At 39.3% G+C, this 144179-nt stretch overlaps 1 protein-coding gene across 2 annotated transcripts; it reads left to right on the forward strand.

Moving 5' to 3' along the window:
* The first annotated feature begins 7423 nt into the window (after positions 1-7423).
* NR5A2 (nuclear receptor subfamily 5 group A member 2) lies at positions 7424-105308 on the forward strand. 2 transcript variants are annotated; one of them, XM_063426127.1, is made up of 7 exons: positions 7424-7644; positions 34844-34962; positions 39191-39332; positions 52356-53002; positions 80676-80795; positions 85087-85234; positions 103996-105308. In XM_063426127.1, exons 1-7 carry the CDS (start codon positions 7452-7454, stop codon positions 104241-104243), a joined length of 1617 nt encoding a protein of 538 aa, XP_063282197.1. In that variant the 5' UTR covers positions 7424-7451; the 3' UTR covers positions 104244-105308. The 2 variants fall into 2 exon arrangements, with proteins under 2 accessions (XP_063282197.1, XP_063282199.1); XM_063426129.1 differs by lacking the exon at positions 7424-7644 and adding an exon at positions 28501-28697.
* Positions 105309-144179: the final 38871 nt, after the last annotated feature.

Consider the following 144179-nt stretch of genomic DNA (forward strand, 5'->3'; position numbering starts at 1 on the left):
GGACACTATAGCATTTGGAATACAAGCTAGTATTCTTAACGCTATAGTGTTCCTTTAGCATGTGCATCTGCCATAGACACTGTGAATAATGTAAGTTGCTTTAAAATATTGTTTTATATGGCCAAATCAGCATTTATACTGGAAAACATATTTTTTTTTTATTTTTTATTTTTTTATTATATTGTGCATTTAGAAAGTTCCTAAGTTTAAAATACTTTTATATACAATTTCAACACATCAGCAGTAAAGAAATCGGAAAACAAACCAAGGTGATTTTATCTGCAAATTTTTAAGTAAGATTCCTTAATTTTTTTTTTTTCGTGGAGTAAAAAAAAAAAAGGTTACCACTTTCGACAGGAGTTTTTGAAGCTGTGCAGCGGTGATTACCTTTTCAGAGTTAATAGAATAAAGAAAAACAGTTAACATTGCACTGCTGAACAGTCCTAAACTCTAGACTCACACCACCTGTTATTTGTCATAATGCCAACTTTGTTCCTTTACCTGTCCTAAAAAAAAAACCTGGGATTTTTCTCACCAGGCAAAATACCAGGTTTTAACTCTCTCTAAACGAAATTAGCTATCCAGATAGAGCATCAAAGACGCCGTACAACTCGTTAGTATAATATTTCTTTAAAATGTCAATAAGCAAGTCTGACTGGTGAATGGCAGACCATAGGTGTTAAAGGGAGGGCGAGAAAATTCCCCTAGGACTGAAACCAGCACGTTTCAGAATCAGAGCAGCGTCTGTTATAAATTAATGAAACTGCGTCTGGCAAATCTCATATTCCTATTCTTTCAGAATGATGACAAGGGAATGCAAAATATAAATATCTGTTAAAAGTCAAATTTTAACAAGTGAGTTACATGGGATACATTTTTATTGGACTCACTTAAAAAACAATAATGCATTTTTTTTTTTCAAAACTGACATTTAAAATGTATTTATTTTTTACTTCTTCGGTTAAAATCCTTCAGTAGTTTTGGAGCTGGGAGATGAATTATTTTCCAGAATTATTTTTGTACAGAAAACTTACAAGAAGGTATTTTCCCTAACATAAAATTATCTTGTGATCTAATTATTTTTTATAATAATTTGTTTAATTGAACTTTAATTTAAAGTGAAATTGTTTTGATTTACTTATTAGCGATAGATAATGCGTCATCGAATCTAATGCACATTCACATTTTGAAACCTGGAAGCCGAATTTTTTTGTCCCGCTGGCTAATGTAATGCACATTTGAAGATCTTACTATACAACATATAGGTCAATAAGCGAGGACTGCCCTCTGACCGGGGCAAAATTTGCATCCACATCACAACAAAGATGCCAGGTACAGCTTTATTGTAAATCGAAACCAAGTCTCGCAGCGATGCAAATTTCTCCCCAACGAATTGGCGTTGCATATCCATCGTATCTAATCCATCATTCATACAGGAATCTAATGCGCCGTCGAATCTAATGAACATTTAATTTTTGGATACTTTATTTTGCCAATAAAGGTGCACATTATATTCAAGTAGCTACGGTATATAAGTTAAGGTAAATAAGTATATGCCTTAAGTATATAAGGTTTAGTGCAAATATATATGGTTTTATGGCTAATACAAATTTTATTCTAGCAATTCCGAGATACAAAACAGGATATTTATAAGAATCATTGTAGTACAGCCATCTAAAAGTACACTAATAGAAATGTATATGTAAATCAAAAAGGTTTATGAACACAAAATGGAGTGAACTGAAAACCAACTTGCAAAATTTAAAGATAAAATGCTGATATGGAAAATTGTCCAGCTCAGCTCATCCATGTTCATGATTTGACTATTTTAGCCTGAATTTTCAATTCATTGTTTAGGGAATTATAACAAAAACAGTAGTGTCATGACAAATGGAAAGGCTTGCAAATACACTGTACAGCATGCCCCCTCCAGTCAACAGAAGAAACAGAAATGTCCAATAATATATAAATTATTAGATAGGAGACGGTGTGTGTTCACATGGAAATGTAAGAACATTTGATTTTACTGAAAGTCAAGTACTGAGAAGCGCATCCACGGGACATATTTAGTGGTGGGCTACACACTGCTCTGATGCACAATGTCTATTGTACAGTGGTCTCTATGATTGCAATTAATGTTTTGTTTTGTTTTTATATTACTTATATGCTGAAAATGGTTAAAGGGACATTACAGGCACTAATAAAAATCTCCATGCATTATATAGCTTTTTAAAAAAAAAATATTATATTTTTGCAAAGATAAATATATAGATGTTTTGCCACATTCTTCCTCTAAATCCTATCTCCTTTATTCCAACTTCCCTTTCTAAAATACTTCCTTCTATTCACAGTAAACCGTTCCGTTCCTTGCTCCTAGCTTGCAGTGTCCAATAACATAGTTATACCTGCCATAAGGAAACATAACAAAGATTTGTAGAAGGTGTTCTTCAGTAGTTGCGTTCATAAACAGTAAGCCTTAAACTAAATTACAATCTTTAAAAAACCCTGCTGAGTAAGCCGGAGGCTGTGCACAGAGTGTTTTGAAATCTTCTATTTAGCCCCACCACTTACTCCGTAACCCTTGTAGTGCTGGGTTAAAAACATCCAACAGTTCAGACTCCATACAAAAGAATGAAAGGCCCCTGATTTGCTATGCTACTTCCTTGAATACCCAAAGCTGTAGGTTGATGATATAATGTATGGGAACTTTAAACTCTAGAATGTTTTTGTCTTATTTTATGTTAATTAGGATTGCTTATTTTTATATATTTCAATTATAATTTTCATTTGATAGCATGCATTGCAATACGCACTACTCACTGTAAAGCATCCCCTGTGACACATTACTGCCTGTTGTTATGGTTACCTAGTGACACAATGATATGTGTTCCAAAAGGCAATATAGTTAATTTACAAGGTAAGTATTCTGTTCTATACTAATAAAAAAAAAACTTTTTATTAAGCTAGATCTGCCACTTTTTTCCATTCTGTTTAAATAATTAATTTAACACTCTTATTTATAAGTTTGAAGTTACCTGCATTTAATCTGTATGTTGCTAATATATCTACGTAATTCTTCCATTACCCCTCTTGTGACAGCAGAACCAATATGTGCTGCTGCCTGGGTACAAAATTATTTCGATCCCGCACTATTAACTCTCTTGTATGTGTATGTGTACCAGCCTTTCTGTGTTAGCCTATGTATTTGTGTATCATTCTGTGTGTGTTTGCCGGTGTCTGTCAACCTGTTAGTTTACATAGCAATCCATGTGTTTGTCAGCCTGTTATTCTGTGTACTCATGTGTGTCAGTATGTGTGTTTTTTAAACTACCTGTCTGTGTAGTTGTGTTTGTTAGTCTGTCAATCTGGTTTTATTCAGTAAACACGAAATTTAAGTGAGTTGGAAGCCGAATGGCAAAATCTAGTCCAAGACGTGACTATAGCGACTACATCTATCGTATGTGTACTATGCTTGCAGTTTTAAGTATATCACAAGATGGAACCACAAAAATGTCTTATTGAAATATGTTTCAATATTTCATCTAATATCCATAGGTTACAATAAACAAAGATATAGTGTTACAATGTTAGCTTCTCTCTCAAGTGTTCACAGTCTAATTTTGGTGTCTTAAACTAACAGTGAACTGCCAAAGGTCAAAAGGAAGGTAAAACCGGGATGATCACCTAGAGACAGACAATTCACAAGCAGGGTTGAAGAATCACTAGGGAGCCAGGGACGCTCAGACCACCCAATACCTATGAGCACAATTCTGTGTGAGTTCTTATCAAGCTCACCCTTACAAGGGGAAACAAGTTCAAGATGTAGGTCTGAAAGCATTAGAGCAGGGCTCACACCCTCCTTACCCTCACCTCCCGTCCACCCCATCCTCAAACATGTTTACAAGTGCTCTGTAATTTTAAGTCTATGAAATCATTCGCCTGGTTTGAAAGGGGAAAGTGTTTGCAGCCAAGAACAACTTGGTGTGAAAAAGAGTTGCCAGGATAAGGAGAAGCAAAAGGATTTAGAAAAAAAAGTAAAGAGAAGAGCACAGGCGATGTTTGATATATATAAACCGGAATAATCAACTCTTATTTTTTGTGGCCTGGTGACGTATGGCTTTGGGGAACAAAGTAATTTCTTTATTAAAGGAATCACAGAAAACAATCTAGAATTCTGAAAGGAAGCTGAAGGATTGCAGCTATTACTAGAATTGGTGGAAGGAAGAAATGAAGCCATTTCAAAGATATGTGATTTGGAATTTCATCTTATTATGTACAAGCCATTGTTCATTTGGTATATGTTTTATTTAACACAGTAAAATATTTAGTATTAAGAATGACCCTCTAGTATCATCACAGTGACCTTTTTGGACTTGAAGAACATATATAGTGAGATAACAAGAAAATATGCCAGACTTGGCCAAATTCAGAACTTGGGCCACCTAAACTTTAGTACTAGTTACAGCCAAGTCTTCTGCCGAGACTAGGTTTCCTCACACATGTAGACGTAAAGCATTGTAGATACTATAAAAATCGAGTCCTATTTTTCTTCTCTTTTCATTAACCTTTCTCCTAATTATTTTAGCCATGATCAACCTCAACACATAACATGAGATAGATAGAGAGAGAGAGAGAGAGAGAGAGAGAGAGAGAGATAGTGCTCAAGAAAATGCCCATTTCACACCCGAATAATTAAGACGGCATGATTTCTCTTATTAAAAAATAAAAATTTTCCAAGTTATTACATATTCTCTAGTTCAGACTAAACTATTGTACAGGTAAGATCATACAAAAATAAAAGACAATGAGAATGGTACACTGACTGCATGAGAATATACAAAAAAGGGTAGTAGGTGTGCAAAATGAATGAATCTTTAAGAAATGAGTTCTAAAATGAGAAGAAAAAAATAAACAAGAAAAATAATATTGGAAAATAAAGCTATAAGAAAGTGAAAGGTAATCAGAGGAAGACCTTGAGGTAAGAAAAGAAGGATAATCATATATAAAATATATAATAAGGAAATGAGAGTAGGAAAGTCATAGCTGGTCTTCCTGGGCTTCACCCAAGATGCCTTCAAAGTTGGAGTCTTCACATGTTGATTACCCCAAGGAAATAAGGAAATACAACATAGAATACTGCTCCTTTATTTGCACAGAATATTTTTTTTTCTAAAGCTTAAATTGAGGATTATCTTGTATTATTTTCTTGTATTATTTTTTCCTCTGAAGCACTGCTACTATCTGCAACACCTTGTTATGCATAAATTGAGACTAATTACATAATTATAGGCTAAAAACAAAGTGTTTTGAGCTGCCTCTATTTTGGTTATAAACATTATTATAGTCTGATCTTCCAATATTTTTTTTTATATTGTTACTATGTCATATATCTTTGTAATATTTCATAAATTTAGTGTTGTCTACTATTTTATTGTAATTTGGAATGGCTTCAAAATAAAGATTATAAAAAGAAACCAAAAAAAACAATGATCATTTAATAAACTATTATAAACTAAAATCCAGGTACGCAAGGCAACTGTCCAGTTTCAATGCCCATGTGTTCCAACCTATGCATTTTGTCAAACTCAATTTCCCCTAAGGCTCAGTTTGTGAGGTAAAACATTAGCGGTCACAACAGGACCTAATATTTCTTGGTAGAGAAGATGGGCATATAGAATGAACTAGAAAGACAGTGTAATTTGAGGAAAGCACAATGTGCATAAAGTTTCCTCTTTGTATAATAGGTTTTGACAGAAAATTCAAACAATTTGGCTATCTGGTCTACTCATTCTTCTACTTACCTGATAAAGACTCCTTCAGAGCTATACCGTTGTTTTATCCTATCCAATAGGATCTGCCTTTGGACCTCGTACCGGCGCCCAGTCCTATCTCTTGTCCCAGTTTTCTACCTGTGGCTAAACTTTAAACATTGCGTGATCTCTGTTGTCTAAAGTCCAGAATAACCCTAGGCTTACTTCAGCTGAAAGGCCATTCCATAAATCCACAGCTCAGTAAGGCACTTCCTCACATTGTGAGAAAGTCCTAGAATAGGGGCAGGCAACCTTTGGCACTCCCGATGTTGTGCAGTACATCTCCCACAATACTCTTGCAGACATAATGCTGGCAAAGCATCATGGAAGGTGTAGTGCAAAACATTTGGAGTTCCAAAGGTTGCCTATCCCTGTCTAGATGTTAAACAATGTGTTGCTAAAACTGGAATATGCCAAGCAAACCCAAGTGAGATTTCACCCTTTGTATCCAGGAAGAAGTTATGAGACAATCCACACATTACCTTCAGCAGAGAATCTCTCTGCACGCCCACAAATCACTATGTTGTGCCCAGGACCAGATTTGTATTTAATTTGTCTATAGGCAAGGAATCTCAGGTCTGTCCCAAGCTAAAAATAAAAATAATAATAATCCTGTTATCTGGTGTTTGCTCCATGATATGGAGAATGCACTTAGAACCACTCTGAAATCTCTTTTTGTATGATTGCTATTTTTCCATTGTGATGTATATACATGTTTTTTGTTAGTTGTCTATTGTATACCCATTATCTTATTACCTCATTATTTAAATTAGATTAATCACATGATTTGAAATGTTAGTAATCCCGTTTGTTTGTAAGCCTCAGAAAGGTCCATAGTGTTCCAAAATGTCGTCTTTTTGTTGTGGTAAATAAAATCTTTTTGATGTTTTTCACAAATGCAATGGCGATGCAATGCAATATCATGAAGGCACTTGTCACTTTGCTCAATAAAGGCACTCATGCCTCTTGCCTTAAGTGTCTCCTGGTTCTACAACTCCCTTCCCACCTGGAACCACAACTATACCTAGTCAAATACAGGTTATTTATTTGTAAAATTTGCCAAACATTGCGTAGGCCAATCTACCACAAGGCCCCAAGAGTCATTCAGAGATACACGTAAAACAACGAGGTTGGTAGGAATGTTACATATATTTTCTTGTTGGCAGACAGAACGCAGTAGTGTACGTAACAAGTATTTACCTAGCAGACAAAAGTATGCAGACCTTTGTCATTCGACTCTTACCTGGGAACAAATCAAGTTAATATTCAAAAACCAGTGCAGCTTTATAAAAAATTATGACTGAGTCTCACTTCATCTAATCTAAACACAGTGTTATAACCCAGAACTCTGCTGCAGAGTTAATGATTTGTACACTGCTATCTACCTGAACTTCTTATCTCCTCTCCTGTCATTTTACAACCTGAGTCCTCTTATCGTCCTGGCAAGAAGCATGTGATACAAGGCAACCAATAGAGGCCCTCAACTCTCTTATTACATCCCATCTCCAAATGGGACGGATGGTTTACAACAGGTCAGTAATTCCCAGAAGAGTACAGAGTCCAGACTGTGAAATACCTGTTACTTTCAATACTGAAGCAAGGGTGTTTTTTTTTTTTGTTTTTTTTTTTAAGAAAAGGTGTATGGTAACTTTCTCCGCAGCATCCCACAGTCCATCTTGTCCCAAGGCCATCACAGTTTACAAGTCTCACATTGCCGCAATCGATGCAATTTACAAGGACGTTAACATTGTATATTATCCCGAGTTGATCATGGCAGCAAGACATGAGAGTGTCATTATACAGGATACCATGAAACACGGATGTAATCCGCAGGGTGAGTTCGTCTTCAGGAATTTATTGGGTACGATCTGTGTGTTTTTAACCCCTTCAAAAATGTCACGACTGCCACAATAACAAGGTTCTGAAGGGGTTAAGAAAAATCTCTTGTGTTTGTTACAACTGAGAAATGATTTACACCTTTGCATTCTTTTTTTTATTGCAACCTAATTCTCACATATTGTTTAGAAGAAAATGTTTGAGTGACATTTTAAGAAAATGTTTAAGAAACATTTTTTAATTTTTTTTTAAAAGTTGGTTAAAAAAAAGTAGAATTCTCTTTTTTGTGTACAAAGCTTAAATTGCTAGAAATTAAATTTAAAAAGAGCAGAAACTTTATAGTGTTATATGTATGCCAAGCATCTTTACCTTGCCCAGAGATAACACTTACGGTACTATAGGAATGTTATCTAGCAGGGTGATTTGGGTCAAGTTATACATAGACACAGTAGAACATGTTAGTTATATGACACAATAAGTGGAGAAAGTAAGGGGATCAGTTCTATGTGTTGTAGAAAAAGTTGGCATGTGATGTGATTATTTGTAGAAGTAGGTGGAGTCCTACAGAACAGGAACAGATGTATAGAACTGTAATAAGGAGCAACAGGAAGATCTGAACAATCATTTACAGTGCACCGAGAGTTTAATAAATTGGGATGGTTCATATAGAAATTGTGGTGTTAGATATGTGCATGAATATGAGGAGGAGGACATTATGATTATAATGCTATAAGACAGACAGACAGAGACAGCCAGCCAGACAGACAGACAGACAGATAGATAGATAGATAGACAGACAGACAGACAGACAGACAGATAGATAGATAGATAGATAGATAGATAGATAGATAGATAGGTAGATAGATAGATAGATAGATAGACAGACAGACAGACAGATAGATAGATAGATAGACAGACAGACAGACAGATAGATAGATAGATAGATAGATAGATAGATAGATAGATAGGTAGATAGATAGATAGATAGATAGATAGATAGATAGATAGATAGATAGACAGACAGACAGATAGATAGATAGATAGATAGACAGACAGACAGACAGATAGATAGATAGATAGGTAGATAGATAGTTTTTCTATTCTTTCAATTAATGAGGATTACTTATTTAACTTGACATTCTTTCAGTCCTCAGAATGACTGCATTGTATCAGAGAAAGCAGAGGATTGATTTGCAGCGATGCTAAACACTTTTTAGGTCACAGTGGTTATTGTTTGCAGATAACCCAAACGTTTTCAAATAACACAAAGAAGTATTGAACCATAAAACACCTTTATATCTGGACAAAGAGGCATAAAATGTTATATTGCAATTTTCCCACTTTCAAGGTGAGCACATAAGAGATGGGACGAGGCAATGGCAACAGGAGTGCAGAGCTGGGAAATGTTAAATGCCGGAGTCTGGACTGTGTCACCCTGGGTCACTTTAGCTGTTTCCACTCATTTTTGCTATGTTAATTAGGTAATGACTCCAGACCTCGTCTTATGCCGTGCTGAAATGTCATCCAAGTGTGAATTTGAAAGCAAGGTCACACCCCTGAAATTGCTACCAACATATGTTTAAGATGATGGTGCTTTAAACAGCATATTCCCCAGCAGGGACAATATTCCTGTTAACCCCTCCTAAATGAATTTTCATGTTATACTCTTCCTAGAGTGAGTGTCTGTCAATCTCACTTGGGCCTCCTATGATGCAGATCCCCTTCTTGACAAGAGAACATCTGGAAGTGTGTAGATGGACCAGGGAGAGATAAGGCCACTCACCTATACCTCTCAATATTATCAGCTTCTTTGGGGTTCTTTAAATTGTTTGTAGAGGTCGCAAACCAGATACTTGCAGAGTATGTTATAGATACATAGTAAAAAATAAATGTAAGCATAGATATACTGTATTCAAATATATAAGGACACATTGAGCCTATTGAGACATCAGTTATATTCATAAAGATCTACATTTAAGAAATCAGACTTGATGTTTAGCTAGTGGTGGCGTATATTCGGCTCTCCAACTGTTCTGAGCTGCTGTTTCCATTATGTTCAGCAAGCCATCTGGGTGATTGTTTTTTCATAGGAAGTTCCGATCGTTAGCCGTCATGCCATGTTTGTTCCATTGGGAGATATTTCAGAAATTTAAATATTGTGTAAAATATATTTATGATCAATGTATATATTTTGTGAGCATAAGGATGCAAACGAATTTAAAGAGAAGGGACAAGGTAAAGGAATTTCCAGTACTTTATTCTGCTGATAGGCATATGTTTGTGGCCGTGATCTGTGCATATCCTTGGCCCGGGATCAATTTACCAATTCTGTGTTTTCATAGATTAATTTTAAGCAGTGATGGCAGACACATTGGCAACATTATCTCTTAGATGACCCAAGCCAAGTACCACTATTACAAATGAAAGATCGTACCATTATGTGTGTCTGTTCTGTGTATTCTGATGGGTGTATGTATCAGTATTGTTCAGCATATGCACATAATAAATGATTAAAGATGAGCCATGATTATTTAGAATACACCAACATATTTTGCAATAGACATATCACAGATTTTCAGCTGGTTTTGCTAAGATTAAAAATGTACTTCATTCTCATATAAAAAGTATATAAATTACTTTTTGGTTTTATTATTTTTGTTCTTATAGTTATGATAGTAAAATAATGGTAAAAGAAAAGTGTTCCTACATGGATATATAAAATATATAAATATGAAATGTAATGAAAAAAAGGGTGCTACACTTACAAAATAAAAATCAGCCTATGCTAACTAGCTGCAACAATAAACTAGGAATAAAATAAAACAAAAATAAATGCTGTACTTCTAATAATTAACACAAAACTGGTGATTAGTGAAGAAACATGATAATAAAAAATATACTAACTTAAATTTCAAAAATATGTGGATCAATAGCTTATAAACAAATATAAATAGAAAACCGTCGTAGGACAGTGTTATATACAATGTGTATATATGTAAGGACAAAGGCTCACTCACACTTTGTAGAGTTATCCTAGCTCTGGGATGGTATAATCCCCATCTTGGTATGTAGGTTAAAGGCTCTTGATATGTCTTCAACTCAGTATATTTACATATGTAGAGACAGAAGGAAAATACATATCACAGTATACCAGAATAATATAAGTATAGGTATAAATAATCTACTTACATTTACTAGAGCATAGACCTGCTCTAAGTGTATGAATGCAGGTGAAACCCACCAGTGGACAACCAGGAAACAGAATACCAGGTATCCAAGAAGTAGGAGCGCATATTTATTTAAAAACAAGTAAAAACAATTCTAAAAACAGAAAATCTAAACACAGAAAGCATATAGCTAAGAACACTTAATGTGTTTCACCTACAGCTTTTCCGCTGCAAATTGTCTTATATATAGGAAAATAAATAAGCATGTAATTGATTCCTGGTGTTTTCACACGTCCCTCGTGTCTGTGGCGTCTTGATTGCCAAGACATGTAGGTAATTGTTAATGTGTCTGAGTCAGTGCAGTATGTGCATGAACATGACAAGACATGTAGTTCATTGTGTGTATGTGTCTGTGTCAGTGCTGTATATGTATGAACATGTGTAATATGTCCCTATGTTAGTGCATTTAGTTTATTCAGTTTATGACCTTTTGAAATATAAAATCCGCCCTTCTCAGGACCCTCACTAAGACTAAAATGACATCATAACGTAATGGCTTTTCCAGTTGCAACTGTAAGGGAAAGGAGCATTCTAGTTACTATGGTCATTGTTCTGGGGACTCTTTATTAAAATTAGATGAGATACAAGATATTCAATTTCTGTGTTGGATTTATTTTTTCATGAAGGTGCTAGTGATTTTCAAAGGCCCACAAGCTGATGCAGATCACAAAGAAATTATTTGACTAACTAGCTTGGTGTAGATTCCATTTTGTATTTTAAGTGACACATAACAAACATTGTGTGTGAGACCAACAAAAAAAAAGAAGCATACAAACATTGCAGGGAAACACACTTTGTGTTCCGCTAAACAAACTTTCCTATTGTATTCCACCTAGGGCTATTGGCACATAAAATGCAGATTATACCAATGTACAGTAAAGAAGCTGCAAATAAGGCAAAAAATATGTCAATACATGCTGATCTCCTGTGTAGAGTAATGTCAGGATGCACTCATCTAGTTGAATTACTTCCATGGTTATTTTCTCTCATTAAATGATTAATCTAAGACCCATACACCCTACAGTGCACTGTAGTCATTATGGTGCCAGGAGTCCCTTGGCAACATGCCCCCTAACAGTCCCAATGTCGGTGGGACAGTCCAGATTTCTTCTGTTCCATCTTCCTGAATTTGTTCCCCATTTGACACACTAGAACTACACTCAGGTAGTTCTGATACAGTGTTCATTGCATGTCCTGCCATCTGTGGGCTGGCCTGATTGATTGGCAGCCATTCTGGCATGCATATATGCCAGGCTGACCTACCAGTTATCCAGAAAGTCCTGCCACCTTCCTGCAGCCATTGACAAAATCACACCACTGGTACACACTTTGCCCCCATCCAAATGGCATCTCGCCTCTTGGGACATCAATGTTGGGGGTATCCCTGTTTAGAGTAAAACTGTTTTTGAATCATCTGGCACTTAACTGGTTCTTCTGATGCCGCGTGGTCTGGACTTTCTTTACAAATATCTCTAAAGTGGAAATTCCCTTTCTGGTTTACGACTATTAGTTCTGTATAATTTTGGGTGGAACTCATTGTCTCATCTGACAATCTCAGCCAATTAATTCTACCCAACGATAGACGTAATTGATATCACTAATGCAGAAGGAGAATATAATGTAAACATTTTATTTCTTAGATACTCCTTGGAGTAATGTTACCTTTCAAATACTATTTGTTATCTAAAATGATTACTAGTAAGTACCCCTTGGTTACTTCAGAGGTACATATACTGCGAGTTTAGAAACTGTGATCTAGATAATACTAGGATTCAAACTTTTTAATCCCTGTTAACTCATGTGCAGCTCTGGATGTGGCCAAAGGCCAATGCAGGGGTGAGACACTCTCTCCACTAAACTGCAAGGGTATATGAGAGTATCTGTGAGAGTGTTTCTTAGTAATGGTTTATAAAAGTGTCTGATAATGTCCGATAGAATGTCTAAGAGAATAAATAAGAGTGTCTATCTATATGTCTGAATGTCCAGGATAAATTCTGATAATGTCAGTGATAGTGCCTGATTGTGTTTACGTGAATCTTCACTTACCGGTATGTTATTTTAATTTGAAAAGCTGCTTATGATTTTAACAGTCACATTCTCACTGGGAGAGACACTTAAAAATGTGTGAGTCTGTGAAAGTGTGACAATTTATCATAAGAATGTTATATACATGGTGTGCAGCTTGGAAAGTGTGCAATGGGTGTGGGCCATCGTCATAAATATATACTGTGTAAAACTCACAAATAAACCAGAACGAGAATAGCTGCAGTAATAAATTCTAGGAAGGTGTAGGTACTGCATTATAATACTTTAACATACACATAAAGACTTACAGAGAAACTGTCACCTTTATGTTGATAACTTTTTCAGCTGCTATTGATGATTTGAATGGGGTGAACTGTGTACATCAAACACATACCTAAAAGCATAGTGGTGGCAATCATATTTTGTATGATACTGTACACATGGGCTTGTGTGCTGGGCAATATTTTTCCTATGAAAATATAAATAAAGCAGAATTTAATATTTATTGAACAGAAGATAGGAATTCCAGAAACATGTAAATATAAATATATATATATATATATATATATATATATATATATATATATATATATATATATATATATATATATATAAAAGAGCTTCAGATATATGTGTCTATAACAGGTGGACTCTAGTGACATTATTTGGATGACACCTCCTTGTAGATATCACATTCAGGATACCAAAAGTATGACTTACCATGTCTGATGATAAAACAAGGTATATGGATTGTACTGGAGACAGGAATGTGGTTATAGTGATGCACTATCTTATTAAATTACAAATATATAAAGTCAAAGCCGCAAGTGTGCTAACATTTCACAACAGTTGTGGGTCTGGTTATCAAGGAGGACAGATATAACCAATTTCCCCATATGAATTTGGATATATACGTAGTCCATTCTATGGTATGTAAACATTATTCTTCAGTAAATTCATACTACATGTGGCCAAATTGTACGATATGCAGACAGATCCTTTTTTTGAAGATCTAATTGCAAAGTATTAGCTAGAGAGAGCAAGTTGTTGACATAATGAGGATTGAAAGTTATGTTCCCATATATCCTATTTTGTGGTAACGTGCCGAAATGGAAAATGTTAATGTATGAGGATTTCTAGAGAAGAAGTCATATTAATTGATGTTAAGATTGGAACATTTAACAAAAGTATTGAATTCCATTTGGCAATGAAAGTTAAGACTGTAAGATTATGTACAGCTTGTTATCTGCAGATACAGGCACATTTCAAATCCAGACAGCTAAACATGTGCATTCACAAACACTGTGTATATGGCATGACCATGTGTCACACTTAGAACATATAGCTACATGAAAAACAGTTTCACTATAACACATAGGAGAAATAGCCTTCTTGCCTAGTTCCAATGGATGCAGAGAATGTTTTTTCTAATATGTTCTGATGGGGATAATATACAAGGACTTGATCCATATTAGCACATTAGAGACACGTCATGCTGTAATGTAAGTGTATAAAAGTACCATATAGTATCTGTGAACCGGTATAGAACATCTACATGTGTAGAAGCAGAGATTGTATCCGTATTAGTCCAGTGATGCAGATGTAAAATAACAGATGACATTAGTACCTTGTAATATCGTTTTTATTGGACTAACAGAATTGAAGAATGACAAGCTTTCAGGAGATCCTTCGCTTAGACTTGAGAAAGAGAGGATCTCCCGAATGCTTGTCATTCCAAAATTCTATTAGCCCAATAAAAAAGGTATTACAAGATACTAATATCATCTGTTATTTTACAGGCACATGTTTAGATATCGATTCTTTGCCTCAAATTATTGAACAAAACAATCTTTGATCTGAGTTGGTCAGTTGAAAGTTTAATTCAGAATGAGAGCCTCAGCATTTAAAGGCAAACTCCAAGCAACATAACCACTACAGATTATTATAGTTGTTATGGTGATAGTAGAGTCCTGGTGTCATCCGTAAGATATTAAACCGTATTACCCAAGCTCACACTGCTTCCACTGCACCATGTTTTTTAAGTGGGATATCAGATTGCGCAATAGAACAAAGCAGAATCATACAGAGCCACATTCATTGGCTGAGAGCATTGGCTGTGCTTTGCTCTTCAGAGACATCTTGCTAGAGAACACTCCCCTAAATACATATACACACATGCACCCCAAACTCATAAAACAGAGGCCAGGGCCCCAACCTGGTCTCCTGCCAAGGGCCCTGGGCAAACATAATTCGGCTCTGCTGCCAGTTAACTGACCCTCCAATTTGTCAACCTCATTGTTTATTATTATTTTATTATTTATATAGCGCCATCAGTTTCCGTAGCGCTGTACAATGGGTGGACTAACAGACATGTAATTCATCAACATGCTTTGTGTTCTGTAAAGCAAGACGTTGATAAGATGTTTTTAATCTCTCCTGAGTGAAAGTTACAACTGTAGGAGGGTTGCACTGAGAATTGCAGAGGGTAGAGTTGCCATATTTTACAGCTAAACTCTTCATATGTTATCAGTGATTCCCAACCAAGTCCTCGAGGCACACCAACTGCCCGGGTTTTGTCATTAACCACACTGAAAAAAATAGGGTAAAGCCTAAGTCATGAAATGTTGCTCTGCCTTGAGGACAAGTTTAGAAACCACCACCATAGTGAATGCTGTGATGAATTAGGTTATTTCTCCTTTTTCTCTGCAAGTGAACTCTGCATACTCCCAGTCAGAAATATTCATGTCTACATGGAGATCTTAGAACACTGAAAACAAACATGGTTTAAATGGCAGTTCTAGTATTCATTTTATTTGTCTATCTTCCACAACTTTGTGAGGTCAGCACATGCTTTATTGGAACAATGTCATGTGTTGGAAACATTTAAAAATATACCACCCAATAAGGACTGAGTGTACATAAAACAAGAGAATTGATTTGGGGTTGATGGGAATATCAAGTAAAAAGTGTAATTCATCAGTGTTCACAATTACATTCAATACGCTTGATACTTGGAGAAGTCTCCCAGCAGATGCTGTAAACGGCACCTTTTCTCTACACATTATGATAGTTAAACTGCTACCAGATGTACATATAAAATTTTACATTTATTCTTTATGATTTCAGTTTATAACTCTATACCACGGACAGAGAGGCATAAATTACAATTAAGGTGCTTGCATTGAGTGCATATGCTCCCAGGATGCCAGGCTGCTCCTTAAACATTATGGGATATTGTGCATGTCATGTGAGCGTGAAAACCACAATAGGGTCAGGGGTACAGATTGGAAGTAAGTACATGTTGAACATTTAAGGCAATTTTATAGTTTGAAAGAACAAGCCCGTTAGTTTAATTTCACAGATATTGCAGCTAACTTGTTGTTCACTTAGTCACTCTGTTCCTATGTCCCTAGCCAGCGTTATAAAAAAAGTGACGGTGTAGTATAAGTGCAACCCCCAACACTTAAAAGATAAATAGTATAATAAATAGAAATACTACACCAAATGCAGACTTAAATATACCAAATTATACTACCTAGCCAGCATTAGCAGTGTCAGTTCCCTTAGAAATCAAAGTGCATGAAATTTATTTGCTAAGTTTGGGAGAGCAGAAGAACCGTTTCAACTCTCCCTTGTCAATCAAATCAACAGCATAGAGTGTATGCCAAAGATTTGACTGAGAAATGGGAGAAAGGCCTATTTTTAACTGCTAGTGTATTGTAACAAGGAAATGTCATATTATTTCAAAGGAGTATGAATGGTTTGGGGCATGAAACTTCCACTTAAAATTTTAAATAAATACAAAAATGTAAGGACTTCAAACTAAAATCATTGTTAGACTTAAAAAACTTTTTAGGATAGTCAGCTAAAGAGATACAATTCAAGGATTTTACTATTACCATGACGTAAAGTCATGATTTTATTAATGACACGGAGGCGAGTATTATGCTGCACTCTTTCTTTATTTCCCTCAGCAGCAAAGAAAAAACTTTATAAATATAACAGTAGTAACATTAACAGTCTTAGGTGTATTCTTCCTAGTAACAGGAACAGCCAATCAGGAACAGCCAATCAGGTTCCACTTCTCCAGCATAATAGGCTCTGTCAGCCAATCCTGTTCCTCTTTATTTGCAGTCCCGAAGTAGTAAAGTGTCCAACCGACCATGAAACTGTACAGGAAGGAGTTGTCCCTTTCGATGTAGATTAGATTAGGCTGTAAAAGAGGAGAAATATGGTAATACCTTAGCATCAAACTGGGTGTATGCATAATCATAGGTATTTGGGCTAGTGTTTGGTCAATGTTAGTCCAAGGGGATATTATTTAATCTGTACCTACTGGTGAATGTATAGACAAAGACTATCATAGTGAAGATTCATCTGGTTGCAAGTATAACTGTAATTAATAGTCTGTTCAAATGACTTACCGTAGGTCAACTTACCCAACTCCCGTCTACCTTTCCACCGTCGCCGGGTGGGAGGGAGGGATAATACTCGCCTCCGTGTCATTAATAAAATCATGACTTTACGTCATGGTAATAGTAAAATCCTTGAATTTTATTAAGACACGGAGGCTCCTATTATGCTGGTTTAAAGCTGAGAAACTACCGTTCCTGCGAAGTGTTGTATTGGTTTGAAGTAGAAATCACGGAAGGTGGTTTCTGAGGACCAGTCGGCCGCTTTCAAAATGTCTTCCAGGCGACAACCCATGGAAGAGGCCTTGGAAGCCATTGCTCCTCTTATGGAGTGAGGAGAAAATATGGAGGTGTCAATTCCTGCTGTAGTCATGATCCATTTGACCCAGCGGGCCAGGGTTGTGGTAGACACCGGTAGGTGTGGTTTTTGGAAAGAGATGAAGAGTTCATGTTTATTTGGGTCCCGCAACGTCATGGTGCGCATTTCGTAGAGTTGTAGGCATTTAACCGGGCATAAGAGAGGCTTGTCAGGAAAGGCTGGGTATGTCACTCTCTTTGTCGAGCTTTTTGTTCTCCGTGATATATCAAAAGTGACCCCTTCTGGCGTGTAGGACCGTGCGGTGATGTCTAACGCTCTAACATCTGAGACCCTTTTGCAGGATATGAGGCATAGGAGCATGACCAGTTTTGCCGACAGTTGTTTCAACGATAGTGATGCATTATCCGGCCAAGATTCGAGGAAAAGGAGGATAGTGGAGACGTCCCATAGCACTGAATAGCGTGGTAGCGGGGGTCGTGCAAATCTGATGCCGCGTATGAGACGGCATACCAATGGGTGGCGTCCTATCGGTGCGCCATTGATGCCCTGGTGTGCGGCCGAAATGGCCGATCTGTAGAGGTTCACCGTACGGTATGCTTTGCCGTTTTCAAATAATGCAGTTAAGAACTGCAGGATCGAATTCAGAGGAGCCGATATGGGATCCAGGTTCCGTTCCATGCTCCAATTGTGCCATTTGCTCCAAGCAGATTTATAAGCTTGTCTCGTGCCGGGTGCCCATGCGCTCTCGAGAAGTTGGAGAGTTGATTCCGAAACCCCGTCGATTGAGTAGGGTTCCCGGAAACCGGCCATGCCGTGAGATGCAGTAATTCCTGTTGAATCAGGGGGTGAGGGGACCCGTCCGGGTCTTGGAGAAGATAGTTGAAGTGTGGGAGCGTGCGGGGTATGTCTACCGCCATTTCCAACAGAGAAGGAAACCATGGTTGAGACGGCCATAATGGTGCCACGAGCACTGTCGTTCCCATCTGTTGCCGTAGGTGTATTAGGCATCGGGGGATCAACGCAAAGGGAGGAAACGCGTAGTTCCTTGTGTAGGACCAGTCTTGGGTAAATGCATCTGTTGCCAGTGCTTCTGGGTCTGGTTTCCAACTGAAAAATCTGGGGAGTTGTTTGTTCAAACGGGAGGCGAACAAGTCCTTGTCCAGAGGGCCCCATAGGGATTGGATGTCTTGAAATACCCTGGGATCCAATTGCCAATCGCTGGAATCCCTGAGGTGTCTTGAGTACCAATCCGCCGTTGTGTTGCAGAGGCCCGGGATGTACTCCGCTGTGACCGAGATGCCCTGTGCCAGGCAGAACTGCCAAAAGTCTCGTGCCAGATTCGCCAGGACCTTGGATTTCGTCCCGCCCAAGTGATTTATATAACGGACTGCCGATATGTTGTCCATTTTCAATAAGATGGCACATCGGGCTTGAGTCAGTGAGAAACTGCGGATTGCAAAAGAACCGGCCAGGAGTTCCAGGCAATTGATGTGAAGCGTAGATTCCATTTCGGACCATCTGCCACCTGTAGAGATATTGCCACAGCGCGCACCCCAACCGTGCAAGCTCGCATCGGATTCTATTACTATGTCTGGTGTGGTGCCGAAAATGGCCTGGCCATTCCATGCTTCCATATGGGAGAGCCACCATCTGAGTTCTGTTTTTGCCTCTGTGTCCAGAGAGATCATGTCCACGTATGAGGACCCGTCTCTCAGATGAGAGGCTTGTAGGCGCTGTAGCGCTCGATAGTGTAGAGGGCCCGGGAAGATGGCCTGGATGGAGGCCGCCAAGAGACCAATCACTCTCGCCAATTGTTTTAGGGAGATCAGGGGAATCTTCAGAGTGCGTCTGATTTCCTTCTTTATGGTGGCCAGTTTCGCAGTCGGCAAGTGTAGTGTCTGTAGAGTAGAGTCCACTACGAGGCCCAAGAACTCTATGCGTTGTGTAGGGGTCAGGATGGACTTTTTCCCATTGATAAGGAAACCCAGGTTCTGCAAGAGATTCTGAGTCCACGTCAGATGGGTCTTGATAATGTGGTTGGATTGACCCATGATGAGGATGTCGTCTAAGTAGATTATTAGACGAACCCCTCGACTTCGAAGTAGAGCCACCACTGGTTTCAGGAGCTTTGTGAAGCACCATGGGGCTGAGGATAGACCGAATGGGAGGCAGGCGAATCTCCATTTTCTTCCTTGCCATATGAATTGGAGGAAGTTTTGGTGTTGACGTGCGATTGGTATAGTGAGGTAGGCGTCCTGTAGGTCTAACTTGACCATCCAGTCTGATGGTTGGAGGAGATCTCGGAGGCAGTGTATGCCTTCCATTTTGAAATGGTTGTAGGCAATAAAAGTGTTGAGCTGTTTCAAGTTTATCACTGGGCGGACGCCGCCGCCTTTCTTGGCAACTAAGAATAGGTTGCTCACATAGCCTGGGGTAGTCATAGGGATCTCTAAGATGGCTTGTTTGTGTGCCAATTCTGAGACCTCCTTGGAAACAAGAGAGGCGTCTTGTTGGGAGAATAACATTCCCCGTGGCGGGGAGATTTGTACTGGGAGTGACAGGAACTCTAAGGAATACCCTCTTACTGTGTTCAATACCCAGGCATCTGAAGAAATGTGTGACCATACATGGGAAAAATGTCGGAGTCTGCCCCCCACTGCCCCTAGGGAAGAAGGAAGTAGGAGATGACTTACCATAAGGTCGTCTGCTTGGTCTGGTGCCACGTGATCCACGAGCAACCCATGGCCGCCCACGTTGTGGGAAGAAGGCCGGGGTGTTGCGGTGCTCCGTGAAGGAGGTTTGTCCAGTGTAGGAGCCTCGGTTCTGTCGGAATGAACCCCTGTTAACACGGCCGGACAGACGGCTCCTGGCTCTTCCGGCCCCACCAAAAACCTTAGGGTGGAAAACTCTGCGCATGTTTGATTGCGCCTTGTCTAGGGCAGTAAAAGTATGTACAAAGGAGCCAAGCTCCTTGACAAAATTGTCTCCGAACAGGAGACCACGGGCCTGGGTGCCCGGCTCGGTAATAGCCATATTTACCAATTTTGGCTCTATCTTTAATAAGATCGCCTTGCGACGCTCTGTGGCTATCGCACAGTTGGCATTGCCGATCAGGCATATTACTCTTTGAATCCAACCACTTATGGCGGTACGATCTAAGTCTTGGTCGTTTTCGACCATATCAAAAATTTTGGTTGCTGGGCCCAATATATCCAGTAATTTATCCTGGCAATTGCGCAGGGAGAAATCCAGGCCCTTATTAGGCTTCCAGCCAGTCTTGCCCAGGAATTGGACGATTTTTGGGTCTACTGCAGGTGTTCTGCAGGCCTCGTCCGGGACAGTAGGGCGTGGGCATTCTGCCCTTAGCTTATTGCGTGTTGCCTTATTTAAAGGCTTGCGAGTCCTTGATGCAACGTATTTGGCCACATGGGCCGAAGGGGACCAGTCTGCTGACCTTGGATGACGTAGGTCATCGGGGTCGAACAGGGGTTCCCCATAGGGGTCAACTAATTTGTTTGCATCGTCTGGGACCTTAAGCTCCATGTCAAACGATTCAGATGGAGGCGTATTATGCTCTCTGAGGCCATGGTCCTCGACCATATCATCGGATTCGGGATCTGATAGATCCTCAGTATCCATGCAGTTTTCCTCTTCAATCTCGCTGAGATCTGACTCAGAATCTAGTTGGGCTTTTGCCCGTTTCCATAACCTAGCCGATTTTGCCCGGCTAGTGGCTCTTTTGCGCGGTGGTATATTAGGCGCGCCATCTGTGACAGGTTTGTAGCTGTCCATCTGTGAGATTGAAGAGTGTTTGGTTTTTGCAGTGGCCTTACGGCCAGTGTGAGGGTGTGAAGGGACCACTACTGGCAAGGCCTGGGTAACGGTCGGCTGAGCCGATTTCTGTGCCTCAAGCAGAGCCTGTGTAAGAGTCTGCGAGAAAGATTCAGACATCAATCCCATGGCCGATGTGAGGGCCTTAGTCATAACGTGAGACATAGTGTCGTCAATCAGAGACTGCATATCAGCAGTGGGAGCAAAATCAGCGGGGTTAGCCGCTCCAATTTCAGATACCCCTGAGGGTGTTGTAACACTCCCTGGTTTGGTGACAAGGGACCCAGAAGGGGTGGGTAAATCTTTCTCACCAGGCATGCTTAGTATGACACTGGTAGTACTAATAATATCTAGAGCTGAAACTAAAATGGGTTGATTAACCCAAAGGAAACAATATACCTCTAAGAACAAAAAATGAATTACTCACATAAACTTTAAACTGTTTGACCAAATTGAAGATTCACAGGTAATAAGTAGGAAATAGCAAGGAGGGAGCAAAGAGCCGTCCGACCGCCACTACAGCTTTAACCCAACTCCGAGGTCCGGACGTTGGGGGTGGAGCTGTGTGTGAGCGCGGGAAGGCAAAGAAAATGGCCGCCGCGGGCGGCAGAAATGGAAAAAATAGGGGGATTTAGCCGGTAAGTTGTGCTCGCGGCGTATGTGTGATCACTATAAAGTGTACACACTCCAGCGCCGAGCAGGGAACCGGCATTTGAGCTCTGTGAGCTCCGCGGATGGCGGCCACTCACGGCGCCAGTAATGACAGGGAGGGGCGCGAAGCGCCGAATGCGGTTCCAGCCAGCGTCCCCGAGCCGCTCGTTAAATTAGGCTCTGGGAACGGGCTGGACCGCGGAAAGGATGAAAGGCAAGAAAATATAGCGAAATTAGAATGAATCAATCAATGAATTCAAATAACAGTAAAATACAATAACGGTATAATACTAATAGTAGTAATAAGAATAATAGTAATAAATAATAATAATAAAATGATAATAATAATAATGATATAATAATCCCACAGTTAAGGAGCTGAGGGATCAGGTATACTTAACTGAGGGAGCAGCAAAGAAAGAGGAACAGGATTGGCTGACAGAGCCTATTATGCTGGAGAAGTGGAACCTGATTGGCTGTTCCTGATTGGCTGTTCCTGTTACTAGGAAGAATACACCTAAGACTGTTAATGTTACTACTGTTATATTTATAAAGTTTTTTCTTTGCTGCTGAGGGAAATAAAGAAAGAGTGCAGCATAATAGGAGCCTCCGTGTCTTAATAAAATCCAAATTTCGGCCCATTGTAATAAGCTCCCTTTAACAGAAAAGCAGTCATCCCACATTCTGCAACAGTGAATTAAAGAAAAATATCCACAAATAAAGGCTATATTTTTCCAGACACATGGAGCTAACTGCCAATAATAATAACTCCTCCGGTGATTATTTACACTTTTTAACCCTTATCTTCAATAATGAAAAAAATTACTTTCACTAGTTCCACTCAAGGGGTAAGAGGATAGAAAGGAGCTTGGGGCCTTCCAAATTTTGTTTATTATTTCATGGCCATAGGATAGCATAGCTTATGTCTGTAGGTTCGAGGCATCTTCCCAAATTCTGGGCTAGTCCCTTGATATCCGCATCTGGGAACACAAGGCAGATGTTCCCCAATTAGCACATTATTAGATGCTCTGCATTAAGTCCAGACTCTGAGTGCTTCAGTGGTACTCTGCATATGGTTTGCTCTGAGTTGGGCCGGCCAGTGAGGCTGCTAGCTAACCCTGTCTATCATAAACAGCCCTGGCTGCTTGCCCATAGTCTATCCTTGATTCTTATTGGGAGTTATGGACTAGGACAAAGAGCAAGGGGTGATCTGCTGGGCTCGCCATTCAATGCTGGCTGATTATTCCAAGACTACTGAATTTTTCCAAGATGGCTACCACAATGCATTACAGCCCATCAGTATCAAAATAGATTAGGTTTAAGACAACGTAGGGCAAGCTCATTATAGGCAATTGTTTATTAAATGTGTCATTCTGAAAGGGGAAATGTACACTGCATTCCCTGAGGTAAAATGCATTGAGGGTTTAACTGCATGTACCCTAAGGCTTATATTGTGAAAGTGCCAATTTCTAATACAAAATAGTACTTTTGTAAATGACAAAGTTATTAGTTACTAGTTATGCCTCCCAGGTTTCAACCATTCATTTAAAGGGACACTAAAGGCACACGGACCACTTCAGCTCATTGAAATGGTCTGGGTGTATATTCCTAAGCCCTTTAACCCTGCAATAGTAATATTGCAATTTTTGAGAAACTGCAATAATTACTATACAGGGTTAACTCCACCTCTAGTCAGACAGCCACTATAGGGACTTCCGGGTTGTTACATGACTTTTGGTCGCCTAACTGACGCCGGATGTCCTCACGCTATGCATGAGGATGCCCAGTGTCACCCAAAAGTAAGTCCTAATGCGAGTGCGGCTATTGTCACGCACGTGCTTTAGGTTTCCCACGCTTATGTCAGGAGCGGAGGAGGAGTCCAATCCAGCGCCGAGGGACATCGGTGCGCAAGCTCAGGTGAGTGACAGCAGGGGTTTGTAATCCCTTATGTGCCACTGGAAGGGAGGCACTATCTGGAACTATAGTGCCAGGAAAACAACTTTGTTTCCCTTTAAATGTTTTTCCTGCCTCACTTGCTTTGAGTCATTGTTCAAAACAGAAGATAATGTTTTTCAGAGGGAAGCATGTGATTGGCAGAGCACGGAAATGTTCCATGGGTAGCCATTCCATCCCTATGAGAAGCATTGGATTAGGCAGAGACCATTAGTGTTGATGTTCTCACCATGGGAGGAGTGGGCTGGACAGCGGAACCTGCCCTGGTGGTGAAAAAAAAGATGAGTTTAATAGCTTTTTTTAATTAAAAGGGGAAGAGTCTAAATGTGAGATTAAAAAAGGAACACTCCCACATTGAAAATAAATGTATTTATTTTTGATGTTGGAGTCTACCTTTATTAACATTTATTTTTCTATTTGGCATTTATTTGCTAAACAATGAGATGGAAGATAATTTCCTAAAATTAGGCCAAAGTTGTGAAGTTTGTAAAAAAAAAATGCAGTTCTATTGAGCTGGATTTTGTTTTGTTTTTCAACTTAAATTGGTATAGATTGTGTCACTAATGAGTTAATTCACAAGAACTAAGAGTTTAAGCAGACTCCTAAAAAGTGTTTTGTTTTTTTAAAAACAATATGTACTTTACAGTAGATTAATTTAACTAGTAATCAATAAGGTATGCTTGAATATAATGACAGAAAAACCTTAAAAAAACTTTTCTCATAGAATTCTTGCTCAGTAAGATTAACCATTTAGGTGCCCCATAAATGCAGAGCAATTATATTGATCGCTTGTATTTCAAGATCCAAACCTGATTTTCTTATAAAGATGAATACTGAAATATAAATAAAAATAGCTGTGAAAATGCTCTGTGAACTATGAAAGATATAGACTAGCTAAATCAGTTCCTCACAAAATATGCTGGTAATGTTTTAATGTTTGTATTCATCTATAACATTCTCTGAAGTTCAGGAAAAAAAAAATCTTTATGATGTGTGTGTTTGCAGTGGACAAAATATAATTTCAAATTCTCCAGGTACAGTAAAATGAGATTGTTTGACAACCTTTTCAATGAGAAAATTAAATCCTTTGCTTTAAAAGTAAAAAAAAAAAACTTATCAAGGATTTAAAAACCTGATTACATTTATTTGTCAACATCCATTAATCTAATCAGATATTTTGAAATATAATTAAGATAATAATAAGCTTCTTCTTTCTGACCTAATTTGGTAGAAAAAGTACATAAATTAATTCATTTTTTTCTTAACTGAGCAAGTAGAATAGAACGTACATTTGACTGTAATGAAATATTCAGGATTCAATTTAGCATTTTTAATGACATTTTGTATTTTTTTTTTTTATGGCAAAATTTACCCTTATAAAAAATATTGTCTGTTGTTGATTAACTGAATGTTTAAGTGTAGTTTTGCAATGCACACGTTTTTCTTAAGATAATACTTAATGCAACTGTTGTTAAAAAAAACTGGTCAGATCTCGTACAAAGTAAATTTGGAGGTTGTGAGATTTGCATAACAAATCTTTTAGATTAGGACTACAAAAAAAACTGCTCTATGTGTCGCTTTCAAGTTATCCCTATACAATGAAGTGAGTTAATATATTGTTTTTAATTAGGGCATTGTTGGAGATTATGCTACTCGCTGGTCAATTAACAATCTTTAAATAAACAGTAATTAAAGAAAATCAACACAGATCTCAGCAGTGCAAACCAGTGTGTTACACTTCGATGCTCTGATATAAAATAAAAGAATATTAAATATCGATTATTTATTTGTTTTGATATATTTATCGATTCAAAAACAAAAAGCTGTCCATTTAAATTCACATCACCTATAGAATTTAACCTACGGTATAATCAAAACTGATATATTTATTTTATTATCAGTATAAACTATTATTTTATAAATTAATGTAAAAAAAAAAATCATAGTGTTTGCATAAGATACATAGAAAGCTAGACTCATAATTCGTTCAAGAATTATAAAACAAAAACAAACAAAAAAAATACAACGTACAGTCAAATTAGCATTATACTGTTGCTTCACTGTGATTGGATAATTCTACAAAAATTATATCTAAAATTATAACTTAAAGTGTATGGAGAAAACACCGATATTTTTCCCTTCACTCCGGAATGTAGCTAAGAATAAAATATTTGTTTGCACAACCTCTTGACTCTAGCAGTAACATAGTGATAAGGTTAATTTTTAATTACACTGTGATGTTGCATTGTGTAAAGATACATTATTTGAAGAGGTGGGGGATAAACATTGCAGAACTCACTTACCTGTGCAATTCATTTTCTGCATGTACTATTCAAATTTAAAATGTATGATTAGAAATATTTCCAATTTATCTTCCAGCATTATAAATCTGGAAAACGGGGGTAAAATTTAAGTACACATTCACTGTAAAAATAGTCACTTTCATTTTGCCTGGAAGATTTAGGAGCTAAACTGGCCATCACAAAATATATTTTTTTTAAATGGTCACCTTCCCCCAAACCCTTTTACCCTGGAAAATAAGTGAATGGTAATTGTATCGCTTGAACCTAAGTTTGCTATAGTGTATTGGTAGAGTATTCATTTAAAAATGTTAATTTAAAAATTTCAAAAAGGTTTTAATACAGAGAAATTCCTTAAAGTTTCTGATATCTTTATTAGAAGCAAACACATGACTTTATATGACGTATTACATGCATGCATCCCATGATTTATGATATACTATGTGGGTGTGTGGGTGGTCTAAACTTGTAATATAACTTCTTTTTTTTTTAATATATATATACAATGTCATATTTTGATAAAGGTCAATACATTAATTCAAATGCCACTTACAATCATATCACTGCCAGATCTCTTTGTGTCATGCAGACTGCATATATAGACAGTATTACGTCACTAAGAATTATATAACTCTTAATGTGCATTGCATCACTTATCAGAGCCAAATAAATAATTACCCCAAATTGAGCTACCCGTATATCTTAGCACATCTTTGCGAGGGAGTAAGGAATATTACTATAATATCATCATAATGAATAAGTTCAGTCTTAGTCACAAAAACAATATTAACTTTTTGCTTTTAAAGCTACAGGTGCATCTTTATAGGAGAGTGTGTCTGTCGCCTTACGTCTATTTTTTAAGGTGGCGCGTGTGACTTTTTTTTTTTTTTAAGGTGGAATGTACATGTCTACGTGTGTATTTTTAATGAAGGGGGAAAAAATCACATCAGCAAACTGATCACAGCTAGGCATACGGTACTGGGTATGTTGTTATTAATCAGGGTTCAATCGAAATCCCCTGATACAGGGTAACTCTTGGTATTCAAAGAGTGATGTGTGTGTTTGCAAGAAGGAACGCCACCTTGTTCTAGATGGGAGAACTAACAGTGTTGGGGTTATCCTTTCTAATGAAGGACAGGATACAGGGGGTTTAAATCATTGTTCACTTGTCCCTTTAATACCAATGTATTTCTTTGTGTGCATCATTTTTTTGTATTATGCATTATTAAATATCTTTCTGTTTATGTTAGGATGTGCTATTGTCTACCTACCAGTCAGTCAGTCTGTCTGTCTGTCTGCCTATCTATCAGTCTGTCTGTCTGTCTATCAATCTCTATTCTATTTTATCATATTCTAGTCTATCTCTATAAAGACACACTATAGTGAGTGAGAGCATATAGGACAATCCTGTTGCTTGACTGCTGGTTTTTGTGCTGTGTCTGTCTGTGTCTTGGCTGCCTCCTTGTCAGATAGTGTGTGTGTGTGTGTGTCCTGTGCTCTGAGTAAACATCAAGAAGCAATAGCATGAAGTTCACAAGTTAACACTTTGTAGATAGATAGACACAACATGAGTGGAGAGGGCGAGGGGGAGTGGCTCTGATAGGGGAGAGGGGCTGTCTGAGAGCCTAGCAGATCAGAGCCTGCCCCCAGTGCTCCCAGCCTGGAGATCAGAGAGGAGAAGGCTAGCAGACTGTCAGGCTGGATTGCAGACAGGTTGGGAGGAGAGTCAGGAGGTGCTGGACTGCCTGGTCCTTCCTTCCCTCAGACCTGAGAGGTCACAGCTCTATCAAAACACAAGAGATCTGCCAAAGTGACCCATCATCTTCTGCTTGGCATCACACACTTAAGAAGAGACCCCTAGCCCATCCCTGCAGCCAGTCAAACCAAGACTAGCTAGCCCTGACATTGCACCCAGGAAGATTAGCTGAGAAGACCCCATGTATTTATACCAAATATATTGTAGTTGAGCTCACATTACTCTTTGTGGCCTCTCTAGAATCCCTTTACCGATTTTCTGAGACCCATACCGTCCAAGAAGTGATATTTAGCCCACCCTGCCTGAACCCCAAGTCCCAATTTATCCCCCCTCCCCCCCAACCCCTCCTCCCCCAACTCTTCCCCCCCAAAATAAAATCCCAATTTTTCCCGAGCCAAGTAGGTCTTCTTCACACCACCTGTGCTGGGGTCTGACCCTGGTACCTGTGTGTACCCCAGGTGGAGGGGTACCTGGGAGCCTCTTCCTGCCCGAGCCATGCTGCCCAAAGTGGAGTCGGAATCCCTGGGACTATCGCGATCACACGGGGAGCAGGGCCAGATGCCGGAGAACATGCACGGTAAGTGACTTACCGCTTCATACTGGGCTTATATATATTATTATACCGCATCGATCATTAGAAAGTTCCATGGAATGCTGCGTTCACTGTACTGGGCGCTCTATAAATTCTATTATAGAACGTTCATTTCATTAGTTTGATTATAGGCTGACTGACACTAATACATTCATAAGGACAGTTACCGTGTCCATGTAATATGTTTTTATTTTTAAAATGTCTAGGATTTCACGATTTGATCAGTACAGCTGAATATAGCATGCTGTATGTTATTGATGTGAATGTGTTGTGATAGCGAGCTAGGGTAATTGACAGGAGATAAGGTGCAGAAAGCATTCAACGCTTTATTTAATATGTGTGTGTGTGTGTGTGTGTATACATATATACACACACACACACACAGACATACACACAATTAAAACAAAGTTAGCTATGTTCTAGTTGCACGTGTTATTTACGTTAACACTAAGATCACAATCTCCATACAGTTCTAAGTGTGTGTACACGCACATGTTCCTGGATGTACATACCATTGGCTTGATGTTAATACATGTAACATTTATACAGGGCACGTGTGACTTGTCCATTTCCCTTTCCCAACTTCCTACACACAGAGAGAGCTGTGACACCGTGTATACAGGATATCCCAGTATATAGGCATCTTGCAGTGTATTAGTTTGACGATGATATAGGGGTCATACATCTTGCCATGCCAATCCCCAAAATAAGGAATTGTGCTTTCACTAATAATTCTAAAACACAAATTGTGTTTTGTCATGTAGAAAACTGCAACTGTACATTGCAAGGAGAATTGTGTGTGTATATATATATATATATATTAATAAAATATACAGTAATGCTTTGTAAATGTACATTTGGGAGTTAATCTCTTAAATGCAATTTGCTGCATACCTCTGTGTATGCACATGTAGTGTCCATTAATATTGCAAGCAATGCTACTTAAAATTATTAGTATTGGTTTAGTTTATAACTAATAAGTTTAATTACGTGAAGTATTTAACTACAGCAAAGTATGGTTCAACTCTTTTGTAAACAAAACATTTTAGTCTGCAAATTCTAAAATATCCAAACAGTTAGGCATTTGGCAACTTTTTTTTTTAGTTTTTTTTAGTGAAGTGTCTTAGTTATATACAGTAGAAAAAATGCTAGTGTGTATAAAATATACATGTATATATAAATATATAATATAAAATGACAACATTCAAAAAAATATAATATATATAATATAATATTTTAATATCATATAAAATAGTCCCACACTGTATACATATTTGTAAATATTATTATTATATTGGGGAGCATGTATATACATGCTCCCTCACATAATAATAATATTTAAAAATATGTATACAGTTTATATATATAGATAGTTAATACATTGCTAAACACAAATGCACACACCAGTCATTATGTGAGTTTGTGTTTAGCAATGTGTTAACTATCCACTTACTTCAGGTGGAAGGGGTTTTCATCCACACATTTTTCCCACTCACAACTCTTTTGGTATATATATATATATATATATATATCAGGATACATAGTAAGACCAGCACTCACGGTTTTGTAGAAAAATAAAAGGCGTAGATTTTATTCAAACATAGTTAAAAAAAATGGCAGCTCGACGTTTCAGTCCTCGTCCAGGACTTTCATCACGAACATTGTCCTGATATTTGAGTCTACCCTGGATTACAAGCACCCGGATTTTAACATTTCAGTCAGTGTGCAAGGAACTTGGATCTTTATATATATATATATATATATATATATATATATATATATATATATATATATATATATACTCAGAAACCCTCGATCTTTCTCAATAATATATATATATATACTCAGAAACCCTCGATCTTTCTCAATAATATATATATATATATATATATATTATTGAGAAAGATCGAGGGTTTCTGAGTTTGTTAATCAAACTGAAGGGTTTGTGTATATGCATATCTATGTATACATATAGTGTATTCAGATAACATAACAGTGACTTTGTGTTGAATCAAGAGAAGAGGGAATTTGAAAATCCCAAATGTTTTCTATAGTCTTGATTACTAGCTGAAAACAAATATATCAAACTAGTTCGTTTTTAAAGGAAAATCATAGATACCATTTCCAAATCTGGATTTTATTATATTTATGTGTCTCTTTAGTGCAAAATGTAAGTCAGTGATATGTTAGATTTTTTTTGGGATCAGAATTTGAGATTTAAACATAGTTTTAAGATTAAAAAAAATTGAATAGGTAATTGAAGGCGACTTTGTACAGAATTAAAAATAACATATATATAAACTAAAATAAAGTTTGAAATCAAGTTAATTCATTTTGACTTTTTCAGTGTTAAACAATTAGTCTAGTTAATTCATTTTGACTTTTTCAGTGTTAAACAATTAGTCTAGGCATTGTTTTTTAAGTAAAAAAAAATAAATCCTACTGTACTGCTCAGAAAATTTTAAATTATCATTCATAATGAAACTTAAAAAATATTTTAAATTCAAATGCATTTTTAAATAATTTAAAATCCATTTTAATAGTATCCATATATGCTAATATACTATTATTTTGCATTATATTTTATTTTAATAGTTAAGTTTTAAAGGCAAGTCTAAATAATTTTGCTAAACGGCATGCATATAAATGTTACATATTGTGGTGCACCATGATTATTATAGTTTATTTTCTCAAAAGTCTTTAATAATGACCGCAAACAATATTAACAAGAATTCCGGTATAATATGTACTTAAATGGTATTAAGTAAAAGTGTAAATTAAAAGACAATCTCTTTTGAATGGTATTGTGGCATGTGTACATGTAATATATGTGCACAAACATTTGTTATTCAGAATTTGTGTTTATAGTTTTTCTATATGTGCATGCCTTTTCTTTAGCATACACATATTTCCTGATCTCTATATGTAGGCATTGTTTTGAATAGTTGAAAGTTTGCGATGAGTTCTGTATATGTAGTAGAAATGCCTATTGTCAAATAGCCCAAGTGTTTCTATTTTCTCTGTGTTTTATTTGTTTATCCAGTAACTTGTGCTACTTTAAACACACCAGCTAATCAATTTTACTTTATTACACCCAAGATTTCTTTGACCATAAAATCTGGGGTTCAGTTAACAAAAATGATTATTTTGAAGAAAGGGTTTGTTAGATCAGTGTTTTTGTGTGTCCTAATTTTTGCATGTGTACATTTCTATTTCTCTTGAAATACGAAAACAGATGTAGTGTAAACATATATATGTATGTGTTATAGTATGTAAAAGTATACAGCCATATATATCTATATACGTAAGACTCATATATGTGTACATGGACACTTTGGTATGATAACATATATGGTATGTATGCATCTATAGAGACAGATGTTTGGTTAATCTGAGTCTGATCCTACGTATGCAGTGGAATTTCTGAAATAATTTGATATCAAGTGGCTTTAATACCTTCGTTGGAGACTTTTCCAACCACTAATTAATTAAGAGATCTATTAGTTAGTTGTAATGATCTCAAAGTCATCTGGCGACAAGCAGGCACAAAAAAAACCCAACTGAAATGAAGAAATAAATCATCTTAAAGTCAAGAGATATTTTTCTATCTTGACCGTTTTAAAAGCAAAACTTTGCAACAACTTAGCGCAACTCACAAGTTAGTCAATACATCTCTTTGTAATCAGTATTTTTTATTAAATATATCCTTTGCAATTATTAGAAAGGTATGCTAAAATTATTATTTTTTTCTTGCATATGTATGTTTCTGTGTGCAAGACTTTAAAGCAACAATTTTATTGTTTTAAGCGATCTTTGGAAAAGCAAAATTAGTGGAGATAACAATAGTTAATAAATTGTAATGATATTTGTGCAAAATACAGATGTCTCTAATGGGCATTTTAATGAATGAACCAGCTTAGCTTTCAGAGCTTTTAAATGATTTTCTAACTGCAGATCACCGGGAAGTAAATTGACTATTAATGTTTAAGACAGGAACCCTTCAATAAGAACTCCTATCTCTTAGAGCAGTTACGAATACACACACACACACACACACACACACACACACACACACACACACACACACACACACACACACACACACACACACACACACACACACACACACACACACACACACACACACACACACACACACACACACACACACACACACACACACACATATATAATCAGCGTTCTGCATCATAACAATGAATTCACTAAACACCAAATTGTAGTGAATTGAAATCTAAACCTGCAACATTTAGGCTAACACAGGTAAGCTGTGACTATAGCCAAGGTGGAGAACTGGTCCAAATCAACATGTTTTTGCCTTATTGTTTAAAGTTGGATTTTCAATTCAATGCGATTCAATGTTTAGTGAATAAGCCCCATGATTTACTTGGACTCTTTGTAGAGATTCTGTTGGTACATCCCATCTACACACATGGCAGTATAGGAGCACATTTTGGGGCAAAGTAAAACATGTGGAACAATCACCAGGTTAATAAATGGTACGGTTCTGATGATTGCTCCAAATTTAACATTTTAAAACCGATTTGCTCCAGGATTGCCTTAACAAATGCGTTTTTTATCCTTCTGTATATAATACAATTTTAAAAGAAATCGAAACTATACATACAGCCATAAGAAAAGCATTATACCTAGGTGGAAATTATATCAGTATACTCAACCGCAAATAAATCCATATGTAGAAATAGCGTTCTGTTCATTTTTGCACATCTTCAGTAATTCAATTCTTTAGATATAAACATCATTCAGACACAGACAGATGCCTAAACCCAAGTTCAGCTGTAGTTACATAATATTCTTGTTATTTTAACTTTTTTTTCCTGTTGATCAGTAATATCTTAAGATAATGCAAACATTTTTTAATGCAACACAATATTTCTTAGGATGTGCAAAGTGCTCCAAAGTTCTAGACTTATAGAATATTCATTTGTCTATCACTTTAAACATAACATACTAAATACTATATATCATTACAAAAATTAGTGTTGTCAACTTTTATTTGCTTGGAATTGGCGCTGTAAATTAATTACCAAAATTGCTATTTAAAAAAAAAATATATATATATATACGGTATATATTTTTAAAGAAAACAGGCCTGTGTAGAACGGGTCAAATTAATTAACTGTCTCGTGGTTAATATTTGTACTGCTGTGTACATTATATGTCTTTTTAAGCTAAGGTCACTGTATGTCCAATAACGGTTTGAGTGGTCAAGCGATCTCTTGTTATGCTTGAAAAGGGGAATTAATAATGGGTTTGCAAACATGTCACATATTTGCTAGTGGCAAGACTACAACAAAGTTGACTACATTTTTATTTTGAACCCTGCAATATCAGTATATAAGGACAGTTGAATTAGATAGTTGATCATTTTCAGATCTTAAAGGATGTGTAAACAACATTGCATTTTTCTTTAAAAGTGATAATAACCAACTGTCAAATATTTGGCCAACAAAAGTGATACGTATAGAACCTGCAGACTTTAGCAGAATTGTAATAACAGATAATTATGTAAGTATATAATAATTACATAAATAACACAGGTATTACACCCAAGCAGTGGATACAGAATGTAGGAGATAAGTATAATTTTAAGACATAAATATTGGTAAAAATATCCAGTCAAAAGTCAAATTATGTACACCCCCGATGCATAAAAATGTGAGTTGTGATGGTTGATAAGAAGCCACTGGCCAATCCAATCTGCTCTTTGTGAGACCTCATGCTTATTTAATGTCCTCATTCATGGAGACAGTTTTACAGAAACCCCAGGCACTCATGCAATTCATAGGTTGTTTTTTTTGTTTTTTTTAAATACTATTGTACTTCGATTGGAAGGCGGTTCCAGGTATCTACTATTCTTTTGACTGTAGCAGAAAGCATAACATTTGCATATCATTTAAACTCCAGTGATTCGGCATGTATAACGCTCATATATGCTAGGATAAGCACATACCTATGGTGTGGATACTCATATTTATGTACCCTTAGTATGTATTTTCTCTGTTGCTGGTCTACATGGTAGCACTGTGTAATAAATCAGTTTGTCCTGTTTTGATCTCTAACCATCCTGCTGTTTCCTCCTCTTCCTGCAGTGCCCCAGTTTAAAATGATGGGCTATTCTTACGACGAGGACCTCGAAGAGCTGTGTCCAGTTTGTGGGGACAAAGTATCTGGATATCACTATGGACTGCTGACCTGTGAGAGCTGCAAGGTGGGATATAAGGACTACTTATTGCTATGGGTATTTTATTGATAGATTTCACAAGCAGGATTGTAAATGTACTACAGATCCAACTATGTATTGTTTAATTTTGTCATCATGAATTTATTGAACACCACCAAATTTCGCAGCCCTAGATACATAAAGTATATTATAATACCTAACGTACAGAAACAAAGAGATATAGCTGGTTTTGAAAGCTCCGTCCACATGCTCAGACTAAAAGATGTGTGGGTATATATGTACGAATTTAGAGCTAGATTATTGGTCCTATTGACATGAAACCAGATTTGTGTCCAACTGAAGATTAATTCAAGTCTATATACAAAATTGTGTATATTTGTGTTGTAAAAATACAAACATAAATATTCGTGTGTATTGATGTATGTATTGATAGATATGTGTATTTGTAGATTTGCACTCTACCATTACTGATGCATTTTCAAGTGCCTGGGTGCAAACCTGTCGTAGTACATATATTGAACTACATAGATACCTGCACATACACGCTTCATATATGCTACACCCCAATAGATTAATAGATAAGCAAAATCTGTGTTTGGCTCGTCTGCATGCTGAATGGAATAATGTCCAAAAACATTACAGTGTAATAATAATAGTTGATTTCTAATATGGCCATGAATGTTTTTGTTTGTTTTTTCTCAATATTGGGTAATTGCATGCCAATATTATAATCAATGTAAACAAAGACGTGTTACGGTGGACTTATCAGTTTACTCACTAAATAGGGAGGAGACAGTGCACTTAATTTTAAGACAAAAATATAAGACTTGAAAACAATTTATATTTAAGTCGATTTAAAGTCTATCCAAACTCAATTATTTTGGCCTAATTTTCCAATTCACTTGCCGACAATCTGGTTATCAAATGTAGGTTTAAGTTGCAAAGAGCTACGAATGGATCTCTTTTACAAAGTAAATAGTTTCTTCCTGTCCCAGTAGAAATGTATGGCAAGTAATATTTTTTTGTAACCACTTTACTAAAATATTGGTCTGTAAGAAGGTGATGAACATTTAAATTTAGTTTCCGTTTAAAGCCTTCTATCTGCAAACCTGCCATTGAACAGGCAAAATAAATAGATGTCCGCTCACTACAATAGAATTTTGCGATCTGTTTAAAGTTTTAATAGATTTTTTTTTTTTTCATTCAAAACTTTATTTTTTTTATACAAGTATGTCTCACTTGTGTTTTATTTATCAGTCTTTTATTTATTCACTAAATAACACGATAAAAACTCATTGCAACATTTATGCAATAAGTGCTGCTTTGGAATACTCGACCAACTCGACCATAGTCATAATTTGCCCGTTTAATCCTAAATTTGGAAAATTCCACTACAGTTGGGTGTTTGTTGTACAGACCCTTGTGTGTTGTTGGCGTCTAATTTAAATATTTACAGACTCTTTACATTGATTGTTACGTAATACGAAGAAGATGTTATCAATTCATTAAAACCGATTAATTGATTATTTATGCATTTTAAAGTTGGTGCTTATGAAAAGTACGTGCTCTGGTCAGTTTCATATGGTTAAATTATGATCTCTTATGCGTCGTGCTAAATTGAAATCTTACAATTACTAGAAAACTGTATAATGAGCCAAAAGTTAAAATTGTGATTGTGAAAAGTTTTATTGTCTTTTATCAGCTTTGGAATGTTAGGGTTTTTTTTCTCTAGGTGATTTATAGAACTTATATAAATCATATATTTATGTATCTGTGCCTCACTTTTAGCTCTTTGTGACTTTATGTTGCATAGCATATTCTGCACAGTGCTGTGATTTTCAGATGTAGAATAAAGATTTAGGAGTGAGAACACTGAAGGAGTTCATTGAGTATTCGGATAAATGGGTAATGCGAGCGTTTGAGTTTCACTTTCCCAATTACGGTATTTCAGTTAGCATACGTGTCGAGATTTTCTGGGTCACTTATTTCTGAGATGCTGGTCTATGCTCAGCAATAATCTGATGATACCCAAACTAATTTGTACTCATCTTGCTAGTTGGTACAATATTTGAAATGCTTGCTCTTAAACTACAGCACTTTAGAGTTTCCACGGGGGAATTGTTGCAGATCTCACTGATTACTGCAGGGCTTAGAAATTTCGTGATGGGCGTTTTAGAGTTAATAAGTTCCTCATGGTGGACTCTTTAAGAAAGTTCACAGGTATAGATATGAAAACATCGGGGAAATAATAAATTGGTCAGCATTCTAATGCACTCGTAATTTTAAACTGTTGTATAAACTCTACTAGCTATAGAAAATATATCTGGAAATGTAACCTCATACTTTTTAGTTTTTTAGCATGTTATTATTTTATGCGTAAGTCCCTTGTAGGACACACATGTTCATAGAAGCAGTCACTTAATAAGGTAATACATAAAAAAATATGGAAAAGTACTATGGTGTATCCCACAAACATCTATCTAGCAGGGATTTATGGGATATAGAGTTTCAGCTCTAGCAGCCCCATAAACAGTTGTGTGAATTTTTGCCTGAGCTGCAGACACACACTTGCATGGTGTGCAACCACTCAGAAAGTGCATGCCACGCAATTGTTTGTACAGTTAAAGGAGGAGGTGTAAATACTTCTATTGATGTAAGAGCAAAAAGACGTAGGCTTATAGGCAACTCTATGTAATCACACAACAGATACAGGGAACATCCTTGAGCCACAACCTATAGCCACAGGTTGTTATGGTGCTAGGATATCTTTTTAAAGCAAAGATCAAACATATTATCAAAGGGGTTTAACCACTTTATTAGGATCTGTGGAGAATTGACAAAGGGATTACAAATTGTATGCCCAAATAGCTAATACCCCAGTTACATTTTGCATTTTTGTGTAAAATTTGCAATTCCTCACAAGTCACAGCTTAATGTATAATGTGCATTGTGATGTTTAAAAGCTGTGTCTCACCTAGAACTATCTTTTTTTTTTTTATCTGCTTTTTTGAAGTACTTCTGATCAATTTAAATAGACTTATGCATTTTTCTTAAAGGAACACTTTAGTCACCCAGGCCACTTAATCTCATTAAAGTGGTCTGGGTGCAGTGTGCCTGTCACACTTAGTCCTACAATGTAAATCACGCTCTGCATGAGGACATCAAGCATCAGTAAAACCCTATAGGAAAGCATTGAAGCAATGCTGTCCTATGTGGAGGGTCTAATGCACTTGCAGAGCTCGCTGCGCATGCACATTAGGTCCCCCATCGGATGGCGGCGGAGGATTCAGGTAAGTGACTAAATAGTTTTTAAACTCTTTAGCTGCTGGAGGGAGGGAGGGAGCGAGGGGGAGGGGGAGGGGGGGAATGACCAGAGGGTTCTGTAATGTAAGGAATACAGATTTGTATTCCTTACACTATAGAATCCCTTTAATGTTTTACTTTTGTGTCACTTTTCCTTTTGAATTTAAGATGGCCGCCAAATGCTTCATAGCCTTTCCGTTTTGCAATGGTGCCATTTTATATTATTATATAGTATTTAGTACAGACCTCAAACACCATAGCAAACTGAACTGCAATCAAATGGAAAAACTGTTAACTCATTTTGTAATCGAAACAACTATTTCTTATGGGGCCCAAAGCTTAAATAAACAAATTTTATATTAAATGCAATATTCGTGAATGCACATGTCTAAGTCTACAATTTATCCTGACTCTGGGTATCCTGTAAGCCAGCAAAACCCTTTTATAACACTTGTGTAACCTGAAAGTCTCAAAGAAAATCCTTGCTATACACATTAAGGAACCTCCATAGGCCAAACTATTCTCGGTTTCTTTTCATATTCTGAATTGCAAACATAATTTCAAAGGTCACCAACGGGTTAAAACTCCATGTTTGCTTACGCATTGCAAAATTTGCATCAACCTTCTATGTTCTAACTAAATCATCTGCAGCAAATCTATTTTTCGAATTAGAAAGTGTATTATTAAATTTAGATGAAGCTGTGGGTTTCCATGTATTTAACAGAGCATTCTGTATATTTATCACATTTAACTAAGTGTCTGTTGGCTGATTTCCCATATTCTGTACTATCCCTTCTGTTTAGCAGATGAATCTCTATCAAATAATTTACGGTACTCACAATTCATGATGATTATTTGGAACGTAGAGCGCTAAGCAAGTAGAGTTTGTCTACATTCCTTGCAACAGCCTGTTCGAGTATTTTCGCTAATTCCATTTCTGTTATCTGTTCAGGGTTTCTTCAAGCGAACGGTTCAGAACAATAAGAGATACACGTGTATCGAGAACCAGACCTGCCAGATCGACAAGACTCAGAGGAAGAGATGTCCGTATTGTAGGTTCCAGAAATGTCTGAGTGTGGGAATGAAGTTGGAAGGTAGGAGAAGAATGGTGGGACAGGATGTTGAGTTGACCACTTGATTTTAGGGGCATTAGAGGTTATTTACAAAGAATAATTGCTACGTATTCTTCTGAAGCAAACTGCTGAAACATTCCGTTGTTTTCTGTTTTAGTTGCTTAAATCATAAAATTGGTTTCTCCAAAATATTTTTCTCTCAATTTAGAAATTAAGACTTATGTCATGACAATTTACAGAAAGTTTCCAGGTGCATTTCTGTGCACATTGATTGAATTAGTGATTTTAAGCACGTCCATAGGGGTCGTAATCATGCAAACATTTTAATATTTCTCTATATAATTGGTGTAATTAATCAAACAAACAGCATTGTGTGTTGCAAAGCATTCAATAAGTGTTAAGCTGAAAACCTAAATCATTTTTACTTCTCGAGTTGTTGATTTTGACAGACCAGGGTTAGAGACGCAAGAAGTCATAAAAAAAATGGTTGCATAAAATAATATGTCAAGCTGAAATTAGTTGATAAAATGAGCAAATGTATGCAGTTGTTGTAGTAGTTCTCCAGGGCAGTTCTTGGGTTAAAGAATAGCTTTGTTTTGCCTAGTCTGCATTTTGTTCCCTCTAGTTTTGAGTGGTTATACTAATTTTCGAGTAGTACCCACTTTACCAGAAGACATTGAAAAATTAAGGGGAATATCTCTAGGCTGTGGTTCCTGGTGCAGGTTAGGGTAGCTTTGCATGAAAAATCAATGCAATGTCACTTAAAAGTTGACTTTTGTACAGTTTTAACTTATTATAAAACACGTTTTACAATTTTCTCTTTTGTGATTGTTTTTTAAAAAATTACAGTATATTTTAAATTAAAATACAACTGCATATGTGTGTACGCATTTTTCATGATGCTGCAGTATGACTATATTTGTAACAAACTTAAAGATTAACGTGTGTGTGTGTGTGTGTGTGTGTGTGTGTGTAAAATTACAAATCTCACAAAAATGCACAAACAGGATGTTTATTTCCATGTGTGTAAATTAAAAAATGTAATTCAAATGTGTTTGCAGTGTGTATGTTCTGTTATGATCAAGTGATCTGTTCAGTGATGTCAGTCTCTTTTCAATTTTTGAAAAGAAAGAAACCCAGGACACATTTGTAGGTTTCCAGATGTGAAAGGAATAGTGTATAGAAAGCACAAAAAGAAAAATAAACGTGGCAGACCAAGAAATGTGAGAGTGCCCTGGGTTTTCTCTCTAGAAGTTTTTTTTTTCTGTGTCTAATTAATGTAGGAATTTCAGAAATAATTTAGAAAAAAAAGCTGCTTGCAACTTCCCATATGAATTTTTTTTTAAATAGTTTTTCTATCAGTCTGTTTTCCTATCAGTCAGTCAATGTACTATAAGTCACACACTACTACTAGAGATTTGCTACCCGCTTTATTGACTTTTGGAAGGATGAAAGGCTGAGTGTACCCGTTGGGATATGAACCTATCTCCTTCAAACCTCTTTGCATTTTCTTCCCAGTATATGTTGCTGACAATGTAACATTGGGGACATTTTTTGGTAGATTGTGTGAACACCCTCCCCTCAGTGAAGAGTAAGTAAGGAAGCATGCAATGAAACGGCAGTCACAGGGCGTCAAGAGGAAAAAAATAGAAAAGGGAAGCAACTGCAGTAAGGTGGAACAGAATATGAGAGCAAAATCATATTGAATGTAAAACAATAAAAAAAAAGGCAATTAGGTTTATTGGCTCAAAATACAGGGGCAAACATAATGAGTAAATATTTGAATAAAAGACAATTACACCAATAGTAAAAAAAAAAAAAAAAAAAAAAACTGACAATAAAGATTTATGTTCTAATCAATATAACTAGAAATAGTAAAATAGTATGACATACACCCAGGGCCGGCCCAAGATATTGTGCTGCCTGGGTACAAGGATGAAATTCTGCTCCCCCTTCCCCTCTCCCCTCCCCTCTCCCTCCCCCACCTCACACACAACCATTATGTTATGCAGTGTGAATAGTGAATGCAGTGTCTGTGTAGGAAATAAAGATTGCATATTGTGTGCGGTGTGTATAGTGAATACATTATGTGCGTGTGTATAGTGGGTACAGAGTGTGTTTGTGTGTATTGAATGCAGAGTGTGTGTATAGTGGGTACAGAGTGTGTTTGTGTGTATTGAATGCAGAGTGTGTGTATAGTGGATACAGAGTGTGTTTGTGTGTATTGGATGCAGAGTGTGTGTGTGTATAGTGGATACAGAGTGTGTGTTTGTGTACTGGATGCAGTGTATGCGTGTGTATAGTGAATGCAGAGTATTTGTATAGTGGATACAGAGTGTGTGTGTGTATAGTGAATGCAGAGTGCGTGTATAGTGGATACAGAGTGTGTGTTTCTGTAGTGGATGCATTGTGTGTGTGTGTATAGTGGATACAGAGTGTGTGCTTGTGTAGTGGATGCAGTGTTTGTGCTTGTGCAGTGGATGCAGTGTGTGTGCATAGTGGATACAGAGTGTGCGTGCGTATAGTGAATGCAGAGTGTGTGTGTAGTGGATACAGAGTGTGTGTTTGTGTAATGGATGCAGTGTGTCTGTGTGTGTATAGTGGATGCAGTGTGTGTGTTTGTGTAGTGGATACAGTGTGTGTGTGTGTGTGTGTATAGTGGATACAGAGTCTGTGTTTGTTTAGTGGGTGCAGAGTCTGTGGTTGTAGTGTAGTGTGGGGCTAGATAAGGGCTGTGAGGGGAGAGTAGGTTTTTTAATATTTATAATCTAACTTTCCCCCCTCCCTGCCTTTTACCTGTGGTAAGGGAGGGGGGACAGTAGTTTTCCTGCTGGTCCAGTGGCACAGCATGCTGTTAGTGTTGTCATGGCAACACACAGCTGGCGAATGGACATGACCTAATACTGCAGGAGGTGCAAGATTACACTCCTGAGCCCCTTCTTCACAGGATACGCTAGCAGGGGCTGGGGATTCCATATGTAAATAGCGGTACTCGCTATATATATATATATATATATATATATATATATATATATATATATATATATATATATATATATATATATATATAATATGTAGAATAAAGATGCACTCTCCGGTCTTTTAAAGAAAAGTAATGGTATTTTAATCCATCAAAGGGTTTACAGTTTACTGATCAACGTTTCGACCCGTTCGGGTCTTCCTCAGGATCAGGATATATATACACACAAATAGGTGGCCTGGGCCCTGTACAGCTGATTTGTTAAAGGTACAGGGGCAGCAAAATGCCACCTCTGTCAAAGTGCCCCCTGGAGCCATGGCCCACCAGGATCCTATGGACTCTAAATTCTGGATAAAGTTTATTTCTTTATACCACATATGTCCAATCGGTGGCCTGCAAGAGTGGTTTTGTAGCCTGTAAAATATCCATTATTACATTATTTATGAAATAGTGTCTGGTCTAACCAATCCTCATCCCTTTTTTTTTTTTTTTTTCATTCCAAAGGTTTTTATTAAGCGTGCATGGACATTTTACAAGCATGTTTAAGTATGTCTTCAGTTGTTACAAAATATTCATAACATTTATAAAACATAGTAATCCAACAATAATGGTCGGGTAGAGGAACATGTCATTATTGTGTCATTATGTTTTGTAGTAGCGTGTCATTGGAGAAGGTTGCACATTCCCAGGAGTTTTAAGCATAGCTTCTCTGTGGTCTCGGTTACTAGGGGTTGTGTAGGGAGAGTACCAGTTGTTTGTGTGGGGATCTCTGGTGTTCGTCCGTGTCTCGGTTCTTTACTTGCTTGACGGAGTAGTGGGTTTTTGGGCTGTGCTTGTTTTGGTGTACTCGTGTCTCTTTTCTTGTCTGGGGATTGTTTCCCGTTTTCTGGTTTGGTCTCCCTTGTTGTCTCTCCTAGTGTCTGGTGTGTTGGTGTCTCGAGTGTCCTAAACTTCCTTTTCATGTATTTCTTCTGGCTTCATGTTTAGTCTGTCAAAGGCTGTTGTATTGCCTATCTCGCTATTTACTTCCGTTAGTCGTCTCTAATCGTGTGTCTACTTGCTTAGGTCCCTTTGTCTCCCTTTTCGTTATTCTTTCGTGTCCCTGTGTGAGGGTGTCCCCTGTGCCAGGGATATGTTTGCTGTTAATGAGTTGGCAGGGCGGCTAATGTGGCTATGTGGAAGTGTCCAGGGGATTCCTGTCTTATGTCTCCTTGCGTTAGGGAGAGCCGTCCCTTGTTTGGGTGTGTGATGGGATAATGGGGCACTATGGTGGGTATCAGGGTTGTTCGGGGTCAGGCCCCTTTTCTCCCCTGGTGCGTGGCATGTGAGTCTCTGAGCTTTGGCTGCGGGTATGCGTGGGAGTGGTGCGTGTCAGTGCGTTGTTGCAAGGGGTTCCTGCGGTGGGGAAGCACCAAGGTTGGTCACGCTAGGGTGTGTGAGCGTTCCTGGCTAGTAGTTCTGGGGCCAAGGCCATATGGAGGGGGGGGAGGTGTCCGAGGGTCCTCATCCCCACACCCCACCCGTAGCCTCCTCCCCCGGTCTGGAGCTCCACGGAGACACCCCTCGTTCCCCATCGGTGTTCGATGGGGGTCCTTGCGTCCGTGTCCGGTCGAGTCCCTGGGATTCTTCTTTGGAACCTAGGGTCCTACCTCCATTTTCTATTCTTCAGGAATGGGTATTTTATGGTTGTCTGGTCGTTAGCCATCGAAGCCAGTGGAACCATATCTTTTGGTATCTCTGGGTTTGTCCTCTGGCTGTTAGGATTAGTTCTTCTATGGTTCTCATGTCTTCACCCTCGTTATCCAGTCCTTCATGGATGGGGTTGCGGTCTTTTTCCAGAATGCTGGGATCAGGCTGCGTGCTGCGTTGATTAGGTACGGTGTGATTGTTTTTTGTATGTAGCTCGTGGTGGGGGTGTCAGGTGTAGCAGGTAATTTTCTGGTGTGAGTTCGACCGCGTTGTCTGTTAGTGTGGTGACTGCTTGATGAATTTCCTTCCAAAAAGGCTGGATTCGGGGACATGTCCACCAGATATGGTATAGAGTGCCCAATTCGGTTCCGCATCTCCAACATTCCGGCGCACTCGATGCGTGCATGGTCGCGAGTTTCTCGGGGGTTTTATACCAGTGTGATATCATCTTGTACCCCGATTCCTGGTATTTGGTGCTTATGGAGGTTTTGTGCGTCATTGTGAATATTGTGGTCCACTGGTCTTGGGTTAATGGGTGCCCAATATCTCTCTCCCAGTATTTTACAAAGTATGGCGGTTGGGCGTCTTCCCTCGGTGTGTTCAGCGTTTGGTATAGTAGTGATATGGCGTGTGGCGTGGGCGCCGGCTGGGTGCATAAGTTCTCGAATGGGGTGAGTTGTCTTGCCGCAGTTTGGAGATCTGGTATTGTTTTTAGTGCGCTTACTAGTTGATGGTACCTGAGTGTAGTCATCGGGTTTGGGGGTTCGGGTGTAGGTAATTCCGTTAGTGGGGGCATGTTCCCCGTTGCCAGGAGATGTTGTAGCCTGCATGGGGTCGGTAGGCCTAGGCTCGTCAGGGTTTGGTTGCTGTTGATCATGTGAAATCTAGGGTTGTCTGTGATATTGTACAAGGGGGATGTCGGGGGGGGCGAGGTCTTTGTTGTCTGCTATTTTCTTCCAGACCATTAGGGTGGCTGATCTTGTGGGATGTCCCTTTCCGTGTCCCCTTATCTGTTGGATGAAGCTTGCCTCTATGGCGATCCAGAGCTTATCTTCCGTCCTTAAGGTCCATTCGGCAATTCGTTGGAGGTGGATGGTTCTGTGATATTTGTTGAGATCGGGGAGTCCCAGGCCCCCTTGTGGTTTGGGTTTTGTGAGGATGTCGTATTTTATTCTAGCCGTTCTGTTCCTCCAGACATATCTTGTGAAGGCTGTACATATTTGGGCTAGGAAGGTCTGGAGGATGAAAATTGGGAGTGTTTGCATCAGGTATAGGAAGCGTGGTAGGGCGTTCATTTTGAGAACGTTTACTCATCCCAGCCAGGTGATGTGCGGTATGTCCCATTCTCCAAGGTCTTTAAGTATGCGGTCAAGGAGGGGGGGGGGAAGTTGTGGTTGAATATGCGGTGTGGGTCTGCAGTGAGCCATATGCCTAAGTATTTTATCGCGTCTTTACACCAGTGGAATGGGTATCGCGCTTTTAGGTTTGTCGTTAGGGCGCGTTCGCAGCCTAGATTTAATATCTCCGATTTTGTATAGTTGATGCTCAAATTGGAGAGTGCGTTGTAGTCCTCGAATTCTTGCATGATGGCTGGGAGTGAGGTTTGTGGGTCTCGAACTGTAAACAGTAGATCGTCGGCGTAAGACGATATCTTACTTTCCCCCCACTGTCCTTGTATGCCCCTAATGTCCGGTCTGCTGCGTACCGCGTTCAGGAATGGCTCCAGGCTGAGTACACAAAGCAGAGGTGAGAGGGGGCATCCCTGTCGGGTACCATTGTGTATCTGGAATGGTTTTGATAGTGTGCTGTTGACATAGACACACGCCGTCGGTTTGTTGTAGAGAGCTGCGATCCACGTCCTCATGTTGGGGCCGAACCCTAGGTGTTGTAGCGTCGCGAATAGGAAGGTCCAGTCTACCCTATCGAATGCTTTTTCCGCGTCGGTGGAGATTAGAAGTGCTGGCGTTGTCTGTATCCTGGCCGCATACATTAGGTTGATTACTTTGTTGGTGTTGTCTCTGGCCTCTCTATTTTTGACAAATCCAACCTGGTCCGGGTGTATCAGCTTCGACAGGAGGGGTTGGATGCGGAGAGCCAGGATTTGGGCGAAAAGTTTCAAGTCCGTATTCAACAGGGAGATCGGTCGGTAACTTGGACATTCCGTGGGGTCTTTGCCTTCTTTGGGTATCACTACAATGTGCGCCTTTAGGGTGTTCTGGTCAAGGTTCCCCCCCTCCTTGATGGCATTTAGCATGTTAAGTAGATGTGGAGCCAGTGTTTTTATAGTAGGTTTTGTAGTACTTAATGGTGTAGCCGTCGGGGCCCGGGCTTTTCCCATTCTTGGCTGTTTTCAGTGCCAGGGCTAATTCCTCAGGTGTTATGGGCTCTTCCAGTGTTTGAGTTGTTTCCGCATCTATTTTGGACGTGAGGGGTTTGGTGAGATATGCGTTTTGTCTGTCGGGTTTAGGTGCGGCAGGGTCTCCCGTCTCCTCTCCCTGGCTGCAGAGGTGATACAGGGATTCATAGTACAGTCGGAAGCCGTCCGCTATCTCCTTTGGGGTGTGGCGGGTGGCTCATTTGAATTTGATTTCTGAGATAAAGCATTTTTGTCTGGTTTTCCTTAGGGCCTTTGCCAGGAGCTTGCCGCTCTTGTTTCCGAATTCATAGAAGGTCTTCTGGGCTTGTCTGTATTGGAAGGCGATCCGTTGGGAGAGGTGGGTGTTCAGTGCTGCTCTCGCCGTGACTAGTTGCGCATAGGTGTTGTCGTTGAGTGTGGTTTTATGCCATTTTTCCAAGTCCGCCACTTTCTGCGAGAGGTTTGCTGTTTCTAGCACGCGCTGTTTTTTCCATTGTGCGCCATGTCGAGTCAGGATGCCACGTATCACACATTAGTGTGCGGCCCACACCTTGTCTGGAGTGGATTCCGGTGTGTTGTTTGTTTGAAAGATGTGGGATTGTATCTCCGTCTGGATTAAGGGGTCTTCTATCAGTGACTCGTTTAGTCTCCAGGTCCATTGTTTCTGGTATGGTGTAGGCGAGGTTATCGTGATGATGACCGGGGCATGGTCTGACCAGGACATAGGGGCTATTGTCGCAGAGAGGAGGTCATTTAGATGGCGGTGGCGGAGGAAGAAGTAATCTACGCTTGAGTACGAATTGTGAGGTGGGGAATAGTACATGTAATCCTTCTCTGTGTGGTGCAGGGTGCGCCAGCAGTCTGACATTTGGAATTCATGCAGGGTGGTTCGCATGCCTCTGAGTACATGGTCTGGAAGGGTGGAGTGGCCTGCGGATGTATCCAGTCTCGGATCCAACGGTGCGTTAAAGTCGCCGCCAAGAATTAGTATGCCGTCGCTGAAGAGGTCTAATGCCATCAGGGCTTTCCTTAGAAAGGCTTTTTGTCCCTTGTTAGGGAGGTATAGGTTGGCGAAGGTAAAGCGTGTGGCATGGATTGTGCCCTTTAGGAAGAGGTATCTTCCATTGGGGTCTGATAGTTCGTCTTCCATTTGGAACGGCACTTCGGTGGAAAAAAGTATCGCCGTTCCTTTGGATTTTGAGTCCGTGTTGGTGGCGTGGAAACTCAGCGGGTAATGTTTGTTCGAGAACTTGGGCCGCTTGTCAGTTTTGAAGTGGGTTTCTTGGAAGAACGCTATGGATACATTTAGGGCTTTCAGTTCTCTCAGTGCCCTCGCACGCTTTTGTGGGGAGTTGAGTCCTTTAGCGTTGGGTCTGCTTGAGTGTTGCTGGTCGGGTCTCCATTGTCCCCAAGCTTTATTGTTCTTGTGCTGTTTGGTGGGGCGGGACAGTGCCCACGTCCATTCCGTCTGCGCCGATGGGGCGAGTTACCGGTCTGCCTAGGTTTCTCTCGTTGAGGGGGCAGTCTGTCCAGTCTCTAACCGAGGTGGCTGGTGGACTCAGCGTGTCCAGGAAGATGGGGACATCCGCTGGCAGTCGTATTGTAGCCTCTATGTTATCTTTCCTTGCTGTAAGTGCGAACGGGAAGTGCCATCGGTATCTTAGATGGTGTTTCTGGAGGAGAGTCGTGATCGGTCTGAGAGCTCTGCGCATTTGCAGGGTGAGGTGGGAGAGGTCATTGTAGAGCTCCACATTTTGGCCTTTGTACCGCTATGTTCATTCTGTGCGTTCTCCCTTCATAATGTCTTCTTTCAGCTGGACATCATGTATATAGCAGATGACGTCTCTTGGCGGTGCTGTAGGTGGTGGTTTCGGGCGAAGAGCGCGGTGTGCTCTGTCAATGTATAGACGCGCTTCAGGGGGCCTATTCAGTATGAGATTAAAGAGTGGGGTTAGGGTCTCCCTCAGATTTTCTGTGCCTGCTGGTTCTCGCAGCCCTCTCACTCTAATATTGTTCCTGCGGCTCCTGTTATCAAGATCTTCAACATGGAGCCGCAGGTCCATAAGCTGTCTATCATTATTGTGCGTTTGCTGGGGGTTTGCTGGGGTACTGGGCCTGCTGATTCCCATGCAGATTCTAATGTGGCCACCCTTCCCTCCAAATCTAACAGGGAGGTGCGCAGTGAGGCTATCTCTGTACGGAGGGTTGATTTTACCTCCTGGACTATTGTGTGCAGATCCTCTTTCTTTGGGAGGGAGTCAAATAAGGCATACCATTTGTGTGAGGGTCCCTCTGTGTCTCGGGTGCCGGCGGAGGTATGCAGGCTGTCTTCCGACACTGTGGATCCCGGGGAGGCAGGCGCCATGTTGGATGCCTCGTGATGCGAGTCGAGGATCTCCGGGGTGCGCAGGTAGGCGCGGATGGAGGCGGATGGTCCATCTTTCTGTGTCCTCGGTGTGGACGGGGTCATTTGTGCACGTTTAGTGCGGCCCATCGGGTCTCTGGGGGTGCTGATTGTTGCTGGATTGGGCTGCAGGGCTTGGAGCGCTGGAATTAAGCCGCCATTCTCTTTCGGGGCCAAGCCACGCCCCCCTCATGCCTTTTTTGTCTAAAACTTTATTTTTGTTGTGAAGGAGATAGCATGTAAATATGTTCGTCAAACAACATGCTAGCCAGGATAGTGTAATATCAAATTTAGGAATTATATTAATGCAAGGATAACTGAAAACATGTCAGCATCAGAACGAGTTATAATATCTCGTTGCCAAGGTCTAGATGATCCATCCCAGAGATAACAAAATGTCCATATTAACCAAACATCATATTGTCTCCATGCTGCAAGCATATCATGTCCAACAGAGTATGAAGAGGTGGTCTGAGAAAGGGTCTATTGAAACCTACCGTCATAGCATATAAGAGAATCCCTGAAAGAACAGGGATACCATAGGTAGATACTCTATTTCTTCCAGGAAGACTCTCATGTAGTGTTACCAGATGCAAAGTTTAGTCTTCCGCTAACTCACAACATGGCAGTAGGAGTCGTGCAGAACCTTGCTCCACAATCTAGTCCAGTGCGATAATCTCACCCAAAATTCCTCAGATAGTTTGGCCAGTACAGATAAGACAGTATGGGGAGACCACAAGACTGTAGAGGCATCCACCATCTTAAATCCTGTTGCACCTATTATGTGGATTCGTCATGTTGGCCATGTTGGTCCAGAATAACCCTCACTGGCCAAAGGAGGAGCTGGGGGGAAGATTTGCTTACCCAATAAAGCAAATATCAAGGTTTGAAGGTGAAGAAGGAGGCTGCCTCTCTTACCATCGAACTCCTGGCAAGTTGCAAAGCCTTCAGCTTACTCCATATAGTCTTCACAACCAAGAAAGCCACTGACAGAGGGGTTATAAATTATCTCAGAGGAATCCACAATAACAATTAAATAATCTCCGCTAAGTGGAAGTACCAGAAATATGTTTTAGCAATACATTTAATATTTAGAATGCACACTCACTGCAACCTGTGGCCATTGACCATAGCTATGTTACTTTAAACTACATGTACGCGTCTATATTAAAAAGTTGGACAATTCTACCTTATTCTGAACAGTATGCGAATCTTGCTGAACACTGTGATATGAACAGTCTTCCAGAAAAAAAAATACCGTAATCATTTTCTATAACTCACAATCCTTATAAATGAAACAGCATTGTATATTTTGCTAATAGTCCAATTAAGCTTAAATTGCCAGCTATAAATTACTGAGATTCATTAATTGCAGATGTCTTTATGCTAGATGTGTACTTCAGATCCCCATGCATTTTTAATGGAGCTGTAATCTCTCTTTTGCATAAGAGCCACTGGCCAAGGTGGGCTCCGTCTGTGTCACCCGCTATCCCATTAAACTTGCACTGCAACAAAACTCACCGCTGTGACAAACCCCATTAAAATCACCCCCCTGGCTGCAGCTGAAACACATTTATTTTTAATTATTCCTAAAACCAAAAAGCTTTCTTTTTAGAAGCAGCACAGTATTAACTAAAACTTGCTTTTCTGTTAAAAGGAAATGGTGAGTTGACAGACTTGTAGTATATGAATGCATTATACGCGTGATTGCACACACACACACACAATCTCTCTCGTAGGCACTATTGCATCGGAAGCAATAATAGTATAGCATAACATATTAACATATTAATTTATTTAGGAAAGTTGATCAATTGTAATCAACAATAAAAGAATTCCAATGACTGATAATATTGTAAAATGGGTAAATACTGTAGTTTGGTAAAAGAAAGTGTGGTACTTTAATTTGGAAAGGGTGAGTGCTGCTTAATCTTAGAAATGCAAAAGGAAATAACGTGTGAGATATAATGGTACCAATCTAATATGCCTCATTTCTTTTACAGAATCTGTATTTCATAAAAAGTATTATGGTGCATTTTATAAAATTGAGTATCAAATAGCAAAAAATAAATTAATAAGTATATCTGTGACTTATTGTATTACTATATCATCATAGCCATTTATATTTTACGGATAAAAGGCAGCACTCTACATGTTAAAAAAGAAATCTATAATTTTGTAATATATATTGAACGACAAAAACATGCTCACGTAAACCACATCAAACGTATATCAGGTAGAAACACAGAAACTTTTGCAGACATGGCCAGTAGCATACATTTACTAGTAATGGCACCTTCTTTTGCCATTAAAACTATTTTTTTTAGTTATTAAAGGAAATGTTCAAAAATTAGTCATTAGTCATTCTCCAAATATAATTTGTGTTAGTCAATTACAAATCAATCTCGCCTATATAGCCGACAGAAAACAATTCTGAATCGATTGTTCGACAAAAAACAGGAAATTTATTCTGATAAGTTTTGTCCAGTTAGTAAAATGCCATAAATTTTAAAATTATATATGGGTCACATATGATAAATCTTAACCGTCACTCACGTCACTTTCAACTGTTCATAGCTAAGCTATTTGCCAATCTCGATAAAATCTTATTGAATGGGTTAACAATTTCCATCTATCAAATTCTTTTACAATTGAAATGGCATTTCAACTAAGGACAATTCATAAGCGACATTTTGCAACATAATCCTTCAGATCATTCTACATGTTTATTAAAAAAAAAAGTACAATTATTGTACATTGACAATAGCCGAATTGCTAAGACTAGCATGTTTAAACTGGAGACTTTTTCTAACTGCGAAATGTAGCTCTAAAGTTTGTGATTCAATGGTCAAATCTTCACTGTAATGGTTTAGTGAATAAACCTACAGATATGCAAATATAGTAAATGTGAAGAGCAAATTTAAAAGTAGTTATCTGATATAGAATGAAAAAGGAATCCAGAGACAAAAATATAATAACCACCCCACGCCAAAAAACAAAACCAAAAAAACCAAAACATTAGCCCTTTCAGGTGTTATCGTTGTTCTTAGACTAAAAGGGCTGTTTGCCAATTTTTTTTAGCACATTGGTCTGCTTGCTATAATAGGCCCCTTAGGGTTTGTTTGTATCACCAAAGATAAACTTTACTCTGGTAACTGAATAGAAATGTTCTCATTGACATCTAGATGAAAAATGCTATTCAATTAACAGAGATATGCTTATCTCTTATAATAAACTCTAGCTCCTAGTAAATATGGAAGTACATTTGGCTGCAGATTTATCTACAAATGAAAATATAACTACCTAATTGTACTTATTTAATTAGTCCATTTATATCAGTAAGTTGTTAAATAATGAATTAAGTTTGTGTTTGGCTTGACTTTGCTGTCTTTTCCTTCCCTTAAAGAGGTTAATAAACTATTAAGACAGTCAGCCTAAAACTAACAAATTAAAGCAATGGGACACGTGCTGTCTATTTATTTATATGTGTGTGATTCAAAGTACATAAGTCACACTGTGTCCAGTTCAGTTACACAATTGAAGTAAATAGAGTGGGCATTTTGGTTTTAAGAATAAGTTTCAATTACTCCAATAGCCTCTACTCTTTCTTCACAGCTGTACGGGCCGATCGGATGCGTGGAGGAAGGAACAAGTTTGGGCCAATGTACAAAAGGGACCGTGCTCTGAAGCAGCAGAAGAAGGCTTTGATTCGAGCGAATGGACTAAAATTAGAGGCAATGAGTCAAGTCATCCAAGCTATTCCAACGGACCTAACCATTTCATCTGCTATCCAGAACATCCACTCAGCATCAAAGGGTCTACCTCTGAACCATGCTGCCCTACCCCCAACAGACTATGACAGAAGCCCTTTTGTAACATCACCCATCAGCATGGCAATGCCACCTCATGGAAGTCTGCAAGGTTACCAGTCCTATGGACACTTTCCCAGTCGTGCAATTAAATCAGAGTACCCAGACCCTTACACAAGTTCACCTGAGTCCATCATGGGATACTCATACATGGACAGTTATCAGTCTAGCTCCCCATCAAATATCCCACACCTCATTGTGGAACTCTTGAAATGTGAACCAGATGAACCTCAAGTGCAAGGGAAGATTATGGCCTACTTACAGCAGGAGCAAGCAAACAGGAGCAAACACGATAAACTCAATACTTTTGGACTCATGTGCAAAATGGCAGACCAGACGCTTTTTTCCATTGTTGAATGGGCAAGAAGTAGCATCTTCTTTCGAGAGCTAAAGGTAGGACAGTAAATTGTGAGGCTTTCTTTTTAATGTTTCGTAGTCTTGTGCTCACGTACCTTTAAAATAAATTTGACATGTGTCTCGTAGCTCATAAATCATTTCATGTTCCTAGGAAAGGGAAGTGATTCATTCTTAATTACCAAATATCATTTATTTTGTATGTAAATAACTTATTTTTATTAATTAACACAGGTTTAGAAAAAAAATATTTTTAGTTAATATAGCCCACTATAAGCCTAAACAAAACTCTTTTAAGGTGAATTAGACACCATGGTCATCTTCGAAAAAATGAAAGGGATACATTAGAGTTGTCTTTATGTCCCTGGAATCAATAGGCGTAAATTCTCTAAAAATCATTCACCCTTTCCCATGCATACTGCAGTCACTGCTTTACTGTTAAGCCATTAACAGCTGTAGGAGTTGTACTTGGGTTCACAGAATAGCTGGGCAAAATTAAAGTACACAGAGGTGTTTCTTGCTTTTTAAGGGTACCTCACTAGGGAGAAGTCATGGCTTAGAATAGTTGTTCAAACAACACCTATTTTTGACAATATCCTGCATGCTTCCACCTATGAATCTTATGTCTACTAATGTCCCACCCTCTAATGTATTACTTTATACTTACATTAAAGGGACACTATAGTCACCAAAACAACTACAGCTTAATGTAGTTGTTCTGGTGAGTATAGTAGGTCCCTTCAGGCATTTTTATGTAAACACTGCCTTTTCAGAAAAAAGGCACTGTTTACATTGCCCCTAGGCACACCTCCAAGTGGCCGCTCCTTAGATGGCCACTGGAGGGGCTTCCTGGCTCAGGACTGCACAGTAGGCAGCTCTGCCGTTCAGCGTCCCCACGTTCTGCATGGAGACGCTGAATTTTTCTCATAGAGATGCATTGATTCAATTAATCTCTATGAAGAGGTCCTGATTGGCCAAAACAGCATTTGGCCCCACTCCCGTGCTGATTTTAGCCATTCCAATGCTTTCCCTGTGGAAAGCATTGGAAAAGGAATCCAGAGAAAAAAAATCCCTATGGGAAAGCATTGGATTGACTAAAAATCGGCCATTTTGATGATGTCACACAGGGGGCGGAGCGATCACCGGCGGACCCGCACGGCGTTGGAAATAAGGTGAGTTTTAAACTTTTATAGGAGGGTAAAGAGGGCAAGCCACCTATATGGTGGGTTTAGCACTATAGGGTCAGGAATACATGTTTGTGTTCCTGACCCTATAGTGATCCTTTAATAAGCTTACTTCCCATTAAATCATTTCTTATCACACCTATATTTTTACATGTGTACTATAGCCTTGGCTATATACTTAAGAATTTCAGGCTGGTCAATATTTAAAATGGCTCCTTTACCTACTATAATCTTTAGGGAGCACTCAGGTCTAGCTATCCTACTGGAGCTGTACCAAAATAGGGAAGTGGTTATATTGAATGTTAAGCTGGAGTTTTCTCCTACATTCCTAAAATTACCAACTTGGCAATCCAAATCTTCTACTGGGATGGAATATGAAAATTGTACTTAATTGAGGATCAAAAGGAGCACATAGTAAAGTTCTACCCGGGACAAAGGAACACACCTCTCCTTTCTTGTTTATAGGCATTGTATTAAAATATTTTAGGTTTCTCTGAAAACTACAAGTGCCCTTTCTGCCAAAACAAATTTCTATGCGTCCATGGGTCATAGGACGAGGGAAATATGGAAGCTCAAGAAAGTCCAACCTCAAGCTATATGCACTGTGTCTTAATAACCCAAATCGAACCATGGACCATTCTTTCACAGTACACTTACACACTCTTAGTTATTGAAAATACACTTTACTGACCCATGGGGTCAGGATTTTCCACGGCAGTGCTGGAAGGATGTTTAATTATTTAGGCTAACAAGTCACATATAATTAGGCAGCTTGAAGTGTCTTAGTTTTTTTAAGTTATAAAAGCAGGAAATGTCTTTAACGGGCTTGATGAAAGGAACGTTCAAGTCTGTTCTTTCAATTACTGAGAGCGCACAGCAGACACAGCAGTCAGTCTATTGTACAAGTCACTAAATTGTACAACTTCCCTGCCAGTTGTTAAAAACAGCAGTAATTTTCCAGCCACTTGTCTTGTTCAGCGAAGATCTGATGTGTATTGATAGTATTTTTTTCCCTTTAAGGTTTAAGCCTTTGTATAGTTTTTTTTTGTTTGTTTGGATTCCTTTGCATATTATTATTTTTCCCGTAACAGCAATGCAGTTTTTTTTTGTGTGAGCTATTAATATCACTACCGCTAGTACACAATGGGGCATTTTTTTTTATTTCTTAAATATTTTCTATCATGAGAATGATTTGATTGCATAATGTGACCGTGTGGTGAACCGTATTATTTTTAATGTGATGGACCGTTTTTTTTCTGCTATGCTGCTTACAATGGTCAACAATCAATATAATAGTTTTTTTTATAATACACAAATAATTATTATTTGATACTGATTTTATGTAGTTGGGTTAAAAATGAGTCTCCAGGTTTAACAGCGAGATATTGGGTAATAGAACTTGGATGGAAAACTGATAGGTTTCACCGCCCACATCTATATCACAAAATACTTGCCCACTTTAGCTATGAAATTGCTTATTCCCAGCCATTCGTTGCCAGTTTTTATTTCACCTTCCCACTCTGTTTTGTGGCTACCCAAATGCCTAACAAATATCAGATAAAAGGCAATGTTTACATTGCTGGCTAGTTACACTTCTAGTGGCAGTGCTGCACAGTGTGGGAAAGCTTCGGATTAGCTAAAATCACCACGATTGATGATCTAAGCCAATGGTTCCCAACCCAGTCCTCAAGTACCTCGTACCAGTCCAGGATTTAGGGATTACCCTGTTGTGTCTAAGGTGTTTTTTTTTTTTTTTTTCTAAAAACCCCTTATACACAACTGGGTAATCCCTAAATCCTGGACTGGTAGGAGGTACTTGAAGACTGGGCTGGGAATCACTAATCTAAGTCATGGAGTCGGGACCAGGAGAAAAGGAGAGTAAAACCACCTTTTACCTCCAGAGAGAGAGAATGGCCATGGACCCAATACCACATTCCAGCACTATAGTGTCAGGAATACGTCTTTCTATTCATGACACAATAGTGTTCCTTTAATTTCCTAGTTTCATTTACATTTGCCCCGTGGTGGTTCTGTGTTACAGCATATTCTTATATTCTATAGTCTTATTGTTACCAACCCAACTTGCATTCTCATTTATCCTGTCCTCCTATTTCTTTGATATGTCTTGTCCTTATGATTTATCAGGTTTTTACTATTTCAGCTTTCAACTTTAATAATATGTTAAAAAAATGTAGTCTAGTACTTTGTATATTTACCATATATGTGATCCCTGACATCCTTATGAGCCAGGCCTCATCCCAAGATCAATGAATTATTAAAGGAACTTGGTGAGTTATGATGAACATGTGTGTACATACATGTATGTACAAGTATAAAAATAATATGAATATGCTTCCACTGCATATCCTATGGGGATGAACTATGATTAAAGGGACACTATAGTCACCTGAACAACTTTAGCTTAATGAAGCCGTTTTGGTGTATAGAACATGCCCCTGCAGCCTCACTGCTCAATCCTCTGCCATTTAGGAGTTAAATCCCTTTGTTTATGAACCCTAGTCACACCTCCCTGCATGTGACTTGCACAGCCTTCCATAAACACTTCCTGTAAAGAGAGCCCTATTTAGGCTTTCCTTATTACAAGTTCTGTTTAATTAAGATTTTCTTATCCCCTGCTATGTTAATAGCTTGCTAGACCCTGCAAGAGCCTCCTGTATGTGATTAAAGTTCAATTTAGAGATTGAGATGCAATTATTTAAGGTAAATTACATCTGTTTGAAAGCGAAACCAGTTTTTTTTTTTCATGCAGGCTCTGTCAATCATAGCCAGGGGAGGTGTGGCTAGGGCTGCATAAACAGAAACAAAGTGATTTAACTCCTAAATGACAGTGAATTGAGCAGTGAAATTGCAGGGGAATGATCTATACACTAAAACCGCTTTATTTAGCTAAAGTAATTTAGGTGACTATAGCGTTCCTTTAACCCCTTAAGGACCAAACTTCTGGAATAAAAGGGGATCATGACGTGTCACACATGTCATGTGTCCTTAAGGGGTTAAATAATTGTGTCAGCCATTCCACGTCCATGGCATGGAAGCCTTGGGTTCTTTCGGTTGATATATTAACAACTTCAGTATGTATTATTTTATGCATGTCAGTCCTATTAGGTGGCAATCCATGGTACGTTTTTAGACAGGTACCTCTTTTCTCTTTGACTCTTATGCTCCTTAGGAAAAAAATAATTCTCTGCGGGACTGAGCTAATAAACACTGATTATTTAAAGACATCTTGGACTTTAAGAAACACCAAACAAGAGAGTGATGATTTTGCTTATGGTGATAATAAACAGAGGAAATATATATGAATAAAGTGTTCTGGCCCCCTGTCCTATGTTATATTTAGCACTTCCAGTAATATGAGCCAAGCAGGAACAAAAGGAGGGTTAAATATAGAAGTGGTATAATAAATAGCCATGAATATTCCTCGGCTAGTGTTTCCATGTCACAGGGAGCATTCAAAAGGGCAATTACATGTGTCAGGAATGGTTATTGTTATGGCTAGGTTTTAATTAAAGGGACAGTAGTGTTAAAAAATTATCCCTAGTTTTCCGTAGAACAAATCTTGATTTGCTTCTCAGCCCAGCTATTTTACATTTTGAAACGTGTTTAACTCAGTTTTCAGTCGTTGAGTGAATCAACAGTCTGTAGAAGTACACGTGTGCACGTGCGTTAGAAGTGCTCTCTCAGTGCAAGGTTTGTGACAAGTGAACTTAATTTTTTGTCACCCATAGTGGTGATGGCAAGGAAGCATACTGAGTGAGGTAGGTTGTCCACATCACAAACTGGGACAGAACCTGGCTAACTAAAGTCAGTGACATGTGAACCTTGTAAAAGGTTATCTGGCAAAATCTTATACAAATAAGTAGGTGCACTATGTTCTAATTGATTACCATGACAGCAAGTCTGGTTATTTCAACCTTGCTACATTATGTGACATGTATCAGATACCATATCAGTTACGCACTATCTGGAGTTTTTTTTATTGCAAATTGGGCACTGTCTTGATGCTATATGGCACAGCCGCAGGAGAAATCAGGAATGTTCATGTCAGCTATCCAACACTCACAGGACTAGCAGTGAGATGAATAAATCAGGACAGCCGGCACCTCTGATGCTTGCTTTAGAAAAATGCCCAAGGGGTTAATTCCTCTTCACCCTATGTGACATGGGTTAGCTAGGAGGAACTAACCCGTTTAACATGTACCAATGTACATGTTTAAAGGGCTAGCTACTCCTCCCCTAGAAAAATATACTGTCAGTGTTAGGATGCACTTACCATGAAGTCAATTGTATAAACAATAAAAAAGTAGCATGTTAGAACAAATAATTGGAATTAAAAGAAACTATGTTAGACTGTTGTTTGGGAGACACTTTAAAAATAAAGCCTTTGTTTACTTCCTGTTATAAATATAAAAATAAACAAACACATCAATCCCCCCTGAAAAACAACATAAACTATAAACTATTTATTTAGGTCATGAGCCCTTTTTATTTACGTTGAGTATCTAATTATGTTACTATTGTATTTAAGTAAAGTTTTCTGGTGTGGCTGAGATTACAGTGCTGCTTTCTGTCCATTTATCTGTATAGAAGACAATAGGGAATTAAGACATTACACAGCTAGATGACCTTGTTGTAATGATGACTGCATTTGATAAAACAGCTCATTGAATACTGTTTTGCAGACATGGTCAGTAATAGGAATGGTGTGTAATACGAGGTCAGTCTTGATTCAATTATTGTTCCCCGTGCTTGGTAGTCTTATGTGTATCATCACTATGCCTCAATTTGGGATACACTTATGAAGAGGCCAGCTGATACTTCAACATCAGTTTAATTTCAGAAGTGATTTTTATTCCATTGGACGCATTCATATAATATACATAATAGCCATGTTGGTGAATAGGATAAGTCAGGCACAATGTGTACATTATTCATTTGTGTTCTGCAGCACTGCCATTTTCAATGAGGACAAGGAGCAATCTCTGGCCAGAATATTACAAGTACCAAGGTATACCATGGCGTGTCCATGGCACGGGCATGAATGAAGAGGCATTCCAGCCTATGTGCAAGTGCTCCAGTAACATTTGATATCTTTGCCGGGCACCTGGCTTCCTGGCTGCATCCACACCTTGATAACACGTTCAATGTCACCCTTGAAACAAATCATGTTACTGCGCCCCTATTCCCAATCCCCCTCACCTGCTCCCTTTCGTAACTCAGTCTTCATACTTGCCAAAGTTGGCAAGAAATAAGTAAGTGTGATCTCTTTTGCAATGAAACGTCAACCTTTTGTAACCTGTTAGTCACTTCACATCTGCAGCTTGTGATATCAGCATTGGAAATATTGATGACAGTCACTGGGCAGTGCTATATATGCTGTATAATTCAGGGCTCGGAATTTCAAACCTTATGCTACTAGATAGGCCTAAATCTTACTGGCCATTGCAAGCCTGGAAGATTGATAGAAACATAGAATGTGATAAGAACCATTCGCCCCATTTAGTCTGCCCAATGTTCTAATACTCTCATTCGTTCCTGGCCTTATGTTATATCTAACATAGCCTTAAGTCTATGCCACCATACTTAAATGCCCTCGCTCATGGCACACTCACCAGGGGGGGATTTCTATTCATTGACATTCACCCCTGGTGAATATTTACTTGCCAGTGACTAGTGGGCAAGTGGAAAGTTTGAGTCCTGATATAGTATAGCATCTTGTATATGCATTATATATATACACTATATTATGTATTGTCATTTCTTTTCTCTACTATTTTATTTGTCATTATATACAATTTTAACCTACATTGAATTTTATTTATTTGGTAAATTATGTGTTTTTAGAATGCAAAACATAATTAAACACACAGATCTGCCCTGTTTTGTAACGCATCAGATAAAGCATTCAAATTATGCAAAAAAGGAAAGAAAACAATTAACAAATATATCCTCACCTTTCCTGTCACTGAACTTCTGAGAGATGGATTTGATAGAATCTTGTCCATCAATGTCCTACCGGATGCATAGTTTATTATTTCATTACATTGGGGTGACAGTACGCTGTAAACTGATAGCAGCCATACTGACGCTCCTATCTATTTATACATAGCACAATTCAGGGCTCTGTGTATGTGCATGTGTTCAGCCACGGCTCCTGTCTCTTTGTATAGGAGAGAGAGAGATCATCCTTACATGTGAGCACAGAGTGCAGACACACAAGTTGGACAAATTTGATAAAGCAAAGGATACGTGAAAACTGCGACTGACTACAGTGATTATAAGTCAATTTTAAAAGAGAGTTGGGTGTGGGGTGCAATCATGTAAATCTGTTGCTTAGACTGTCCCCTTGAAGGGAAATTGTTACTTCCCAGGAAGTTATAATATTTTATTTATTTATCCAAATAGTAAACAAATATGTACTTGTGAGGTGTGAAAATAAAATAAAATGTTGAAATCCACAAGTCTTTAACCTGCAGCTGGGCGCCTCCATCTTGTGCTTTGCACCTATCAGTCAGCATACAGAAAAAAGGAGACATTAAATACTGTTTCTATTTCTCTTTTTCATTTGCACTGTTTATCCTGGCCTTTGCCTTGTCTGAACTGGATTACGATGTATTTTGACAAGTCTTTAATAGATATTTAAAAGAAAACAGAGCGTGTTTAGGTGAAAACATGTTAAGACAAGTTCCAGGTGAATTTCAATGTTTTATTCCATGGTATAAATTAGTTGTGTTAGCTAGTAACATCGTGAACTGTTTTTTCCCCTCACTTGTCACACAGATAGCAAAGAGCGTTTAAGAGTTACTTTCTGCTGGTTTATATACTGACTAGTGATTCTGTGTACACAGCTATTGTTGCAAGGATTCTTGGCACAGATTAGGAATGATCTTTCAACTATAATGATTCAAAGAGACTTTGTAGTATTCATATCAAACTCCTAATCTTATCAGGCCTTACCACTAAAATAAACTTAAGAATGCTGCAGTTCTACTGAAAGAGCTGTAATGTGTGAGTAATGTTTGTGCAGCTATATCATGATAACTATGGAAATTGGAAGCCTTATCAGTAATATAAAATAATAAATATGCACACATACAGAAATACAATTTTTTTTCCTGCTGAATAAAACCAGGTTACTTCAATACAGATTTTCATACCTGGGAGCTGACCTTGCGAAATACGTTATTAGACAAACAAGATTCTAGGATTGGTTAATTTTTGCTTACAAATGTAGGTTTAAAGGTACATTAAGCACCTGAACAACCTATACACCGTGCGCTGGTGACCTCTCCTCCCCCTCCGACGTCAGCTCCCGAGTGGAGCCGAATGCGCATGCACGGCCAGTCCCGCGCCCGCATTCAAACCACCGATAGGAAAACATTACTCAATGCTTTCCTATGGACGTTCTGTGTGCTCAATACGATTTTCACATTGAGCGTCGCGGAAGCACCTCTAGCGGCTGTCAGGAAGACAGCCACTAGAGGCTGGATTAACCCTGCAACGTAAACATAGCAGTTTCTCTGAAGCTGCAGGGTTAAAACCTGGGGGGACCTGGCACCCAGACCACTTCATTGAGCTGAAGTGGTCTGGGTGACTATAGTGGCCCTTTAAGGCATAGTCCTCCTGACTGTCACTATGCCCCTGCATATATTTACAAAATTCACGATAACTATAAGCCTGGTCCTTCTTACGCTGACGTAAGTGGATTCGTTAGTTTCACTTATCAGATCTGATGAACTGCGGCTGAACTACATATCCCATACAACTGTAGACCAGAATGAGAGGCTCCTGATTGGTGAATCCTCTTCCTGATCTGTTAGAAGTCTGTCTTCATTAGAAATTTTAATTTCCTTCCAACAATGTGTATGCTTTTACAATTCAAACTAAAATTAACTGATGATAAACATCATAGAATGTGACTGCAGATAAGAACCATTCGGCCCATCTAGTCTGCCCAATTTTCTAAATAATTATCCTGTTTGATTCAGTGCTGGCATGCTGTGAAACAAACATGTCTGACAGGGCGCCACCCGGTCCCTCTACATCCTCTAGAGGGTTTAAGAATGGCAGCCTTTCTCCCACACTCAAAATTTATAGCTCTGGATTCGAAACAAGCGGGGGCAATTTTATCCAATGTTTTGTGATACTTATGGCTCCCATGTTATAAAAATGTTAGTTTTTCTTTTTTGACAAACAGTGATTTGCAGGAGTGTTTTGTCGTTTTAAAACCTGCTAGTTCGTCCTTTAGTTAGTCTGCATAGACTTCAAAAGAAATGCATGTATATATATTAGGTTTGTGTAAATTTCCAAATTTACTGATTACTTTCATTCCTATGGTTACAGCCTCCCCCTTGCTTCCCTGGTTTTTTATCGCTTGCACATATCTCCATATTTATTCAATAATCAAAGATTAATCCCTCAGGCATCATCTTGATTTCCCTACTCCACAATACAGAACAAGTGACCTATCCAGAAAGAATATGGTGGATTTAGCATCCCTATTGACAACCTTTCCAGCTGGTAGTGACACACCTATTATATTATCTGTAAGCAATAATAGCAGACATAGCATTTGGTGTTTATTCACTAACATCATCTTTGAATGAATACAAAAAAGAATTGCAAAAAGCATGTAGAAAAATGTTCTTAACCCCTTAAGGACCAAACTTCTGGAATAAAAGGGAATCATGACATGTCACACATGTCATGTGTCCTTAAGGGGTTAAACCCCGCTACAGTCACAGCTGGACAATTTTAGCCTGAATTTTGCAATGTTTAGAATATAATCCTGTTTTCTGCCGCAGCATGGAAAAAAGTAGCGAAGCACACTGCAGTCAGAATCTAAAGGAAAAATTCATAAATATTAAATTATGAACTATTCAGCAGTGGGTGTATCCTGGATACAAATCAGTAGAAAAAGCTTCAGAATCTGCCTCCCCCCTTCATTGTAACTTATATACAGTGAGGAGGGACAGTAAAGACTCTGCTTGATTCTGGCAGTGATTGGGTTAAGGCACAATCAGCTGTAGCAAATTATTTTAACTCTCTGTATGCCTCATTTGATCAAATATTCTAAAATCTGAGACACACATTGAGATGTTTATTGCTATTTATAAACCTCACTTTCTCCTTCAAAGGAGCACTAATGTGTTAGGAATAGAAGCCTGTGTTCCTAATGCTTTAGTGTCTCTATCCCCGGATAGATAGCCTGTATTCCTAACGCTTTAGTGTCCCTGTCCCTGTGTGTACAATTTTTTTTATATAATAAGGATTTTTACTTACGGTACCTTTTTTCTTTCTCTTACCGCTCACCTCTCCGCCTCCAGTCATGGAAGAGGCATTGCCTCCTCTACAATTGTCCAGTCCAATACCTCAGTTCTTCATCCAGGAACATTGGGCACCTTTTGCGCAGTGAGCACCATTCATGCATCAAAGCTTCACCATAGGAAAGCATTGAATCAATGCGTTTCTATGGGGAATTCTGTGTCATATGTCTTGTACTTGGTCTGTGCCACAGAAGCGCCTCTAGTGGCTGTCAGCGTGACAGGTCCTATAGGTGGACTGAACCCTGCACTGTAAACATTGCAGTTTCTAATGAACTGCAAAGTTTTACATTGGAGGGTTTAAAGTAAAGGACCACACTGAATCCAGACCACTTAATTTAGATGTAGTGGCCTGGGTGACATTAGTGGTCTTTAACTACATTTAGATGACGTGGCCTGGGTGACGTTAGTGGTCTTTAACTACATTTAGATGACGTGGCCTGGGTGACGTTAGTGGTCTTTAACTACATTTAGATGACGTGGCCTGGGTGACGTTAGTGGTCTTTAACTACATTTAGATGACGTGGCCTGGGTGACGTTAGTGGTCTTTAACTACATTTAGATTATGTGGCCTGGGTGACGTTAGTGGTCTTTAACTACATTTAGATTATGTGGCCTGGGTGACGTTAGTGGTCTTTAACTACATTTAGATGTAGTGGCCTGGGTGACGTTAGTGGTCTTTAACTACATTTAGATGACGTGGCCTGGGTGACGTTAGTGGTCTTTAACTACATTTAGATGACGTGGCCTGGGTGACGTTAGTGGTCTTTAACTACATTTAGATTATGTGGTCTGGGTGACGTTAGTGGTCTTTAACTACATTTAGATGTAGTGGCCTGGGTGACGTTAGTGGTCTTTAACTACATTTAGATGACGTGGCCTGGGTGACGTTAGTGGTCTTTAACTACATTTAGATGACGTGGCCTGGGTGACGTTAGTGGTCTTTAACTACAAAACCAACAGGGTTATACATAAAAGTGAGAATTCAAAGTGAATTTTAAATGTAAGGTATAAATAGTCAAACTGCTTTGGTCTTGAATTTGAAATTCACTTTAGTAAATAAATCTGTAAGTGTGTATTTTAGGCTTTTATTTCTACCATTAAATAATGTAGCCTAATCACAAGAGAAATTTCAATTGTCTTCTCTCCCATTTCTTTCACTTTTAGTGGAACAAACCTAGCCATTGTTATCCTGAATTATAGCGCTTGCAATATTATAAAGGGGGGAGTTAAAAAATATGTGAGACAAATACAAAATGTTACATAAGATGATGAGGATCCTGCTCGAAAGAGCCTTTAAAATATTACGCCTGATCATTTCATTGGATTATTGTTTTATACTGTAAATTCTCCCCCAGTTACCCTGGAATGTGTCTCCTACCATCTCTGCTAGGAGGCTATTCAAAAAAACTAAATTAAGTGTCCATCTGGAAGATGGCAGTTTTGTATATGACTTGCTGATCTTGGATGCTGTCTTCCCCCATTAGCTGTTATCCTTCTGCCTAGCCACAGCTCCAGTAGCTTAAACCTGTCAAAAGCCTCCCCGCATCATTGACTTTGAATTATCTCAGAGCCCTCCCCGTGTTCTGCATCTACTGCTGTCCTCAATATATGAACTGCAAGTAAGAGAACAAGACAAGGGTCGTCCTCTGAAGGACTAGGGGGATACCAGGTGAAGCGTTAATGGACCCGGAGCGTAACCACTCTCTTGATATATGGCGCCCCATCCCAAAGCCAGCATTGCTTTTCAAAGATATATTATTTCATTTGAGCAGAGCCGTCCGAAACTAGCTGCGCTTTTGTCCTGATAGATGATCCTGTATCCACAATCTGTTCTGCAGTGTGAGTTTTTCTCTGCTGCCCTTTCCTGCAACTCATAAAAATTGTGCTGAGCTCTCTAAGTTTTCTATGGTTTCCCTTTAACCCTTCGGGTCACAGGTGCAGAAAAAAAGCAGAACTGAATTAACACTAAAACACACATCCAGATGCCTGCCCACACAGTGATTAAGTGAGCCCTACAGATTAAGTACTTTTACCGACATCCAGCAAACAAGATTTTGGTAAATAAAATCTGAAACCGCAAAAAAACAGCTGATCTGGAAAAATTCTTGAACTTGGGTTTAGTCACAGCTAGGCTATTTTAGCATCATTTTACAATTCAGATTTAGTTTTCAAAAATTCCAAGTGAGCCCCCCCCCCCCCCCCATTTATTGTTATATGTTGGTCAAATAAGCTTGCATTCACTTTTCTTCTGAGTTTGTCATTTCTGATGTTGTCACATAACACCATATTTTCTTGGACTCATGACTTCATACTGACGGACAGCACATGAAAAGTCTTGCCCTATTTGTAACATTTGTGTGCTGCTGGAGGGAAATCAATTAACTAATCAAGGCCGTTCCCCTGAGTTTGTATATTGATTAATGAAGTGTTTTCCTACCGGTATCGTATGAATTCTGTATATTAGAGGGCAGCACTTTTCCACGTTCTGCTTGTCGACACATAGAATTCACATTTTCTGTGAAAACAATATTGCATCTAAAAGCTTTGATTAAATACAGGCGACCCAATTAAGGATATCTTTAAACGGAATCTGTCAGGAGAAATTTGACAGTCTTTTTTTATTGGACAGCTACAAAACAGCTAGCAAAGGAGTAGATCAGTAAATCAGTCAATAAATCAATAAATTAATCACTGAGATCTCAAAGGAACAGATGTGATTACATAACTCACGTTGGGGTGTTCGTGTATTCCATGTACAACTGGGCAGTACTTTCAAGCCTTCCCCAGGCTCTACAGCAGCTGCAGTAAAACACGAGACCAGGAAGAACCATAACCAATCACATTGCTCTCCTTATATTCAATGGGAGCTGAACATGTCCCATACATTTATAGGACATATAGTTCACCACAACATTTATCACCTTACTGACAACTCCATTGTCAGTTTTTGTGAGTGGAGCTATCAGACATGGCTTCTGCCCTTGACCATACAAATTCATAGGCAGGAAGCAAGAAGACAGATTCCTCCTGTAGTATCTGTCACTGAATGGGTGGGTTTATAAGCTGCATCTATTTCGTAGATAAGTACAATTAAAGTACATCTGTAGCGCAAGGTAAAGACATGGACCTCCTCGTGCATCAGTTGTTTCGGTGCTTGGAGTGTCCCTTTAACCCCTTAAGGACACATGACATGTGTGACATGTCATGATTCCCTTTTATTCCAGAAGTTTGGTCCTTGAGGGGTTAAGTGCCATTTCCAGTTACAGTAATTTCTACGCATTTCTACTGTTCTTTGCCATTGTCTTAACGTTGATGTTGCACAAAGAATATGGGCATCATTTAACTGTACGTGTCCAGGAATTTATAGAGTGTGCGCCAACGTTACCTGGTATGTCCCACTCTCAGATTAACACACTTACCTTGAGAAAAGTCATTCAGGTTGTTCTCAGATGTAGTTTGCACTAAAAATAAAAGAGAAGTGCATCATTTTATAGAAGTGTTAACAACTTTGACAACTTTGGTCTTGCGGTCTGGTATATCTTTGTTTATAGCATTAAACCTAGTTACCAGTCTAACCTTTATTAGGAATCTTTCCTAAATGCCTGACTATGTTTATAGATACAAAGTCCAACAGGCACATTTTGTGTTAACTCTTGGATCGTACTGTGGATATGTGAAAACTTTCTCTCAAATAGCTTAAATTTACTTGCAGGCAACTATAGTGTTAAAACCATAGGTTAAAGTACAAGAAAGTTGATGATCCAGTTATAGAAGTATAAACGCAAAATATACTTTTGTTTCGACATATAAGTGTTTAAGGATCTCTAGATAAAAGGTTGATCCAAAACATGAACGATGAAAGAAGTACCGTCTCATAAGGGCTTTACCAGAGATGTGCATACATCTATCCAAACTGATTTCATAGTCTTAATTGCCAAATGAAAATCCTAATTTTAATCCTGGCATTCACATGAAACACATTTTAAAAACTGCATTAAACTCATTACAGCCCGAAAGTCACTGTGCTTGCAGCACGCTGGTTGAAATGCATTGTATTAGATTATACTATAGTGGTAAATGTGCAAGAAAAACCTTATTGGTCTTCGAAACCACAACACAAAATGCACAATAAAAAAAGCTTATATATATGTGTAAATTAGTCACATAAAACACACACACAACATCAAAAGGATATAAAGGCAAAACGAGTTAAGGCAGCAAAAGTTTTAAACTTTTCATAAAAACTGATGACTGGATTCTTGTAGCAGAGTAAAGGTTTCCCCCGCTTAAAAGGATACTATAGGTATCAAAACAACTTTAGGTTATTAGGAGCAGTTTTGGTGTATAGATTATGCCCCTGCAGTCTCACAGATTACTTCTTTTCTGGTTCTGCCCATTCAGCTCTAGCCACACCTTCACAGGTTTTAACTTACTGTAGAAGTTTTTATCTCCTACTCAGTAAATTTAACTTCAATTATACACAGGAGGCTCCTGCATGGCTAGAAGGTCATTAAAGGAACAAAAGAAAAGAAAATCTAAATTTAATAGAATTTTCAATGAAGGAAGTTTAAACATTAGATAACTCTTTACAGGAAGACTATGCAAGTCACATGAAACGAGGTGTGACCAGGACTGCATGAACAAAGTGATTTAACTCCTGAATAGCAGTAAATTTAGCAGTGAGACTGCAGGGGCATTCAAGATAATCCAGTTTAGGATCTTTAGGAAAAGTTCTTTTTTTGACTATGTTGAGATTTCTTTGAAACACCAAGGCAACAAAAGATAAAATAGAACAATGTAAAGATTACCTTGGCTCACCTGATTGGCAATCTTTGGCAAAAGGCAGACTGATAGGAGTAAGCATTATCTTGTAGGAAGCACAGTAAATTAATTTGTGCAAGATTAGCTGTGGAAGGTCTTGTGGGATCCTCCTTAGACTTCATTTTGTATAATTGCCCATGTGTGAGAGTACAGTAGTGATGATGGCTCGCAGGCGATGAAGTCACTTAGAGCCAAAGAAGTATGACATCATCAAAGAGGGACAGAAAAAAGCAACTCTATCACTTGGTAACTCCCTCTAGCGCCTGCTCTCCCTCCCCCCACTGTCCCTCTCCCACCCCCGAGCTCCCAACCATCTTTTTTCGTCCCAGGACCATTGCAACTCACAGGTTTTATTGATGTGCTGGTCTAAGATGGAAAATGGAAATGCTATCCTCTGCCCTTCACTGGGTGTACATGTGAAATGATGCGCATGCCCAGTACATCACATACAGTTTGGCACAGACATTTGTTCGTCACGCGAGAGCAAGCACTGACGATTAGTAACGCGATGTTGGAGGAAAGTAAGTATTCACCAAGATGGCCAATGACAAAGTTGTGGAGCTTGACTAACGTTTTACCCTTTGTCAACCTGTGCGTTATACAAAAAAGTAGTCCCACTGTTGCTATATGTTTATTCAGTCATCAGTTTCTTATTTCATATTAGGTGCCCCAACACTGTTTATATAATTTTGTTCAAGAGAAATAGGACTTTCATTTCACATCACATGAAACATAATATGAATAAAATCCCCAAAAATGCAAGAAATTAAGAAATGTTATTTTTTAACTGTGTGGCATTCTAACTGTGAGTGTCATAATACTGTTAGCTTTTACTGCAATAAAATACACATATTTGTATGCGATGATGTTCACAACTGCACGTTTTATTGCCTTTGGAAAGTAACAGAGTCAAATATAGGGCTTGCAAATTAAATTCTCTGGTATTTATATATATGTTACTTTATATAAAATGGACACTATAGGCACCCAGATCACATCATCTCATTGAAGTGGTCTGGGTGCAATGTCCCTGTCATTTTAGCTGTTCAGCTGCAAACATTGCAGGCTTAAGCGTGCCACTAGTGGCTGTCTAGCACATAGCCACTAGAGGCGCTTCCTGACCTTGCACAGAGTGAAATGGCATTGACGTGCTCATGCTTTGCATGAGAACATCCAGTGTCTTCAAAATTCTTATAGAAAAGCATCAATTCAGTGCTTTTCTATGGTAAATGTCTAATGCACTAGGTTCCCCGGATCGGGTAACATGGTAGGAGGACGTGGAGCCCAAGGGCTTGTAACCAGGTTAATTTATAAAAGTGTTAATTTCTATTAAAATCTACACCTTTTGCAAAATGAAAAAATTAGGACACACTCTTCACACTAAAAGATTTTCACCAAGCTAAAGTGATTTAGGGATCTGGTGTGTTGCTTTAAGGTCATTTTATCTCCCTAATTGCCTCACCCTCAGAGATCTAAATACAATACAAATGGAAAAATGGACATGATACTTGGGGGATCTTTAAAAAAAAAAATGTCAATGCCACTGTAACACTCACCCATGCAGCATTATGCTGTAGGTCCATTATGCCTAATGATGGCACACCATATGTCAGGCTCACTGTGCATCATGGGAATTGTACCTCACAGATATCTGGTTTGCCATGATTTGCCCTCATTGCTAAGGGTGGCTGTAACAGAGCTCGAACTCCAACTATAGTGCTTTGCTAGCTTTATGTCTGGTAAAGCAGTATGGGAACTGTAGTTTTGTACTTGTTGTGGATCTACCTTTGGTCACCCCAACATTTAAGGGATACTCTGTGCAACTTAACCACCGCAGCGCACTGTAGTTGTTATAGTGTCAGGAGTACCCTGCTGCAATTGGCCAGTAAACCATTTCCAGGAGTTTGACACTTAACAGTCTCCCTTGGATGCCCATGCAGCTTCCGTTATGAGATGATATTCTATAGAAGAAATTCATACTTGTATATTATCAGATCATCTCATACCAAGTTTAGACAAAATGATATGGCTGAGTGTAAGCTGATGGCCAGATAACTTGGTATGAGTTGGTATGATAATGTGGAAGCATGAATTTCTGCTTTAGCATAGCAGCTTTGATCAGAAGGAGTGTGCGCGCCCACCATAAAAATATATGTGTCAAACTATTTGTAAACAGCCTGACAGTCTACTGTTGAATGATGCCTGGGGACTCCTGACAACAAAACCACTACAACATGCTGTAGTGGTTTTGATCCTTTGAATATCTCTTTAGCATTATATCACAAGGATATTGAACACTTGTGTCTGCAGCTGCAGTCCGTTTAACCTCTTCAGGACTTGTGACATGTCCGGAGTATCAAAACCACAAGATTTTCTGAACCGTAATCCTAGGGTTATTTTAGCTGCAGCTTTTTATCTAAAAAGTAGAGTGAGTAGCAGATTAATGGCAATTAAATAATACAAACATTTGCCAGCTGAATGCTGCTTAATTGCGGTTTATTTGTAATAGTAAGGAAAATATTTGACGATCCACATGTAGTGCTGTCAGTGACATGCTACAATACCGTTCCCTATTGTGCTTAGATATTTAGATCCACGGTGTGCAAATTATTATGTTTTTTCAGCCAACCTTCTAGATCCCCGGAGATGCCTCCAAAGCATTGTAAACTATTAATGTCAGATGGAGAAGAGCTGGTGGACTAGGATATGGGGCATGCGGTGTACGCCCCACCTGAAACCTCATTGAGTTAATATTAATAATTCTGTTCTCACAGCACTCGCTTGATGTAATTAGCTTTGTAAAAACACTCATTAGTGTCTCTTCGACTGCTCCAAATAAGATCCCTTAATTAAATTCAGAGTAAGCGGGGGTCAAGACAATGTCACTGTAAGGCAGCAGGGGATTCCACCATTGCTTGGTTTCCGAACTCTGTATGTCATAATATATGCAGTAGATGGGCTGGTGACTTGTATCAGTATGCGTTGGTAAAGGATATTTATTTCGTCAGTGCTATTAAAAATCAATGAAGTACACTTACCAGTTTAAATTAAAGGAACTGCATGATAAGAATTTTTGTTTCTTAGCAATGAAAATCCATTCGAATCTTATATGACCATTATTTTAAAACATGAAATATTGGGTTTAACCCCTTAAGGACAGATGACATGTGAGACATGTCATGATTCCCTTTTATTCCAGAAGTTTGGTCCTTAAGGGGTTAATTAGTAACATCTGATAACTGGGGTTTACTCACTAAAGAGAAAAAAGATGAAGATTACAAGGGAGAAGACATTTTTAGAGGTATAATAGAAATCCCCAATCTCGGCTGTATACATGAGTCACTACCTGATTAATTGACCTCTGTGTAAAACCTCTTCTAAGACAGTCAAAAGGTATAAAACAGAAAAAAAAACACTTCTACAACACTACTTCTAATTCTTTGATGCCGACTGACTGTCAGGTGTTCATATACTGGGCATTTTATGTGAACATACATATTTTTACTTAATATTAGTTTTTTTTGGCATATCTTGACACCGGCGTATACCAAATAATCAAATCATGTGTATTGATTGACTACTGACACAAAGGCAAATTTATTATTGTGCTTCAGCTTAATAGGACATGACAATCCTGGGATTTCAGGTTTATAAATTAACCTCTTAATGGCAGACAAGGAACAGAACTTTCTCTTACTCTCTTGTCCTGAAGAGGTTAAATTGCAACATCTACATGTTATTTTTCATTATAATTACTTATTTTATTACCATTTTTAAATGGTGAGAAATATGTCAAAGGCCAAAATGTGTGATATGAAGTTTTATAAGTTAAGTAAAAGGAAACTCTGTCCAAAGTGCATATTTGTATGCAAATGATTGATATAAATTAGTATAAATATTTCTTAAGCCATATATACTTACACCAGTTGCAGGACTGGCCTCTGATGTGATGAAGATTAATCCTCTATTTGCCCTTCACTTACTTACTTGTTAGTGTTGAGCATTGTCCAGTCCCATGTTTCTCATAGAAAAGCATTAAAATCACAGCTGCGCCCCTCATGGTGCTCAGGAAGACAGCCACTAAAACTGCAATGGTTTACCTTGCAGGGTTAGAACTACTAGGCCCTACATCCAGACCACTTCATCTCAGTGGTCTCAGTGAATTTTGTGTTTTTTTGTGATTTGACCATTAAAATAACTTGTCATATTGAGCTATTGTGAACTAAATTGTTTAAATTGTTTATTAGTCTCAGCCAACCAGATGAGATTGGCTGGAGTATAATTTTTCATAAGCCGTGCATGCATATTTAAACTCCCACAGCCTCACCCAGAATAACACCGAGAGTGATAGGTGCTTTAGTCCAGCAGGGGCAACTTCTTGCTCTCAATTTGATGGAAAATAAATTCCTAACAGAGTGGCTTGTGTTTTTGTCTCCTCTGACCTCTGCACCTCTGTTTTTTTCTTTATCAAGGAAGGGATTAACAAAAGTTGCCCAGAACGGATATTGCTATCCAACAAGATGGTGTTTCAGGTAGTTGATTGACAGTCCAAGGAGGTGGCCCTACATATATATGCTCCATAACCACTTGATTAAGATAAAGTGATTATGGTGCTTAGAGTGACCCCATCAGTCAGCCTGATTCTTTTTAAATATTAATGCGTGATGTTTTAAGTTCATCAATAGGTAGGAAATCGAGGAGTATAGTATTACAATAATTTTGTCTGTTTTGACTAATGCAAAACCCATTACAGTAATGAATTAAGGCAGCTAAGTAAAGGACAGGCTGCTCATAATAGAACAATTATTCTGGGACAGGAATTCCTATTGTCAGGAAGAAATTACAGACCATTTTGTGACACTGCACGCTATTCTTTGTTATTGCTTTAAAGACGTAGAATATATATCAAGAATGTTCTGTTTTGTTCTTCCGTATATATTTACGCATACACTGTACATTACTGGTATATTGTCTTTTTACATCCCCATGAGACTGTCTGTAGCATTGTGATGCTTGCATACGTGATGGAGAATTTTGGGAAAATATCTGCATATGTCTCTTTTGTATTATCTGCCTTAGTACTAGAGATTCCAAAGCCCAAACTTCAATCTCCAGCACCCTGTATACTCTGTGGGGTAAAGCAAGAACATAGCAGATAAGGAAAGATTTCAAGTCAAAACCCTGTTAACATGCATGCATGCATTACTTATATAGGCTACACTATGTTAGCAGGTAAGTGCAGGGAATACCATACATATGGATGCATTATGATAGGAGATCCCCGACCCTAAGGTCTGGGTGTCATTTGCTGTTCATAATTGATGCACACACAAATATAAACATGGTGAATCTCTAAACGGTGAATTGTCAGGGGTTCACCAGTGAATTGCAAATTTGAGTTCAAAATAAACAAACTGATAGAATTCTCCAAATTAGCTTTGTTTGTAGCTTAATTCATGGTTTTATGAATAAACTCCAGACTGTTATAGTTTTTACCTGCTCCCAAGGTGTCAAGGTAGGATCACAACCTTCTGAAGTGACAGACACCAAAACGTACGAGACTGAAGGACCTGTGAGCAGCTGTTTAAAGGGAAATTCTACTTCCCAAGATTTTTACTACTATGATTACTAATACTCTGTATTTAACAAATATTTATTTGTAAGCTGTGAAAAATACCTTTAAATGTAGAAATCCACACCTCTTTATCATACAGCTGGGCGCCTCCATTTTAGTTTCCTGTTATTCACTGTTATAAGCTCCGCCTTTGCACTTGGCAATCAGCATAGAGAAAGTAAACAGAGGAGAGGAGAAATTAAACAATGTTTCTATTTCACCTGCTAATTTTGCAATTCTTGCCTTGACTGTGCCTGTGTTGTCATATTGTAAATCCTTAATATGAATATAAAAGAAAATGTATCATCACATGAAAAAAGATTAACACACGTTCAATGTTTAATTCAGTAACTTTCATTCCAGAGAAGTGATGGTTTCCCCTTTTAAAGGGAACCCATGGTCCCGGAAGTATTTGATCGGTTCCCTTTTATCCACCCTCTTTGCTCCTCTTGTGGTGATGTCAGCATCCAAGACAGACATTGCAGGGTTAAAATGACAGGACCACGGCACCCAGATCACTTTATTGAGATGAAGAGGTCTGGGTGACTATAGTGTTCCTTTAAAACAAATATATACTTGTAGCACTTACTTTTAGAACCTCATAGCATTAATAACGAACAGATCTAGAAATTAAAATAATTGCCATAAATCAAAGACTCCCCCCCAAAGGTAAGATGTGGTACTGCAGAAAAGCAAAACCACTTGGCCCAATACTAAAATTATACAGAAATCATGGAGTTATTTGTCCCGTTCTTATTCTGTGTCTAGGATTAAGTCTCTGTTGTGTTTTACAAGCAATCAGCTGTTAAAGTACCTGCTTTGTTGCCGCTTTATAAATAATAGTAATAATGATAAAGATGCCTTGTTTAGAGTTCTAAGGTCTGCCATAATAGTGTTTAGCCCCTAAATGGATCTGGTATTAAAAATAGGTATTTTTTAAATTCCTTGTTGCTTTTAAGCTGTCATTTTCAGAGACGTGCATTAAGGAATATCGGACTGTGCACTTCAATTTTTATTTTACTTCCAGACAACCCTAAACTGCTGTTTATATAGATGATAGGTACCTAATATTTGTCTGAATAATTGATTGGATGATGAGACGCTCATAATTAGTTCCTAGCAAAGCTGTGGAAACCGCAGCCTGTCAGTCTCCGAGCTGTTTTAATTTATTAGTAATATATATAAGGGAAACATATCTTGAGGTTAACGGAAAAGCTTCCCTAATTTATTCCAGGGGGATAATTAAGGATTACAGTGGTGTGAACAAGAAAAATGTTGACTTCTCAAAGCATCTAATTTCTCATATATTTTACCCCAGGATTTATATCTGATGAAGCCAGCCTTAATTCATCTGAATTAACCAATTTTTTCTTACAAATTACCTTTTTTTTTATTTAATAATTAGCTTCAACATTCCTCCTAACAATTGAAATGGTCAAACAAACGATTTTTTTTCCAGATGTCATGTCACATTTCAGAAACCTTTGAAACGATTTCATGACATATAAATATAGCATTTATTTAATTCAGTCAGAGCAAAGCATGCAAATCTTATTAAACAAATACATTTATATCCATCCCCCACCCGCGAGCACAAAACGGGTTAAAACTCTCTTTTTTCCTCCCGCTCAACCTAATTACAGCGTCAGGGTCACTCCATGCTGTACTCCTTTAGCGTCGTCACGATGATGGAGGACCTAATGCGCATGTGCAGAGTGTCTTGCGCGAGCATTAGACCTTCTTTCTTAGAAAGTTTTGAATCAATGGTTTTCTATGAGGATTTTGAAGACACTGGACGTCGTCAGGCAAAGTGTCTTCCCACTCTGTGAGAAGCCAGGAAGCTCCTCTAGTGGCTGTCTGGGAGACAGGCAGAAGAGGTGGATTTAACACTGCAATGTAAACATTGCAGTTTCTCTGAAGTTGCAATGTTTAGTTTTTTCGTAAATATTTTTTATTCACAGAATTTTCTTAAAGTACAGTTACATCAATAAGCAAACTATTCTGTATTGACATATACAAGGTTGGTCTTGTAGAATTCTTTTTTCTCATATGATCACAACTGAGACTCGCAGGTCTTCTATAGAACATTACGTCAACAAGTAACATCAGTTAAAAAATTAAACTGCATTGTTTTAAACTGAGTTAAAGACCCAGGGGCACTGCGCACAGACCAATGAGATGACGAAGCCTGGGTACCCATAGTGTCCCTTTAAGCTGGGTGTGCATTGTTGGGCTGATAGTCCATAGGTGCTAAAGACATTGTAAAATACATTGTGTTTTATATTAACCTTCACTGTAACACTCAATGTTTACTGCGGTAAGTTAAAGAGAATTGTGACCCAATTATTTGCAGTCACTTCACAAAAGCCTTCCCCCTCCCAACTCAACATTGTTTCCAGGGGGGAATAACACAGCGGAAGTAAGTGAAAAACTTAACCCCACTGTACTTTTTTGTAGCTTCGACTTAGTTGTCCTGTAAAGCCACAAGTGCTCGCTCGGGCATCCAACAAATAAATGCTCTATGTGCACATGCACCATGCATATGTAAGTGCAAGATTTTACAAACTAAGACAATAAATTATTGGCAAGCAAATTAAAATAAACTGCTAAAAACTGTAATTAGGTTGCACAAAGATTTAGGAAATGTCCATTTTTTAAGGTACATCTAGACAAACATATGTGCAGAGCGTAAGGCACCACAGCCAAGTAGAAAAAATGAACAAAACAATATTTCATATATAAAGACAGATTTATAGATTGAGAAATAGTCAACTGGATTATGTTTAACCCCTTGAGAAGGACATTGCTTATTCACTAGCTTTTCAGAGTTTCAATGCACTGGAACATAATTAATTAGTAATATCAGATCACCATATTCTGTTTAGTTGTGTTGTTTTTTCATCTTGCAGATACGGAATATAAGCAATTCTTTAAGATTCAAACAATATTTAGAATTGCTGGTCATAATTTTTTTCCAGCAATTAAAATGTGCCCTGTAGTCATGCCTAAGGAGGTTTAATAGAAGTCAAAAATCCATACATGTCATAATTTAAAAAGTTATAATTTGAAGTCCTATGAATGAGGTCGTCAGGGAGGATGAAAGTTCAGAGGTCAAAGCGATGAAAACCTTTTTTCCCGTTCTAGTATGGGGCTCAGATCAATTTCCTTGCTTTAGGTTATTGATCTCACTTCCATCGGTATATCTCGTCCTAGATTGATTAACCTGCTTGTGATATTGGGTGGATGAATTTCTGACCCTGAACATCATAAAGGAGAGACTGGGTGACAGGGTGTCCTGATCTATTGTGATACTGATATTGGCGGTTATTGTGACTCGGTTCGCTGGGCATGAAATAAGAAGCAGGGAGTTATAGCAAATATCCTATGGGTCAGAACACGGCCAGCACATAGGTGACACTTGCAAGTGACAATCCCTCTTAGCATTCTGAAAGATCAATAGTATAAACAAAGTTGCAGTGTCATTTCCTTTCTTAATTGGATATAATGGGGATTAATACGCTTTCTTAGCTACTTCAGTTTCTTTTGGAAAGTAAAGGTTCCTGGTTAATGGTGATGTGTTTTAACATATTGGACTGCTGGAATCTGCAGTTTCCAACTAGTGATGACACGACTGCTGCTTGATATGGTGAAACTGGAAGGATGTTGCATCGTAGTCTCTCTTTATGTATGTTACAAATGGCCTCTGGCCCTCTGCTCTTTAATGGAGCTTAACTTTATCTTTATTTATTTATGTATTTATTTTAAACAAGGCAATGCCATCTGGGCTCCTTACTTCTACACTGAATTTTCTCTATAACTTTTTTTTTAATTATCAAGGGATCACACTCTCTGTCACTTAGAAGAACAGTGAAGTAACACAGGACGTTGCCTCTGATATATGTGAGTCGAAATTATGATTGGATTCACAACCAAGGGATCTTGCATTCTGACTCCCATAACACTCCCATACTTCCTCGGGCAAGACTAGCTAATCATGCCAGTGTCCTGGAAGTCAATTTGACCAGAGTGGCTGACTATATAAGAGCAAGGTGGTAGAACCAGTTGCTATTAAATACTTGAAAATTATGTATTTAAGTAAAAATGAGGCGTTGATTCATGCATTCACAAATTATTTTTTTTGTATTACATTTCTTTCAATACATAGGTTAAAATGCTTCTACGTGCAGTTATGATATATTGCTGATCAGCTAGCTCATTTAGTGGTGGATTCTTTAAATCAAGCTGAAAATCAGAACTCATAGATCTACAACAATAAGAGGTATGCAGACTGGCAGTAAATTCCACTGGATGTGTAGTTTTTGTGAGTAGTCAGGAACCGAAAATCTTGTATGAATGATCATCTTTATACAAATGTGCACACCTGTGCGTACATTGAATGTATCAGCACTTCAGACATGTTTACAGGCACATTTTACTATCTTTTTCCTTCAGTTTGTCTTTGGAAACATAGATGATGTTAGGGACAGCAAATGTGTCATGATGAAAATTCCTTCTCCTCTGATCTCATAGCACAGGAAGGAAACCTTGTAATATACAGGAAGAATCTGCTCTGTCCCTGCAACACCACTCTATACCACTTTGGCATCCTCACTGCATAACACTATACGTGTATACATTATGTATATACACAAGGAAGTTAAATCGCACCTACTCTCCATACCAAGTGTCAGGTGGTGGTCTGCAGAAAAATAAACTTGTCTATGGCCACCTATTAACCCTTGTTTGGTTAACTAAGGTCCCATCTTCTCCTACACTATATGTAGGATGTGTAGAATATATATGAGATGAAGGGCCATGTGGCCCCTCCTGACTACACAAGGCTGTGGAATTAGGGTTATTAAAGTTGTGTGAGGGCCCTACCCTAGACCCTATAATGCAGGTATTGGAGCAGTCTACTATCATTGTATTCACTCACCCCAAGTCCAGAAAATTAGTGTGTTATTATGTTTAGTATATGACCCCCTTTTCTCCATTATTCCATTCACCATGGCCTGGGCTGTTTGAAAGGAGAGGTCAAATACTAGACCAGGATGTTCCCAGTTAACTCTTATGGGGCATATAATAGCGCTCTGCTTAAAGCACTTTCGGTCTTGTTACTTCCTGGTTTGCATACACTCAAGAGGCAGCAATTGCCCAGAGCACCTGCCTGGAAAAGACTTTTCATTGAGCTGCAATAGGAAGTATGTGATTGGACAGTCTGGGTTGTATTAGAAGGGGGGAGGGGGGGGGGGGGGGGCTTGTAAAGGCCACAGTCTATTGGCTATTGTATCTCTTCCCCTCACTCACGCCAAACACAGCTGGTGGGGTATGACAAGTCAGAAAAAAGCCATTACTCCCTATTAACCATGAGAAATCATGTGTACCCCATACTCAAACCCCTTTCAAGGGAGTAGACATTTGTTTAATAAATACAGATTTCTTTGAACCCTGCAAAACAAGTGTGAATGTTCCAAGATTCCTTACTACTCAGGAGGCTACCTGCACCTCAGTCACCGCATGGAGCTCAATGAAAAACTCCAGCATTGCTGGTTTTACAAGTAAATAAAGTCTGATCAGTGACACATCTACTTCTAGAGTAGTACTTAAAATAATATCATGTTGGTTGTTTTCTAGACTCCATACCAGTCCAGATTTTCTCATTATCCCTATTAGAATATAATTGAGATTTCCCGAAATACTGAGCCTTTGTAACACTGAATCATGTGTAACTCTGAACTATCTGGCTAAAACCATGATTAATGCGTTGCATTTGATGAGAGCAAAAAAGGGGATTTTTTTTTTACACTACATTTTTCTCATATGTTTACCAAAGTTTTGCTCTTTCGAAAAAACAGGACATCTGTAATCATTAACAATTTGCCCCTGGGAACACTCACCTCTCTAACAATACGACTCCTGTCTGACTCTCATTCTTGCACACAACATCAATACGGAGAATTCTCACGTCTTTGCGGCTCAAGATAATTCTGCCTCCGTCCTATAATTAATGAGATATATATTTTCTGGGACTGTGGGGAGAGCAGCTTATTTTCCCAGAGGACAGTACAGCTGCTTTAACAGTCCTGTACTTAACCATTTTCCTGCCAATTTGCCAAGACTGGAAACCACAAAACCTAGCCTTTCGCAATTATTAATGTAGCTATCAATCACTTTCTCGTCATGTTTGCCATTTCAAGTGGTTCTCATTATTTGATCTCTATATTTATTAAATATGTTTTAATTCTATTAGTACATTTTTAGAATCGTTACGTGGAAGGTGTCCATTCCAAATACATTTCCAATTTGTGCAATGTATTTAATTATACACCTGCTAAGAATGAAATGTGTGCAGCCACTTGTTTGTTTTTTCTTTTGTTTTTATTTCTAAATTAATGGGTAATGTGAATTAATTAAATAAATTCCAGGCTTTCTGTCCTTTGAGACAACATATACTTTACGCTTTTTAAATGTAAACATATATTGCACCATCTACTTATATATATATAAGCATATTAATTGCTGACGTCACAGATTCCAATGGATTAAGTTACTGAATAAATAAAAATGTCTGGTAATTGGTACATACACACCAGATTCTCTCATATAGGTACTACAGCGAATTGTGCCACAGAAGTGATACATATAGCCCTATTTAATATAACCAGGCCTGTGGCAGTCACAATATTCCTTTGAACCAGGGCTGTTAAATTCAAACTTCATTGAGAATTTGTATGTTCAATATGCAGGTGGACGACCAGATGAAGCTTCTCCAGAATTGTTGGAGTGAATTGTTAATCTTAGACCATATATTCCGGCAAGTTCTACATGGGAAGGAAGGTTCCATTCTTCTGGTGACTGGCCAGCAAGTGAGTACTAAATTATGTGTATTATTTAACTATTGAGAATGAAAGGGACATCCTTTGAAAATCCACTGCCCTTTAACCCCCAGACCCTGTAATATAACTTCCTATGTACTGTTGGATTATATTTAAACCAGTGGTGGGCAATTTTCAGCCCTCCAGATGTTGTGGACTGCATCTCCCATAATTCACTTACATGCTGGCAAAGCACTAGTGGAGATGTAGTCCCCAATACCCGGAGTGCCGAAGGTTGCCTACCGCTGATAGATGGTTATTCTGTATACTAGCTTTGCATTTTATTAACTGGTAAAGCATTCGTTCTTTACTGCAATTATTCACACCTACCTATATTTTTTATTCAGCAGTGTATATTTACAGGTTTCTTAGAAGAAGGTCTACACTTGTCGGTATTCACAGTGCCTAAAGGGTGTGTTTACTAACTGCTAAATTCTTATTAAAATAATATAAATGTATGATGTCTGGCAATCACGATTATGAGAATAAAGCTTGCGTCACTAAATCCAAATTCTTATATACTTAAGAATGATAATTCAAACATGTCAGTAGCGCTGTTGTTTAACTAAAAATAGCAAAAAGCACGTATTTTCTAATTTCTACCAGGCTGCAAACTTGCTTTCTTTCAGTGTTACACATTTTGTGATGACAGCTGGGTCCAAGGTTCACACTTAGTAGCAGTTTGCTGTTTTGTTGTAGCTGTGTATAGGCTGTGAGACCTTCCCTCAGTAAGCAGCACTCACAGTACAGACTGACTCAAAGCGAAGTCTTGTGGTCCATCCTCAAACACAGTGCAGTCATTAAAGGCAGATACTAAGTGGCTGTGGGTTTGTGTCTAGCACTGAAAGCAATCAATCTGTTTATCAGATTTGCATATCATGTCATGATAGCATGTTTGACATCACGGAAGGTCATGTTTGTGTACTGAGTGTACAGAAGATTAAATCTAGACTCAGCAGACTGAGATATCATGATACACAGGGATGCAGCATTTTATATTAAACTAGAGAATCGACTTTTCTAATAGTGAAACAGGCAGTATTTATTGACAGATTATATTTTCAGGAACCAGAACAGAATATGTTATGCATATCTCCTGAGATTTATATTATGCCAGGTAGCAGACCGCATACATCCATCCTAAAAATCCTGCATATGGGTATACCTACACCAAATAATAGCTACTATTTTTTTCGGCTGGTTAGAGCAGCGGTAGCATCCCTGCCTTAGAACTGAGAAACCCCAGTTTGAATCCTGTTCAGACCCTTTATCAGTAAATGTTGGTAGACGAGACACCTAACGATATCTACCTACCTCAAATCTTCTTAGATTGTAAGTTCATTTTAGCACCTTTCTAGAATTGTGAATAGTATCGCTTTTCCTCACGCTTTTATATTCTTGCACCCAATCTCCTTCCTCCTTCATTACCTCCGTTCTTGACCCACTTTCTTTCTCCCACTTACTCCTTTACCCTGCTCCAACCCTTGAACTTTCTTCAATTTTTTTTGTCATTTTAGCACTTCTTTGCTGGGTGCTTTGAGGATCTTTTCATTTTTTTTGGCAGCAAAGCCAGAATAAAGAGTTCTCTCTGAGCTAAAGTACCCCAGGTGAACCAAAGGAGCTCTGCCAAAAATGATCAGAGCTGGACTGGATACAACACACATCACTATCAGGGTTATTTACTGAAGAAAAAATTGTCAGGCATTCAAAGTGAATTTCAAATTTAGGGCCAAAAAAATCAAAATTGCAAAAATTTACCCTATGCTTTCAGTTCAGCTAATTTGGCCTTAAAATTTAAACTCACTTTGAGTTCCCGCCAGTTCTCACTTTTGTGAATAACCCTGTATATTCCTAATACTACCTGTAATATATATATATTTTATATTCCAGCATAAATAAACATCCTTAGACATAGATGTAACTGCAGCAGAGCGGTAAACCAGACAAAACACATATTCAAAATGACAGAAAATATAAATGCAAAACAGAAAATATAATTGCACTTATTATGAATGTTAGCACACGTTTTATTTGTTCCAATGTGACCATTTGACTCGTACAGACAATAGAACTGCTCGTCTCTTTATAGAGCATAGCAGGTTCCAAAGCATATAGATGTGGGTGTACAATAACACAGAATTCAGAATCTTCTTGGATGCACAACACACACATACTAAAGCAAGAATTTTGGGGAGTTTAAAGTGAATTTAAAAATGTAGGCAATGTTAGAATATTTTCTGAGTATTAGTTCAGTTTGGCTATTGTTTGAAATTAACTTTGAATTCCCTGCAATTCTCCCGTTAGTGAATAACCCTTACAATCTAAAGCAATGTCTCCCCCCCTGCTATTCTTGGAAACGATTTCTCTGTATTGCAACAGGTGCACATTGTCACAGCTGCTACTGACACACTCAACCTGTCACCTGTTCTCATGTGTGCGTTTCACAGGCACAACTCAATGTGACCTGTCAGAGTCAGTCCAATTGAAAAATAAACTGTATACTATATTTTACCCATCTTGCTGTGTGTCCAGCCCGCTGGAACTGAAAGAGTTAAACACTTCTAGGTGTATGGAGTTAACCATTTTCTATCCACTGTAATGTTAGTCTAATGACCGAGCACTGATATCAGTGCCGTTACTGATGCTCATTTGCCGGTAGCCTAGTCATTCTACCACAATGTCAGACAGTACAGACTGGTAAGTAAGTTCCTTAGAACTGCATAGATGTTGTATAAATGTATACATTTTATCACTGCTTTGTAGATCACCTACAAGTAGATAGTCTGTATCGCTGCGTTATAAAGCACGGTCAATGCAGGGTCACATTCGATGGCTGAGCACGCTCAGATGAGTCCTGTCCTCCGTAAAACTAGACGGATTCATCTAATGGAGAAGACTGGAAGTTGGGGATACAAGGGCAGGTGACCTGCCGGACCCAGGTAGGTTGTCAGCCCATACTAAAATGGATTGACTACTTACTGTGGGATGGCAGCAGGGCACTTCTGGTACCGTAACCATTACACTGAGCTGTAGTGGTTATGGTGCGTGTAGTGTTCTTTTAATCCAGTTTACACAATGTGTATATTCATTTCTATTGTAGTTTCCAAGACTGTTTTTCCATTTATTTCCATGACAGGTAAAATGTAAATGTAATCTAAGGCATAGATTTATTCTGGTAATATTTGCTTAATTGGTGCTCTTGAATCCTCATTAGCCATTAAGTTGTTAACATACCCTAAACATATTTACAAGGTTATAATTATATAGCAATATTTTTTTCTTGCATCCAACTGCGTAAAATCTCTAAACAGGCCCAAAAGTTCAACTCCTTGCTTACACCATGCATGCTATTTGTAGACTCTAAAAATAAAATTAAACAATTAATTAGATCTGAACCTATTTTTAATTGCAAATTGTTATGAGATTGTCTCTAGACAGCCCCCATCTGTGCTGTGGGGAGAGGCTTGCGCACATAATTATGGAAATTAGCCATCAATATGTATAAAAAATTCATCTAACTTGGTCTGCTTGAGTGGCAGTTGTGAGAGAGGGAGATAGAATCACCAAGATTATTTTGCTGTTGCAGCAAATATATCCTGCACTTATTGTTTTGATTTCATAGGTTAACTCACAATGGCCTCTCGAAAACTCTAAGGGGGCCATTTATTAAACCACAGCAGCGGGGGAAAGGAGGGGAAACATGGTTAAAATTATGCAGCTAAAATGCAGCTAAAAAGTCAAATTAAGTCAAGAGTGTATTCATGAAAATATTATTTTTATTTGTGTTCAATTTGTGTTCACAATTATTTTGAAAAACATAACTGGACCCTATTTTTTTACTTTGTGTTGCATTTATCATTAAATTGGGTTGTTGTATTTGTAATGTTCTAATCATTTTCAGAAGAATTAAATGTAATGAGGGTGAAATTCAAGCTGGCATATATTAAAATATATAGTAAAAAGAGGCAGAAAATGGGTACATTTCAAAAATATATATTTTTTGATGTATGGTAATTTTAGTGGATTGTTACACAAATACTAGATTTTGTATATATAATGCAAAAAACAAAACACACTTTCTAATTTAATTTTATGTGCTTTTAAACTACACTGATATGAAAATTGTTGATAATTACTTTACAGAACTCTTGCATGTATCATCTGCTTCTTCTTTTTTATATAAACGTGTCCTGTATACTGCTGCTAAATGAGAAAATTAGAATTTCTACCCTATTTCTTTAGTCATCCACCTTGTTCATTAACAATGCTTTGCTTTCTTTAGGTGGATTATTCTGTCATTGTCACACAGGCAGGAGCCACATTAAACAACATCATGAGCCAAGCACAGGAACTGGTGGCCAAGCTCCGATCTCTTCAGTTTGACTTAAGAGAGTTTGTGTGTCTAAAATTCTTGGTGCTGTTCAGTAATGGTGAGTCCTTCATCTTATCATTCCAGTTCCTTTACTGAAACAAGGATAAAGTATTATCTCTTACTGCCCATTGTTAAAACTTTATCATTTATTAGCTATGGACTAATGGTTGTATCACAAAATAATTGGTATTGGCTGCTCAAAAATATTTTTTTGAGTTCCCTGTATCATAATGTAAAAGTTTTTGGTTCAGTCACCTGTATCCAATTGGGGTTTTTCATAAAATCTTCTAAGATGTCTTTTCCCCATTCTAACCTGAGATTGAATGTGATAAAATATGATCCAAAGAAAGGCTTGCAGATCTTCTAATCTCCTTTGAAGACCACCCTGTTAAAACTTGTTTAGCATAGGGTCCAGTACACTCTCAAGACTCAAGGCTACAGTTGCTTCAAACCTTCCCCAGTAACCTGTAGGTATGCAACTTATACTTATATTTTACAAGTACCTTTGCTGTAATTCACCGCAAACATATACATTTACTACGTTGGTGGACTAGTCACATCACACCTCTAAACTTATTTAATTTAATAGTAAATCCAGACTGCAATTTTCTGCTTCACATATGTATCATAAATACATACATATCTAGAACATGGAAATAAAGGGATACTCCAAACTCCATGACCAATTTATGGTCATGGAGGCAATAATTGGTATGTGCAGTATTTCTACTTGAAACACTGCACATAAAGAGATAGTTGAAGATTTTGTCCCGGGGGCAAGGTAATCCTGGCACATGTAACTTAGGCAACTCTGTTTCACCTTGCTTTATGTTAATTCTGTGCAGAAATTACATCTGTCGTCAGTGACCCGCAGGCTCTGGCGACAGATGTAATGAGCTTCTATCCCTACAGGCAGCGCTGGGGACATATCTGCAAGGGGGGCGCTTAAATCTCCCCTCCCTCTCACGTTTAAGGCCTCCCTGCCTCCCTACATTTCTTATGATTTGTCTGTGTTTTTTTTGTCTTGTTTTTTATATCACCTTTCTCACCCATCTCCCTCAGGTCTCTCCTGTCCCTAGCTCGGAGCGCACGCTTGTTCTCAAAGCAGTTAAGAACGGTCTAATCAAATGCTTCTCTGTCATGCTATGATATTCAAATAAGAAGCATTTGATTGGACCACAGAGAGGGTAGCAGTGGTGTCGGGCTGGACGTGGAGCTTAAGGCTTATTTTACAGACTTATAAGGGTGGACCTAATTACTAATGCCCAATAGGACAATCACAGATTTGTAAATATACGTACTAGAGTTCGGCAGACATGTGGTCTAGTAATGAGGAACTTGTGAAATGTTACAGTTAATTGTCTGTCAGGTATGTAAAGCAGATATTCCTTAAAGGAACACTATAGGGTGAGGAACACAAACATTCCTGACTCTATAGTGTTAAAACCACAATCTAGCCCTCCTGGCCTCCCCTTGCTTCCCTAAATATAGTAAAATCTTCAAGCCTGTGTTCAAGCCTGCAGATCCTGCCTCTGCCCCTGATCTGCCTGCTTGGCTGACATCATCAGAAGTGTTGGTCTGAGCTAATCACAATGCTTCCCCATAGGATTGACTAAGACTGTCAGAGGCAGATCAGGCAGATCAGGGGCAGATCCAGCACAAGTCAAACACAGCCCTAGCCAATCAGCATCTCCTCATGGAGATGAATTGAAAGTTTAGTGTCTCCATGCAGAGGATGGAGACACTGAATGGCCCCAGGAAGCCATCTGAGGAGTTGCCAGTAGAGGTATCCCTAGGCTGTAATGTAAACATAGCATTTTCTCTGAATAGACAGTGCTTAGTACAAAAAAGGGAATGGTTCTACTCACCAGAACAAATATAATAATCTCTAGTTGATCTGGTGGCTATAGTTTCCCTTTAACCCCTTAAGGACCAAACTTCTGGAATAAAAGGGAATCATGATATGTCACACATGTCATGTGTCCTTAAGGGGTTAAAGGACCACTTTAGTGCCTGGAAAACTAACTCGTTTTCCTGGCATTGTGTAATCCTTAGGTCCCCCCCACCCTCATGGCCCCCCCTCCCGCTGGGCTGAAGGGGCTAAAACCCCTTCAGCCACTTACCTTTATCCAGTGACGGGCTCCCTCGGCACTGGTGACCTCTCCTCACCCTCCGAGTGAAGCTGAATATCGCGCGGCTCTGGCCGCACATTAAAAACGCCCATACGAAAGCATTAATCAATGCTTTCGTATGGAGGTCATCGTCTTCTCACTGTGATTTTCACAGTGAAAATCGTGGAAGCGGCTTCTAGTGACTATCAGAAAGACAGCCACTAGAGGCTGGATTAACCCTGCAGTGTAAACATAGCAGTTTCACTGAAACTGCTATGTTTTCAGCTGCAGGGTTAAAACTAGAGGTACCTGGCACCCAGACCACTTAATTGGGCTGAAGTGGTCTGGGTGCCTATAGTGGTCCTTTAATGATCTGACTATACTATGCTTCAACCATTTTTGACTCTACCTTGACTGCTTACGGTCTGTGCCAGTAGAAAACAATTTTTATTTGTCTAGGTGTGCCTAACATGTTCAGTGCTTGCTCCAGCAGTCAATAATACATGTAATATTACCATTAATTAAAATTATGTATGATAATAGCTTTTTTTGTGGAACATCGTGGCATTATAGCTATGAATTTGCCCAAGAATTGCTGTAGGTATCATTTAAAATCAGTCCATCATGCTACAATATTAGAGAAATCATAGAGATTGTTTGCTTTTATTCCATCATTTTTTTTTTTCACTCTTCAAGCCGTTTTTTATGGACAGCCTGTAAAATGTACTAGCTGACCGTAAAAGAGCTCCTTTCCTCTAGATGTTTTCGTGTGTCTGATATATTGTTTATTACTGCTTCAAAGCATTCAACATACAATCATGTCTCCTTCACACTTATATTTTCTGCATCTATGTACAATTATACAACTTAACCCTTCACTTCCTGGTGTATCAAAATTTTAATTTTGTTTTCATATAGAAAACAGAATCCAATATCTGAATGCCCAACCCATGAACATGTGCTTTTCCTGTTACCTTCATTTTGTGCATTAATGGAACACTCCATGCACCATAAACACCACATCTCTCTGCAGTGGTTAAGGTGCCAGGAATGCCCTGGCTCCATCTATTGTAAGGAGTCACACTGTTTATAAATGGTAGTGGTTTTCATGCCATTAATGTTCTGTACCCGCACCCTCCGGAGAACTCGACATTAAAAAAAACAGTATCTTCTGTTAACACTCCTGAATTAAACCTTTTAATGCAGGGCATAGCTCATTGGCTGAGAGCATAAGTTGATCACTCTTGGCCAATGAGCTAAGCCCTGCGTTGCTAGCTTAGTTCAAGAGAGCCAACAGTAGCTTCTGCTATGGAACCTCCAGCTCTCTGGAGATGGCAGTGAAGATGGGTGGTGGTACCCGGCTGACCCAAGGTAAGAAGTCAAACATTCAAAAATAGTTTTACACCTTACAGTGGAGTGGGGGGCACCAGGGCATAACTGGCACAGAGATATGTAGTTGTTATGGTGCTTGGTAGTGGTTGTGGTGCTTGGAATGTTCCTGTAGCAAATTTAATCTCCTAGTCTGCTAGACACAAAGAGACATCACTGTAATAGGTTTACAGTACTGGAGACAGCATGCTTACTGTAGAAACCATGTTCTCCAAGGCTTATGATGATAAACCTTGACACCCGAGATGTTTTTGAAGTACATTTCCCATAATGGTCAATCAGCCTTATTACGTAGACCCTAGTTGCACATTTGCATGGTTTATTTTTGAATTCTCAATGTGCAAGCAAGGTGCAGATCAGAATGTAGGGTTTTTTGTTTTGTTCTTTCATAGATTAAACAAGGTCATGTATACTTTATGTATGTGATATCTGTCCTTCAGAACACGTTGTTCTGAATCTTTCATAAATATTGACCCAAAAGGCACACAGTGTATTCACTCAATACAATTACTCCTCCACTATTTCTGCCTTTATTGCCACCCAGAATTTATTTTTCACTCAATATGTAGCTGTTTATTGTTTAGATGGTGGTATCTGGGCCATCCATGCAAGAGAATGTTAGGTAGTCTTTTAGATTATATGCTAGATATGTGTTTTGAAAAATTTTACAAAATTATTTAGATGACTGCAAATTAAATCATGTTTATTTCTTACCAAACAAATTCATACAAAATAGAGTAGGGGATTATCTGCGAAACACAGATCAAATGGAAAAACATAGCGTTTAACTGTGTGAGAGTAAATGAGGATATATAGTTAACAATTGGCCACTCACAAATTTTCAGATGTAAAAAAGCCTTGAGTGTAATCTTTTTCTTCAAAGTTTTCTATGTTCATCCTCACACTCCCATCAGTAGTTTAGGAATATTTGCTCAAAAGAGAAAATATATATGGAAAAATAAGGTGCAATTCCAGAGTATAATAAAAAAAGATTTAATAACTTACATGTATGTTAAAAACAATAAGCATATCACCACTGGGCATCCTACGCGTTTCGTCCTAAGATAGGACTTCCTCAGGGACTTGGTGCATCAATGACAGCAAAAAAACAAATATTTGTTTTTTTGCTGTCATTGATGCACCAAGTCCCTGAGGAAGTCCTATCTTAGGACGAAACGCGTAGGACGCCCAGTTGTTCAGAAATATTTGTACTGCCAAGGTTAACTGCCACTGCTCTTGTGTTACAAATGGACCTCACAAGCAACTGTATCCAGTATTATGGAGGCATACTTGAAATTACATCTTTTGACCAGAAGGGCACTATAGCGCTATGTTTAGGGCCTATCTGATCAATAGTGAGGTTGTCTTCACTGTAGAGCAGACCTGTACTTTTTATGCATTGTAACAACTGGAGTATCAGATGTTTCAATTTGCCATCATTACAATTTAGTGCCTATTAATCCTATACCAGCATGGAATGTTCTGCTTATATTGTGCTGTTCGTTTTATAAAGCCCCGCTGTGGTTAATGAAAGTGTTCATTCCATTGTAGACTAGAATCCTCAAATAAAAGTTTTCTTTGAACACCTACACCGCCATTGAAACTTAATATATAATGTAAAATATCTGTAATATAAAATCTACAACACTTATGACAATCAACAGTATAAAGTTACCTTATTAAGGAATGTACATGTAATAAAAAAAAACATATTAACCCATTACATTGCCTTTCTGACTGTCAGATGACATGTCTCTTTAAAAAGTCTGTGCAGATAAAAAAGCACCAGGCCCATGATAGATGGGCTCTTAAATACTTTATCAATGAACAAATAATTGTCCTAGTAGCTATTGATCTGTCACTTATCAGGAGACAGTCGAGGATCTGAATGATAATCGGTGACATTTTAAATGCCTTATAAGAACCCCCGCCAAACCAGATATACATTTATAGGACAGCATCTCTTGTTTTATCAAACCTTGCAAAGCTTTAATATTGTTTTTTTATGTCTGTGTGTCTCTATTCCTCATATACTTATCTATGTCTCATATCTACTTTGATAAACAATGTTGCAAAAGACTAGGTAATAGCCCATGTATATTGGCAAAACATTGACCATTAACTTGATTCAGATTTTATCAAAGATTGTTAAATTTAGCTGGTAGAAATGTTCTCTCCTCTTCAAAATAGGGGAGTGTTTCTTATATTCTAGCTTAAAGGGACATTATAGTCACCAGAACAACTACAGCTCATTAAATTTGTTCTGGTGAGTAGAATCATTACCTTCAGGCTTTATGCTGTAAACACAGTTTATTCAGAGAAAATGCAGTGTTTATATTACAGCCTAGTGATAACTTCACTGGCCACTCCTCAGATAGCTGTTAGAGATCCTTCCTGGGTCATGGCTGCCTAAAATGCATCCAAACATTCAGTATCTCCTCCCTCTGCATGCAGACACTGAACTTTCCTCATAGAGGTTCATTGATTCAATTAATCTCTATGAGGAGCTGCTGATTGGCTAGGGCTGTGTTTGAATCATGCTGGCTCTGCCCCTGATCTGCCTCCTTGTCAGTCTCAGCCAATCCTATGGGGAAGCATTGTGATTGGATCAGGCTACCACTTCTGATGTCAGCAGACTGCTTGTTTTTTTTTTAGGCAAACAGCATGCAGATATACAGCTTCTGGCTTGAATACAGTAAGATGTTGCTATATTTATGGAGGCATGAGGGGCCCAGGGGGGCTAGATGGTGGTTTTAACACTGATGGGTCAGGAATACATGTTTGTGTTCCTGACCCTATAGTGATCCTTTAATAACATAGATAAATAATACATACATCTCTTGCAACATGTCACATTTCTTGATAGTCTCATTGTTTGCCATCTCCTCCAGACAAAGGGATTAGATTGTCTATAGGTCCGCCAAGAGCCTGTTTGGCCCCACCCACAAAACACAAACACACCTGTTTTAAAGGTGAGATTTTCATTATCTAGTAAGCAGATGCTCTGTGTTAGCCATAGTTGCATTTTTCCCTGCTATTTACCAATTCCATAGAGATAAAGGCTTGGAAAATACTCATCATTTTGAAAATAATATATAGTCATGCCATTTTCTTCCAGCTTTCCCAGTGCAGTGTATAACTAAGATACTATAACCTTTAAAGTGTTTGTGCACATGTGATGAAATTCAAAAACAAAAATCCCAATCAGGCAGATGGCGTCTAGTGAACTAAAACTGATTTACAAGAAAAAAATGTATAATTTATTTGTACACAGCCTTTGTATTCATGGCATGAATAAAATAACTTATCATGCAAATAATAGCTCATCGGCTATCAAGCACAGGTAGGGTTAATCCCAGCTCTGCCAGAGTTGCATCTTTATTAAATTGAATGTAATAAGTATTTTTTCTTTTTGTGACTAAAGAAGATCATTGATCATAAGTCACTGCGAGGTTTATGTTCAGATCAATAGTTATTTGTTTAGCAGGAGAGAAAACGAATGTAAAATATATGCAGAGGGATGAGTATTTTTAACTAGCTTAATAAAAACATTTTGATTGCATCTCATTTCTTTATCCTCTAATAGTGGAAGGGAGAGTAGTACTTGTATAAGGCAGCGATGGTCTTGAGTTCGAGAAGAAGTTGTTCTTTGCTTGTTGTCTTTACTGTGAACAAAAATAGATTAACAAAAAAAAATGGTTATTTATGATAAATTAATAATTCTCTATACATTCCTGTGCCCGTACAACGAATACATGAATGTAGAGAAAAACAGTGTCATGACCTGAAAAGTGGTATCAAGTTCTAAAAGTATAGCAATCACTAATGAAAGGTTTGACTCATTCCATTGGTTTCCACCTTTAGAAAATGTGCCCCACATTTATAGTTACAACACTTATAAATCGTCCCCATGGCTTGGAGATAATGAAAAGCTGATGTCCTTTCAAAGACTTGTGGGGTCATTATACATAGAATATAGAATGTAATGGAGGCACGGTGGACTGATCTGAAGGCTAAAACCATTGAAATGGGAAAGCACTGAGGCCAGAATAGTTTGTGTAGTGTGGGTGGGTTTTTAAGGGTGAAGCTAATAATGAGGACAACCAGCTGCAGATCAATCAATGCTTTTTCTGGCTATATGACTACCTGCTGACCAAGACACTTGTTTTAGGTTGCCAATTAATATTTAGATGCCACCTTCTATCACATATTTAACTTTGCATATTTACTTAAGTCCCAGATTGAATAATACTCTTGTGTTGTCCCACACAGGACAGTTCCTGTTTCTCATCTTATAGTCATCTTCTGATACCCCAAAATATGTAGATTGCGGAATATCTCACACATTTTATAACATTTCCACCACTGTGAGTCAACTAAATCCCCTGACATGTGTAGGTAAAAAAAACCTAGATATGTAGAATGCGTCTGCCTATCTTTGTTGTTTCAAACAACTCCCATGACTGAGCATAATGAGATTTATTGGTGGACAATGTATGGTAGGCCTTAGAATTGTTTATGATTTTCACATTTCTTTATCCAGTGCTCCACCCCCTAGGAGCAGCCCCTAAACCAATCCTTATCAATGTACCAATCCGAGGTATGTGGTTGTCTTTACTGCAGTCATGTACATCTCATAGTTAATCAGGGGCCCTTCTTAGTCATTAGGTTGCATTTAACACATTGGAAGGAAAATAACGTTGACAGCTCTCCTGTGTAATTAATAATAGGAAGGCAAACAGAATTCCATTGTATGAATTTCCGGTATATACTAGGTGATTTCCACTATTGCTACTAAATCAGGTCTGATTTTACAGTAAAGAGTAATTAATTTACCTGAACGCTAAAATCCCAGTTAGCATCGGTGTCCTTGGTTGAGATACAATGATATATATCTACCTACCGCAAAATCTAACTAAATTGTAAGCTTATTTGAGCAATGCCTACTTCACCTCTAAATATTGTCTTTCTATAATTGTAAAGTGTGGCAGAATATCTTAATGCAATATAAATAATCATAGTTTTACCCTGTTTACATGAAGCACAGCTAGTACTCTGTTAATATAACCTATTTGTGTGCTAAAATTTTGAATTTCTTGTATTTGTTACACCTGGGGTAGTGAGATCAATTCCCAGCAGAACTAATTTTTTCTTTTCTGCATTGATAAAATGCATAGGCATTGCGTAATAAAAATATCTATACCCCGAGACATACTTGGAAAGCATTAAGAGCTAAATGTTTCCTTCCTAGTTAAGTTAATTTTGATATTATTATCATCTCTTTTCCTTTGTTGAATAAAGCCCTTCAAAATGATCTAACCACATTTTTGGATCCAGTAACCATCGTGCTATACTGGAATTTGTGTTCCCCACGGACCAAATTATGCATGTAAACGTTCTAATAGCAAAAATGTAATGGCCCGCAAAGACCGGCTATCGTGGTGTTTTACCTTTTTTGTAACTGCAAATTGCTTTATGCTGCCCAGAATATAATTACGCATGTCCCTTGTTGGACAGCTGCAGAGTGAAAAAATGATAGAAACTTCCTTCCAAGTCCACTTGAGGACCACCCGTATTATTTTGAATTATGCCACCTAGTACCTCACATTGTAGCTACAGAAACCACAGATGAGCAAGTAGCTCAGTCTTTCCTAATATTGGGGTTTGCTTTTGTCTAGACCAGGGATGTCATTACTTGGCCGTCCCATAAATTGCTGCCAATTAAACTGTTTAATAAATAAACCCCTACATAGTTTCACTGTTAATTCGTAAGGTGAGGGAAATATAATCTTTGAACTTCCAGACTTTTCACCGTTTATTGGAATGATATGAAACCTACACCATTCTTTATTTATTTTATTTTCTTCTAAAATATTTCTACCTTCCTGCTTTCTTTCATTATGCTCCTTTTAGCACATATCCAATGTGTTCCCCTTCTTTTTTAAACTATTTGTAGTTTCTCACTCATGAATCCCTCTTGCTTGACATGTCTGTAGTTGTTTGTTTGTTTTGGGTTTTTTTTGTTTTATTTACGCTTTGTTACATCCTCTCTCGTTCTGCTTAACCAGGTCCCATGGTCAACATTCTCTGGTACTCTGCCTGTAATCAGTAACAGCAGATTGTGCAATGAACACTCTGAAAGCTAAGCATTCTGGGTGTGTTAGTCTACAGTTACTGGAATAAAAGTGGCTGTCTACATTTTATTCGCTGCTTTTCCTCTCCCCCTCCTTCCATGTTTTCGCAACACCTCTCGTCCATCACCCTCGCTAACTTACTGTCGGAAACACCAAGTAATTCTACGCTCCTCTTCCCTGTGAAACATTTTGCTTTCTTTCTCTATTGATGTAACACTTACAGGCGGCAGTGGAAAAATCAATAGAGTCTTTTCATTTAGTGTCCGCTTGCGGACCTATCCGGGCCATGTGCTGGCCGCACGATTAATTGCTGTTATTTCGCTTTCGGTAAAAGATGTCTGCGTGTCCCCCCTTCTTATTTAGACATAACCATGCAATCTGTCATATTTCTGCAGTAGAAATAGTGTTCTACGAACTTTTCATGTTACTTTTATTTTACGAGTGCTGTAAGGGTTAAATCATTTATTTGCAAGCTATGTTACCAAAGTTTTGTGAAACATTCCAAACAGCATTATATAGATACTTAGTGGCCAGATTAATGCAAGAAAGCATTACACTTATAGTTTATTTTCAAAACTTGTGATATGTCACAAACTAGTTTTATGGCATTGCCCTAGATACAGCATTTATTAAAAGAAAAGTAAAATAAACCAGGTTAAAAAAAAAAAAAAGAAAAGGATTTATTACACAATTTTTATTACGTCAACTGATATGGATAGTTTTCAGCAGTTGATATAATTATTAATAAGTAGACCATCTGAAAGCCAAAATAATATTTTTTTTGGCATTCAGTGTTCGTTGGTTTGACCTGTATGGCATTCAAACCTTTTACCCTTCCTATGCCGCCAACAGTGTTAATTCGCCCAAAGTACTCACATTTGCAAGACATTAAACATATTCAAGATGTGGTCTTACCATTGATTTATAAAGAAGAAAAGTTATATTTTCATCACGAAAATTAATGCCCGTTTTTATACATGACAATACTGACCTTAGCAACTGCTGATTGACATTCCATATTGTTGCCTAGTTTGTTGTCTATATCTATTCCCAAATCCTTCTCGTGTGTTGCTATCCCTAATTCACTACTATTTAGGGTGTAAGTTGCTAATGCATTTTTTACCTCGAAGTACAAAACTTTGCATTCATCTACACTAAATTTCATCTGCCATTTGAGGAACCTGTTTCCTAAATCTATCTAAATCCCTCTGCAATATCCTGCTCACAGTGTATTACTTTACAGTTTTGTGTCATCTGTGAACACTGAAATCTGACCTTTAATACCTATTTTAAGGTGATTTATAAATATATTAAATAAAAGTGGTCCTAGAACGGAACCTTGAGGGACACCACTTACCACTTTTGTCCAGCTTGAAAATGTACCATTAATGACAACTCCATGTACTCTGTCTTTAAGCCAATGTTCTACCCAATAACAAGAATTATTATCTAGACCAATTTCTTTTAGTTTGAATACTAACCTATTGTGTGGAACCATAGCGAATATTGTGTAAAATCCAAGTAGATCACATCCACTGCAACACCCCAATCTTTAGTTCGTAAAATGCAATTAAGTTTGTTTGACATGATCTATGTTTTAATAAAACCATGCTGATTATTGCTAATAGCAATGTTCTTCTCAATGAATTATTAGATATTATCCCTCAATAACCCTTTAAATACTGTCCCATACACAGAAGTTTAGCTCACAAGTCTGTAATTTTCAGGCAAAGATTGTGAACCCTTTTTGAATATAGGAACCGCATTGGCTTTTTGCATGCATTATTTGCAAACTTATATTTTATATAAGATACCGATAAAAAATATATATTTTTCTTATTTTTAATTTCTTGGTTTACCTTCCAGCTATGCCACATTGCTTTAAATGTATTTATTTAATATTTATTATCCAATGGTATATACTGAGAAATGTACCTTTCTAATATTTGTTTTAGGATATTCCATTTATCCTTAGTGTTGTTTTCACTAAAGAATGTATGCCAGTCAATATATTGTTAAGTAGCCCTTACCTTATTGAATTTGGCCTATTTAAAATTAAATGTTTTAGTATACCCCATGTGCATTTGCTTTGTTGAGTTTATTTCAAAATACACTATATTGTGATCACTGTTCCTCAAGTTCTCCCCAACTTGAACGTTTGTCAAAACATCAACTTTGTAACCAGATCTAGACAAGCATCCTTTCTAGTTGGTGCTTGTACCAGCTGTGACACGAAGGTGCCATTTAACAGGTTCAAAATACCTGATTCCCTTTGCTGTACTACCAGTCCCTCTGTCCCAGTTTATATCCGGGTAATTCATCAAAATTTCCAATTATCAACATGTTACACAGATGTGCAGTATGGAAACAGATAGTGGGGCAAACACAGAACAGAGATTAGTAAGTAGATATAGTACATAGTGTGCCCACTAAATTTCAGGTCTAATCAGCTAATTCTAAACTTTAGATTTTTGTAAATTGGCATTTTTCAAATACAAATAAATAAGTATGTTGCCTGTTAGTCAGAATGTTTGGGGCACATGTTTCCGACACTAGTTTTTACAGACTCTCCCCAGGCTGTCCTGGGACAGAGAATTCAAAGTGAGTTAAAAGCAGAAAGTCGAAAGTCTTCGGTCAGCACTTGATGTGTCTCCTACCAGCCAGGATACAAGGCCTCTGTAGCTACAATATGGATTTACTGTCTCCATGCAGAGAATACAAAACCCAGGCTAATGGATAGTTTATTACGTGTAATGATATTAGTGTGTTATTGATACAGACAGCAAATAGTTGGCCTTGTTATATCGGGATAACTATATTAATTGATTAATGGGTTTCTACCAGCTTGATCCCTGTGAAGCGTTACATCGTGAAACTTTTTAACCTTTTTCAATCCTTTCCCAAAGACGAAACCTTTGGCATTTGAGCAGCTATGGCCTATGTCCCAAGTCAGACCGACTGCATTTGTAATATCTTCCAATCCAACCGCTAAAAATAAGGAATTTAAAGTTTTTAAAAGCTATGGAATGTGACACCTTTTATGCCTAAACTGCATTGAGCTGGTTTAGATGGATTACAGAACCACTAAAGTCACCCAGACCACTTCATTGAGATGAAGTGGTCTGGGTGCAGTGGTCCTGTCATTTTAACCCTGCAATGTAAAACATTGCAATTTTTTAGAAACTGCAATGTTTACATTGCAAAGTCAAATACTACTCTAGTGGCCATCTTCTTGGCAGCCACTAGAGGCACTTCCTCCTCCAGAACCAAAAACTCGGTCCTAGAAAAAGGTGCTGCTGATTGCAACATTGGATTGGTGGAGCGCTGCGTTTGGCCATGCATGCCTAGTTCATATTCATTGCTTCTATATGAGAAGCAATGGATTGGAGAAGATCTCGAGTGATGTCAGATAGGATGCCAACATCAATGGAGCTGGAGGCTGGAGCAGTGGAGTCTCAGTTCTGGAAACGAGGTGAACAAACTTTATTTTAATTACACTTTACCGAGCAAAGGGCTGTGGGCAGTGATCACTTCACTATAATGGAACCTATAGTTACGAAATATTGATTGTTATTATATTAGGGTTTAAAGGTTCCCTTTAACTAGTCAGGGTAAGAAATTACACCAGTAACCCTACATACATAAACAATGGCTGGGCTTGGTGGGTGTTGCAGTCCTGGGTAGGTTATCCATGGTTATCCATGTGCAAGGCATTGTGGGATGCCTAGGATATAGAATGGTAAATGTACAGAAATCTGTTTAAGTGATCTAGATAAACGTACATCTTTAAATAAAATATTTTGCATGGATTGGGTGCTAACCTTATCAATCTTAGGACATATGAATGACTGATCCACTGTTCAAACATTAAAGGAACACTATAGTCACCTAAATAACTTTAGCTAAATAAAGCGGTTTTAGTGTATAGATCATTCCCCTGCAATTTAACTGCTCAATTCAATGTCATTTAGGAGTTAAATCACTTTGTTTCTGTTTATGCTGCCCTAGCCACACCTCCCCTGGCTATGATTGACAGAGCCTGCATAAAAAAAAACTGGTTTCACTTTCAAACAGATGTAATTTACCTTAAATAATTGTATCTCAATCTCTAAATTGAACTAATCACATACAGACTTGCAGGGTCTAGAAAGCTATTAACATAGCAGGGGATAAGAACATCTTAAAGGACCACTCTAGGCACCCAGACCACTTCAGCTTAATGAAGTGGTCTGGGTGCCAGGTCCTTCTAGGGTTAACCCATTGTTTCATAAACATAGCAGTTTCAGAGAAACTGCTATGTTTGTGAATGGGTTAAGCCTTCCCCTATTTCCTCTAGTGGCTGTCTCATTGACAGCCACTAGAGGCACTTGCGTGATTCTCACTGTGAAAATCACAGTGAGAGCACGCAAGCGTCCATAGGAAAGCATTATGAATGCTTTCCTATGTGACCGGCTTAATGCGCGCGCAGCTCTTGCCGCGCGTGCGCATTCAGCCAACAGGAGAAGAGGAGGATCGGAGGAGGAGAGCTCTCCGCCCACCGCTGGAAAAAGGTAAGTTTTAAACACTTTCCCCTTTCCAGAGCCGGGCGGGAGGGGGATCCTGAGGGTGGGGGCACCCTCAGGGCACTCTAGTGCCAGGAAATGAGTATGTTTTCCTGGCACTAGAGTGGTCCTTTAATTAAACAGAACTTGCAATAAAGAAAGCCTAAATAGGGCTCTCTTTACAGGAAGTGTTTATGGAAGGCTGTGCAAGTCACATGCAGAGGATTGAGTAGTGAGGCTACAGGGGCATGTTCTATACACCAAAACTGCTTCATTAAGCTAATGATGTTCAGGTGACTATAGTGTCCCTTTAACTGTGTCAAGAAAACAAATACATCATTTGTCATATTTCAAAATAATTGCAAATAAATCCAATTGCAATTTCCTTCTGAGAGTGCTTACAAATGCCGCTTAGCTGCTCTTCCTAACAAGTAGGATGTGGTCTTTGTTTTTGTGGATCGACCTACGGCAGTTTCCTCTTTCGATTACTTAGAACCCAGAATTTGCCGTAAGGCCAGACAGAGGGCAGTAAATTCACCAAGATTATGTTCAGTACAAACTAATATGTTCCCACTGCAATGTGCTTGTTTGTTTCGTTGATATTGCAATCAGCATTATTTTGATCTGCGTACATTTCCTGACACTACTACAGAGAGACTAACTCACATCTAAGGTCATTAAATTATACATTTACACAAATATATATATTTCTTCCCAGCAAGCTCCTTGCCTTTCCTTAGTGACTGATCCGTTCTTTTATGCAGTTTTAAATGTATACAACTGGTGAATGACTCCATAACTGATTATTATACGAAAAGAAGGGAAATAATTTAGAAGACAGAAAGAAGCAATGTTCCTGAGACAGTTAAAAATAAAGTTATAAGCTACATAAGAAAAAAGTTAGATCAGCCTAGAATTCTATTGCACTTTTCTGTCAATGTATGACTCAAAACAAAACAACTTATTGAAAAACAACTTATACTGAGAGGTTTAGGGTTGAGAAAAATTAAATAGCACAATTCAGGCTTCTATTTGCTGCTTGAAATGGACAGGTACCTGAGTTTAGTAGTGAGCCCAGTTTGATAAGGGCAATCATTGTCTCAATTCTCTGTCAGTTTGGAAGTTTGTCTAGTGAGATTGGCACATCATATGGGGACACTAAGCAGCTTTGCACATGAGATCTGTTGGCAGTATGACATATCATTAAATTTAATATATACCCTTATTTTTTCATACCTGAAAGACAAATCATTTATTGGGGTGATCCAATATACTATCCATTCAAGGGGTGAGTGATTGTGGTTATTTCTATGAAATCGCACCCTATCAGAAATTAAATTTTAATGCAAAAGTAAGGTGACATCTGACAGTGGGATTTGTCAAGGTCAATAAATGGATTAGAATAACCGGAGAAGAAGTAAAATAGAGTCGAAAACCAAAGCAAAGAGAGCAGGTAGATCAAGGATTAACAATCAGTTAGCCAGAGTACCGAATGTTGTCCTCCTTCCATTTTAAATTTAAACTTGATTGGGGAATATGCAAAAGTACAGAATTCTACAGGATAAATTAGGACATGCTAGGACTTCTGTAGATCCAGAAACCTCAGGCAGTAGCCTAAGTTGTCTTTTGGATAAAACTGCTATGTGCAAAGAGAGATTGGAAGGGGTTGGTTACGAGACAGAACAGACAAAATGTAAACAAAAACATATATTAAAGAAAAACTCAAAGTCTATTTTGTTCTAGTGCACATTTAACAGTAAAAGGGGGTTAACAAAGTAACAGAAAGTGTATGCCGCCCTTCATTGCCAGTCAACACTGTTTTCTGTACTCGATTAAGATAGCTAAACACTGCCCTGATTCTGTATAATTAGCAAGCTGAAGGTTTGATTACAATAATATATGCAGCATGGCCTGGGTGTAAGGGTTGGGAATCACTCTGCTGTCTGGCTGGATGTAATATATTCAAAAGGACCTTAGGGCCTACTGTTCAATAAAGATAGAGTAGTGTACGTGGCCTCTCAGCACACTGATTTTAAGGCTGTTTCATGTTTAAGAGAAAAAAAAAACCAGAGGTAATTAGTCCCCGAGTGAATAAACGGGAGGAGATTAGAGATTTTACAGAGGAAGCCTTTTTAAGCTTAAGATGTTAGTATATAAAGTTTTCATTTGTAAATATGTGTTTCATGATGAAAGAAAGTCAAGATTGGCAGCTATGTGTTCTAACCCTCTCAATAGCAGGTAGGGTTATTGGGTTAAAGCTATTCGATGACAGTGGTATAGCTTGGATAGAACTTCAGACTGATGTTAAAAAAGGTACCACAAATTCTCGTGTCTTATTTAATCATATTGTCTATGATGTATTACTGCCCTATGTGCTGGAGGCTTTGTTTCATGATGTTTTGTTAGGTTCCAACTTTCACCGCTTTGATTTACGTCCCTAAAATAATTTACAACTGTACCTCATTTCCTTCTGTATCTTGCATATGCCCTAGTTTGACGGTTTGTCTTGTACTCTTAAATTGTCAATCGCAATAAACATGGTTTTAGAATAAAAAAAGGTACAGTGAATAAGCAGTACTCATGTACTGATATCATGATACCAATATCAAGTGAGCGCATTATATTTGTGTAAGAAGTTAATAGACTGACTCCCAATGTCAAAAGTACTTTACTGCCTGGCTATAGGAAAAATGGCAGGTTTTAATCATTATAATGTGCATTCACCTGTTTTTCACAGGTTAAACTTCATCAGTAGTCATAATGAGTTCATACCACCTACAATTTTGCTTTCTTTGACAATCCCCATTTGAAGTTTTAACTATTATTTGCTCAAGCAAAGCTCCACAATATTCATCTCAAATTGGATAGAAAAAAATTAGAATTACATCTATATTTACATCTATATTACATTTTTGCGACATTAGAAAAAAAATGGAGATTCCTACTTATTAAGAAATGGCAGCTCTATACCACAGTACTGTCACTAAGTGTGTGGGACATTCCATTTTAATAGGATGTTGCAAAGACCAGATTGTTATGATGGCATAGATTGTCATTGAACCTTAGTGGGTTAAACAGACAAAATATCTTACTGCAGTTATTGTAGGTGTGATCTTCTACAAATAATTTACCAATTTTTACAAGATGTTATTTGAGAATAAATGATACATAAATAAAATACCTCTGGGACCTTTTTTGCAACTTTATGGAAAAAAAATTTAGACTATATATGTTCCGTGTTATAAGGTCATGGGATTTATTCACCTGTCACAAATGCAATTAGACATTGAGCTGTATAAGGAAGAGAGACTAGCCCATGGAAGCCAGTCATATCTTTCTTTATGCACTAAATTCCATCAGACCTGTTTGCCTGATTAATGATTTCTCCCAGATTAATTTGACGAGAACAGGGCAAACACCAAGATCTAATTAGAGCATCGAACTGGGCAAACTATTTCTTTTGCACTCAAAATGTTTCCACGTTTTATTGCCAATCAGCAGTATTTAAACCATGATACCAACCTATGTCCTTGGTTAAAGTTGGTCCTAGGAGAGTGTGACACTTTAACCTTCCACTCTACGCCTCGTATGAGGATATATTGTCTATTCGATATAAAAATAAAAATGCATGAGAATCTTCAGCAAGGTTAAAGGCCAGCAGTCCATCTATTTTCCACTGATGATCAGTCACAAAGACATATTTTAGTAGGTGACTTCTTCAGAACATCATTTTGCTCTCCAGCTGAGTGTAGCAGATGGTTCATTAGCATAGTCTTGGCCTGTCCCAGGATTTCACTATCATTTAGAAAAATGTCTCATGGCAACAAGACTTCTTGTCTTATTTTATTAAAATTAACGGTGTGGCGGGCCGGACTCTAAATTCACCTTGGGTCAGAAAAATTAATCCGGAATGATATGAATTGTGTAGCACTCTGGTTTAGAAATGGGATGGACCCTAGAGACTCATTAGAAGATCATATATTATCTTCTAGAAGTGAGAATCTACAACCTTTGTGTTACTAAAGGGTTTGACCTTGTTCTGTTAATATTATCCTTGATTCAGCTTGATTAAAGGTGTAAAATAGTTTCTAATATAAAAAAAAAGATATGTTTAAAATATATATCTGAATATTTCAGAATAGATTTGGGGAACATTTAAAGCCATACAGTTACCCTCTATAAAGAGATACTGTGAGACAGTTTTGACAGTGCTGTGGAATATGTTGGTGTTTTATATGATAAAAATAATAATGAAGCTCATTTTAAAAATAAATTATTTGGCTAAATTCACCTCCTATCTTCTCTCTCAGAAAGAAGTGAGAGACCCTGACTATTGCCTGTTTAGATTTCTCCTACCTAAAACAAATGAAGGGGGACACTCACAGACGTACTTTTGAGTTGAGCAATTTTTTTAAAATTATTTATGCAAGGATACATAGTGTATAAACATATTAGGTATACACACACCTATGTTGCTTATGTTTATAATATTTTATAATAATGTAATATTTTCCCAGCATATGACAAATCTTCCTACTAAACATTTTTTTGAATATTTATCTGTTAATAAATGTCTACTTTAAAAAGATTTAGTCCAGATTGGATGAGTAAATTATGGATTCATATTTTTCTCCTTTCATTTAGATGTCAAAAATTTGGAGAACTTTCAGTTGGTTGATGGTGTTCAAGAACAAGTCAATGCTGCTCTACTGGACTATACGTTGTGTAACTATCCACAGACCACAGACAAATACGGGCAGCTGTTGGTACGGTTACCCGACATTCGATCCATAAGTATGCAGGCAGAAGAATACTTATACTATAAACATCTCAATGGGGACGTGCCGTGTAACAATTTGCTTATTGAAATGCTCCATGCAAAGAGGGCCTAACTTTTTCTTTTTTTAAAAAAAAACTGTGCAGAAATATTTACAAAGACTATTTATCTCTAAAGACATTGAAACATTAAAAAAAAAAGGTATAATAATCAGAAATCTTAATAGTCAATAAGTGATGCATCAGGGTATTTGTATTTCAAACTGTGAATGACATTACATATTCCCAAAGGATTTGCACATGATATGCTAAGTGAATTCAAAATGACCTACCAGGTGGAATTCCAAGTGGAAGAACGGTTGTTCCTGTGCATTCTAAAACTGGGATCATCTTCAAAAAGAAGAACGTTTGAAAGACTGGGCATATATTTGACAGTACACAAGTGGCATCGGAGAGGGAACGTATTTTCAAGACCAATCCTTCCTTACTTTTAAAGTCGTCACACCGTATATGTTTATGCATTTCCAAGTGTGTTTTGTTTAAAATGAGGTTGGCCAAAAAACAGAATACAAACCAAAAATGTTTATATATATAAATATATATATTTGCATGTAAAGTACTCTATTGGTTGGGCAAATACTTCCTTGTGGAAGTTACAGAACAATTGTGAAATGATCTTAAGAGACCCCCATTTGCAAAAATACATGTGTAGTCTAAGAACATCTATTTGGTAAGTTGAAGCACCCATCTTTAAATAAATCATCCAGGATCCAGATATTACATTAAATTATGATACTGTAAGTAAGAGACCACAGTGTTCATTTCCTTTGGAAAAAAGAAGCTATTGTTGTCCTTATGTGTTATTTGCACTGTGTTCATTGTATTGTTTTATTGTTACATGCTGCTGATTCACACACACTTATATTATACCTGAAGAGTCTCCCTAAAATTTACTTTTTACCCAGATGCTAAATGGTACCAAGAATCAGAAGTACCATTAATTTAATATTTTTCAATACCAGTACATATTCAGTTTTGTTCCAGTACCTTCATTCTTCATGTTTGTGGAAAACATTAAATTGGTCTTTAACAAAGAAATTTCTTGTATGGGTTAAGGGTTGACACATTATTTTCTGTAGGGTGTGTTGTACAGTCTAGTAAAATCTTTTATTGTTCTTGAATACTGCATTTTGCATTATGGCCTTTTCTCAATTTAACATATGAACAGGTAAGGGGCCCTTTTACATGTCTGACACGTCCAACTAATTCTTGTTCCCCGATCTAACAACATCTAAAAGTAACCTTTAAACAGTTACCATGTATCTGTATAGGCATGTAGGAAAATGTTTGGAAGGAAGAGAACACGGAAAGTTAAAGGGCCACTGTAGATACCGCAACTTTTGCTTTTTTTTAAAGGGGTCTGGCACCATCTTTCCCCTCTTTGCTGCTTGGACTATTGAGGAAGTATTATCCTGAGCATCAGTGAGCAGCTGTGATTGGCTGAGAGTGTCAGCTGACTGCTTGCAGCCTATTGCGGTGCCTATTACTGGTATGAATTGATATGGCTAGAAGGAAGTATCTAACCTCTGTTTTAGCCACAGCTCCTGTGGGTACTGCACTGTTGGTGTTTATGGACTTGTGGGTAGTGTTAAACCCCTCCAAAATAGTTTAATACTGAATGGAGGGTTAGTGCCAGAGGACTCTATATTTGCACTATAACACATTCAAAGAAGTTAAAAATGTTATATAAGTATATATCACTCAATCACTAAACAGCCATTTCAAAGCTCTCAGAATGTAATAGTTTTTTTTAAAAATACATGGGGGTTTAGTTACAGTATATGATCATACATTACATAAGCCTGCAACAGCGCCAATGTACCCCATTCCTAGAAGGTCCTACTCTAGCAGCCTAATGCCTGCTCTTATGAGATTAATTCACTTACTTGGAAAATTCTTCCTCCTGGGATTCTCTGCAGTGCAAGGTTAAATAGGGCCCTGTAAGATAGCACTCCAAAGACTTCTCCAAAAAGTTTGTTAAAACATAATTTTTCTTTCTCGGTTTTAAAAAAAATCATCATTTCCGTTTCATAAGCAAAACTTTCATCAGGGTATAAACAATTTATACCTTATGACCAAAAAAAAAAATTAATCCACCCCATCAGTCTGCCATGTGAACGCTGAGTGTTAGCGCATGACCAAACCGACGCACTCACTAGAAGCAAATAAATAAAAACAGCGGGACTGACCGCTAAACTACAATTAACACTACTGTCGATATGAGTTTTAAAAGACAATAGTCGGTAAAATAGATATGAAATCGGGTCACAACTAAATCCTAACATGGTCTAAATGCCCAGCGTGGAAGTACATTTTGAAGATCACAGAAGAGCTAAATTTGGGTAGAAAAGAGGACAAGCCAGATTTGGGATAAAAATTACTTTGCTATGGAAATAGCTAATTCTAACCCACTAGTCTAACCAAACTGGGAAAGTTTCTAAACTGGAGAATCTTTTAAAAACCCATACCTTGTGGCCTTAAATCTGCATGTCCTTGGTCAAAGCCCAAGAATTTCTAGTTTAGAGAAAAACCTTCCTGGTTGCAAAATGTAACTGACTATATCAAACCTCTCAACATAAGGAGGTATGGAATTGGGATGGGTGGGACTACCTTCACCTTCAAGGGGACATCACTAATTTACTTTACACACAAAACCCACTGAAATGACACGTCAAAGCTGGCCCCCATCATACAAGACTAAAGCACTCACTGCATGGTCCTATTGTCCACTGCAAAGTGCAAGCACATCTAATGATGCCACCATGTTGTCCTGCTGGGGAGAGGTCCATGGTTTTCCCAAATGCTTGACTCCAGGGAACTAAATCAGGACACATCCCCAAAATTGGGACTGTTCCTCCAAAAGTAGGACAGTTGGGAGCTCTGCTATATGGCTCGTTCTCAGACTCAGGTATTTCGCCCACATAGCTTATTGTGTAGTGAATAGCATACCATACCTCCAAACAGTGCTGTATTGGGGCACTGTCTCGCTGTCTCAGGTTTGTTGCTTGGTGCCCCACTTGTGGTGATACCAGATAATTGTACACAGCAAGAACAGCACACTTGTTGGACACATGCTTGCACTGCACAAAGTACACCCAGAGCATTCAGCTGATTGCCACAAATCTTTAACAGCATTCTGTGCATGTGAAGCCCTGAGTGGAGCTAGACAGTGATGGCCAGTTAGTGTGGTGTGCCTTCATGCCAGACTGACATAGCCTATTTTTCTGATAGGAATATGTATAGAAAACTGTGTGGTGGAGGAGCTTCAAATATTAGTAATATTGAATAAAGATACGCTGCAACACTCTAGTGGGGATCCCTCTCACCCACCAAAATCATGCAAAAAAGAAAGTGGAAAAGAGCCCAAAAGCTGTTAAACTAAAGAGTGGAGCGTTAAGTAATTCAGATTAGACACCTACCCAAAATAGGGATATACTGGTCCTATCAGACAATTGGGATAGTAGTGTGGTCCAGTTGATCTCAAAGCACATACAAAAGAAAAAAAATGGGGGGAACACATAGCATAAATCTTTGATATTAAAATATAATGTGTAAAAACTTTGGAGTGTCAACTCACATGTACAAGAGTCTTAAACAGGACAGGCTTAAATCGCAAAAGCATTAATGCAGTCTGGTGGGTGGTGGCACCCTTTAAGTCACGGTGAGTTTCCTCAGAGAGACAGACAAAAAACAACACAACGGGAAATACCTTCTGATGTCGTAGGTAAGGATAACTGGATGATATTTATTTAAGTGCAAGTGGTTGCTCACCATGTTCAGAGCCTGTGTACTTGGCTCTGGGTAAAATAGCCTGGGTGTCTATAAAGAGGACACCACCATTAAAAGGACCTAAAACGGACTTTGAAGTAAAATGGATTTATTTGGTAAAATTAAAATACTGATAAACAAATGAAAAAAATAAATTGAAAATAGCAATATGATAATCTAAATGTCCAATACGGGTTCCTCTTTCCTAGACGCGTATCACCCTCCACAAGGGCTTTTTCAATCGATATGATCTGCTCCATCTGTTATCCTTTTTAAATACGGCGGTCTGACTGTTCATTGGTGGTTCTCCGTGGTATGTAGCCAAACCGGTTCAATAATTAGGAGTGTGTTTTCATCTCAGCTGTTTCGTATTTCTTCATTAAGTCCGTATCGGAAGCAGGGCCGGAGCAAGGATTTTTGGGTACATAGGCGAAGATGCATTTTTCTGCCCCCCCCTCTAAAATTAACATCTTCACCTATGTGCCTCCTAACCAGCCCCTCCCTCTTCCCCGTCCCTTAGTGTTCCTATCCCCTCTCCCCTCCCCCCTCCTTTCCCTGTCCCTTGGTTTTTCTCTCCCCTCCCCTCTCTGTCCCTTGGTGCACCCCCCACCCTCTTAGCGTTCACACTCCCCTTCCTGGTATGCCTCCTACCTGTCTTGTAGCGTTGCGGAGCAGACCCTCTATAGGAGCTTCAGTTTTCTGTAGCTGGCTGGACTGACAGGAAGTGCTCTCTCAGTGACCAGGTACAGGAAACAGAAGCTCCTGTACTGCGCTCCGCTCCGCCACGCTACACTCACTAACAGCCACACACACTCAATGACAAACACACAGACGTCACTGACAGACACAGACTCACTGATCTGACACACACTCATTCATTGACAGACACACACTCAATCACAAACATAATCTCACTGATTTGACAGACACTCACAAACACACACTCATACACTGACAGACACACACATTCATACAATCATTCACAGACACACATACACAGACACACACACACTCACAGACTAACACATACACAGACACACACACACAGAAACACTCACAGACAAACACATACACAGACACACACTCACAGACAAACACATACACACAGACACATACACACACTCACACATACACAGACACACACTCACAGACAAACACATACACACAAAGACAAACACATACACACACACACTGACAAACACATACACACACACACTCTCACAGACACATACACTCACAGACACATACACACACACTCACAGACACACACACTCACAGACACACACACTCACAGACACACACACTCACAGACAAACACACACTCACACATACACTTTCAGACACACTCACAGACACACACACTAACAGACACACACACTCACAGACACACACACTCACAGACAAACACATACACAGCCACACACACTCACACATACACTTTCAGACACACACTCACAGACACACACACACAAACACAGACACACACACTCACACATACACTTTCAGACACACACACTCACAGACACATACTCACACATACACTTTCAGACACACACAAATTAATAATAAATATCCACCAGCCTCCCTACCTGGAGAGAGCTGGTGTGGATGTGTCCCTGGGGTCCAGTGGGGCTTCAGTGCGGCGGGCGGCAGCAGTTCTAATGAGAGGCGGCGAGGGAGCTCTAACCTGTCTGCTCTGCTCCCTCGCGGGCTGTCTGCTGATGCCGGGCGCCGGAATATGACGTCATATTCCGGCTCCCGCAGAATCAGCACACGGCGCGCGAGGGAGCAGAGCAGACAGGTTAGAGCTCCCTCGCCGCCTCTCATTAGAACTGCTGCCGCCCGCCGGGGGTCCAGAAGGTGACCTGGCAGGAGGGAGCGCTTCCCTCCTGCCGGTCACCGAAATCTTGCGCCCCCAGAGCCGGTGCGCCCTAAGGCGGCCGCCTGTGCCGCCTTATGGACGCGCCGGCCCTGATCGGAAGTGACGTTATGCATCATGCATCGTCACTTCTGAGGCTGGATTCCCCATTTTGTGTACGGGCAAGTATTTGGTAAGTTCCCCGGAAATGACGGAGCACTATTGGAAGTGCACGTTATTTCGGTATTCCGTAAGGCAGTCTCAAATGTAAACCAATATTCATTGGTAACAGTATTCATAGTTCCTCCACATAAAAGGGAGATAATACATAATAGTAAGTGTTAGGAGATAGTATTAACCAGATTAAAACTTAAAAAGCTAAAAGAGATGGACACCTTATTTGTTTTAATGCTAGATGTTATACATTGCATTGACAATTATAAATAAAATTGAAAATGGTAGATATATCATCTGTCACCTATAGTCCAGCAGCCTCTTACATTAATCCCTATATATAATAACGAATCTTCTTCTAAAGGAAAACCACACATTATTCTTAAAGTGGCCATGCTATTCTGGAGTCTAATATAGTTAAAATTAAATCTTATAGAAAGTGACACATTTCGAAATCATTAAACCAAAAGAGGTCATGATGTTAAGATAAAAAATCCACCGCATTTCCTGTTGTCCCATCTTTCTTATAGGGTCTTCTTTGGATTCCCATAAAAAACAATTGTCAAGGGTCACTATTGTGTTGGTGTTTAAAATGTGCCGAGAGACTGTTTTTCTCAAAGCCGTTTCTAATGTTGTGAATATGCTCTTGGATTCGCACATGTAAAGCCCTAGTGGTTCTACCTACGTACCCTAACCCACATTTACAGATAATAAGATAAATTACTTTTATTGAATGGCAAGTGAAAAGTTGTTTGATCGGAAAGGTATCTTTATCTTATTTTTCTGATAGGGCCTGTCCACTTCCAAACAGGCGATGTCCCTTTGGGTGTCACCAGTGATGCACACCCACCCCTGACCTGACTTCTTCCCTGTTGGGAGGCATAAAACATTCCCTACATTATTAAAAGGGACACTGAGTCGGTGACTGATGGTCAAAATTGGTATGTAGACAACATGAATGGGAATCCCAGTGTAGCCAAGTAAGTTTTAAACCACAAGGGTTGGCACTGGGCAATTAGTGGTTATGGTGGATAGAGTATATCTTCAGATGTGGGAACCAAATGTCAATTCGCAGCAAGTGCTGCAAATATTAGGCCTTGCCCATAGAAAGACATTGAATCTGTGCTTTCCTATAGGAATTTTGAAGAAACAGGATGTGCTCATGCAAAGTGTGAGGACGTCAAAAGTCGTTTCACAGAGTTAAACTCTGTGAACAGCCAGAAAGGTTGTTTTAACCCTGCAGTGTAAACATTGTAGTTTCGTTTTTGGTAATGGTGTTTGAATGTTATGCTACATAGAGCATTCAAGTGGTTTGAAAAAAAAACTAGAAGATTCTGAAGCAAGCTGAGCTTACTCCATTGACATCATAATGAGGAAGTTCACTCCAAATATTTATGAGAGGCTGTAAACACTGGTAAATCGGAGGATTTTGTTGTGATGAATGTCTGCCAACATTTCTGTCAAATTGCTATTAGCTCTTTTTACACAAAATTCACAAAAGCGCTATGTGTCAATTTGGCTCCGTCCAAGAGATTACCAAGACTTAGTGAGGCCAAATATTTCTTGTTGAGCTCATGCGGCACGATTTTTGGATGGGTAATGAGGAAATGAAACCCGAGGGGGAAGGTTTAGGGTACAGGAAATTCAAACGAGAATCACTCATAGTTCAGAAATAACTCAAATATTTGCATAATTGTACATTGTGAATTTTGTTGTTGTGGATTTCAGTGACACATAATACCTAATATGTATACAGTACTTTTTCTAAACATCCTACGTTTCTAAAAGGGGCATTATGGCAGGAGAGAGGGACTGGGATCTGGGTCCCAGAGAAGGATGCACCACTGTATAGATGGGCAATTGGGAGGCATTACTTGGTGAAGGCTTACCCTGAAGCACGCTGGTGAAGTTCCCAATGGCTGGTTAGGAGAATGGCGTGACCTCCTGAATGTTTCTGTCAGAGTGTGCTGCGTGGGATATAAGCAATTAAGAAAAATCCATGGTAAGAGGAAAACAGACTATAATAAACAAACAATAAATCAGAGTTCAGCAATACGGAAACACAGTCCACGGAGTAAATAAACCACTCTATAAATTGTTATCTCAGATAATAAAACGTTGGGTTACCAGGATTATTAAGGAACAATGGATAATTCACAGGGTAATTCACTAAACACCAGATTTTGTCCAAATGGACAAAATCAGGTGAAAATTGCCCATTTCCGACCAGAATATTTGCTAAAGCTAATTACGGTTGGAATTCGTCAAACCCATCTGAATGTGGACCAATTGGCCAAATGCATGCATTCGGTGTCTGGTTTAAAATCAGTGCTTTTTGCACCCAATGCTGTACAAAATATAGGATTCCGAATGTTGACCAAACCACGATTTTTAGAAAAATCGTCACTGAATGCAGAAAACCATAAAGCCACTAGAGTTGCTTCCTGCAGTTTTACGGAGTTTAACTCTGTTAAATGTCACTGGATGTTCTCACACTCTGCATGAGAACCTAAAGCGTCTTAGAAAACCTCATAGGAAATAATTGATTCAATGCACAGTGATGTCGCGGGAAGAGCAGTTCGATCCAGCATCTAGAAACTTTAGAGCTAGAATCAGGTAATTGCACAAAGTTATTTTAACCCTTTCTTGACTGTGAGGGGAGTGGGACACAAAGGGAGAGGTACAATATATTGGTAAGAATACAGTGAACAATGTCCAGGTTTTGCATTCCAAATGGCCCCTTACAATACTGGATGTTTTTACCCCATTCAGTACGATGCCGTTAAAGGACCACTATAGTGCCAGGAAAACATACTCGTTTTCCTGGCACTATAGTGCCCTGAGGTTGCCCCCACCCTCAGGGTCCCCCTCCCGCCCGGCTCTGGAAAGGGGAAAAGGGGTAAAACTTACTTTTTTCCAGCGCTGTGCAGGGAGCTCTCTGCCTCCGATCCTCCTCCGTTCCGCCCCGTCGGCTGAATGCGCACGCGCGGCAAGAGCTGCGCGCGCATTCAGCCGGTTGCATAGGAAAGCATTATCAATGATTTCCTATGGACGCTTGCGTGCTCTTACTGTGATTTTCACAGTGAGAATCACGCAAGCACCTCTAGCGGCTGTCAATGAGACAGCCGCTAGAGGCTTTGGGGGAAGGCTTAACCCTTTTATAAACATAGCAGTTTCTCTGAAACTGCTATGTTTATAAAAGAAAATGGGTTAACCCTAGCTGGACCTGGCACCCAGACCACTTCATTAAGCTGAAGTGGTCTGGGTGCCTAGAGTGGTCCTTTAAGAGTTTAGGGAATTACCCTGTAAGAAACTCTGTCAAATCACACAACCAGTTTGAAACTAGATAGCATGCAATATTGGGTTAGCAGTCTCGGAGGGACTAGGGCAGGGATAGGCAACCTTCGGCACTCCAGATGTTGTGGACTACATCCTCCATAATGCTCTTACACACATAATGCTGGAAAAGCATCATGGGATTTGTAGTCCAAAACATCTGCAGTGCCAAAGGTTGCCTATGCCTGTCCTAGGGGAATGACAGAGTCCACGCAATTATCCCCCCACGTCGCAAATTGTGTATACATCATAGCCAAGATATGCAGCCATTTCATTTACGATGGCTGCTCATACAGCAGAGTGGGCGATACAATTATAATGCAGGTTCTACTGAGCCCCCCAGCAGCTGCATATATATATATATATATATATATGTAAACATATGTATAACAACTGGGAACTAAGTGCATATGGGATAATGCATTTATGAGTCCATTATAGAATATGTAGGGAAAATCTATGTTACATATCCAGAGATATAATTTATTTACAATACTGTTTTCTTATATGTAACTTTACTATTTGGTACATGGTAAATTATTTTTAAAATGTTTTTGTCCAAACCGAAATTTTTATTTTTGTTTCCATTGAATAATTACTTATGCTATGTATGCATTCTGAAACAAAAATACATTTAAACATTTGTTTCCGGGACACCAAAAATACTCAGATTCTGAGTTGTTGCTTTATTGCAAAGCACTTGGTAGTGAAGTGGTTAACAAGGAAGTTTATAAAGTGAGGTCCCACAAACAACTGACAGAAGCAACGGAACAAATGTGGAGCCAGGAAATTATCAAACTCAGATTCCAGTGTACAAGCAGCAGTTTTGGGCAAAATCACAAATCCAGAAACCTTGAGCAATAGGCATAGAAACATAGAAACATAGAAACATAGAATGGGACGGCAGATAAGAACCATTCGGCCCATCTAGTCTGCCCACTTTTCTAAATACTTTCATTAGTCCCTGGCCTTATCTTATAGTTAGGATGGCCTTATGCTTATCCCACGCATGCTTAAACTCCTTTACTGTGTTAACCTCTACCACTTCAGCTGGAAGGCTATTCCATGCATCCACTACCCTCTCAGTAAAGTAATACTTCCTGATATTATTTTTAAACCTTTGTCCCTCTAATTTAAGACTATGTCCTCTTGTTGTGGTAGTTTTTCTTCTTTTAAATATAGTATGTATTTAAATGTTTCTATCATATCCCCCCTGTCTCGTCTTTCCTCCAAGCTATACATGTTAAGATCCTTTAACCTTTCCTGGTAAGTTTTATCCTGCAATCCATGAACCAGTTTAGTTGCCCTTCTTTGAACTCTCTCTAAGGTATCAATATCCTTCTGAAGATATGGTCTACAGTACTGTGTACAGTACTCCAAGTGAGGTCTCACCAGTGATCTGTACAATGGCATGAGCACTTCCCTCTTTCTACTGCTAATACCTCTCCCTATACAACCAAGCATTCTGCTAGCATTTCCTGCTGCTCTATTACATTGTCTGCCTACCTTTAAGTCATCAGAAATAATCACCCCTAAATCCCTTTCCTCAGATGTCGAGGTAAGGACTCTATCAAATATTCTGTACTCTGCCCTTGGGTTTTTACGTCCAAGATGCATTATCTTGCACTTATCCACATTAAATGTCAGTTGCCACAACTCTGACCATTTTTCTAGTTTACCTAAATCACTTGCCATTTGGCTTATCCCTCCTGGAACATCAACCCTGTTACATATCTTAGTATCATCCGCAAAAAGACACACCTTACCATCAAGACCTTCTGCAATATCACTAATAAAAATATTAAAGAGAATGGGTCCAAGTACAGATCCCTGAGGTATCCCACTGGTGACAAGCGCAAGCTTCGAATATACTCCATTGACTACAACCCTCTGTTGCCTGTCACTCAGCCACTGCCCTACCCACTCAACAATATTGGAATCCAAACTCAAAGATTGCAGTTTATTGATAAGCCTTCTATGTGCAACAGTGTCAAAAGCCTTACTGAAATCTAGGTAAGCAATGTCTACTGCACCACCCTGATCTATTATTTTAGTTACCCAATCAAAAAAATCAATAAGATTAGTTTGGCATGATCTCCCTGAAGTAAACCCATGTTGTTTCTGATCTTGAAATCCATGTGTTTTTAGATGTTCAACAATCCTATCATTTAACATGGTTTCCATCACTTTCCCCAATACTGAAGTAAGGCTTACTGGCCTATAGTTGCCCAACTCCTCCCTATTACCTTTCTTGTGAACATTCGCTAACTTCCAATCTTCTGGGACTACTCCTGTTAACAATGATTGGTTAAATAAATCTGTTAATGGTTTTGCAAGTACACCACTAAGCTCTTTTAATAGCTTTGGGTGTATTCCATCAGGTCCCATTGACTTATTTGTCTTTACTTTTGAGAGTTGAAATATAACCTCTTCCTCTGTAAACTCACGTGTAATAAATGACTCATTTATCCTTTTTCTTAACGGAGGTCCCTTTCCTTCATTTTCAGCTGTAAATACCGAACAAAAATATTAATTGAGGCAGTCAGCTAGACCTTTATCCTCATCTACATACCTTCCTTCTTTTGTTTTTAATCTAACTAATCCTTGTTTTACTTTTCTTTTCTCATTTATGTATCTAAAAAAAGTTTTGTCCCCCTTTTTTACTGACTGTGCTATTTTCTCTTCTGTGTGTGATTTGGAAGCTCTTATAACTTGCTTAGCCTCTTTCTGCCTAATCTTATAGGTCATTCTGTCTTCCTTACTCTGGTTTTTTTTATAATTACTAAATGCTAACTTTTTGTTTTTTACTATTTTGGCCACATCTGCGGAGTACCACAGTGGTTTCTTGAATTTTTTTGCTTTTACTGACAAGCCTAATGCAATTTTCTGTTGCCTTCAGTAGTGCAGCTTTTAAATAATCCCATTTCTTTTGGACTCCATTTAAGTTGCTCCAGTCTGATAATGACTCCTTTACACATATTCTAATTTTAGAAAAGTTTTTCTAAAGTCTAAAACTTTTGTTTTTGTGTGGTGTGACTCAGTCACTGTTATTATATTAAACCACACTGACTGATGATCACTGGATCCTAAACTTTCACCTACAGTAATATCTGATACCAAATCTCCATTTGTTAACACTAAATCTAGTATGGCCTCTTTACGAGTTGGCTCCTCAACGACTTGTTTTAGAGACAATCCCAGTAGGGAGTTTAGAATATGTGTGCTCCTGGCACAAGTAGCTATTTTTGTTTTCCAATTCACATCAGGAAGATTAAAGTCACCCATGATGATAACTTCCCCCTTCATTGTCATTTTAGCTATTTCTTCAACTAGTAGATTATCTAACTCTTCAATTTGTCCTGGGGGCCTATAAATCACACCTACACGAATTACTGTGTGATTACCAAATTCTAACGTAACCCAAACGGACTCTATGTTCGTCTCACTAACCTTTATTAGGCTAGATTTTATGCTATCCTTCACATACAGGGCCACCCTCCCCCTTTCCTGCCTTCCCTGTCTTTTCTATATAAAGAGTACCATGGTATTGCTATGTCCCAGTCATTTTTCTCATTATACCATGTCTCAGTAACAGCGGCTAAATCTACACTATCAGTTGCCATTATTGCCACAAGTTTATGGATCTTATTCCCTAAACTGCGAGCATGTGTAGACATGACTCTAAGCTTATCATTTTTTAACACACTTGCTACAGGCACCTTCTGTCCTTGTTTTGGGGGACAATTGGATTGATGTTTTATCACCCTTTTGCCCCCCCCCCTTTCCTAGTTTAAATACATCCTAGCAAAACCTCTGAACTGCTTACTGAGAACATTTGTTCCCTTTTGAGAAAAATGCAAACCATCTTTTTTGTACAGTTTATTTCCATTCCAAACAGAGCTACCATGAGCAATAAAGCCAAATCCTTGCTCCTGACACCATTCACCAAGCCACGAGTTAAAGTCCCTAATACGCATCCGCCTCTCATTCTGAGTGTTATGCACAGGCAGAACTTCAGAGAATGACAGTGTGGAAGCAACCTGCCGTATATCATTGGCAAAAACACTAAAAACTTCCTTAACCTATGAAACCTCATTGGAAGCCAAGTCATTTGTCCCTAAATGGACAAGTACATCCAATTCCCCTTCCTGCTTTGCTTGCTTAACAATATTACAGATACGTCTCCTGTCTCTGTGAGCAGTAGCTCCGGGAAGACACCTCACAAGACCACCATTGTCCAGGCAAGACAAGCTACTTCCAGCCCCCGCCCCCCAAAAATAAATTAATTGCCAACTCTGCCAAGTTGGTGTCTCTCTTTCTTCCTTCAGCCCCCGTGTGTGTCTCTTTTTTCTCCAACCCTTTGTGTGACTTTTTACCCTCCCCAACACCTTTGTGTGTTTGCCCACTCAACCCCTCTGTGTGCCTCTTTGTTACTTCAGCCCTTCTGTGTTTCTCTTCATGCACACAGCCCTTCCGTGTTTCTCTTTGTGCACACAGCCCTTCTGTGCACCTTTTTGTCCACCAATAGCCCTCTGTTTGTCTCTTTGTAACCCCCAGCTTTTCTGTTTGTCTCCATTTCCCCATCAGCTCTCTGTGTGTCTCTTTGTTCGAGCCATTTTGTGTGCCTCTTTGTTCCCCCTCGGCCCTCTGTGTTACTCTTTGTTCCACCAGTCCTTCTGTGCACCCTCAGCCCTCTTGTGCTTCTTTTCTTCCTCTCCCTGTGGTGTCTCCCCATCCTGACCCTGCTGTTTACCTCTCTTTATGTAGTGTGGCACATATGCAAACCGCAGTGCAAGATCTTCTGTTTCCGCTACCTGATATGACAGGAAGCTGTTTTGTTTTTCCAGCGAGCAGAGATCCTCTACCGCAGTCCACGGCTTGACCACGCTGCATGCAGTGATCGACAGAAGGGCATCGCTTATACAGCCAGTAGAGATGGATCCAAATTGGTGGTAGTGTGATCATGAAGAAGATCATGATGCCGTATATCTAAATTTATTCTAACAAGCATCATATAAACCGTTAAGACCAGCTATGTGCTGTAAATGTTTAAACATATACACATACACAAGTGCACACATACAATTGTTGTGCACCATAACTCTGCTTCCTTTTCTATTCTAAAAAATTGACTTCCATATCAGTGTATGTACACAGCTAAACCACTGCTAGCATTGGATGAGCTGGACTGCTGGAATCTAATGATCATGTATTAGATGAAGAGAATACTCAGGCAACCATGTATACCCTCATTAAAGAAACATTCCATACACCTTAACCACTGTAGTGGTTATGGTGCCCTGGCACCCCTTTCCGTTTTAAGAAGACATTCTTTTAATGATTTGACTTATTACCTGAGGTCTGCTGGGCACTGCTCCCCATCTCTATAAATATTTAATAGACACTTAAAGGGACTCTCCAGGCTGAAGTGTAAAGGGCGTGTCTTCTTCTTATCATTAAACAAAAAGTGCAGATTTCAGAAGAAATATGCACTTTTCTAAATTAATCTTGTTACATCCCTCTGCTTTCAATCAGATAACTGTTCCTGATACTTCCTGGTTGTTTAGCTCAGAGGAGCTAAACTCAAGAGTCAGGTGGAGCTCAGAGTATCTGCTTTGCAAAGACTTCTTGTTGAGCTGAATTGGGAAGTCTGTGATTGGACAGCCACAGAAAGTCTGGGAGAAAGGGAGGGCTTGCAAAGTCTGGAAGAAGGGGAGGGCTTGCAAAGTCTGCAGAAATGCAAGTTCTTTTTAGATCCAAATTGGCTGTATTGTGATCAGATCAAGAAGAAGCTCATGATGCAGCATATCTGAATTTGTTCTAACAAACATCATGTAAAACTTAAAAGGGAGAAATTGCAGTGGAACTAACTTAGCATTATGTGAAAAAAGTTACTGCAGTTGTAGGAGATTTTCAGAATCCTTATCCATATTATAATCAAGGTGTATGCAACTTTCAGCATTTCAGATATTGTAGCCTACATCTCCCATAATGCTCTCAAAACTATAATACTGGCACTGATGAGGTCCCCAATTTCTGGAGAGACAAAGGTTGCCAACCGCTGTTCTAAGTAATACATAGAAGAGCTAGCCACAACAGATTTGAACTAATCGGACATATGGGGCCATTTCTTATATTATCCATAGCCAGGGGTAAATATGTAATCATCCTCTTGGAGAAAATGTAAATACATAATTTACGTTTATTATTTGTGTTCACTGTGACCTGTAACATACTGAACGTCCCCCGTACAAAAATTAAGGAGCACGGAGGTAAAATCAGTGGGTTTCCGCTTGTAATTAGGAATTGTATTGTGGTCAGAGAAGGGTCAAATGGTTTGTGATTTTGTATTACTGCTTAGGAAATCTTTAAGCTAACAGCTCATAGTGAAATTGTAAGGTCTATGTAGGTCCCATATGGGATACTTAATCACAAACTGATGTATTTATGGGCCAATCTCTCCACAAAGATTCTCCGGTTCAAGGCTACTGTCCATTAAAAAAAAAATAAAAAAAAATAAGAAATTGCAAAGGAAATAAATTTAGGTCCCTTCCATTCTTAGCCTGTAAAATAGTAACACAGGGGATTTTCTTGTGTGCAATAAGATAAGAATTTGTGGATAAGGTTTAAAAGTGACTTTCTGCAGAACCTCATGGTATATATTGGTATTGGTATTAGGCTAAATAAAAGGAATTAAGGAATTTGTTTATGAATTTTTATGTAGTCGCACCAGAGAATAAATGCTGCGTAGAATAAATTTTTTTATCTCCTGCTGGGAAATTTGCATTATCTCAGAGCACTACAATGTATTGGTGTGATATGCCTTTAGCATCTACGAGAGCTGCAGTGACAGCATGATACCATGACTTTTTGATATGCATACTTTTTTACCAATAAATGTGCACTCTTTTTATATACATCATTTTTCTGTGGATTTTTTGGGATTATCTATGTGTGTGGATCTACATGCACCTATTGTGACACATTATCCATAATTGGGAAAAGACCAGCACCGTGGCAAGAACCCTGTTAATTTACCGATGGAATGACTCGCAAGTACAATCTAATGTTTTTTGGCATTTCTGAGATAATTTGGTGTTGCGGCTACACATGTGAATGGAATAATATTACTTTTGTTTCTTGCTTCTATTAGCTCCCCTGAGTTAACAGAAGTGCCAGGTGTGCTCTACTTAAACATGCCTGCCTTCCCTACATATCTCATTCTCAGACCTCAGATCACAATGCTGTGCAGAGTGCACACTGGAACAAGCAGGTGCGCATGCACGCATGGAGGCAGAGGTTTAGAGGATTCTCAATCCTCTTCCAAAAGCTGTAGTTCATGAGCTCCTTCAAGATATGCCCCCAATGAATACATGCATGAAAAATTGTCTTAAAGTGAATTCTACTTTTTATCCCCTTTGTGAAAGCATTTCTTTAGGATCAAGCCCCAGGTTTCAACACGTCTACCCCTCAATATCTTCGATATTAAATGATCCAAATGAAAGGATGGTGTTTAAATATGGTCAAAGAAGATGATTACAATGACAAACTTAAAAATAATAATAATTTTTAAAAATCAAGACTAAGCAAAGTAAATGTGTTGTATCGACCTTTTATAATCAAACCAAATATTTGTACTTCTTATATACTTTTGTTGTTGTTATTGTTTTTGATGGATATTCTGAAACCTATTATTTAACCCATTCATAACTGATGACTTGAGAGGATTGTCATTGCCTAAAGAGATGTTGCTAACTTCTTATCTTGCACGGGTTAAATACTACAACAATATTTGAAATGAGTATTGAAATCCCTAATAGTATCACATGCAATACCCCAAACAGCCACACATATACACACACTGCCAAACACACAATGTGACATATCCATCCACACACACAATTCTACAAGCAGCCCCCATACACAACCTACATACAAGAAGAATACGGCAACATACACACCTCAATTTAAAAAAATAGGACCGGCACGCTACGGGACACAGGGCCGGCCTTAGGGGTGTGCGAGCTGTGCGGCCGCACAGGGCGCCATGGAGCAGGGGGCGCCGTGCGGCCGCACAGCCGATGTAAAAAAAAAAAAAAAAAAAAAATTTTTTTTTTTTTTTTTTTTACATTTGCAGCGGGGGCGGAGCTTACCGTGCGGCGGGGGCGGAGCTAAAAGCGCCGGAAAACTGCTGCAGGGGAAGCAGGAAGGAGTCCCTGCTTCCCCACCAAACAGTCACCAGGAGCTGCACTGCCTCCACAATTAACTCCACAGGTAACTGTGTGATTGTCAGGTGAGTGTGACTCTCTGCCTGTGTGTATTACTGTCTGCCTCTGTGTGTGTGTGTGTTACTGTCTGTGTGTGTGTGTATGACTGTCTGCCTCTGTGTGTCTGTGTGTATGACTGTCTGCCTCTGTGTGTGTGTCTGTGTGTATGACTGTCTGCCTCTGTGTGTATGACTATCTGCCTGTGTGTGTCTGTGTGTGTGTGTATGACTGTCTGCGTGTGTGTGTGTGTATAACTGTCTGCCTCTGTGTGTATTACTGTCTGCCTCTGTGTGTTTGTCTGTGTGTATTACTGTCTGCCTCTGTGTGTGTGACTATCTGCCTGTGTGTTTGTCTGTGTGTGTGTGTATGACTGTCTGCGTGTGTGTGTGTGTATGACTGTCTGCGTGTGTGTGTGTGTATATGACTGTCTGCCACTGTGTGTCTGTGTGTATTACTGTCTGCCACTGTGTGTCTGTGTGTATTACCGTCTGCCTCTGTGTGTTTGTCTGTGTGTATTACTGTCTGCCTCTGTGTGTGTGACTGTGTATGACTGCCTCTGTGTGTATGACTGCCTCTGTGTGTATGACTGTCTGCCTCTGTGTGTATGACTGTCTGCCTCTGTGTGTATGACTGTCTGCCTGTGTGTGTCTGTGTGTATGACTGTCTGCGTGTGTGTGTGTGTGTGTATGACTGTCTGCCTCTGTGTGTATGACTGTGTGTGTGTCTGTGTGTATTACGGTCTGCCTCTGTGTGTGTCTGTGTGTATTACTGTCTGTGTGTATGACTGACTGTCTGCCTGTGTGTGTCTGTGTGTATGACTGTCTGCCTTTGTGTGTCTGTGTGTGTGTGTGTATGACTGTCTGCCTGTGTGTGTGTGTATGACTGTCTGCTTGTGTGTGTGTGGATGTCTTCCTGTGTGTGTATGGCCGTCTGACTCTGTGTGTGTGTGTGTGTGTGTCACATACAACCAATACACGCATATCACACACTGTTAATATACCCATTACAAATATCACACATAGCATACATATCACACACAGTCATCACACGTACTATTACATACACAGACAACACAAACATAACAGCATACATGGATGACGGGGGGGGGGTGTGTGAAGATTTTTCGCACAGGGCGTCTAAATGCCTAAGGCCGGCCCTGACGGGACATCACAATCCTATTTCGGCACAGTGCTACTAAAAGGTTGCCTACCCCTGCTCTAGACCATGTCCTTCTACCTCTAAGAGTCGAAAGCAATTTTGCTTTTTTGGGGGGCCTTTCTTTTTTTTTGAAGAAAGAAGTTATACACTAAAAACTACAGACAAGGAAAAAATGCATTATTCCTATCTCATAAATGTGACCGCCATTTCTTCTTTTCATCTGTTCTCCCAAAAAAAAAATTCATCCATCACAAAACTTCATTATCCCTAAAGCTTCACCCGTCCGTCTCGCTTCAAATAAAAAAGATTCATTTAATTCTCCGTCCGGAGAGGTGGAGACATAAAATGAGCGGACATCTCAACCACTTATCAAACAATAACCAGCATAGTAATGCCGAATCGGCCGTATATTCACGCCATCTCCCTGAATCACTGGCTATCCCTCTTCCCAATGCGACAAGCAAATGACAGGAAGACATTTCCTGAAAGCCTTTCAGATGGGATCCCCTGCTCTGCTAGATGACATCCTTCAGTTATATGGTTTGAACCTAAATGGATGTTTGGAGTTGCTCAAGCAGAGAGTTCTTGCTAGTTTTTTTTTTTTAGCTGGTTGTAAGACTGTAGTAATAGTGAGTGTAACTTGAAAAGTATTTTCCATTTTTAACCTGTTACGCACCAGTGGCCTTATTTGTTTGATTCTTCAACTACTTTTGCTGATAATCATGAAGATTTTACCCGAGAATTCCGACCCATTAGCTGGAGACTGATTCCGATACAAAAACCCGCTTTTCTCGGGAAATCGGGGTTTATTAGGGAATCAGACTGAAATCATTAAAGAGCAGTAATGGTCTATTTTACTATGATAATAGGATCTTTACATGTCACACTGTGAAGCGGAATGTCCTGAGTAATTAGAAGAGCTTTGCAAAACTGCGGACAGTAAATAATCAGAATATTCTTGGAATGTTTTTTTAAATGTATTAATGACATTAAAAGATATACAGATAACACATAAATATGTTCACTTGCAATTAATATGTTTGTAGTATTACTGAGCTTCTTTTACAATTATACATATTGATTTTCGCAGCTGCTGAATGACAAAATCAGTATGTCTCGATAAATCCAGTGAGCTCATTCCAAAAGGACTCTGGGTAGTGTTTGAAAAAGGAAACAAGCTAGCTCGAATAGTAATCGCATGCCATATACTTTCATGTTAAATTATGTCGTCCACCTAATGCGACCTTAAATGTTCAAATATAATGTAAATACCTCTGCTCACTGACACTCTAACAGGCAACACAAATACAGACACAACCCGCTTAGGATGTATACTCTCATGCCTCAATGTTCTGTTTAAATGATACCTTTTCCAAATGTACGCTTCATGAACAAATATTGCTATCCCATGTGAGTCGAGAAAAATAGAGAATTAATCATATTTAACAGTCAGCTAATGTAGCCTATTGAAGTTAATACTGCATGCTGTTAATTAACACTGTTCATAATGTCTCCCTAAGTTGTGCACTAGCGCAGTCAACTAAACATAGGTAAACGCTGATCACTTAACTTACCCAGACGACACATTTTCTTAGAGATATCAGACATATGCAAACTGCATGTTTTCACCATGATCAACCTCTCTATCAATAGTTTAAAAATGTGCACAACTGGGTTAGCATAACTAACATAACCAGCCTAGTAGCATGTTATTATATCTTTTGTTCTGACGTTTATAAATATTATAATTTTTCTATTCGTATACCTACTAACGCTGATACTTGCATGTCATATATCACTAGATAGTCTTACCACGTTTAAAAATGTTTAAAAATGTGCTTTCACCTCACTGCCACATATGTATGAATCTGTGATATTACTGTGATTATGTTTGCTGTTGTGGCAGCGTATATCATTTTGTCAAACCATGCACAACAAAAATAAAGAATAAAAGAAAAAGGAAACAAGCAACCCTCTTCGGAATTGCATCTGTTGTTCCCTATCTAATAATATGTCAGGATCTAAGATAGTCTTCGGGAAACATGGTCTGCCTTTTAGAAGTACCGTTCTCTATATTGAAAGGTGGATCGTAGCTTGTTACAAAAAAAAGGATTTGTGTGGTCATTACGCAGGGAAGTCCCTTTCCAAATTAAATAAAATAAACGTTGTACTCTATTTAATGGAACAGTTTTGTCACCATAACAGGTCCATCAAAATTAAGTTGCTATGGTGCCAAGGCGTCCCTGGGACTTGCTCACCTTAAGAGGTTAAACCATTCTTGAACAGTTTAATTCCAAAGATTTTGTTCCGATGCAGAATCTACCTGCCCTTCCATTGTCTATAAATATCTAAACCAGAAGGCTCTTGTAAAATCAGTGCAACTTGCCCGGGCAGAACCAAAGTGTACTTTTCACACATAGTTATGCAGTCCTATATGACACTGATAGATTAAAGGACCACTCTAGGCACCCAGACCACTTCAGCTTAATGAAGTGGTCTGGGTGCCAGGTCCAGCTATGGTTAACCCATTTTTTTTATAAGCATAGCAGTTTCAGAGAAACTGCTATGTTTATTAATGGGTTAAGCCTTCCCCCAAATCCTCTAGTGGCGGTCTCATTGACAGCCGCTAGAGGCGCTTGCGTGATTCTCACTGTGAAAATCACAGTGAGAGCACGCAAGCGTCCATAGGATAGCATTGTAAATGCTTTCCTATGCGACCAGCTGAATGCGCGCGCAGCTCTTGCCGCGTGTGCGCATACAGCCGACGGGGCGGAACGGAGGAGGATCGGAGGCAGAGATCTCCCCGCCCAGCGCTGGAAAAAGGTAAGTTTTACCCCTTTTCCCCTTTCCAGAGCCAGGCGGGAGGGGGACCCTGAGGGTGGGGGCACCCTCAGGGCACTATAGTGCCAGGAAAACGAGTATGTTTTCCTGGCACTAGAGTGGTCCTTTAAGGGTTATTATGACACCCATATTAGTCTCACATTAACACACAGTTATTAGCAGAGTTAAATGGTTAATTCAAGCATTATAACCTAGCTTGAAAAGCAACGTACCTCTTCTAAGTCAGTTTTATGAATGGGGATTTAGTGATTGGCTGAGAGTGTCAGCTGATCGTTCTTGGCCAATTAGCAGCGCCACTGCCTGATGTTGCAAGAACCTTCTGGTTTAGAGATTTTTAGATTCGGCACTTTGGGGTCAAACCATTCAAGAATGGTATAAATCCATAAGGTGAGCCAGTGCCAAGGATCTCCTTCACCATAACAGCATCATTTTTATGAAGTTGTTATGGTGCCTGGAGTGTTCGTTCAAGATGTGGATGAATAAAAGGGCTGTGATCATCTCTTAATTTTTACTCTCTTTATCTTAGTCAGCATTTAAACAGCTGTGTTTAAGTCAAAATAGTTAACTTAGAAGATTAGCAGAGCCTTATTGCAATATGGCAAATTAAGCCTAAAAGTTGAAATGTACTTGTCACATATAGCAATTAGACTCTCTATAGCGTGTTTATTTTTACAGGTATTGGACTAGAATGCTGTTAAATGTACTGTATTTCTACACAGTCATTGATGCACATGCACAGTTGTACTGTATAGACTGCAGATGCTAATTTGTATTAACCAAAGCAATACCACTGGCCATGCACATGCAGGCTGATTAGAACTTATACTAACATTCAGATCTAGTTTTAGTAGACAATAGTGGGTATTCATACAGGCCAGGGCTGCTCTGTGTATGTGAACAGTGCCTCGCCAATACTCCTAAACGAATGGCTTACTAAGGCTCGTAAATGTTACAATAAAGGAGTCACACAAATGCTAGTTATAAAACATGTTTTTACATATATAAATGATTAATGTGTTCTATAAATATTTGTAAGTACAAAATGTGAGACACTTGTAGGATTCTAGATTGACAGTACCCCAGAGATGAAACAGCAGCGCAGTTATCTAGAGCAGGTGGAGGGTAAGGAGCAGATGGCTTGTCGAGAGCTGCTGCATCTGCTCTCTGGGTTGTGCACATGCAGAATCCAGGCTGGCACAAGCCGTGGTATGGACCATATTGGCAGCCACAGACACCAGTAAAAAGAAGCCAAACCGTTCCATACAAGAGAAATAGTGCGGGTGCATGTTGTTGCTTATAATTTAAACATGCAAGTTTACCAAATTCCGGGTTTCGATTCAATGATGCCAACTATAAACAGATATTAAGTGTATGCGAATCATATGTTAATATGAAGCAGGTGTGTGCCTTTGATGAAAGAGTTATTTTGAAAAGAATGTAATTTACATTTATACCCATTGTACGGTGCTATGGAATTTGCTGGCGCTATACAAATAATAAAATAATAATAATGTTCGATGTTGTAGTACGGGTAGAGGCAACTAAGGCCTCACTCAAATATTTTTGTATATTTTCAATATTAATATTAATATTTTTGGGGATAAACATTTAAAATAATATTCTTCAAAATATTAAAATATCAAAAATATATGTAAATAAATATATAAACAAAACTAAATATTACACAATTATAACAAAAATATTAAATAATTAGAAAATCATATCCAACAATATTAAATCAAGGCCCTATTAATGTGAAATAAAAAAAATAAAAAAAAAAATATATATATATATATATATATATATAAACATTGTGCTCACCTGTCCAATAATTTAATTGGGCAAGTTCCTCAGTAATGAGTATGTGACTGTTACAATATACACATGAATAATGCTGTCACTACATTTATTGAAGTGTATTTAAAAGCAAAACCTAGCATTTAGTACAATAACACTGTGTTTAGTCTTCTCAAAAATTGCAAGCACTGCCCCCTCAAAGAATTGACACCTTACGTGTTTTGTTTTTAGGGTGAGCACTTAATCATAGGTCTTGATTCTGGCAGATTGTTAGAGTTAAACTGTCAGCTTGGTTTAATGGTACTGTAGCAGGACAGCTGAATATTGAAAATAACAGATGATATGTGATGTAGCTTTGCATGTATTATTTTGCAATTCATACATATTGGTAATAAACCAGGAAAAGAAGACGACATTGGTAAATACCTCCTATCACTAAATCTCCTGGCTTCTCCTGGCACAATTGGTTTCAATAACTCATACTTTACATTGTATCACTTTGGTTTCTATAACTAATACTTTACATTATAATACTTTGCATTGAATCAGTTAAAGACCATTTCTAATAACTTACTGACATTGATGACCAATACTGAATGTCTTCAGTATTCACTCATTATACTTTGACAGGACTTTGGCATTTGCCAGATGACCTCACTGCCATGTAGATTTCTACATCTATGGAAAGTTAAGGGGGGAACAGGTGTGTCCAATAATTATGTATCTACTCAATGATTACCAAATTCACCATGTGCTCATAGCGAAGTATATCTGACATAAACATGAGTTGTTGTGACCTTTAAACAGTGTCTGCAAAAACCATGACCACTTCATTGACTAAAAGTGGTCATGGTGCCTGTAGTATATATATATGCACAGAGCTTGCATCACCTGACCAGCAGGGAGCCTCGGAGCCCGGTGGGGACTAAAAGTGGGCATAATTCCTATAGTATATATACTCACAGAGCTTTGCATCACCTGACCAGCAGGGAGCCTCGGAGCCCAGTGCGGACCTAGGAAAGTGGGCAAACCATCACTAAAAAGTTTGCCCTGTTACCTGACAACTGTGGCCAGGTTATTATTGGTATTGTAGCCGCAACAGTGGGCCGTAGTGGTTATGATGCTTGAATTAAGCTAGAAATTGGGTGTTAATGAATAATTAATATGCACGTCATGATCCATAACCTTTCTGTGTCATATAGGATTGCACAACTACGTGTGAAAATTACACTTTGGTTCAGCCTGGGAAAGTTGCACTGAAAATGTGTTCCCCATTCACAATACCTTGGCAAGATACAAGTGAACTAGTTACGACTCTGTTGATATTGAGGGAATTTAAACCCATTGTTGCCAGAGAGTTTACAATATATTGCTCTGCACCCCCATGGCAGTAAATGGTTACAGAGGTGCGGGAAAAACCTGCAGGAAGCCGAGGATGTGTTACTCAGACCTGAGTGTAAACAGGAAGCTTAGTGAAGTGTCTCTGACGGCCTGGCACACAAAGCTTCATCTCCGCCAAGCGCAGAGTTCAATCGCCATGTCAGGTAAAGAAAAAGAAATAAAAACTACAAAACAAAATAAACTGGAGTGTGACAATGGCTGCGGCATGTTTACAATTCTCTCAAAGGTGATAGGGTCACTTTCCTTTTAGCTACAGATTAGAATAACGATCAGACTGTGAATATTCTGCATTAATTAATTAGATCATTAAAGAGGAAATGCCATTTTTCCATTTTTTAGAAAGATAAATCTAGTTAGGAAAACTACCTATAAGTTATGTTAGGATTTCAATGAAATTCCAATGCATTCCAGTTTTAATTACTAGGCAAGTTTGAGTCATATTCCTCTCTAGAGAAGAAGAAAAACAAGGCAATAACTGAGTTTTCATGCACTTACGAGTGCTGGGAAAATATGTTCTATTTGCACGTGCAGTTATTGTGAATATTTATGTAGTCTTGGTGGATCTTCCATAGCTTCCCATTTCATGCCCTCACACATACACAAGAATATGAAGGTGGCAAGACTCTGCTGTAACTTTTGAGGGCAAAAATGGGGACGCCAAGGGAGAAAGAAATGAATATGAGGGCATCCTACCCTCCCTTCTACAAGTAACACCCTGGACTACCAATTGATCTTGTTACCTTTGGAGGTCTTCGCAAAACAAAACACATAGACTACCCTGACACTTTTACCTGATTTATTATGGGTTCTGTTCAAAAAGAGATAGTTGGAGACATGTCAATTTGTCTTCGGACAAATCAAAAAATTACTGAAAATCTTTTTAATTAATCTCATTTGAAAATGAATATCGGTCGATAAAGTAACGAATGAACAAATTAACACATTTCTTTTAGTTCATACGTTAACTGGGTGATGCTCTCTATAAGTGCATGACTAAGTAAAAAAAAAATAGAGAAAGAGATAGTTATTAGATATGTGCATTCATTTTCAGTCAAATCCAAAAAATAAATAAAAATTAGATTTTCGTTACTTTCATGTGAGAACGAATATGTTGATACATTTTTTTATGAAAATTTTAGAAAAGTTAAAAATAGAAAAGAACATGTAACCTCAACTATATACATGGAGTTACAGTACAACAAGATAAAAAAAATCTTTAACCTCAAGCATTCCTAACAGTTTATGCAATCATAACAGTCAGGTCCTGTATCCTTTTCCAGAATGGTATAGCCTGATAATTTAATAACAGCAGGACCGTTTGAATCTTCCAATACTAATAAGTAGGACAAGCCATGCTTCTACGAGGTATTTAGGGACCATGTTGTGGTATCAGCAAAATTCTATTGTTTAAGAGATTACAATAACAAAGGAGAAAATTCGGGAGAATCGTGTGAGCCTTCTTGGGTGTCGTAACTTTTACATTAACCTATCGAACATTCTGCCATGTAATAACTTATCATAATGTCACAGAGTTTGACGCTTAATTCTATTACATATATCTCTGTTCCTGATTTATAATACTCCCCAATTGCTGGTGTGTGAATGTTATCTCTGGCTACCATATTTAGCCAGTGCACAGTGTCTATATTTCGTACCTCCTATAAACAAAAAAAAATCAGATCAGAGTTCCAGAGGAAACCTCCAGAGTAGTCAAGTTCTGGAGGAAGTTAAGAGGAAGCCCAGATATGCAGCTGCACTGACACACAAAAGCTCCGCATCCCACACAAAGGGGATAAGAAGACTGCGGCCTTTACTACAACCAATTACGTACCAAATAATGCGAAAATTGTGAATTATTGGAAATATATTCTAAAAGTATCATGATCCTACATCTCCTGTCTCAGCTCACATTTTGGATGAAATTATCTTTTGATACATTCACTGTTTGTATGATGCATCAAAGACATTTTAACCCCTTACATAGAATTGGAGATTGGTGCCTGTGCCATAGGACCCACCGATATTGGGGTACTGTGAAGTAGTGGTGGGTTTAACACAATATGGCCATATGGTGGAACTGAATCCCCATATTTGCTTGCTGAGATAGGCGATTTTTAGTAGTCATGTAGAATTTTTAAATGGATTTTATGAGTGCACTGTTCCTTAATCTGTATTATTAATGAATGTTGGCCACTAGGGCAGCACCATTCCTGCAAGAAGCATGTTCTGGAATTGTGCCCCCAATTCCCTTTTGATTTTACTGTGTCTTAGGAAAGGACCTTGTTCACCGGACTAATATTCCAATATTTAGAAGAAAGGGCCCTCAGTACATGGAAATGTGATATAATGGTTATATTATTTAGTCAGATCAAAAAAGCTATGAATTTCGATTGTGAGATCTTGAGGAAGACCCGAATGGGTCGAAACATTGATCACATTACTGTATGCCGTTTGATGAAATAAATACTTTTCTAACTTTGGAAGACCGGAGAGTGCATCCTTTCTTTTTATATACTTTATATAAGTTCAGCGTGGGATAGCACCAGGGCATTGAACCAACTACTGTGTCACCAGCAAGGGTGAGTGCCATTATACCTGTATTATATATATATATATATATATATATATATATATATCCGCAGGAGGGGGCAAGGGTGGGCACTTGGATTTTTCAAGTTTTTTTCAGCCACTGGCTGCTCGCTGTCATTTCAAACTAAATATAAATCAGTATGGGGGTCACTATGACCTTCATATTGATAAAAGGCAGGTTAAATCCTCCCGCATGCCCCTACTCGCGGCATGTCATTTAAAACTACTAGCTATTGCTGCCCTGTCACTAATGCAATAAGGGAGGACCTGTCACAGGTCCCTCTGTTCCCCCATGGTGGGGAACACAAATAACTAAAATGGGAGTGACCTGGCAGGTAAATGAAGAGACTGACTGGTATGTCTCTAAATTTACCTTTCACAGCACTCTGATTGGTTGGCTTGAAATCTAAGCAATCAGAGTGCTGTGTGTCATTTTACACAGCGTGGGGAAATTCTTTGCGAATGCGAATTATTATATGTGCTTGTTTTTCTAATAAAGTGAAGTTTTATATTTAAGAAGCACTTGTATTTGTTACTGCCCGCACCTACTAGAAGCAGGAGTGTGGACATCCTTAAAGAGTCCCTCAGCGCATCTCATGAGAGCCTTATGATCTGATTTGGCTTCACGCTTGTGAGTACTGGAGTCTATCAATATTTATCCATTACACTTTGATATTACTCTATGCGATATTTTCTTCCACAGATTCATCAAAAATGTTCCACCTATTGTATGTATCTATTTGCTATTGTTTGAGTGGTATAAGGGGTTCCCAGTCAGGTGGTTTACAGCACTAGTTGCTAAAAACTTTTTCTTTCCACACTCTGTGTATTGTACCTTTTGCTATCAGAAGAAAAAGAAGACTGTGTCCAGGGCCGGACTGGGAATTAAAAGCAGCCCTGGAAAAAAATTATTTACCAGCCCCATAATGCGTCGCGCCAGCAAATAGCAAATACAGCATTAGAAAAGATAATTTAAGATTAAAAATTATTACTCCAACGTGAAAAAAAGCACATATAGGCTTAAAAAAAAACAAGAGTGCAGATTTATTTTAAGCAGACGTGCCTTTGCATATAACCAATGTTTCAGTCCAACTACCTTGACATATTAAGAAAAGCTTGGTGATGGGACTGAAATGGTGCATGTATGTAGGGCACAACTGTAAAAAATGACGGTATCTTGTTTATTTTGAAGTCCTGTGGGTGCGCTCTTCACTTAGCAACAAGACTGGGCCAATATCTGCTCATTACATATGGTACATATCAATTACATTTCTCTGTGTATTACGTATATATATATATATATAAATACCAAAAAATCCTGCACTCCACCCAAAACAAAATGGTATACTGCCCGGTGCTGAATCCAAACATAGAAATACAAAGTAAAGTGAAGATGGAAAGCACTCCAAGGACTTCTTTAAAATGTAACTTTTATTCGTTCCAAATAAAAATGGTCAACGTTTCAGCCCGATACACTCAGGCTTTCCTCAGGACACATCACACAACGAACAATAACCCAATATATAGCATAAAACATAATGCTTACTTACCCCCACCTGTGTTGCATCCGACTCTCAGGGCGACCGGAACGAGACTGCCGCGGGCTGATGACGTAAGTCGCAAGCCACGTGGTGCCGCGCTCAATGACGCGACCCCGGAGTCGTTGCCATGGATACCTACATATACAAATCATAAAAAAGCTTTAAAAACAACCCTCGAAGTGAAATCGTAATAGAAGCTGCAACTATAATGTTGATAGGGATCCCAAACAGGCATAAATTCCATTCTAATGGCAAAGTTAAATCTTTAAGCATATTCTGATGCAGAGTAACCATATTGTAATGCTCCTCAAAGAAGACCAACATAGTGGTGCTGTACAAGCATCCATAGTAATTAATACAAAACAGGAAATCCAAATAAATTAAATATTACTCCTGTGTACTGCACGTATAGTCAAATAATATAGAGGGAACCTGTAAATATTTTTTTGGGATGGCTGCCACAGTGCTGCAACCAGACCCAACAACGGACTCCTACTCCCATGATTCTCATCCGTTTGAAAGTTCTAATTGACTACATATTAGTCACCCAACAGTGATCCTTTAACCACAACTTAAACATAAAACGTGAAAGCAGACTCCATATCCATGGCGGACATTCGGCCTTATCATATGAAAGAAATATTATTGTGCTACATATAGATCCTGCTCAATAATCTACTCCAATAAAAATTGTAACATGATCCAAATAAATAGATCATTCTATACATCTCTAAACCAATTTTACATGATATGGACAGTGTGTAGAAACACTTATTTAATATTGTCTCACAAGGATGACTTAGTCCAATTGAGGTCTAGATTTCATAAAGTCTAACCCATAGACTATAACCCAACTGGACCCATATAGGCAATTCTATACATAAAACACCTAACATCAAAAAATGGCAACTATACATGACACATATTGCCAATTCCAAACAATAATGATTAGATGCCATTAAGTCACTAAAGGTAAGTGATTGGCCTCTCCCCCAGGGTGGGCTCACAATCACACCTCACTCGTGACCATCAATTCTTATAAATAATAATACACAATGGTGCAGTGGAGATGCTTAAACATGTATGCCTATCCCCCAGGGTGAGCATCCCATGTGATCCACATATTATAGAAATGCCGATAGGCTGTACTTCTCATTAAGGCCATTTGGATATACAGTTCTCAAAGTTCTTATCCAAAAAAGTTCATGTTGGAGCAACATTTTTTTCCTATCCCCTCCTCTCCGTGGAACTGGAACGTGATCAATGGCCATCAATTTTAGAGTTGGTAACGAGTGTCCCTGTTCCAAAAAATGTTTCGCCACAGGAAGGTCTGACTTCTGGTCCCTATATGCCACTCTGATACTAGACCTATGGTTCCGGATACGTTCACGTAATGGTAAGTCGGTTTTCCCAATGTACGTTAACCCACACGGGCAGCTCAGTTTGTACACTACATAGTCGGTGGTGCAAGTCAATCGATGCTTGATAATGTACTTCTTTCCAGTATGTGGGTGGGTGAAGAATTTACTGGAAAGAAGTACATTATCAAGCATCGATTGACTTGCACCACCGACTATGTAGTGTACAAACTGAGCTGCCCGTGTGGGTTAACGTACATTGGGAAAACCGACTTACCATTACGTGAACGTATCCGGAACCATAGGTCTAGTATCAGAGTGGCATATAGGGACCAGAAGTCAGACCTTCCTGTGGCGAAACATTTTTTGGAACAGGGACACTCGTTACCAACTCTAAAATTGATGGCCATTGATCACGTTCCAGTTCCACGGAGAGGAGGGGATAGGAAAAAAATGTTGCTCCAACGTGAACTTTTTTGGATAAGAACTTTGAGAACTGTATATCCAAATGGCCTTAATGAGAAGTACAGCCTATCGGCATTTCTATAATATGTGGATCACATGGGATGCTCACCCTGGGGGATAGGCATACATGTTTAAGCATCTCCACTGCACCATTGTGTATTATTATTTATAAGAATTGATGGTCACGAGTGAGGTGTGATTGTGAGCCCACCCTGGGGGAGAGGCCAATCACTTACCTTTAGTGACTTAATGGCATCTAATCATTATTGTTTGGAATTGGCAATATGTGTCATGTATAGTTGCCATTTTTTGATGTTAGGTGTTTTATGTATAGAATTGCCTATATGGGTCCAGTTGGGTTATAGTCTATGGGTTAGACTTTATGAAATCTAGACCTCAATTGGACTAAGTCATCCTTGTGAGACAATATTAAATAAGTGTTTCTACACACTGTCCATATCATGTAAAATTGGTTTAGAGATGTATAGAATGATCTATTTATTTGGATCATGTTACAATTTTTATTGGAGTAGATTATTGAGCAGGATCTATATGTAGCACAATAATATTTCTTTCATATGATAAGGCCGAATGTCCGCCATGGATATGGAGTCTGCTTTCACGTTTTATGTTTAAGTTGTGGTTAAAGGATCACTGTTGGGTGACTAATATGTAGTCAATTAGAACTTTCAAACGGATGAGAATCATGGGAGTAGGAGTCCGTTGTTGGGTCTGGTTGCAGCACTGTGGCAGCCATCCCAAAAAAATATTTACAGGTTCCCTCTATATTATTTGACTATACGTGCAGTACACAGGAGTAATATTTAATTTATTTGGATTTCCTGTTTTGTATTAATTACTATGGATGCTTGTACAGCACCACTATGTTGGTCTTCTTTGAGGAGCATTACAATATGGTTACTCTGCATCAGAATATGCTTAAAGATTTAACTTTGCCATTAGAATGGAATTTATGCCTGTTTGGGATCCCTATCAACATTATAGTTGCAGCTTCTATTACGATTTCACTTCGAGGGTTGTTTTTAAAGCTTTTTTATGATTTGTATATGTAGGTATCCATGGCAACGACTCCGGGGTCGCGTCATTGAGCGCGGCACCACGTGGCTTGCGACTTACGTCATCAGCCCGCGGCAGTCTCGTTCCGGTCGCCCTGAGAGTCGGATGCAACACAGGTGGGGGTAAGTAAGCATTATGTTTTATGCTATATATTGGGTTATTGTTCGTTGTGTGATGTGTCCTGAGGAAAGCCTGAGTGTATCGGGCTGAAACGTTGACCATTTTTATTTGGAACGAATAAAAGTTACATTTTAAAGAAGTCCTTGGAGTGCTTTCCATCTTCACTTTACTTTATATATATATATATATATATATATATATATATATATAATTATGCCTATTATATTTACACATATATTAATGTACATATATATATATATATGTACATTAATATATGTGTAAATATAATAGGCATAATTATATATATATATATATATATATATATATATATATATATATATATATATAACTAATACACACATTAATATACATGATATATATATATATATATATATATATATACACACACACCCACAGCAGTGGCGGATCCAGAGCCTGATCTCGGCAGGGGCACTTATAGATTTAAAGAAATAATCCATGCACAATAACCACTACTGCTCTGTGTAGTGGTTATGGTGCCAGGAGTGCCGGGACCCGCTCCCAGAGTAAGTAGTCAAACCGTTTAAGAACAGTTTGACAACTTACCTGGGGTCTGCTGGGATATGGGGCTGTAGTAGGGTATAGGAGCAGGGGTGCAGTTTGTGTGAAAGGTTCAGTGTGTAGGGTGTGTGGGGCAATGTGTGTTTGGGTGCCTGTGTGTGTGTGTGTGTGTGTGGGCAATGTGTGTATGGGGGGGTCTAGGTGTGTGTATGGGGCTAGAGGTCGCAGTGGTGAGAGTGAACTCTAGCCCATTGCTCCAGCGCTAGAGTTCACTCTCGCGAGAGCTGGAGCGTTGCCACTGTAGCCGCAGCAACGCTCTGTACTCGCGCAAGAAGGACCCGGAGGAGCTGCAGGCTGAGCTCCCGGGTCCTCTCTTCCTCCCTCCCTTGCCGGCTGCCTGCATGGTGCCTCCAGAACAGGGAGGGAGACCTCTGATCTCCCCTCCGGTCCGTGAAGGCACATGGTGCTTGGACAGTGCCAGCCTTGCATTGGCCAGCAGGGGAGAGCATCTGGGGGGGAAAGGGCAATTTCCCGTTGCCCCCCCTGGATCCACCAGATATATATATATATATATATATATATATATATATATATATATCTATGTTTCTTTCTCCCCCTCACTGCTCCTCTGTGTCCATGTCTCCCCTCTCCCTCCCAGTCACTCTCTTCCCCCTCTGCCTCTTTCCCCCCTCCCCTTGTGTATCTCTCTCTTCCCCTCTGTCTCTTTTTCCCCCTTCTCCCTGTCTCTCTCTCCCTCTCTAACATCTCTCTATCCCCCTCTTTCTCCCCTTGTGTCTCACTCTCCCTCCCCCTCTGTCTCTCTCTATTCTCCCACTGTCTCTTTCTTCCCTATCTCTGTTTTATTTTCCCCCTCCCCTTGTGTCTCTATATTACCCCCCCCTTGTGTCTCTATATTACACCCCCCCTTGTGTCTCTATATCACCCCCCCTTGTGTCTCTATATCACCCCCCCTTGTGTCTCTATATCACCCCCCCTTGTGTCTCTATATCACCCCCCCTTGTGTCTCTATATCACCCCCTCCTTGTGTCTCTATATCACCCCCTCCTTGTGTCTCTATATCACCCCCCCCTTGTGTCTCTATATCACCCCCCCTTGTGTCTCTATATCACCCCCCCCCCTTGTGTATCTATATCACCCCCCCCCCCCTGTGTCTCTATATCACCCCATCCCCTCCATTTACCTGAGAGTAGTCAGAGGGGGCCGGCTGTTTTCCACGCTGGTGCCGTCGGGCCGGGTGGCAGCCTCGCCGGTCCGGCGGCACTTCTAATGCTGAGGACGGAGGAGCATGAAGGAGGAGGGAGGAGCTCAGGAGCATTCCGCGAGGGAGCATGGTACAGAGACATGCTCCTGAGCTCCTCCCTCCTCCTTCATGCTCCTCCGTCCTCAGCATTAGAAGTGCCGCCGGACCGGCGAGGCTGCCACCCGGCCTGACGGCACCAGCGTGGAAAGCGGACGGCCCCCTCTGAGTGTGCCACCGGACCGGCCACCCGGTGGCACATACCTCTGCAGCCCCCAGGTTCCGCGGCCCACCGGGAAATTTCCCGGTATCCCGGTGGGCCAGTCCAGCCCTGACTGTGTCAAATGAAGGAGAAGAAAAGGAGATTGGAGCAGGAAGGACAAGTGAAGTGAACCTTCCAGTGACCTGGCAGGTAAATGAAGAGACTGACTGGTAAGTCTCTAAATGTACCTTTCACAGCACTCTGATTGGTTGGCTTGAAAGAAAAGTTTATATTTTATTTGTAGGGCTTTCATTTACATTTTAGTAAACAAATACGAAAAAAAAACAAACATTTTTATAGTGACCGCCATACTGATTTATATTTAGTTTGAAATGAAGTGATCCGTCCACTTTATTCTGGGCACCACATCATAAGGCTTAGGTACCGGGGCCTGGCAGGGAAATGTTGGACCTTCTCATCTCCCCAGGTAAAAAAAATCAGTGTTAATGTGTTCACTTACTGAGTGTCAGGAAGCACAGAATCCGCTGGTTAGGGGTGCCGCCGATTGGCTAGAGCGGTCAGCTGGCACTCTAAGCCAATCAGTAGCTCCCCATTCTTAAAAAAGTAAAACATTTTTATAAACCGGGAACTAGCGATTGGCTTAGAGCGTCAGCTGACCACTCTAGTCAATCAGCTGCACCCATGCCTGACACTCCGTTTCAGATGCCGAATACCACTGAGCGACCTGGAGAGCTGGAGCTGGAGGAAGCCTTTGAGGTTAAACCATTTGAAAGCAGTTTAACCCCTTAAAGGAAAGGGAGCGCCCAGGGGCCTCCTGGTATCAGCATTTTCATTTACATGAAGTTGTTATAGTGACCAGAATGTTCCTTTACTTTGCTTAAAGGAACACTATAGTGTCAGGAATACAAACATGTTATGAAAACACTATTTATGTATTCCTGCCTTCCCCCTCTTCCCCCTCTTCCCCCCTTAACGCTATTTACCCTATTTCCAGCGTCACGCTGATCTCTCTGTTTCCTTGCCTAATGGGTGTCCTGGTCTTTTATTTCCAAAATCTAGTCACCCTAGCTTTATGTGATAATGACAATGCCCCTCCCCTTCATGACATTGTCTTTTACAATTATGCCCCTCCCTCCCCCCACCCGGAAAAATTCCTGCGGACGCCCATGTATGTGGTATATCTTTTATTGTATATATATTTATACACCACAATGTGGTTAACAATGTATGATTCAGCTGAGTATATTGGGAACCAGTGGGTTAACTAAGGAATTTGCAACTGGCATCCCTATTTTATCCATTATCCATATCCTACAGATGTGATACTATATAAACTCCGCAACAAGATCTGATGCTTTCGTATCAACAGATTTTCCGTACAGCAAACAATCCGAGTGGCGTGTGGAGCTCAGCTGGATAACCCCATTGTGTGCACTTCTGACTGTTGATATACACAGAGGACACATGCAGTGATTGTTGTACTTTCTGGTCTGATGGGAGTTTATAGCACATGCTGCATCCTCTGTGGCGAGCAGCCAAATTGTGTGACATTCCGTAAATTTACTGTATTCCTAACAGGTTTTTTTTTTTTTTTTTATGTACTTTCAGTAAGGAAACATCTCATTTAGAAATATGGGGCTTTTTCCTCTTCTTAATATTAGGGAATAGTTAAGATAGAACATTATGGACTTAAACTGACACGAATACTATTTACAAACTTTATACAGGAAGCAACATAACAAACAAAGCACTATTGTGCTAAAACCATGAAAACTCTTAGCTATTAATGAGTTGAAACTATGTGTTTCATTTGGAAAAACAATAACGCAAATGAAATATTTACTTAAGAGCTACTCCAACCAAATACAAATGTATTCAAATAAAACAGTTTTTTTGGTTGGTATAGCTCTTGTATGTACGTAGTGGGGAATTACGATGAAGCATAAACATAATTAACCCCATTCAACCTCCCCCGAATAACGACAGACAACGTGGTATGGATGAACAGGCCACAGCATTTATTATAACATAAATAAATTACTGTATAACACACCCATAACTCCATATATTAAACTCTTCTTTCTGTAACGAAATTGTTAGCAACAAATAAACATAAATAACATATATATATATATATATAAACAACTCAACATACAGTGCTATACAGAGAACCCCCCGTCCTTGCCAATAAAAACCTGCAGTGGCTCCTAAACACCACTGCCTCTCACCTCCCCCCCCCCAGTCATAAAAAACATATTCCAATGCCTGCCATCAGCCGACCTTATCCGCGCTCGATGGGCACGAGACCTCAGGCAATCTAAAGTTAAACCTTTTGAAGCAGGGGAGGCTGAGACCTGTAAACATGAGGAACTTATTCCATCCTTAACATAACCAAACTTAATTGGCAAGGACATACCCCCGCCACCAGACCCGCTGTTTTACCCCTAAATCAGCGGGGAACCCCACCAAAACCAGCCATGGCCTGTTCCACCGCCTCCTGTAGGGCGAGATTAAAAAGGTCGAGCCCGACTTCCGTGAGATGTACACCGTCCCTACAAAAAAAATGAGCCGCCTCCTGTTCAAAAACCCTATGGCGGACCGGGAGTCCATGAGCCCCCAAAACAAACTGGGAAACCCACCTGTTCAACTTGCGCCGGCAACGCTCCATGGCACTCTGACTCCTGGCGCCATGCCAATAGTTGCGGGCGACAACTTCAGACCAGATTAAGCGCACGCCCGGGAACAAAACCAAGATGCGGGCCAAGTCCCGCTTCACTGCCGAGATTAAATCCCAAATGGGCACCGAACCCAGATCATTCCCCCCCAGGTGGATCACCAGGACACTCGGCGAACCCAGGAGCATAGACAGCCGTACCAACTCGGGGAGGAGCCGTGACCACCTCATACCCCGCGCCCCGAGCCATCGAACTTCCGCTTCGGAAGGCGAGAAACCCAACCTCGAACCTCCAGGCCGAACCGCCGCCCAGCCCAGTAAACATAAGAGTGTCCGACGATCCAGATCCTGGGGGGAACAGAAACTGTGGAAAGAAATCACGTCAATAAACCGGCCGGACGAACATAGGAAATATAGCGCCCTGAGTCCCACCTACCAATCCTCTGAACCACCTGCGCTGGCATGCCTAGCCGAGAGGCCTCGGTCGCCGCCCCAATACGGAAGGAATGGCCCCCGAACTCCCTGCTATCCAACCCCATTGCTTCCAGCCCCAAACGAAACACTCTAACAAACTGGAAATGGGAAAGGAAACTCCCATCCCCATGCACCAGGAGAGGCAGCGCAGGAGAAGAGCGCACAGCACAATATTCCCCAAAGGACCACACGGGACAAATACCCGGGACACTTACCCTTCCCCAAGACATCCGTCTTAGAGCAGCGGATTCGGAACGAGATCTGATCAGTGACGCACGAAACGTCACCAAATAGCACCCCTCCTACCTGCTGCCGGCTGGGGCATACTAGCTCCCCAATCCGCATGGCGCTGAAGAATGCCAGGGAAAAGGCAAGGCGAAACAGCCGAACCTCGAAATCTGAATGGCAAACCCCGTGCAACGCCTCACACAAAGCAGTTAGGAGCGTGCCCGAGACAGGACGCCTTGAGTCCGGCACAGACACCCTCCCCCGTCTCAAGCCTTTTAGTGCCTGCCGCACAATGAACGCCTTAGTAGCGTCCTCCCAACCCCGTAACTTAAACAGGAAGCTGAGTCCTGACAAGCGTGCCGAAATGGCCGAGGGTGACATTCCTGCGGCCTCCCAGGCCCCCAAGAGCCGAACCAAACCCTGCAGACGAGAGGATGAGTCCTGGAAGCCCCCGTAGGCCCCCTCCCACCCTTCCCATTCCCTCCAAACCTTATTATAGCGGTCCCATGTGGCCGCAGTGACCGACCCACGGACCAACTCCATCAGTCTGCCAGACCCAAGGACCACATCTCTGCCGGACACGGGACACCCTCCAGTTCGGCCTGTGGAGCCACGGCCCGAAACATGTCCCACTGTGAACGAGAGAGAGCATCGGCCATCACATTACGCACACCCGGGATGTGCACAGCCCTACAATACACATTCAGCTCCAGACAGCGCAGCACTAGGCGCCGGAGCAAGCGAACCACGGGGGGGGGGAAGATGCAGACAGCTGGTTAATAGCCTGGACTACACCCAAGTTGTCACAATGGAAGACCACCCGCCTATCCACCAGCAGGGAACCCCATACCTCCAATGCTACCAAGATTGGGAAGAGCTCCAGAAACGCCAGATTCCGAGTGAGCCCCGCCGCATACCAGGTCTCCGGCCACGAGTCAGCGCACCACTTTGCCCCTAGAATGGCTCCAAAGCCGGCAGAACCCGCCGCATCGGTAAACAAATGGAGGTCCGCATTAGAGACCTCCGGGGCCTGCCAGTAAGACCTGCCATTATAGGAGGCCAAAAAGGAGTCCCAGACAGCCAAATCGGCCCGTAAGGGCTGGGTAAGCCGGATAAAATGTAGCGGATGAGCGACCCCCGATGTCGCCGCCGCCAGGCGCCTATTAAAGATACGCCCCATTGGCAAGATCCGACAGGCAAAATTGAATTTCCCCAGCTTAGACTGCAGGCAGCGCAGCTGGATCTTACGCCGCCCCAGGGCACGGGACACCGCGAGGCGCAGGTCCAAGACCTTATCGGGTGGCAGCCGACATTCCCCAGCCATCGAATCAATTTCGATGCCCAGAAAGCTCAAGCACGTGACCGGACCCACCGTCTTGTCGTGCGCCAGCGGGACCCCGAAGCGCTGAAACACCTCCCCGAGAACCCGCAGCAGGAGAGCACAGACGTGCGACTCCGCCGGGCCTACACACAGCAAATCATCCAGGTAGTGCAGGAGGGAAGCGACCCCCGCCTCCCTCCGCACCACCCATTCCAGAAAAGTGCTAAAGCACTCAAAATAAAAACAGGATAGCGAGCAACCCATGGGGAGGCACATGTCCACAAAAAACTGGCCCTCAAAGGCACACCCCAAAAGATGATGGCAATCCGGATGCACCGGGAGCAGCCGGAAAGCGGATTCCACATCCGCCTTAGCTAGCAGCGCCCCCGGGCCCGCTGCTCTCACCATGCGAACCGCCGCATCAAAGGATGCGTAGGAAACCCTGCAAAGTTCCGTGGAAATGTCGTCATTCACCGATCCACCACGAGGGTATGACAAATGGTGAATCAAACGATATTTCCCGGGGTCCTTCTTGGGCACCACACCCAAGGGAGAAACCCGCAAATTCGCCATCGGTGGGGTGGAGAAGGGGCCGGCCATCCGACCCAAGGAAACCTCTTTATCCAATTTTTCCCGCACCACCTGGGGAAAAGCCCGCACGGACTTGAGGTTCCGGACGGAGAGCATAGGAGGGCGCTCCGCGAACGGGATCCAAAACCCCTGCTCAAACCCCTCCACTAAGATACGCGCCGCAGCCCGATTCTCATAAAGGTCGAGCCACGGGCGCATCGCGTTTACGAGGACCGGCGTCGTCGCGCTTTGCCCCCATGTCCCCTTTCTCCCCCGTTTTGTCCCGCTTGAAACAGCGGGAGGCAGGATGGGCCCCACCGCAGCCGGAGCATTCGTGCTTAAACCGGCACGAGGACCCCCACTTACAGAGACTGTCGTTAAATTTGCAACAACAGCCGGACCTCGGACTGGAGGCCGATGAGGAGGAGGATGCGCCCCCACCGCCCCCCCGAGAAAAGACGAAAACGCACCCTGTTGAGGGGCAGGACGAGTCATGATGGAAAGCCATAGACCGATATCCATCTGGTCCCATGACAGCGAGGGACGCACTGCCAGCCGCTGTCGAAACTGCTCGTCGTACCTCCACCAACCTAATCCCCCATAGGTGCAACAAGCGTTCCAAATCGTGTCCTGATAACAGAACAGAGCGGAACACTTCTGGGGAGACTTCTCTCCCACCACGCTGGCCAAAATAGAGAAAGCCCGAATCCAGTTCCCAAAGTTTTTGGGAATTTTGCGATAACGGTACTTCTCCCTATCCTTTTCTGACTCCTTGCTGTCCTTGTCTGCCCCGGGAGGAGCCTCCTCCAGCGGCAGAAGGGAAAATATTTCTACAAACTCCCCCTTCCAAATTTTTTCCTTAGTCTCCTGCTTCAAGTGCAAGCCCAGGGGGCCGGACCAGCACATGTAAGCAGCACCCCGCGCCACGTCCGCGACCGCGAGACAAGCATCGTC

Source organism: Pelobates fuscus, chromosome 7 (assembly GCF_036172605.1).
Source record: "Pelobates fuscus isolate aPelFus1 chromosome 7, aPelFus1.pri, whole genome shotgun sequence".
Taxonomy (NCBI): domain Eukaryota; kingdom Metazoa; phylum Chordata; class Amphibia; order Anura; family Pelobatidae; genus Pelobates; species Pelobates fuscus.

Excerpts from the sequence above, each read along its gene's own strand:
- NR5A2 (XM_063426127.1), top strand. The coding sequence starts at position 7,452 with ATGGTAACTTTCTCCGCAGCATCCCACAGTCCATCTTGTCCCAAGGCC. Across the intron at positions 7,645-34,843 it reads ACACGGATGTAATCCGCAGG|TGCCCCAGTTTAAAATGATG; the intron begins GTGAGTTCGTCT and ends CTCTTCCTGCAG. Across the intron at positions 34,963-39,190 it reads TGACCTGTGAGAGCTGCAAG|GGTTTCTTCAAGCGAACGGT; the intron begins GTGGGATATAAG and ends TTATCTGTTCAG.